This window comes from Lepisosteus platostomus, chromosome 3, assembly GCF_059453375.1.
Source record: "Lepisosteus platostomus isolate fLepPlt1 chromosome 3, fLepPlt1.hap1, whole genome shotgun sequence".
NCBI classification, from domain to species: domain Eukaryota; kingdom Metazoa; phylum Chordata; class Actinopteri; order Semionotiformes; family Lepisosteidae; genus Lepisosteus; species Lepisosteus platostomus.
Window position 1 is genome coordinate 32,559,656 of NC_142613.1, and position 122,180 is coordinate 32,681,835.

Genomic DNA, 122,180 nt, shown 5'->3' on the forward strand with positions numbered 1-122,180 from the left:
AATCTCTCATGAGAATGAATTCTAGAAGTTCTAACTGTTTGTTGTTTTGTGTGAGTAAATTCTCAATTTGGCTGAACAGAATGTTCAGTTCTCCCAGGAGCTGGGTAACAATTTGAAATTGCAGGACTGTTTGTGGATTTATCCTTTGTAAAATCATGTACCTGAGCTTTGTGCAAGCAACTGATGCATGATTTATTTTTAGGAAGACGTTTTTAGAATGACACAAACATTTCCAAAAGTTGATGAAAGATGGTGTTTTGGATATGGCAGAGAATGCAGTTTTAAAACCAAGCAAGGTTTTTCCCACCCTACTGGTGATCTTTTTATGTAAGCCATTCAGACATAACATTATAATCCCACTAAAAATACTAAGACATCTATGTTCTGTGTATGTTATTGGAAGACAATACTTAACAATGGTTTTCACATGATGATACTGATGATTATTAAGATGTCAGAATGTTACAAACTTTCAAGATAACAAGTGGGCATCGCAGCAGTGTTGTGTGAGAATTACATTTTAGCTATAAATATAGTCTGGTTATTGTTATTCTTTTGATATCACAATTGATTAAATAGCAACATCAATCTGTGATGTGTTAAAATTCACTGGCATCTGCAATATGGTACCCTGAACATCTGGTGTATCTTCTTTAGACATTTAGAATAGCTTAGTATTATGTTAGATTGTAATGGGGTCATGCTTTCATTGAAAATGACTTTTAGAAATAACAGTAAAAAGACATGATAAAATAAAATATGTTTAACCATAAATAGGATACATTTAGACTAAGAAGAGCTATCACATCACAAAACTTCAAGTCATACAATAAACTTTTTGGTATGGGAACCTCCTTTGGTTGTGTTGATGTGCTGGATGCAGGAATGACAAAATACAGAATGTGGTACTGTATTTACTCAGTTTGTTTCTTCAGACATGATATTCGCAGTAAAAGTGAAAGATTCCAGGTGGAAATCAACAATGTGTACGCATGTGCCTGACAATTTAATGTCAACACCTACTAATTTGACATTGACATAACCAAATGATTTGAAGACAGCTAAATTACAAACTGAAAAGACCTGGATGATGAACTGCTGTGACTCATTGAGATCTGTCTACTGCACACCTATACTGCACATTCAGTTCCAGTGCACTTGGAGGTTTTTCAGAATTTTACAGAATTGCAAGCGAACTAACAAACAACAGGCAATAAAATTTCATAAACAATAGATTCATTTCATTTTCATATTTCTTCGTTTGATGGTTTATGTACACAGTAAATGTTCTCCTCTTTACCTGGTCTTATTTCACACGGAGCTCTAGTTCAAAGGATCACTTCCAGCAGCGCTTTTCTACAAAACATGCATCCAGTGCAGTCTGCTTCCCTGCGGTGACCTGCAGTGGGGGTGATCAGCACAGAGTACAGATCAGGACACAGCCCTGAGTACTGGATGTGGTTCCTGATGTCTGTACTCTGGCAGGGTTGTCGGGTCTCTCTGGGTCATTGTCAGCTCTCCATTCATCACTATATTTAATAACACAACTCACATGAATTCATTTCTGAGCTTCTTATTCATTTCAGCCACATCCACCAAATTCTTCTGTAACTCATTTCCTGCACTTTCTCATTCTGCATTTCCTATCACAGTATGCCATTAATGTGCAATATTTGCTTACTACCATGACAACCTGCAATGTTAAGAACTTTTCAATTCATTCTAAAATGGTCCAAAGAACAAGGTGAAGATTTTATTCATTACGGGTTCCTTCATTTAAGAATGTAGCCCTACATTTCTTTTTTCTAAATTATTTATGTTTTGCACAGATGTTTTGATGTTATTCATGTGTTATTCAACACACATTGAGAAACCCACTACACCTGTAAAGTATTTAAAATGAGTTTCAGGGTTACATTTAAAACAAACAAATGACAAAAACAATTTCTAGGACCTTTGAACAGAGCGCTGGTGTTGAAACGAACATTTGAAAAAAATGGTGTGACTTTTTAACAAAACAGATGTCAAGAAAAAAGAAAACAATACTGCCCTGGAGTGAACCCTGGGACCTCAAGTTTGAGTGACTGATAACTGAAGTCAAGGGATTTCTAAAATTAGCGTTTGTGATGAAAACCATGGGGTGCCTCTGACTTTTGTATCTACATGCTCCTGGATTGCAAAAGTCTGCTCAGTGGGTAAAAGAATTCTGTCAGAATGGAATTTACCACAGGGAGCTCACTCTGGGCACCCTGTGGTGTTGAATATAAAGCAATTCTTCATAGGTAGATTTGCCACAGGTTACACACTATTATTCTAGAATGCCAGTCATTTACGTAAGTATTAATAATTCATCAGGAGGTACTAATTCATATATTTTAGACTACACTATTCAGTTTTGTGAACAAAAAATTAAAGCAAGATTCTTAACTACTTGAAGTGTAAAATGCTTTGCTTTCGGTTATTATACATTTTGAGCACTCGAGCCCTACACCAGCCTTTCTTCAAACCCAACCTTGGCAATTAAAATGCTCCAAAACACCAACAAACAAGAGATTTTTTAATTTGTGTTCTCATTTGCTTATCCTAGAATACCTCCTTAGGGTTCATTGTGCCATGAAAGTCACAGGGATCAATTGCACACAATTACAGTTAATTAATTTCAGCTACAGGCTTGCCACAACCATTTACTCAAAATGTATATTATGTATATTACCATTTACTCAAAATGTATGTGACTACCATTAGTAATTGTTATGACTGTGTAGGAGGAAATAACATTTTGTAGACCTGCAAGAAGTATTCCGTAGAAAAAAAAAAGAAATTTTATCTTGAACGGCACATTTGAAGCCTAACATTGTCAATGAACTTATCTCAGTGAGCTATTCAACAGAGAATGCAAACATCAGAAATAGAACTATAAGTCTCTTTTCCACTACTGACCTATTTTTTTCTTTTGAAAATTTGAAAATGGAAAATGCAACATAACACTGTAAACAAAGACTGGTAGATATAATGTAAAAAGAATAAAAAGTAAAAGTCTTACGTTTTAGAAAACAAATATAATTTTCACTTTAACTTACTCAAAAATGATACCAAGTATTTATTTGACATTTCAGACCAAATTGTTTGGAAGAATATGTTTGTGGCATGCATTCTTCTATTGGCGTACGACATGGGAGAAGAGTCTAGAAAACCTGGCAGAAACAGAATGAAAACGTCTTGTTTAATCAGATTGTACCATGTACCAGATTGTAGATGTGGCTAGTGTGAGAATGTTGCTGTGTTGCCAATTGAATTGGTCTGATTGGGTTACACAACCTCATTCTCTGTCTGAACACCATTACTATAACTCAGTATGCATCTGCTGAGTGGTTTTAAGGCTCTCCTGCTCTGCTCATTGTTATTCTAACAGACGTCCTAAGGCTCTTTAGGTTTGATGTGTTATCTTTGCTGTATTTTAAACTTGATAAGAAGTTAATTTTAATATCCATATTTACTCTCTGCATTCCAGTCTGGTACTAGAATTTCAAGCACATTGGATTGTATGCGTCTTACACATCTTGTCCACGATCCAGCTCATCACAAAGGTCACATCTTGGACTTAATCATTACTAATAGCTCTTTTGTTTCCCATGTGGCTAATCTGGATTTAAGTCTTTCGGATCACATGCCTATTCTTTTGGATCTGACGTTTCCTGTCATTCACTTTGCACCTCTGCGTTCTGTAAACTTTCACAATTTCACAATTCCTTGCAAGATGAGGTACAGTTGCTCTGTCTCCTCTTGCCTTGCAGGGCTCCATGAAAATGTTTTTCTTTGTAAAATGAAATGTAGGCGGAAAAGTTGTCATTTGCGTGTGAGTCTTCAATCTTGGAAGGTGTAAATGATTGAATATAGGTATATATTTATACTTCAGACCTTTTTCCACCAGTTGCCAAAGTGCCCTGTTACATTTAGTACTCACCTACTCAAAATACTTTAAGAATTTGTTATAACTGAGCTTCATAACTTTCATTACCATATTCTTGCCTCCTCTTATGCTTTTACAGTGCAGTCATTTGTGTGCCTAACTTTGCTGGTTCTTTTTCTCACCTTATGCCTTCATGTCTTACTGAATTGGTATACAATGTGAGACTCAACTCCAGTTGGTGAACCCCATTCTCTTTGTATTATTTTTCTACTATTTTTATCCAGGCTTTGTCCCTTGGTGTTTAACATAATATAGTTATGTTAATATACAGTATATTTACTTTATATTTTAAAATATTAGAACATGCTGTTGCTCTGAAAATAAACTTTTTGAAGCTTTTTATCTAGCATTAGACATTTACATACTGTAGCACTCAAACTGCTTTGTGTTGCTAATGATCTTCTTATGACAGTTGATTCCCTTATATCTCAGTACTAAAAAATGTGACATTTTACTTACTTGTTTGTTTGGGATCCCTGTTGCTGTCTTTAAATGGCTTAAATCTTACCATGCTGAATTCTGACATTGTATTTCCTCTGGGGGTTTCCTCAGGTTGGGTCAATTATCTCTGGTGTCCTACATGGGTCAATACTAGGCTCTCTGCTGTTTAGAATTTGTTTTTCCTGGTCAAATACTAAAATTATATAGTCTGAATTATTATTTCTGTTCAGATGATCCTCAGATTAAAGTCCACACTAAACATGATACTCAAATAATGTTTTAATACTGATTTCAATTCTTATATAAATACTTGGATGATTCTTGTTATGTCATGTTATGTGATGTCATGTAAGAATCTCCCATCAGATAAATAAAACCTGTGCTGTAACCTTGTCAATTGATTCCACTGTAAAATTTATTTTAAAATGAAGAATTTGAATGTCATTTAAAGGTATCATATTGATAGAAATATTGCCAGGTTTCATCTGTATCTGTAGTGAAAACCAGGTCCATAACTTTGTTTTTTCAACAATTGATTCCCAACATGCGGAATCTCTAAAACTACACTAAAGAGATTACTATACAGTCAGAATCAGACAGCAAGAATCCAGATTAAGTCATGTGCAACTAAACAAATCACTCCTGTCTTGGAGATCTTGAATCAGCTTATGTTCAAGGCGTCACATGATGTAGATCCTGAGTATCTAGTCAATATGTTATCTGTTTCCTCCTCTCCTTGTAACCTTTGGCCAGTTGATCTAGTTTATTATGCATTCCCAAAGTTCATCTACACTCTACAGGTGGAAGATCCTTTGTTATTATGCCTTTAATCTTGGAACATCATCAAAAGAATATAAGGGAGTCAGCCACATTGGGTGTTTCTTTGTTGAAAATGTCCTTTTTCAGAAAAATGTTTTGCCTTTGTCTTGCTTTGTTTCTAGCTTTTCAAATTCTATTTGATCATATTTGCATATTGATATTGCATATCCGTATTGTAAAGAGATTTATGATGATTGCTAGATAAAATATAACTATATAAAATAATTATATAAACTATATGATTTATAGTTACAAAATAAATAAACTTAAATTTATAATTGTTATTAATTTTATAATTATAAACAAATTTAATGATTGCTGTTAGACTAACAAAGACTTGAAAAAACAACACTTAAAAATCTCATTTAAAAATGAACAATAAGCATGAGTTCTCAACTCAACTTGAATTTGGTTCAGATCAACCTAAAACCAGAACCCTGTAGGTAATACAAGATCGCAGTTTGTGGCACTTCCACTGATCACAGAGGAATGTAAACCTATCCTCTGTGCACTTCAAACACCTCTTTGAAGTTTGATGGCACCACAGTGGACTGTTCCCAGCCTAGGGGTTACTTTTAATAACATTTAAAAAGCATCACATCATGGAAACCAGCTCTGATGTTAATCCTGTTCAAAGAACTTTTTGGCACATAAGTAGCAGAAAACATCTAATGAGAATTGCATTGTTTACCCTTCTGATGAACCAAATGTACCTCTCCTTCTCTTATCTCAGTAGAGTAAAATTGAACTTTTTTATTTCTTTTATCTTAAAGGGTAGACAGATGAAAATAAAGTCTTGATGCTTTGTGTGTTTCAATATTGTATTGGTTCAAAGCATGGGAAAAGTAGCTCATGGCATAGTTTCTTAACAGAGTTTAAAAGGAATAATAATTTGGTTGCTGTTTTTAGACTGAAGTTTTTTTAATTACATTTGCATTTAATGATATCAAGTGACAAAGACACACTACACTTATCAATGATTTAAGTTCAAAGATCTCTTCTGCAGTGGCTGTACTCTCACAAAGTCTCAGAATTTTGTTTTATCTACAGCATATTCAGAACAGTTCTTACATGAACTGTTAGATTCAACATATTTATAAAATGTTAACTGTCACGTTAATTTCATATCTGCTTATAGAGAAAAATGCACAAATTATGTTGCAGAGTACAGTATTCTTTACACTTTTTTAATAGCTAATAAAATAGATGTGTTTTGAAATGTATCCATATATAATATAGAATAATATTAAAATAAATAATAATAAATAAAATAATAATATTAAAATAGGTGTTTTGAAATATTACTTGTCTGGTTTAGGTTTTAAAGAGAGCTTACCGTGTTATACTTGTTTTATGAAACAGCTAAATTAAAAACAGTGTGAATCTAAATGATTCCTCTTATTTTTAAATACTGAGTACATGGAAAATAACGGTTAATTATGGAAATTATTTAATTGCAGAACAATTCCTTTGTGGTTCTACTATTGACCTCTTTTAATTGACCTTTGGCAAATCTTCAGCATTTAATAGCTTTCAGTCTGTAATATACAAAAGATTGAATGAATTAAGGATCATTTATGAAAAGCAAAGAAACAATTAAATAAAAACTTGTGAAAACAGGAAAAAATTGCAAACAACATGTGGTTAGAAACTGTACAATATTTACTATATTAATTTTTAAAATTTAAATTATTAAGTTTAAAGTTAATCTTGTTTGTGCTCCTTACATTTAAAAAACACAAGTATTTCATATAATTATGAAAAAAATGCTGGCAAGATTAAAATAATAAAATTTCAATATAGTCGTGTTAGTTGCAAAGTTAAAATGTTTTATTTCCCTTTCAGGTAAAACATAGTTATACCCCTTGATAAATGCCTCTGTCACATCCTCTTCACTGGCTACATACTGTTATAACACAGGGCTCACATTGCTCAGCCCCATCATTTGGCTTCTACAAGACTGGACTGACAAAGTAGCTCATCCACAGGTCTTGCTTGTGGATGCCACAGGATGAACTTTTCTGTGTTTGCTAATTGTATTCATTCCCGCACTCAGCCCACTACGGTCCACTGCTTGGAGATGAGTTTAACCCCATCCAGACTTGCCTGGTTACCCCTTTTCTGCCGTCTCATCTAAGAGGTAGTCAAGGCCTGGTTATCACCCAGGCCCCAGGAGGTGAGGCTGCAGTAAATGATCCTGCCATCACTGTGGGCCAAACCATGACACTGCTGTCCTTTCTTGTAGACTGAGTGCTATGGATGCAGCTTGCCCCTCTCTGTGTCACTAAGGTGGCCCTGTATTAGTGTCATCTGTGAAAGTTTGTGAAACGCATGTTTCCCGGAGATGTAGTGATTACTTTTCACCTGTAAAGAAATTCTTAAGCTATTACCACATCGCTGGCTGGCTGAGAAGAAATGAATTATGCACCCTTCCACGTCCTTTCACAGATAGCTTCAGGAGGTTAGGCAAATAAAAGAGTGACAGACTGCTTTGTCAACCCAATGTTACATGTACTTAATGGAGGGGCAGTGATAGAGGCCCTTCACCAAGAAGCATTGACTTTTCAGGTAACCTGCTCTATGCTAATAAACATGTTTAACCTCAGCAATGACTGGAGCTGCCAGTTAAAAGCAAGAAATAACACAATAACAAGAGCTTAGTGAAGACATGGCTGTGCTATCAATGAAAAGACAGTCAGGGCAAAACCAAGTTGCAGTTATTTTGACTGTTTGAAACATCTTGGGTGCCGTCTTTTTTTGTCAACACCGTACTTCAGCAAATGTACTACAGTCTGTATTCTTTAAGTTCCTCTGAAAGTGTACCAGGTAGGATTTCTTGAAACTTTCTTGTTTCCCTGCCAAAGTAAAAAAAACAGTGTAACAATGTAAATTAGTTAACATTATCTGATGTTACCTACTGTTATAACATTGTCCCTGTAAGAACCAACTATAAGCTTTCTGACTAATAAATTACTAAAAAATACTGTCAAGTGAGGCTAGTTTGAAAGATCCAGGCCAGCTTTTGATAGGGAGAAGATATTTATTGCCTTTGACTATTTACAGGAGGGACAGGCCCAAACACACAACAGACTGCTATCAGCAGGCCTGCTCTTCGAAGTGTCCTGAGGAACTGTGGCACAAATAGTCCTCACTGTAGCTCACAGTGGGAGGTGCAGTGTGTGGTTTGCAAGGGAAATATCTGGTTCCAAAATCCATGACTCCTGATCTCCAGAATCCCTCCTCCCCGGTCCTGGAGCAGGATGGCATGTTCTGGGACCAGGCCTCTTGCCTCATAGGGTCCCACTGCTAAAATGTCATGTGTGGGGAGAGACAGCTGCTGTAATACTTCTTCAGACTCCACATAAAAGTCTATAAAGAAAACAATAGTGATTGGGCATATATGATATGGAACCTGAAAAACTGCCTCTGCTTTAAGTCACCTTGAGAAAAAAAAAAGCTTCCTGTAATTCATAATTTATTTTTTCTCTCTCACTGTGGTATAATACACTAAAATACTTTATTTTAGTTCATTAATTGATTGGTTTTTGCTAGGCAATTCACCAGACAGCCTTTCAAACTCTCCTCAGGGGATGTCTAGCTAGTGAAGCATAATCTATGGCATAGCAGTCACTGGTGTGAGTCATAAAGTTCTACAGATACTAATTCTACAGACAATAGGATTCTCTTGCATTGCCTTTTGCTGCAGTGGCACAAAGGCCTAATGAGTGGTAAGAAAAAGTCTAATTAAGACCAAAGTGCAGTAGGAGGAAGATTATGATGACATGATTCAGGAATAATCTTTCAAGTATACATTCCTCATTTTGCATACTGTAGTCTGAATTGAGTTTTACACTGGTGAGATTGGCTAAATAAAAGGGACCCATGATTTTGTTTTCACAGGGATTTTATTTTAGTGTGCTGACAACTATATCAAACCTATTCAGTATGCAAAAAAAAAAACAAAGAAAAACTGGCATGGACTGTAAAATAGATCTACATTTGAAAACAATAATTCTAATGATTTCTGTGTACATGTTCAATGAAGCAAAACTGCAAAGAAAAAAATGAAATTCTCCCTGCGGTCAGGGTGTTATTACTTGTTACCTGAAAACAGATGGTGACATAGTGGTCTCTTAATTTCCGAGCTCAAATCTATGTGGAGTTTTTGGTCTTTCTCCTAAAGCATTTTTCCCAGGTGTTCTGATTTCCCCCACCTTGCAAGGACACTCTGGTGAGGCCAATTGGTGTGTCTTAATTTTTCCTGTGCATTTACGTGTGCTTTGCATGTACTGGAATCCTGTCGTCTGTAACGTCCTGCCTTGTGTCTTACTGTACATCAACTGAAATAGTCTCTGGCTCAACCCTTCACAGAATGAAGTGTCATTGTCAGTAGGTGCATGATTTGCTGACTTAAACATAACACAGTAAAAAATAACTTTGGTACCACACTAAATATTGCTACATACATTCTTACCATGAAAGCAACAAATGCAACAAAATATTTCAATTATTTCCACAATGGAGTCCCCTTTTTGTATCGAAAATCAAATAATTTAATTCCTCACAGTTCAATTTGACACAGTAATGCTCAGAACAGGGACATGCTGTAAACTGTTTCTATTATTTTAGTATGACATTTAAAATAAAATGTAAAAAAATATATATTTCTAATAGCATTTTTTTCAACATATTCTCTTTAACTTTTAACTTATTGTTTTTTATTTGATATATGACTACATTACATCAAAGCATTATAAGTACATTCTGAAATATTGAGAGAAGTTGAAGTCACAAAGCGATTGATTTTATCATGCGCTATCATTATTGGCTTAATAGCATTTATGAAAAGATTTGTAGTCCACACAACCAGCAACCATATCACCCTGCAACTCACAACAGGCAGCCCACTGAAGCTTAGGAGGTGTGAACCTGGTCAGTACCTGGATGGGAGACCTCCTGGGAAAAACTAAGGTTGCTGCTGGAAGAGGTGTTAGTGGGGCCAGCAGGGGGCGCTCACCCTGCGGTCCATGCGGATCCTAATGCCCCAGTATAGTAATGGGGACACTATACTGTAAACAGGTGCCGTCATTCGGATGAGACATAAAACTGAGGTCCTGACACTCTGTGGTCATTAAAATCCCAGGGGGCTTTTTTGAAAAGAGTAGGGGTATAACCCCCCCGTCCTGGCCAAATTTCCCATTGGCCCTTACTAATCATGGCCTCCTAATAATCCCCGTCTATGAATTGGCTACATTACTCTGTTCTCCTCCCCACTAATAGCTGATGTGTGATGAGCATTCTGGCGCACTATGGCTGCTGTCGCATCATCCAGGTGGATCCTGCACATTGGTGGTGGAGGGGAGTCCCAATTACCTGTAAAGCGCTTTGAGTGGAGTGTCCATAAAAACACTATATAAGTGTAAGTAATTATTATTATTATTATTAACCTTATTGGAATGCTCAAAATCAAAATGAAGATAATTCAATACTCAGTAAAAGAAAGTGACAGACTTAGAGAGCAAAATTGGGCGGTGTGGTGACTCTATGGCTCTGCGGCTAAGGATCCATGCCTGTGGCTAGAAGGTTGCTGGTTTGTATCCTGCAGCCAGCAGAGGAAGCCTTCTCTGTTGGGCACCAGAGCAAGGCCCTTAACCTCAACTGCTTCAGAGGCACCATATAAATGGCTGATCCTGTGTTCTGACCCCAAGCTTCTCTCCCTGTCTGTGTGTCTCATGGAGAGCAAGTTGGGGGTGAAGACAAATTCCTAATACAAGAACTTGTATATGGCCAATAAAGTGATCTTATCTTAAAATTTCAGGGAGCTTACTCATCATAGATATTACAGTGTTGTCATTGTATACAGATATTGTACAGTATGTATTCGCTGAATCATATTACATTGAGTTTTAGATTTGAACAATAACATTTGCATTATCCCGCTTTTGTTATACTCTTATGATGATCAATGCTGATATTGGTGAAATTACATTGGAGAATATACAGTACAGTACTGATATAATATACAGTACTGAAACAGTGAAAACGTATAAGGAGTGGTGTTTAATACTGGTGAAACAACAGGCAACAGAATGTGTCCAGATTTGTATTTTGCCCACTAAATACACCAATAATTACAAAGAGAAGTTAATCTTCTGTAGCATATTTTGTTTTTTCTCATGGAGCTTTGGAGATTTGTAACATTTTTATCAGGTTTTAAAATGGTAAATCCTAAACCTCTTTTCTAAAGATCGGCAACATTGGCAACATTGTTGTGGACCAATGTCTAATTAAACATCACATTATATTTATGCGTTGAGTGTATCTCTTAATGGCTAACCAATGATTGCTATTATTTTTTGCAATTCATTAGGTAAAGACATCTGATCTTCTCTCTGACAAAAGTAAGTTTAAATAACACCCAAATAGTGTATTAATACCATTAATATGATCATTTAGGCCTGCCCTCTGATCTTAAGATTTAGGCAAGACACCTTCCTAAAAACAACCTGCTGTTGCAAGAGATATTGGAGGACAAGTACAGTAGGTGGCACTTTTGCCTCTAGACCTGAATAGTGTGGTAACCATTTAACCAGGTTATTTGGTAATTTAGTAATCAGGGACACAATGGACCTTTGAACTGAGTTCCTGATATCTTGGTCATTAAAATCCCATTGCCCTTTCAGAAAGACTAGGGGGGGTTATCCACTTTGTCCTGCCAAAACTTCCACTATTGGTTTGTACAATCTGGCCTCCCTGATTTCCCCCCTTTCTCACCTTTTACTTTTGTTGATCTGCCATACAGCTGAGCAGCTAATGCTTCATGGATATCATGTGTGCTGCACTTCAGGAGAGGAAAGTGCTTTAAGATATTTAAGGATGAATTATTTTTTGAATTTATCCATCTAACTGCTTTATCCAATACAGAGTCATGGGGGAGCTGGAACATATCCACAGCCAGCAAACCAGGTGTGGAATTGAACCCATGGCTCTAGCTCTGTGAGGCAGCAATACTAATCACGGCTCCACTGTGCCACCCTAACATATTCATGCATATGAAAATATTTTGAGCTCATATTAATGATACAAGAGTGCTTTATGCTTTAAGGTGCTCCACATTTTACATGGCACACACCAACTCTGGTATAACCGTAAAGCTGAATGATTTCGAAGCACACTGAGTCACAGGCATTAATGCCGGACGTTAATTTATTTCTTTATACTTTCTAGCAGACTAGCCCTTTAGGTTGAAAATAATGTGTCTAATTAAAAAATACTGAAGAGACAGCTCCTTCGGGTCTCTAAATTGGCAGTGTGACCTTTTAAGAAATACAGTATATTAAGTGCCTGAATGATCTTCTTCAAAGTGGTGGATTTATAAGGATATGGATGAACAAGGCAATTTCATTTCTCCTGGGAGGCACAACTGTAGCTTGCTAATAATGCCCAATGTTTCATGTTAATATAACACTAAATTTGTATCTCACACACAGCAACGCTAAAGGTAATCAGTGACTGGAACTAGACCCTGAAAATATTGCTCTCTGAAAACAAAAGTCAACCAAATGGATTTCTTTAATGTGCCAGTTTATTTTTACTTTTTATATCAGTGTAATCATTCTCTGTGTAATTAATTTTACAAGGACAATGCAGGCTTTACACTTGTCTACTAAAAGTTGAATTTATTAAGCTGGCATTTATATCCATAAATGTCACTAGTTTCAGGAGGAATCTGCAGTTGTTTTTATTTCTTTCTAAATTTAATTTGTTTTAATACTTTCATGCCCTGAGCCATGATGTAAAGCACATTTGTAAATACTGAATGGCCTACTGTTAAGTCCCGTACATTTTATTTTCATTGTAATGAACTCAATACACATTAAGGCAACAAATGAGTGCCTTCTTTTTTTTTGTTCCTACTTCATGCCATGGCAATATACAGTATGTAAGCAATATCACACAAGCTAAATGTACTGCAGCAAACCCTTTTTTTGTTACTTTATTTGACCATGCCTCTTTATAAATCAGATTATTTCCAGTGTTCCTAACAAATGAGAATTCAATGAGGAAGATTGTTCAAGTGAAGATGCATTGCTGATATTTTATGGCTGAACTCGTTTTGCCCTTTTCTGTGGCCCTGGGGTAAATTATTAACTGCTCCTAGGCTGTGCCAAGTGTAGTGCTGCCCAGAGGATTTTGACTGCTCCAGCTGATTTCCTTACAGTGTCAGATTTGAAAGTCAGCACCTGCTGCCTTATCCGTGCCAGCACTGACTCAGCAAAGTCTCACTCCACTGATACCGTCAGCCTCGGGCATTGCAGTCACTACAGCAGCCCTGATCTGGAGGATGTGTCCTTGACAGCTCCTGATTTGCTTACAGTGTCGATGTTCTATCTAACTCACACAAAGAAGATGAGTGAACATTTGCCCCCCTCAAAGTGGTGACAGAGACGTCATATCAGGTTTTGGAGTTATGCAATTTTTGCTAAATGCATAACTATTGTAAGCCGAATTGTACTTTGGCCAATCATATTGCAATCTATAATTAAAGGTATAGTTGTAGTTATTTGGTTGTTGCCTTCCTCCAGGTTGAATTCTTAAATGTCAGAATGTAGCAAATAATTTAGTGAAAAAAAATCAAGACACAATTTTAATGACATACATAACTCAATAACTTTTGCATATTTTGATCTGTGAAATTTTATGTGAAATCTGTGAGATCTGTGAACTTGTTTTTATTCCTTTACAACAGTAGTCAAGTTTCCCATTTTATTCGCTATAGCCATTTCATGATTAAATAATCACTTACACTCTTGGCTATTCCTGGAGTCACTATGAATATTTTGAAAGCCTGAAGTGGGCGATCAAATTTCACAAGCCAATAGAACTCTTACATTTAAAGCAGTGTTTAAATTACTCATGAAAGTCACTGCCCGTTCCATAGTAAAATGGACATTAAAACAATGTAGGATTTCTAGAAACTCAGTTTACTTATATTATATTTAAATCTTTGCCCTGTTAATGAATTCTGTGCACCCAATTCTCTATTTTAACAATATATTTTACTTTAGTTTTGCTATATAAGATAAGATCACTTTATTGGCCATATACAATTTCTTGCATTAGGAATTTGTCTTTTTGCCTACCCCAGCTTACTCTCCATGAGACACACAGACAGCATGAGAAGCTGGGGGTTAGAGTGTAGGGTCAGCCATTTATACAGTGCCTCTGGAGCAGTTGGGGTTAAAGGCCTTGCTCAGGGGCCCAATGATGTAGGATTCCTCTGCTAGCTGAGGGATTTGAACCATCAACCTTCTAGCTACATGCACAGATACTTAACCACAGTGCCACCATCCCAGTCCACTGTACTGGTTGTCTCCTGAAATCAGATTCATCCATAAACTGAAGTTTACTTTGAGAACTATAAAACAGGATTCTTATGGTTATGAAGAAATTATTTTTTTATAAACACGCTTTGGATTCTACCACCTTACCAACAAAAATATCACATACAGTTTGAAGCCACCGTTGTGGAGTTTGTTTAGCAGTGGCTAAAAGTATGCAATTCTCAGATTTTGTGTGCTCTTCTGTCCTAGTTGTTTTATCATTTGTTGTTTTTTTTAAACTTTTTTGCTAGAATTTTGAATATGATTAGCTGTTTTTGATATCATGCGTTGGGAGCAGTTCAGTTCATATCACAACTTTAACTTTCTTCTTTGTACCTGTCAAAGTGAGCTTCCAGGTGATTTCACAAATAAGCCGCTCATCTAAATGTGTGTAGTTTCCCTAGTGACCCAGTTTCAAATGACTCACAGAAGTAAGAAGGCAACACAAATGGCTTTAAATTTAACATTGCTGTCAAAAATCACATTTTTCATTGTATTTTTCCAATTTTAGATTTTGTCAAAAAAGCTTAGTCCTTTGAATTAGGTTCATGTTAGGAGCCTTTGAAATAATGACTCATAGGTTCTCTGTGCATTTTTGAAGACTTTGAATGATACATTTCTGTGTAAGAATGTCTTGCGCCTACAGTACATGTATTTGAAAACAGATCCATATTAGTACTGCACTGTTTTAGAGTATATGCTTTAGAGTATATTATTTATTTGTCTATATCAATGTAATATGGTGTGATACGTTCAACCTAAAAAAGATAACTTCTTATTGGTGGTAACAAAGTCCAAAGATTTGCAGACATTTCCAGGTATTCCTTAGCTTGAATGTGAATATGTTCACACAGTTATGTGGCAAAATAAGAGTGCGAATGATCAGGAGATAAAAGGCTTGCTTTTCTTTAGAAACATGGATATGCTGGGGCTATTCACCACTATATCATACACTTAACCTCTTCAAAAATAAGCATTGATTTGAGGAATAGTTCAGCTCTCAGTTACAATGCTGTAAGATGACAAATGTCAGGCAAATCACATAGATTAGTTCCACAGCTAAGAATGTCCTGATCAACTCAACCCATCCAGTGACTTTGACCAACTGCACGGTCAGTGGGCAGCAAATGATATACCTGAACTGGAGACTTAGTCTATCTGGTCTACAGGGCTCAATCTGCACCTTCAGTAAACACCTCTATTGATTGTGTCACATAAGTGTTTGTTTTTATTTTGTTATGTTAACACTGCTATCTCAAAGAAACATGTGTAGGATCATACATTTGATAGAAATGGTTGAAAAGATGCATTAATACAAAGTACTGTACTGTATTGAAAACATGCTTTCACCTTATTAAGCTTTTACTTACTCATATTTTATGCATTTTTAACACCCTATAGTTCTTTTCAGATAATATACAGACAGGTAACTGATTCTTGGTTTTATTGTAGTAATAAAAACAAAGCCTAGAACCTTTAAAATATTTCCATTCTGATGATGTTGCTGGATAGAAGACTAATCTGAGATATGTTCAAAGCTGGATCACTGAGGAGGCTATTTCTAAAGGTACAGCTTCCAGATCTATTATATTCTCAATTGAACGCTGAGTGTTTCTTTAATTCTGTCTTGAAAGAATTGTGTGTGCAAGTCATGTACTGAAAATACACAGTACATACATTAATAAAATCTGTTTTTATTAATAAAATAAATATTAGGAAGCCTTTTGCTTATTTTTGTTATGTATTTGAGTCCTGACATGAAAAAATAAAATGAATTAGAAAATCAGCACATTCCTATGTTTGTAAAAGTAGTTTGTATTCAAAGTTTTTCAAAACAAAAAATCAGTTAGTCTTTCTACAGTACATATTAGATCTTTCAAGTTAGCATTTGCCTATTCAGAAGAGGATGAGTGGGACATCTGGTAAAATACTCAGACCAGAGGGCACTCTGAGGTATTTGACCTGGAGTTTGTAAACTTGTGTTGGCAGTGCTACTTACTGACTATAGCCGAGGGTAACATACTGTAGCTAATACAGCTGTGAGGAACTGGCTTAGGCCTTTGGAAGTTGGTAGTGTAAAATCCCCTTGTGAATTTTGGCCAACAATGACTTTTGATAGATGTCTGAGTCTTATGTCAAAGACCGGAGCACACCAGTGTGCACAGAAATGAATTAATTGATTTGTCTGACTCCTGAACAATTGATTCCTTTCTCCTTTGAGCTGTGCTGTTTTCTTTTTAGACTAACTCTATCAGAGGAAGTGCTTAGGTGTAGTTTATACAGTACCCCCTGTCTCATAGGATAGAGTGCAAAAACCTTTGAGTTTTCTTACAATACCAGGGTGTTGCAATTAGTGATTATACATTTAACTTCAAATATAAGAAAATCAATGTAAATCAATACAATATACAAAAGGTATATTATTCTATTTTTAATTCCTAGTATTCACTGTAATCAATCCTCAATTCTGATTTTGTAATACCTTTTTTTAAAAAAATTTAAAGGCACCTAAATCACGATAACAAAATGAAAGGAAATCTATGAAGATGTAATCGATTCAGAGAGCCTTTTCCTGTTCCCTAATATAGTTATGGTTTGTGCTGGGTACAGTAGATTGGTAAAAGCTTCCACTGAAGCCTATAATCCCAGTCCCTGGAGTTTATGTTCAGTGCTGAGAGATCTACTCCTGTAAAAGAAAAGACAATTTTGACTCTTGAAGATGGAGTTAAGCTTTGAAGATGGAATTAATTTTCAAACCCATCATGTATTGTAACTTTGTGAACAATTAAATAGAAAATGATACAAACTGTTGCAAAAATAGACTATTTTTATTTTAAGAATCTCGACTATCATCATCTCAAATGCCATCATTAGTTACATCATTAATTAAGGTGAGTGAATCAGTTGCAGAAGCAGCCAGGAATGCCCAGGCCTGGATATGACATGACCTAGCCTCCACCATGCTTCATAGATGAAGTGCTATTCTCGGAAGCTCCTCTCTTGCTCCATACTTTAAGCTTTCCATGACTATAGTAGAGGTGTATCTTGGTTTCATCTGTCCATTCAACTTTTTTCTAAATCTCTCCTGGTTTATCGTTGTTCCTGTAAACAAATGCTGATATATCTTTTCTGTTGTTGTGCTGAACAGAGGTTTATATGCTGTTATATAAAAGTTTATATATTTATATACACTTTTTAGGTTTACTTTCTGTCTTTTTCAAACTGTGAATTCTGATATTCACTCCAGTACTCGAGAGGTCTTGGTGATTTCACTGGCATTAAGTTTAGGATTTTCCTTGATAGGTCTCGTGATTTTTCCATCATCAACTGCAGATGTTTTTCTTGGCCAACCCAGTCTTGGCTGTTTGATAATTATACCTGTGGTTTCTTTTTACTTCTGCATATTCCAAATTGTTGATTTTGAAATGGCCAATTTCAGTACTATGGTTCTGAATTATGTTTTCTTTCAGCTTCAGAATTGCCTACTTTTGGAAGTTTTTTCCACTATTTACTACAAATGCCAAGCATTGAAGTCAAAGCCAGACAAGTTAATATGTTCACATCTCTTTGAGGAATTCCTTATCACCTTACAAAGAAACATTTGACCAACAAGTGATTCTAGTCACCCATACCAATTGTTCTTATAGACACAGAAGTTCTGAAAATACAGAAGATAGAATGGGACCTGAGAAGTATTCAAAATCCTCATAGTGAGTCCAATGGACTTCTTTATAATCAACAGTGAAACATGACCTAAAAATACATATGGAACCTAAGGGAAAATTTAAAACAGAAAACCGTTAACACTTTTTTTACAAGAAGACTTGTGGATGTCTGGAATAAGTAGCCTAGCATAGTTGTGAAGATGATAATCTGGCTTCTTTCAAGAAACAGATGGATGAGATCCTTAACTAAGTGGCAGGTTGCCAAATGAGTTAAGTGGGCCAATTGCCTACCTCTAGTACAGTACATAGGCCTTCTTATGTTCTTAATCTCTTGGCCCTAAACTGACTTTTTTCTGCTTTATATCACAAATGTTAAAACATCAGTATAGAGAACTTGCCTTCACTGTTCCACAGTTCAATGGTACAAAGTCATTGTTCTCTCCACAAGTGTAACATATTGGCTCTTGTCTGTATTTTATTTTCCTGTTTTTACCAGCTTGAAATATAAAGTAGAAATTCCATTGAAGTGCTACTGGAGTAGCTCCATTGCTATGTTCCTGAAGCCCGTCGCCTGACATCTTTCAAGAAATAGCTGGATTGAGATCCTCGGATAAATTAGCTACTAACTATGGAGTGTAAAGGGGCTGATGATTAAGTGATTATGCTGCCTTGTTGCATTCTTTCTCATTCTTCTCATAGGTTCTAGACAAGCATGTGCCTGTTGACACATTTCTAGCCAGACTATCTTACCTGTACCTCCTATTGACTGGTCTGTTGTACAATACAATTATTATAGCTTTCTCCATGTCTGCATCATACTTGTTAATATCCATCAGGGTGGTCTGCAGAAAACCTTGATTCATCACTAAAAAGAATGTTCATATTGGTTCCTTTCCTTGTTTTTCTTTCTTGATTTTCCTCAGGATTCACATTCAACATTTTATTACCTCATCATCTGTGTCTAGTCATCTATCTCACTAATCATGAGATTCAGGGCTTATGCAACAGACACAGTTACTCGAGTGTACCATGGTCAGTCAATAAGGATCAATTGATAAAAATCACACCCAAAACCTGTAATTACTATCCAAAAGTATTATACTTTTTTCTAATAGCATGCATGTATTAGTGGTGTATGACTCTTCAGTACTCTTCAGATGTTCAATATATGTTTATTTCTGAGTGAGCTCTGTTTTTAATGTTGCTTTTCCAGTTGGTAGAAGCAAGAACTCCCTAGCAAATAAAAAAAGTATTGGGTGGGTAATTTGTAACTTACAAGGGGGTTTAAATTTGATTTAATCCAGTACTTGGTTTCATTGGTGCTACTTTGCCTGAAACAGACTTGTAGATTTTAGTCAATGGAATTGATAAATACTGGTTTTAAATCAGCAATATTTTTTCCTTTGGCCCTTGGATAGAATGTAGAATTCCTTCAAGTCCATCCAAACAGATCAATTTTCCATTACAGGACCCATTTATTTTTATCTTATATTAGAATAGATCAGGGAGTTCAAGCTGGCATTCTGTCAGTACAAACAGAGGCAGCAATAAATATTTACTTCCAAGATGCTGAAAAATATCAGGTGTTTTCTTGTTGCTTAAATGATACACCAGTTTCGTCTGCTTCTGTTTATATCACTGTTGATTTCCTGTTCAGACTGGTTAGGTAGACCTAAATGTAAAAGTCAGCTGTAAAGTCAAATGATGAACTCAAACACCATTGGCCGTTTTTCTTGTACATTATGTCTAAGGACCCCATTGAGAATTGGCATTATATATAAAGATATACAGTTACAGCAGTGTCCCTCAGTGGGGGTTAGATGTTCTTCTTTTTGACTTCAAAGGCCATCTGACAAAAATCTATTTAATAAAATAATAGATAAATTTTGTGATAGAAATACAGTTGGTATGAAGTACAGTTCAAATTATCTGCCACTATTAACTTAATGTATTGTACTATTGAATTTGTTGGAAAAATACATTTTGCTTCTTTTTTTCCAAGACATATATCAGATTTTGAATTAAGAGACAGGAGCAACAAAGTGCCAAATATTTAGAAACTATTATAACATTATTATCTATCACCCTTCATAAGTAAGAAGCAGCATTGATACAATGCAAAAGCCATTTACAACATCGAAGAAGTGTCCCGTTTCACATATTTCACATAACTCTGCAGGAGTCTTCTGCATTGCCTGGCTTTTGTATTGTTGGATTTTATGTGTGCCTCAGCACAAATGGACAAACTTAAAATAAGACCAAGAAGCATGTGCTTGTGAGAATCTGCTTCCATGTCTGGAGAGCTGGGATCAGCAGCTCTTTTTAGTTTTGGTAAGAATATATTTTTAATGCTTGAGTAATATATTGGGTGGCACATTGGCACAGTGGTTAGCATTGCTGCCTCTGCACTGTATCCCTGGGTTCAATTGCGGTCCTTGGATACTACCTGCTGGGGGTTTCTATGTTCTTCCTTTGTTCGTGTGGGTTTCCCCTGGGTGCTCTGGTTTCCTCCCACAGTCCAAAACCATACTGGTAGGTAAAATGATACTGAAAAATTGGTCCAAATGTGAGTGTGAGTGTGGGTGTATCTGTGTGAGCGTGCATGTTGTGATGGAATGGCTTCCCATCCAGGGAGAATCCTCCCCTGAGCCTGTTGCTTTCTGCGATAGTCCCTGACTTCTCTGTGACCCTGTATTTGATAAAGTTGGTAGAAAATGGATGCATGGACTAATGACAAACATATAGCATGCACAAGGCTGACTTTAAAAACAAATAGCTTTTTACCCAAATAACATATAAGTTCCACCAGTATAACGGGTTCTTGAGTCCAGTCAAAATATTGGATACAATAACAATTTATTAAATTACTAAATCATTACCACCTCAAAATGCTTATTTCAACCAATTTATTGGTTATGACTGTGAATGTCAGTGTTGAATATAACCGAAACATTGGTAAAGGAATAATACTTTTTCACAATATTAATAAATTAGGATATTAGTTGAGTAGCACATTTTTAAAAATTAAATAACAGTTAAATCCCATTACAGCCAGCAGACTTATTTGTGTTAGTGTTACAAAGCTCAACTAGTGCTAGTATTTCTAGTCTGATTTAGTAACTGGCTGCATGGTAACACTGAAGCGACTTTGAACTTTTATTGCATATAACTCAGCTGAACCAACATTTTTGTTTAGTATTAAACTATCATACATCTGCTATTAATGAAATATTCTGATAAATATTTTATGACCGCTTTAGTTTTGAATGTAGTTGAAATTAGTACATGAGAGGGGAATCATTTGTAAATTTAGCTGACTTCTAAAATTTGCTAGGATTGTACAAGTGTTAGAGAAATTATCGCTGTAACAGTTCAGAACATTTAATGACCTGTGTGAATTTGTTTCTAATTGGTCTGAAGGAAAGCTAAAAGAAAGTAACCTGTGGGATACTTACAGGTTCTGGCAGTTCAGATTCTTAAGCTTAATTAAAGTTGATGGCATGGTTGTTGTGCTTTTTGACTCCTCATAATTGCTACATTCTTGTACTATTCTTGGCAATGTTGCTTTATCCATCTTTAAAAAAGATGTTCTAGTTTACTACAGCCAAGTTGCTTCTAATATAGTACATGAAACAATGATCTCTGAGATCTTGCAAATTGTAGTCATGTAGACATGTACAAGTCGGGATTGTTTGTGAATATAAAATCAAGAAACATAATCTTATTTGGTTGTAAATCTGAACCATGTTCAGGTAATCAAATTGTTTTTTAACAATTTCTGTAGGTTTTAACATATCACAATTTAAATCTCATATCAAAATAAATTGTATAATACTTTTGGTTACGGTAATGTAATTCACTAAATTCTAGTAATTCTAAAATCGAAAGATGTGCCAATGCAAGTAGATTTTATTAATAAAATCATTAGGAAACATTATAGTAATAATTATTCAATCAATTATATACATACATTAAATGTCTTTTACCGGTTGCTTGCCAGGATAGGCATCGGCTCCCCCGTGACCTAGTATTGGATAAAGTGGTTAAAAATAGACGGATGGATAGAAGTACATTAACATTTCCATGTATAAAAATACACAGTCATTACTACAGTATATTGTGTATCATTTAAATACATTAATTTCCTTCTGTATACAGTATTTATGCCTCATAACATGAGCATCTATGGAATAAGAGTAAAACCAAATTTCACATTGAAACATAAACTCAATTTTCAATTTTTAGAATTGTAGCCTTTTCTTATCAAAACTTAAATGGTAGTTTCATTGTTTAGAATTCAAATGGTTATATGCTGAGTTTAACATATATTAATTAGCGGAGGTCTCAATCTCTGAACTTCCAAACATGTCTTATAGTTGCTTTAACTTGTAAGCATCATGTTGATGTTTTAGAAAACTGCTAATTCTGTGAAAAAAAATCAATAAATATTATTGTCCTTCTCCAGGACAATCTACCAAGTGACGCAGCATAACCTGTGACATTATGTATGCTTGTCCACTTCATCTTGCACTACAAATTTTGCTAAAATTATTGTATTTATTGTATGAAACATTTTTGTTTCCGAGGTCAAGGGCAAACTAGTTTTTATTTGGTGACATATTTTCATAATATCTTTAGTATAACATGCGAGCATTCACATGATCATGCTGTTAACCCAAATATTTTTGATGGTCTCCTGCTGTACTCTGTCTGTATGATTCCCATCAAGCTATTTATTTGCCAATTAAATTCAGGTATTTTTTTATTTAGAAATCTGTCTCTCCAGAGACCCTTTATGCTGAAATGTCACATTTTCTGCATTTATCGGCACCTAAAGGATCTATCAGGGCCATAAAACACAAGGAAACTGAAGATGTTTTCAGAATTAATCATCCTAAAGTTTAAACCAATCAAGTTTATAATTAAACCAGAAGAGAATGTTATTAAATGCTTTTTATTATTAGGGCAAGGGAAGAAAGTTGTTCCACATTTATATTAAATATGATATTTAATCTTTTTCAAAAAGGTTGAACCTTTCTTCATCTGAACCTTACAATTAGGGGTTAAAAGGATAAAGAATGGAAGAATGGAAGAAATAAAATGACCAAACAGAACTGAAGCCCTCCAAAAAAAGCACAATTGGAACAAATTGCCTCATGGCTTCCCAGCATACTTCATCGCGGACTCAGCTGAGATAGGAGTGCCAGCGATGATTTCAGGTCTGTAAATAGCCAGGGTGTGATGGGACCTTGCTCCTGTGTAGTCTCTCAGACATTATTATGACACTACTGAGAATTTGCACTTTAAAGTTGCATAATAGAAAATCTCATTTTTTATCATTACCCCGCCAATATATTACAATACACCAATGCAGATAATCCAGTTGTGGAAAAAATGTGATATTGAAATCCAAGCAAATAATTATTTATAAAAAATATAAAACAGTTTTAAAAGATCGACAGTAAAATACAATAATAAAGAATCTACTCATCACTCACATGTGCCCTCACCAGCTCATTTGGATGGTTTTAAAATGGATATTGAGTAAATAAAGAATTCCCACTAATATAGTTATTATGCCTCCTTAAGAAAATTGTGTGAATTTGTTTAGTAGTAGTTTTCTATTAAAAGCCATGTAGCAATACATGCTTAAGAACTTGAGTAAAGGCATATTTAAGGATGAAGGTGTGATATACTGACTTCACAGATGTATCTGTCTTAATGGTAGACATTACTCTGTTAAACAGTAAACCTAATTGATTTGATATGACAAATTCTGGACATTTGCTTTTGGTCATAAGCACCCTGAGCTATGTTGCTAGAGCATAACACTCACAATACTCAAATCTTTTGAAACAAAATAAGCATAAAAAAATAAGTGACTGTGCCATTGGTGAAGCAAGGCTAAAAGACACGGTGTGTGTGTGTGTGTGTGTGTGTGTGTGTGTGTGTGTGTGTGTGTGTGTGTGTGTGTGTGTGTGTGTGTGTGTGTGTGTGTGTGTGTGTTATTTGTGACAGGTGTTGACTTTAAAGAAAATAAATGACTTGAAAAGTTGTCTCTGTCTGTCTCAGTCTAAAAAGTGACCACTGTCACTGACACCGCTCAGTACTGTCACCCTTCATATCCACGTATTATTTTCTTTCTTAATTGGTTGAATATTCATTTAACCCACGTTCCCTGGTTACAAAAACACACTGATTTTCATTACTGATGATTATTGCTCTAAACCAAATGTTATTGCTTCACCAGAAAGGGATTTATAAATGCTTATTCCTGCTCTCCTCTAAAGGACAACAAACAGTTAGCATAATTGACTTTCTTTGTGCATTGTCAATAAATAGACTGAACTAAAGTTTACGAGTGATAACGACAACAAGTCAGTCTCTCCCTGCTGTTCTAAATCATAGTCATTAATTAAATCAGTTTTACAGTATATATAGTATCTCGCACAGATACATTTTTCAAATCTGTCGCATCCCTCCTCCATCCCATCTCCACATTAGCAGCTACCCTTTGATTTACTCTTCTCTCTGCATGATTTATTAGCCACCTTGTCCTGTAGCCAGGGGGCTGCCAAGCAGGTTAAGCCAAAATTGTCCTTCCAAAAACACTCAAATATTCACAAAGTAAACGATCTTTGGATGCCGTTGTTCCTCATGAAACAGTTCATGAACAGTTACAATATCACACAAATGATAATCCACTGTCAGTAAAATAAAGAAAATTAGTATGGCTACTTTGTATGATTTCCTATTACAATTACAGTTCAGGGTTGAGATGGTAATTTCTGATATAAAATAATAATAATGTTTCTTTATTAGCCCTATACAATTTCTTGCATTAGGAATGCATCTTTTCGCATACCCCAGCTTTTCTCCAGGGAGACACAGAGACAGGGAGAGAAGCTTGGGGTCAGAGCGCAGGGTCTGCCATTGTACGGCACCCCTGGAGCAGTTGGGGTTAAGGGCCTTGCTCAGGGGCCCATCGGAGTAGGATTCCTCTGCCGGCCACGGGATTTGAACCAGCAACCTTCCGGTCACAGGCGCAGATCCTTAGCCACAGAGCCACCGCTCCGCCCGTAAAATATAGAGAGAGCAAAATCATTTGTCATTCTTTTGATTTTGTCATGTTACAATTTTCTCAGTCAAAGTCTGTTCTCTCTCTTTAACGCTGCATTAAGTTTCAGCAGAAGTGGCTTGGTGAATAATAGCTTAGTCATCATACCACATGAAAAGTGATTTTAGATGGGAAAAAGATAAATCCACAGCAAATTTTATGTTTGCAACACTAACATGAAAGAAAGTGAAGTACCAAATGCTTAAAAAAATATGCATTCGAAGCTATGAAACTTAGCTTGGAGGGTAGTCAAGGAGCTAAATCTGTATTTCCAAGTTGCAGCTTTCAAATCAGATATCTTTGTGATAAACACTAACTCTGATAATGATCAGATACTTTCACACTTCATGCTTCTCTGTAATAAAACTAAAGCTACACACATACAATGGATGGACAGTTCCTTTGAGATTATATTTTAACAACTTGTTTTTGTAATACCTGAGATTGTGTGGCTCACATTTTGGCTCATTCTGTGACAAATCAGCTTTGCTCTATCATTTCACACCTCAGTTGAAATGAATAATTCGATAAAGAGGTTAAAAAAAGTTTTTTTCAGTAATACTGCAGCAAACGAACAGTAAATGACGAAGCAGAATGTCTCAGAGATAAAAAGTGGAGCACTTTTAGATGAAGAAGGGGTATGGAGTGTTTACCATGAAAGAAAAAGTTATATTAGGTTGCTAAGTCATCCTAACATGCATTTAGCTGTGCAAACATGAATTTGTGCATTAAATACTGTACGTTTATATACATATATGGAATGACATTAGCATTGAAGAATCAGAAGTGCTGCAGGTACTAGACATATTTAAGGATAACAAATCCCCAGGGCCAAATGGTATTTTACCAGCTGTACTTAAGGAAATTATGCATTATTTATGGGCCATTAGTTACACTCTTCCAGCAGTTTCTCGACACAAGGGTACTACCCATTGACTGGAAAATTCCTAATACAGTGCCAATTCATTTAAGGGTGACAAAACTGAAACAATCCCAGATCAATGATTATTACTTCAATTATTTTCATTTCTATTACAAAAGTTTGGGGAAGTGGATATAAAACTGGGGACACAATGAACTTTTACACATTTACATACCCATGTTGCTGAAGCTGATGCCTTGGTTTTAAGCATTATTTGCAAAGGTCAAGGGAGAATCAGAGCCTATCCTAGCAAGCAAGGGGTGAGAGGTAGGGAATACCCAGGGCAGGACTCCAGTCCATCTCAGGGCAAACAGACACAAACACATATATGCCCACGCTCATATCAGAGCCAATTTTCCCAGACGCCAATTAACCATTCAGTATGATTTTGGACTGTGGGAGGAAATTGGAGCATCCAGGGGAAACGCATGTAAACACAAGGGGAACATATACACTCTGTCTTCTAGTGTCTTCTACACAGATAGCACCCTAGGTCCACATTTGAACCCAGAGCCTCAATGCTGCAAGGCAGTAATGCTAACTACTATGACACCATGTACAGTAGCTCCCCCAGTCTTTTCTTACATTATATAAACACAGCAGAAAAAATGCTGTTTTTTTCTGATGCACAATATATGATATTTTGCATCAGCAGACAGTGACTAACATGTGCCAGTTGCTTCAGGTTGATATCAAAGAAGACAAGCAGAGAACAGCATTTGACTGTAGCACTTAGGGTCTCCACTGCATTAACATTTTATGCCACTGACTCACTCCAGTTTAGTATGGGTTATACTGCAAGCATGAGCCAGTCAATCATGAGCAGAAAAAAGATACAGCTGGCAGTAATATAATGGGCACTGAAATTAATTAATTTCGTCATCTCTCTGAAGCTTCTGCAAAAGACAAAGCAGGGTGTTATTGGTAGGGATGTTCTTCCTAGTGTCCTAGGAAAATGCTAGGAGCCATGCAAATGCACACCAGCACAGGATAGGCAACTCCACGCAACTCATAAACTACCCTTTCCCTAAATGTGCGGTAGTGTTACATCACAAATGCATTTGCAAGCTTCACTTACAACTTTTTTCTCTTCAGTTTTGATATTCTCCCTATTTGGTATTAAAGATGCACAGGTGCACAGGTATTGATTTGCATTTGACCAAAAGTGAAACCCAGCTGCTTCTAAATTACATTTTGATGCTTTGTTGCAGTGGGTGACTAATGCTCACGTTTTTGCTATAATGAGTGCTGCTGGGCACAGGTTGGCTAAACATAGCTTAGAGATTATGGCAAAGGACACGGAATGACCTGATTAATACAATAACAATGTTACTAATTGCTAATTAATTGACTGACTGATTAATACTCTTACAAAAGTGTTAAAATTGTGATTAAAGCTTATACAGTATACACTTCAGCTAACACAATAATATAATGATATAAATATGTAGTTCCACAAAACATAATTACCACTTCTTAATCGGATTCAATTTGATTAACTAATTCATTTAATTAAAAAATGTTTATTTAACCATATTTATTTAACAATTATATTGTTTTGGTTAACTAAATCACGATTCACCATGCTGGTGGCAGAGAGATTACATTATATAAATATAACATTATTGTGCATTACATTAGAAATATATACAGTAGAATCTGGCTTTTATACACAAAGAAAAAGTTAATTGAAAGGAAAATGACTATAATATATTTCTTCAGGTCATGAACATCTTGGACATGTAAGTGAAATTTGCAGATGTTGCATGACCTTTGCTGGAAATGTCTGGTTGCAGATTCTGCTCTTCCAATGGAAAAAGTGACAGTGTGGATGCTGCCCAGTCTGAAACGGAAGACGGTAACAGTATAGCGTGCTTAAGGCTTAGACCGAAGAGCCTGATCTCTTGTCTTCAAAAGGCTCATGGATTTTCTGGGCCTCATTTCAGCTGAATTCTGATTTAGGTTTTTTAGTCATTGTTGACTTAACAAAAAAAGGCAAAAAGAATATTTTTGCCCTGGATTATTTAAACCCATAGACTTTAAAATTCTATCTAAAGCCCAAGTCTTGCTGGACTGTAGGATCCAGGACTCAAATGTGAAACAGTGATACAGAGTAAATCATCTTTTTTTTCCCATTCTTATTTTTACATAAAAGTACAGGTGTAATCAGTTTATTTAGATTTATAGCTATTTAACAAGAGAATGCAATATTCCCTGCATTCCCATGAATGGCAAAAAGAGGTTGATGGCAATAATTGGGGGTTTTATATTCAGGATGTGTGTTTTTCAGCAGTTCAGCAGGCCCTCCTGGTAATTACAGTTCATTTGCTTGAAAGTGATTTCTGAAACAGCAGGTACTGTAAGTTTTAAAATGTGTGGTGGCCACAGGTATCAGTCTCATGTCACCATTGCTTCATATCTTTCTACTGTAAGCTTTGGTCCTGTTGTTGTTGTTTTATTCAACATATTTTTATAGTTATATGGAGTATAGAGTTATATGGAATTCTCTGTTTCAGTTTGTAGATAGGTTTTCGTTAATTCAGTATAGATTTCTTTGTTTTCTGATTGGGTATGGGGAGAATGTGACTAGAAAAGAGGGGAGATTAAGAAGAGAGAAAGAATGCAGCCAGTGTAAATGTGGCTGTTCAGAAATAAATTGGACAAAGGACATCCGTCTCCATTCAGTTACCACCGTCGCACGAACCCACAGTTACACTACTATGAAAGCTTTTGTTATTAATGGAAAAATGCACCCCTTTATTCATGCACTTTAATCCAAAATATGTATTTTTAAAAGCCAATATATTTGTAAAGATTAGATTTTTATGGACTTCCTAAAATTCCATCTCAGTTTAATTTTTCCCATCCCACTACGCCAAGTTAAAACAAAGCTTTCATAGGAATCAGACAAATTCAAAGTCATTTCTGCCAGGAAGCAGAGCCTTAGAACATGTTCACATCTTCTCAGAATTGCATATATAAATTATTTACCATCTTTCTAGAAACAGATTAATAATTTACAGACCTTGCTTTCATTTGGTAAAATCCTCTACACAAAAATCACATTTTCCCAGCTAACTGTTGCATTCTGAGATCTCAGAGTCTAAAGTGTATCCATTTTAAAAAGTGTTTTTGTCTTCTTAAAAATAATGTAATTTCAAACCCAAATGAGCCTACTCTTTTCACCTGTTAAGAAACATTTAGATATTTTAAAGATAACTTAAAATCTCTTTATTGCACACATACATATGAAACATAGAAATTTCCAAGATCTCACTGAAACCCACACACCACCCCTGAGAAGATTCCTTATTCCATTGCTCACATATTAACACAGGTTAAAGAGAAATAATAAACTGTTACCATCATGCATACACAGAAATATGTAATATATGTCCTATACATTATGTTCACTCAAGCTTACTACAAAGTCCCATGTGTAGTATCACTTAAAACTACTTCTGTCTGTGTGTTTTACTTTATATTAACTGCATATTGGAGTTTGCCTGCATAAAATGAAAACAAACTAGATCTGAATGTTTTACATTATGTACCAAACCTTTCACTAAACTGTATAGTAAATTGCAGTACTTGCTAACACTTAGAAACAAAAGCGAGAAATAACAGATTCAGCTAATATTTCTGCATTGCACTGAATCTTATATACTGTACAATGTACTGTAAAAAGTACTAGTTCCAACCAAACAGCTATTATTATTGGAAAAGTATTTGTTTGGGTACTTACAGTATCTAGCCTATATAATTGTTTAGTTTCAACATCAATTTTACTGCACACAAAATACTGCAACAAAACACATTTTAAAGTGCATGTCTGTCTAATTTGATTTGGCACTTGCTAATTACTTTCTTGGTCTGGCAAGAGGTTGGCAAGCCTCTCCATTTGAAGTGATAACTGTCAATCAGTTAGCTGCTTATTTTCTTCTGTATTGATCCCCAAGTTAAAGCTGCCTGAAGTTCTAATCAATTACCTTTGTCACAGTGGAAGAGAAAATGTCTTTAAAAAACAGAGGAAAGGAGGTAAAGAAATATTTTCTGAATATTTTGGATGCAGTCTTCATACCTGGTCAGTATCTTATTATTTTTAAACTGTGAAGAACATATTTTTAAGTTGTTAAGCCTTAGACTTAAATGAAAGTGTAATGACAATAAAATAATAACTTTAAACACATTTCATTGAATGCCCAAAGTAAGCTACCCTATATTCACATTTTGTTGAAGAACCATTAAAGAATAGAATTCATTAGGTAGTGATGAATACTTCGTTGACAAATTAAAGAACTGTTCTATTGGAGATGTGCAAGGAGTTCAGTGACTAAAACAGAAAATAAATGGGACAAAGCACAATCAACATGTCATTTTTTCCCATCAAGTATGATTAAAACAATGTGTTCATATCTTAAAGAAAGGACTGTATAGTGTTTAGGATTACTATGTGAATTTTATAATCATAAGTGTTGTATTTTTCTTCACTTTAACTTTTATCTTATGTTTGAATAATTAATTCCTGCACTGGACTATATATATGTATAGCTGGAAGCCTTCATGCATAATTATGTGTGGAGAACCTGCTGTGCAATAGCAGTACAAAACACACAGCCAGAGGCAAATCATGCAGAAAAATAGCCAATATCCAAACTACAGTGTTGGATCTTGGATCAAATAAACTACCCATTAGCTCTTCACTTACTTCTGTATGCAGTATTTTCATGCACACATTTTAAAATTTTAAATCTATACTGTATAATAATATCACCAGCTTTATAAACAAACAAATGATAAATTCAGTGAAATGTCTCATACATAATACTTTCCAAGCATCTCAGAATGTTGCTGTTAATTTAGTTAACGGGTTCCTTTCAGTTCATTACACATTTTGGCTACATCTTAAGAACGTATTATTGAAGATTCACAGAGGTCTAAAATTGGCAATTCATTTTTGAAGTCGTGCTACATCAGTTTTGTCATGTTCATCTTGTTTCATATATGTTGGTGTAATATGACTATCTTCTTAGTAATTTGAAACTTCATTTGGTTGACTTAACATAATGATTACTTCCAGTTACAATACTGTAGTTAAGGGAAATGTGTAGAATGCTATCCTGAAATTGATTATTTAAGTAGTTCATCTTAGTCACTTATGTCTGTTTAAAATAAATGTATGCTGGCTGCTAAGCAGCCAGTACTGTAATGAAATTATTATTTATCATAGTCATAGCTAAGCCTAACTGTGCAACTTCAAAAGAGTGTCTTAGTATGTATTTTCTATAATTCTTGTGCGATCACAAGTATAATCATAGATTTTTAAATATTTTTTTCTTGGTTTTGCCCAACCAATTTTACTCACTTTACGAAACTACTGGTTAAATAATACATTTAATTTATTTAATCTGTGCATGCATGTGTACTGCATCTCTCTCCATTTGTGATTCAGCTTGGTTGTTTTTCCTTCTGAACTTCTTTACAACTGATAAGCATTTGATCCCAGTAACGTAACACTTTACTGATGACATCAGTTCACAATGCATGCTGCATAGGAGGGCATGAATGAGACAATGTGTTTAGGACACAGTCTCATGTGTTTCACATACAGTAGTTTAATGCATGAGAAAGAAATGAATCTCAGTTGCTTAAGTGTTTCACGTCTTTGCTGCTCAGATCAGGATCAAGAATTATTTTCAGAAAACAGAAAAGTAACAAACGAATATTGTGAAACCAGAATACTCCTTCAGATCTTGTAACTTCGTTACATAAAAAATCACAGCCAGGTAATGAGTGTTAGAGATTAATTTGGAATTGATACCTTAAAATGTAATACCTTCTTCTTTGAGTAGTAAGTAGTGTCTTAATGTCTGTACAATCCAAAATGTTGTATATTACAGTGTGGTCCAGATACTCTCATAGCTCTGTGAATCTTTCTTGCTGGTATGTACAGTGTAAAGTGAGTAAAATATGCAGAAGGACATAGAAAGAAGAAAATTTTGCTGGCAAAACTAAAAGAAGTTCAATGGGGTCAGAAGGTTGTACAGTATATTGGTCGTCTAAATGATCGTTTCAAAATAGCAATTGAAGCAAATGTGAAAGGTTGTTCTATTTATATTTGGTAAAAATCTTAACTGTTCCATTATCAAACACCTCTCTCCTCGCCATTATCAAAGCCTGCGACTGTAGCTCTGTTTATGTTTAATCTCTTTCTATGCCTGTGGGACACAGGTCCAGAAACACCCCTGAGTCACTTCCTCTGGTAACTGACTACAGTATGTGTTAATTTCACACTGTCTCTTTTACTTCACAGTTGGTCATGCTTTGGCTCAGAGCAGAATGAGCATTCTGTTTTCTTGTTTTTCTTTTTTAATGAAACAAAATGTTATATACGACACTGTTTTTTTATTCTTCCTGGAAATGATCATTTCAGATATGTGGGCCCCTTCTTCGTTCCGACAATACATAATGATGATACAAGAAAACACTGCTTTACAAAAGGAGCAATCAATGCTTGGAATAGGGCAACAAAACATACTACGGAAGTTGTTGTGTTGCCAAACTAAGCATGATGTTGGGATGAGAATTTGATGCGCACCACTGACTTGTTCTCATCATTAATGTTTCTTACACTCCTAAGATTTTTTGGTGAGATATTATCCGCTAGAGTTTAATAAGAATTGTGTATTCCATGCTGACAGGAAAAATAACAATTGAGTTTCATCATGTCTCAGAAAGGAAATTAAAAAAACAGTACTTTTTGTACATTGGTTTTGTACACAGTGTATGGTGTCTAAAATATGAGAATTACTTCTGCAGCCTACAAAAATCATTTGCATTATACATGAACACGAATAATACTTATTGGATGAAACATTTGATTCATATCTTTTTGCTTTTTTATGCATTATGTTCTAGGTTTTCTAGTGTATCTGAGTTTTATAGTGTTAGATTAAATTAATCCCTATTTCAAGATTCCTGAGGATTGTAAATGGTTGTCAAACAGGAATAACAATAAAAAGCACAAATTAATTTTGCTCTAATTTTGCTTTTTTGGGTCAAGCATGATTAAAGCATTGGTCAACAAAACATGCTCACAGCATACTAAAGTCCTGGATGTTCACATGGAAATTACAGAAATGGAAAATATGGAGGTAAGTTACTTCACCTCAGAGGCGGCCAAATAATTAATTATACGTTGTCCTTAAACATAGTCAAACAACACCTGTTTTGTAGATTATTTATGTAAAAGGTCTATTTAATAAGGTTAGCCTGATGAGAAGTATAACTGTTACATAATAAGTAATGCACTATGCTAGGTTTGTGTCTCATGTAACATTTCGGAGACTAAAAGTTGCAATTTCTTTTTCGGCTGACCACAAAAACGTTTGCCACGTGTTTGTAGTATCACTGAAATGCTTAGCAGGATTTGTCAAGGGTTTTTCACAATGCCATATAGGCCAGCTTTGTTGATTGAGTGGGAAATTGTTGACTCAAGCACATTTTCTCCCATCTCAGCCATTGAACTCTTTAAGCTCTTTCAAAGTCACCTTTGGCAGACTCCTAACTTTGAAGGGACAACCAGAAGGATCTTAATGACTTCAACACGCCTCCACAAATATAAAGCGTCTTTGAAATGTCTTTATATGCCTCTCCTTTTCTGTGGCTTTATACAACTTTATCCCTGGGCTGATTTAAACGCTCCTTGGTCTTCATTGAAAACGTGAAAGGCACTATCTAATTGAAGGACCTGAGACAGTAAACTACTGTTTTTCGTGAGAACCAGTATTAATGCAAGCAAACAGCAGCCACTTACATAATTGTGGCTAATTAAGGTAATTTTGAGTGACTAAATGAATGTAGGTTTGCCACAGCAAAGGGTATTGCAAATACTTCTGCAATCAGGACTTAAAAAAAAAAATTAATTATATAAATTATCTATTTACTTTTTGCTGTGAATGTATGGAGTAATTTATGATTATAACAAATAATAAATTGCTACATAAAGAGTCATGAATACAAGCCTTAATGCAATAAAAAGTGAAAACCGTGCAGGGGTGCAAAAACCTTTGGCAAAGGCACTATACAGTCATGCAATAAATCAAAATAAATTGAAATCACCTTAGGTTTAGACGGAGATGAAATTTATAGGATCAAAAGTAGAAAAGCAGAGTAATTCGAAAGGATGAATTTGGACTCTTCCCAAACCTGTCAAACGTCAGATGTAATTGTTGCAGATTGAAAAGGTTAAGCCAAACATTTAGCTAAAAACAAAAACGAGTAAATTGAACATTGCATGGTTCATGAAACTGTACTAATTTATGTTTGTATTCACGTACCAAAAAATAATGTACTGTGACTAAACTCCACATGCAGTTTCTCCTTTCTGTATTCTTTTTATCCACACATTCTGAGAGAAGGTTTTTTTTAGTTAGCAGATTAAAGGTACAGAGACTATGACTTTAGAAAGCAGTAAAAGGGGCTCTTGATACAGTTTAAATGCACTTCAAAAGCTACTACATAGTGTGTAGAAATAGCATGAAAAGAAGTAAGCGATAAAGTAAGTAAGAAGGTAAATGATTTAAAAGTTAATCCAGGGACTATGTGCATTAGAGGGAGGATATAACATATCTGGTACATAAAACAATTGCAGGAAATGCAATAAATACATTGCACTGTATTACATATACTTTTGTTCAAGTTTCTGGGATAAGTGCCAGGAAATTACACCTGTGTAGCCAATGTACATTTTAAAATTAACTGAAGGAACTCTCTGAGATCTTTGTTGTTGAATTGTTACACATTCTCTTTTACATAACAGTCACTTCCATCTGTGCTATGGATTCATTTTATGTTTTACTCTTGGTAGTATTTAAATTATACAAATACGTTGTGTGGGTTATATTGATTAAAGTAGACCTGTGTTCATTTAACAGGGTGCCTTTAATAGTTGTTTTTATGAAATACTACTGATCCGTAAATGATCCTTTGGAAATGATCCATAAACATCCTTCTGCAATAAAAATATAGTGTTGGCTCTCATGAGAAGCTACAATCAAAAAATAAATTATTGTCCTCCTAGTATCATCTGTGAATAAATTATATGCACTGTAATTATGTGAAAAAATCTCATTCTTATTTAAAAGAAACTATAAGAGTATATGAGTATGACAGTTATTTAATAAAACAAATAAAATAAGCATCTTAAAAACATAGTACGTGGACAAAAGCTTTCACATTCAAGATGAATAAAATGACTTCTCATCTACCGACATCACTTAAATCATTTATTCAATTCAATATATAATTTTACACCTTGTGGTGTTGTCACCAAACTTTTTATCCACATCTGCTGTAAAATTATTTGCTTGGGTTTAAATTGGTGGATTTCTGACTGCCATTGTTTTCCTTCTGATTCACTTTGAATACTCCATCACAGATGAACACGACAAATGGGGCATCACTGAGAAGCTTTCTTGCTTTAGAAATTATATTGTTCTCTGTCAGCTTCAGGTCATTTGCATGTGGCAATGTAAGGCTGCCTTCAATGATCCGCTGACCTACAAGTATAATTTCACTCAGCAGTTCATTATGATTTGTACTTTCTGTATATACTGTAAATGTACTGTATGTAAGTCACGCAATTGTTTTGAGCCTCCAAAGAGCCTTAAGCAAGCGCAGACCTCAATACATTACCACCACCTGGCAGGACGTATAATGCAGTTTCATTATCAATATACCTCTTTTCTGTATTATCTTTTTCCCCTGCTTCTTAAGTACTTTAATTTGTTTTTCACATGTTGCTAATAGAAATGAAGGCTTTTCTATGTACATTTTGAACTTCCTTCTAAATTGTCTCAAAGATTGACGCACCTCTGTCATTGTCTGTTGATTGTCTTCCTTTTCAGGAAACATTGAAATGTTTTTTGGAAGTTTTTGGAATCTTGAAAACTGCTGTTTTCTGAGTAACTTTCTATCTTGATTTTCAAGCTTTGGATGTATGGTCATAGGAGCCTTTTGTATTTAAATATAAACATTATATGTGGTTATTAATCATCATTTTATTACAAATAATTAGGCAATCCACTTCATGTTAATGATTACCTAACTAGTATGTATAACTTCCATTAAAAATACATATTTTTTAGATGCAGCAGCATAAACATTTATTAAACTATTGTGCTTTATGTACCAACCTTCACAATACTTTATTTTTTGCATAATAGAGTCTCAACTAAACTTAATCTAATTTAAAATAAAAGGGAAATGGCAAATCATCTTGTGACCTTGTGTTTGGGTACATGAGATAAAAATGGTAATAAAGATAAGGCTACTCGCAGCCCATCTAGTTTACTCAGTTGCTTTGAATATAAATAATACCTTTATCTGTTTAAATTCAAAATATGGAAAATTTTTATCAGCAATGGGCTGCCAATAACATTGTACAGCCAATGAATTCGATTTTTATTCTAAGTTTCATTTTATCACTTCATACATGTTCTGAAGGGGTATGATTGTAGGTTTTGAGAGCAGCACTCACTTTGATCCTTCATACACTCACTACTCAAGGAATTGCTCTAACATCGAGTAGATTACAGACTCAATCAGGCCTGGGGAATTGGCTCTTGAGAAGCACTGCCACCACATTCAGGAATCTCCTTCATGTGCTTGTGCCTGCGAGAAACGGGTGCTGAAATATAATCAGGGTGCTATGCTATATTAAACTGCACAAAGGAGCTTCTGATCTGTCATGGATCATCTGGATCTTCATGCCAAGAGCAGCAGGTGGGAGGCAGAACTGGCAAGCAGGCTCACTAAGACAGGAAAGGATTCATTGGGAGCACAGTCACAGCTGGCGTTACAAAAGGGAGAGATACTCACCACACAGTGATTGAAGACCTGGCCATCCGGTGAAGAGCCCAGAATGACAGGGTGCCTCTGTAACACACACTAAGTCATCATCAGTCATTCCTTTACATAATTTTGTTTCCTTGCCATATAAACTTAGAAATGGAATAAAATTGAATTCCTGTAATAAACCTTCTATAATGAACAAGGAAATGGAGCACATTCAAAAGCCGAAAGTGGAATTCATTAAAATGCGTTAAAATGAGTTATTTGTGAGGCGTAAATAAGAAGCAGCTTGGGCTGTTCATGATATCTGCCATGTTTCAATACGTTTTGTGGTTCCCAGGGCAGAAAAAGCTTGAATATTCAAATCAGAGTAATTCTACTGTATGGCAATATTGCTATATTCAAGAATGGCAGAGCTCCACATGTCAATGATATGGTCAGTACAATGATTTTTGTGTTTATTAGTCAAATTGAACTGTAGAAGTTAGTGTTACAAAATGGAATTCAAGCAGCCATCTTTGTTTAAACCAGAAACTACACTTTTTGTCACAGATTTAATACCTGATTTGTCCCATAGTTAGTATATCCGCCTAGTATGAAGTATAGTTCGCTCGCCAAAGGTTTCTCTTCTTCTTCTTTTTTACAGCCTTAGTCCCAGACTGTCCTGGGGTCAGCTGCTTTGGTTGCTCTTCTCCACTTGTCTCTGTCGAGCACATCTTCCTCACTCACTTCACATACCTCCATATTTTTTCTCACACAATCTATCCATCTCTTTTAGGCCTGCCTCTTCCCTTGTTACCTTCCACCTCAAATTCCATTACCCTCTTTGTTACTTCCTCAACGTCCCTCCTCATGATATGTCCATACCACCATAACCTCACCTATCGCATCTTCTCAACTACATCCACCACCATACATCGTCTATGGATTTCTTCATTTCTGATCTTATCCTTCATTGATATCTGCCGAATCCATCTCAACATCCTCATTTCAGTTCTTCTCAACAAGTTCTCTTCCCTCTTTCCAACTGCATTCAGCTCCATATAGTAGTACAGGTCTAATCACAGTCTTGTACATTTTGCACTTTAACTTTCTAGGAATTTTCCTGTCACAGATTATTCCAGTTATTTCTCTCCACTTGTTCCATCCAGCTTTCACTCTTTGTTTTACTGCCTCCAGTGTTTCTCCTCCCTTTACCAGTTTTGATCCAAGGTATTTAAAGCCATCAACCTGTTTCAGTTTTCCTCCATTTGTCTCCTCAACATTGGTCATAGTATCTCCTCTTCTCTCCATTACCATTATTTCAGATTTTTCTGCATTCTTTTTCAGTCCACCCTTTTCCAGACTCCTTTGCCATTTGAACACTTTCTCCTGTAGTTCTACTTCTGAATCTGCCATCAGTGCCACATCATCAGCAAAGATGAGTTCCCAAGGCACTTCTGTTCTTACCTCCTCTGTCAGTGTGTCAATAATGTTTATAAAAAGGAAAGGACTTAGTGTTGATCCTTGGTGTACTCCAACTGTGATTTCAAACTCTTTTGTCTCTCACCGTTGTGTGACCACCTTCGTAGTTGCATCTCTATAGGTTGCTTGAACTAACTTCACCATGCTTTCTGGTACTCCTGGTACGCCAAAGGTTTCTAAACAATACTAAATATTTCAAAAGTTAGGAGAAAAAAATCCTGCAATCACTTTAGGCTTGTACCAGTATCTCAGTATCACAGGAGTAGTGAGCATAAAGGAGATTTAAAATCATTGCTGCTTTCAACGTTTCACAGCTCCAGAATGAAAAGGCAAAGAGAAAAATATCTTAGAAATATAGGAGAAAACTGCAGCACCTGGACAAAATTCATACTTCACACCGAAACAACATGAAACATGGTGCTCAGGTGGGAATCAAACCCAGGACTCAACAGCTGTGGCACAATAGTCAACAATAGTCATCATGTATTTTGTTCTGGGTTCTGAACTATTGTGTTTCAAAGGAGAACCATGAATAGATTATGCTCTGTTGTTGACAAAGCAATTACTTTGTGAAAAACCCAACGGAAGGGTAACTCTGTTGTTTTGGATTGGAAAAAAGCTAGGTCTTATTACAGCAAATAAAGCCTGGATTGAGGACATTTTAATTAAAAAGAGCAAATTCCGGAGGGGAGGTTTGAATTTTATTATTTTCATTTTACTAGTTAATTCACAACATAAACTATTGTGATAATATCTAGCTGGCGATAAAGGACAAAGTGCTAGTTCTCCTGCTTTGTAGCACCTCCCTCCTCTGGCTTAGTACTCTTCCAGTAAAATGTCTGGTGGGAATACATACAAACACATAGGAATGTGCTTGGACTATTAATCTCAAGTTATCTGCTAACCACTTGGCCCCACTAAACTGACAAATAACAAGGCTACCACTATCATTTTGCAGTTGCTCCAGTTCAATAAGATGAGCAGACCCTATGTCCTCTCAGGTTTTATGTTTTCTTTTTATCAATAACAAGAAAGGCATTTCTTTTCTTTGTGTCTTTTATTGACTCAGCGTGAGGTAGTGAGATGCGGCCTTGCGAGAAAGCTGCCTTAGCAGTGTAGCTTCTCCCCATGACTGAGAGAGAAAGGTCTAGATGACACAGGTTGAATCCTACCAGAAGAAGAGGAGAGAGAGCTGGCTGCTGATATGTCTAGGATCAGCCAGGAAAGATATTGATAAAGAAGAGTCACTGGCTGTTAGAGAAGGTCTGGAGCATAGGGAACATTGTCATTGGTGACACCATCTCTCCTTCCATTTTCAAAGTGCTTTATCCGATCAAGGTACATGAGGGACCTAAAGACCATATCCCAGTAAGCAATGAGCACAGGGCAGTTTACACCCAATGGCTGACACAGAGTGGGTCAAAATAAACACTCCAGGCAACGTGGGGGAGCATTAGGAAAGGTAAACAATACATTAGAGCATATACAGTAGCTAAGTGAAGCATTTAAATTAAGGGATGTTATGTTAAAATTGTAGACTCATTTGCGATATTATGTACAATTTTGGTCATAATGTTTCAAAACAAATTCTTAAGGGAATGTCTTACACTCAGAGACTAAAGCAAATGGTCTTTCTAGTCTTGAACAGAGAACATTGCCAGGAGACCTAATACAAGTATTTAAAATCTTCAAAGGCACTGAGAAAGTCAAGCTAGAGGACCAATGAAACACAAATCGGAGGACACAAATGAAAATGGAAATGCACTTGGAAGTGAATTTAAAACCTAGATCTGGAGGCACAACAGGATTTGCAGGAGTATGGAACAATCTTTCAAGCCTTGTTGATGAAACTAACTCCGTATCAAGAATGTTTAAACATTTTTAGACACATTTTATCATACTTCTTGTAAAGAGTAAATTTTGGTGAAGTAGCAATAGAGAGACATTGTTTTTATTTGAGGTACCAGATAAAAATGAAAGTAAAACGTTCATTGCATTCATTTTCCCCTTGCTGATATTGCACCCTGCCAAACTGCTTGAGGACAGACATCTTTTATCCTATTGCAATTGTAATCTCAATTTCAGTCTTGCATAAACTCCATGGGAATAGTGAGATGTGCAAGAATGTTAATAATGAAACATCTGGCCTTGTGGATTAGCCTGATGAATTTTGTCTTGATTCATCAAGATTGAGGGAGAGATACTGTTTTACACTGTCTTGTTGATACTTTTTGATTTCCACTCACAACAATCTTTGAAATCAGAATCATTTTCAAATCAAACCAAAAGCATGCACTTCAGGTGCTAAATCATTATCAGTGGGGATTAACAAATCTGTTCCCTGTGTCAGATATATATAGAATACCGATAGTGGTGTCTATCGTAAAAGCTACCATTAACCTTTCACATGATAAGCTTATCTCCTTTGCTCTTTGATGAAAGAATGTTTAGGAATGCATGTCTGTGGCTTCTGTGAAATTAAGTCACTAGTCTAACTGAAATAAACTTTGTTAGAGTTCTTTAGCCTATTTTGAATACATTTACTGGGTTTCAAAGTTTCAAAAATAGAGTTTTGTGTACTGTGAGTTGTGAGTTGTCATGTAAAGTATCAAATTACATGTACATATACTGGACATCATGCACTGTGTATTAATGTATGCTGTGAATTATGGGAATGGCTGTATTCATTCCTGAATGATCTTCTGGACTGGTCATGGGTAGATCATATGGTAGGATGACCGTTCCTGGGTAGAGTCACCCCTAAATATTTTTAGATCATAAATATTTTCCATTTTAGACCAACAACTGTTTCTGACAAATATAAAGAACAAGGCTGCCCAAACTCAGTCCTTGTTTACTTGTAATCTAATTATTTAACCACCAGATTCTAAATGCCCTTTTAATTGAGATAAGAAAAATACTGTAGCTGTTAACTTATTTATTCACAAACATGGACTCCTAATAGTTTAGTTTTTGCTACTTTGTATATAATTGAAACTCAAAATATTGTATTTGTAACTACAAACCATTTTGGTTATTTAAGAAAAGACTGGTTTCGATTAAACAAGGGTATAATGGTAAGGAAATTGTAAATTACATAATGAATCATGTAATTTAATTAATTGTATTAATGATTTATTTGTGTACAGATGAGAAATTATTTTCTTCTATAGAAATATATCATAGTTTCATGTGCTTCTGTTAGTTCCACTGTACTTAAAGGAATTGTAAGAAAGTCATCATGGAAATTTGGGAAGAAGGTTAGATTCATACTGGACAAGACACTAGGACTTCACTGTAACTTTACACATAACTTTATACATTATACATACAGATGTAATTTTGAAAGATTAGGATTAATCAAATTTTGGTTCCACTAATTAATGAATTCCTAATTAAATCAGGAACACATTCAATGGTAATTGGAGATGATTAAAGCTGTACATCACAATCCAGATTTTAGCTGAAAGGCATTTCACGGTGTCTTAAGTTTTAGTCACATTATTGTGTGGTTAGGAACGATTATCACTCAGATTAATTGGGTTACTTTACATAAATATATTCAAGTAAATATTTACAAATTATGTGTATTTCATCTATGTAGATATAAGCAAAATATACAGTTGCTTAAATCAGTTAACTCTTATATTTAAGAGTAAATATAAAATGCTTCCTGGTACAGAGTGACCAAGGCAATTGCTTTGGAATGTTGCTGCCTCGAAGTGCTTATGCCCTGGGTTCAGTTTTGGGGTAGGAGATTTGAGGTGCAATCTCCTTCGAATTTATCTGTTCTCCCTGTGTTTTTGTGTGGGTTTTCTCCAGGTTTTCTATATTTTCCTTCCACATTCTAAAGACGTACTGAGAGGTTAATTGGTCTCTGGGAAAACTGATTTTGGTGTGTGTGTGTTTGTGTCTGTGTGAGCCCTGCGATGGACTGGTGTCGCACCCAGGGTGTATCCCACCTCGCATCCATTGCTTGCTGGGATGGGCTCCGGCTTCCCTGTAAACCTGAATTGAATAAAATGGTCAGAGGATGGATGGATATTTTAGTCAATTAAGTCTCATTTCAAAGCACAATGTTTCAGGTTTTTTAGACCTTTTTGAAGTTGAAAAGTGAATCGCAATGGGTTTTTGTTTCTTCTTTATGATCTGCAAAAGAATTTACTGTAAATGAAATTAAATTGTATAACATTAAGGAATGCAAGGTTGCCCTTTGTTGAGAAAGGTCATTCAGTTAGAAACATACTGATTTTAATTTTCTGTTTCTCAAATTAAAGAAAAAAACTATGGAACAATACTTTAAATAAATCATCTTATCAGAATTTTTTAAAAAATAAGTGTATAAAATGTATACTATAAATTTCACTTAGCAATTCACATTATCCTGGAAATGCTTCAGATCTTGATATTATTATTCAAACTTGATTTCGCAGGTCTGTATTCTCATCTATGATCCACAAGGTTTCTTAGTCATCAAATATTGTTTAGAAGGTATCCTACTGAATTAGAAGAATAATTTGTAACATTGCACATTATATGTTTGAGGATCTCACTGGAAAGTTCTAATTGGCAAAACTATCAACCAAAAAACAAAAGTGACACAAAAGGCAGGAATTGTGGAGAAAATTCTGAAGATAAAGATCAGTTCATACTGCTGCTACTGCCAGCTAAGACCCTGTGATGTATGTCAAATATGATTTCATTTTGGTAAATTTTAAACTAAAGTTTCAGCTCAAAGATTCCAGATTTGATTTGGATTACTACAAGAATATAATAACGTAAGAAAGGTCAAAGACAAAGGGACTCCATGTCATTGATTTAGCTACTAATAAATATCTCAACCAGCCTCTTGTTTTGAAAAGTTACAGAGAGTCAGTTAAAAAACATAGCTGGGTAGCTTGTTTTTAAAATTGAATATTGTTGCATTTAATTTCCACTTCAGCCTTTGGGTCCTTGTTCCAATGATGAGCCTGACTTTGTCAGTGCCTTTCAGGAGTTTGAATACCTTAATCAAATTCTCTGTAATCTTGTCTGTTCGAGACTAAATTGATTTAGGTCCTTTTTCCTGACTTTACGTGACATACATTTAAGTACATATTTTGGATCCTCATGTTTTTCAGTTCTTTAGAGGATGCCACAGTCCATTTTGTAACACGATGACCAAAACTGAAAGAAAAATTCGGAATACAATATTAGACATACTGTACAGTATGCCTAATCAATGTGTCAAATTATTGGTTCACTTTAATTTTACAATTTATCTATACTGTATGCACAAGCATTTATGTTAGGTTAGTTCTCAAATTATTTCAAACCATTGTTACACATTGTTGCATGTTGTACATTCCTGCTTTTGGCAATTAATACATTAAACCTGACTTTTGAGAATTCCTCAGTTGCTAAACTTTTAATGTAAGTAGGATGTTTGTGCTTTTAATTCAGAAACTGAAAATATATTTATTGGGTAAAAAGTCACAGTATGTTGTTTAAAAGCAAATATACTGTTCAGATAAATTATAGATGGTTTTCGGCACTTTTGCCCATATTTGTATTTTAAATATTTTGTGCAAGCAAAAGAAAATGAAGTAGATCCCATATGAACAACTGTGGTGTTGCTCCCCTATAGAATGAGAATTTAATCATGACTCCAAGAAGCCTGCAAGCCTTCACTTCTTTATATCTTAAACTGACTTTTCTCCTGTTCAAGCTTTGAACACTCTTCCACCCCACCCTCCAGCTATTTCCAGGCTGACTCTTCAGTGGAACAAGTAATAGGTTTATTCCATGCTGAAAAGAGAAGAAAGAAAACACAACGTTTTGGCTGAGGACCCTTCTTCAGCCTATGCATGCTGACATAGCTACCCACCTGACTCTTATGTGGCTACTTGCGTAGTCAGCTTCTCTCTAGCTGTCTCACTCCCACCGTTAACCCGGCTTCATTTCCGAGCAGCCCCATTTGTCTGGGATTTTAGAGCTTGTCACAGACTGCCTTCATTCTGCCCTGCTGCTGGGGAAGCCTCCACTCAGAGCAGTTCTTCCCAGTGCTCACCGCAACATGCCTTCACTCCCACTTGGCACCAAGATCTTTTTTAGGGCTACATCGGCCATGCACCTACCCCCCCTTAGGGCGCCCTTAGATCCTCTCCGGGATCCCATTTTGAACCTGGTCTCAGCACCTAGTTCAGACTCGTGCAAAGACTCTACGGAGCGCTGGCCTGGTTTCAGGTGGAGACCCCCAGCTGTGCGCCCTAGGTGCCCCCCAAGTGTTTGCATTTCCTGCAGTATGAAATTGGTGCACCTTCCTTAGAGCACCCCAGCGTGAGTGTCCCACCTCCCCTCTTTGCTGGACGTCTCCACCTTCCATTGTGCCTGGCGCTCAGCGCAATCCTTGATCTGGTAGCTCTCCACTTTATTTTCCTTTTCACTCTTTTCCTTTTCTTTTCACTCCTGAGCCACCTACCAGTTTCCCAGCGGAGCCCTTCTTCTTCCTGGGTTCCAGTTCTCAGTTCTGTCAAAGAGCTCTCCCCTTTGCTGTGCTGTCCAGAGGCTTTCAGTAGCTGAGAGGGGACCAGTGGATGGGTCAGAAGCAGGGACCTGTTTTCAGCAGATGTCTCTGGGCCTGCTCCAAATCGCACCTGGAATCTGTTTCTATCCCTATCTAGGCACTTCCTTGCAGAGTTGCCTTCCAGGAGTCCATGCTGATGATGCACACCTGGCCTGGTCCTTCAAGAGACCCCCCCGAGGGCGTGTGTGCACCCTGAATCTACCAATTCCTGGAGAGCTCCAACTGGACCGCTACAACCAGAGTTGCGTATCCCGGCCTGTAACAGAAGCCTCCTGGATGAAGCTCAGCCTTGGACATTGGTGGTTCAACCCTCATCTTCCTGTGCTTCAGTCTGCCAATCGAGATCCTTGCACCCTGGGTGATTCCAGCGGGCTGTCCTCCTGGTCTGTCCTGTCCATTCCATGAGAGTCTGGCGGTAGGAATCCACTCCAAGGCCAACGAGAAAGACAACCTGGCAGCCAAACCGTCCTGTTTCCAGTTGGCAGACTTTGGTAGAAAGCTTCGCTTAAGGATGGCACTGAGCTATGCCAGCCTCCTTTCTCCACCCATGGTACCGTGACATTACCTCTTTTGGGACTGTCACGCCTTAGCCTTTTTATTTGCTGTCAGGCCGGGTGTATCCAAGCTCTGCAGGCCCATACTTAATTATGTAATTAACACCTTAATCCCTCATCATATTCCCTCAGTTGATCTGGAGCACTTGGTTTTCCAAAAGTCAAGTCCCTTTGGGCAATTCAGTCACTGTCCTGCCCCTTGCGCTTGGATTCTGACAAATCACAACCATGCCTGTGCCTAGTGTACAGCTGTGGCATAACACCTCAAACATACTTGAGAAAACGGAATATGAGTTCCAAAATGTTCTATCAGCATGTCATAGTCTCTCGTTATATCATGTTGAATAAGCATTTTTAATTGGTAAAAGTATTTTTGTGTTTCCTTTCCTAGTATTCATTCCTCTCCATTTTTGTTGTATGTTCAAAAGTAATTATTTAAGCATTCCAGAGCCAACAACCTTGAACAAGCCTCAAATATTATTAATAAGCTTAGGATGCATGTTGAGAAAGCAGAGTCTTTATTTCACACTTTAGTGTCTTTATATTTGTGGTCCCAGCAACTCAAGGTTAACTGCACATTAACTGCCAATATAAAGTGATATAGTAGCAAATTCAATCCAAAGTAATTGGCTAATTGGCAAATGTTCCTTGTCATCAACTTTATTTCTTCCTCTTTATGTACGTATATACTGAGATAAAAGTATTTTATAATACTTTTATTGTAAAAGTATTTCTGTTTATAGCAAAATACAGAAGGCAGGTTTAACTGAAATCAAATGTCCAAACATTTTAGCATACTATTACCATAGAATTGGGTTGCACCATGGTGCAGTGGTTAGCATTGTTGCCTCATACTACTGAGGCCCTGGATTCAATTCCTAAGGTGCTAGCTGTATAGAATTTAAATGTCCTCCCCGTGTTTGTGTGATTTCCTTCCAATACCAAAATACATGCTGGTAGGTTAAATGGTTAAATGGCTTCTGGAAAAATTGGCCCAGGTGTGAGTGTGTTTGAGTCTGCTGTGTTCCCTGCCATGCACCTGTTGCTTGCTGGGAAAAACTCAAGTTCCCTCCCATGACCCTTCATTGGAAAAAACGGTTTAGAAAATGGATTCTGTAGATGGAAGGAGTTCTGTAAAATTGTGTTTCTGAATATAAATAGAAAAATGTAATAAAAAGAGCAAGACAAAGCAAAATGCAATGTCTAAGACATTGACTAAGAGTTTGGGTCCTTACGCATTTCCATCTGAGAAATGGAGTATAAAACAAGAGCTTGGTTGGAGTTTGTTCCCTAATTTTGCCCTCTACCACTTACCTGTGTATGAATATCACTCTCCTTGCTTACTCACTTGTGTGTTTGTTTTTATACCCCTCCCTCCCCACTATCCTTCATTAAGGGGGAAAGGGGTGTCCGACAGCCCCTTCCTTCCAGATCCTTACAAACTAATCTAGATCTTTCAGATAGGCTCTCACTCTCCTCAGTCAAATGATCTACCCTGATAAAACTAGAGTTTGGCTAAACCACCAAATTAATCTTTTTTTATTAAGAATCTTTTGGAAATATTAAAATATTTCATATATTGTACTGTTATTCATTACCATTGCTGTTCTAAAACATCACTTAAATTATACCGTTCAGTATGTACTTTTTTCAGTCTATAACCCACAATACTCTTGCAAAATAAACATCATTTCAATTAAGCTATTCATGTTTCTTAACCTTTTCATGTAATGGAAGTATACGCAAACCCGTTTTTTTTTCCACATTCATCCCTCATTCACTAATGGTTATTTCTCAAGAGGCTTCTTTGTGAAAAAGCTCTCTGTTTTGCATTGGGTGACATACTGTATGCTGTTAAATAATAAACTAATAAAATGTTAAGAGAAGGTCCGGTCCAGTCTTCTGCACATTCCCTTTCATGTGTTTAAGTGCTCCTGTTTACTAACACTTCAGTCTCTATTATGCAGAGCTTTCTTCCATATTGATCAAGCTCCTGCTTAAACCCAGTGCAAATGCTTAGTTGCTTAGTTAACACCTCTGTAATATCACTTCCACTTGCAATTATTGTGCAGCCCTCTAACATTAATTCATTATTATTTCTTGGTCAACCTATGTCTTTCTTTAGGAGTACCTAGAATAAGGAATTTAAGGAGAATTTAAAGAGTGCAATAAAAGTATTATATATAAATTTTAGTCTGAATTGTAATTTGCATTTCATAACCTTAATAAATATTTCCAATATCTTTTCTGCATTGTTCTTGAAACCCACTTTAATTCCTTTTTTGTTTTAATGGCCTGTGCACCTTTTACATGCTCTATAAAGTGTTCTCTTTCTTTGGCTTGCTCCATTAAACCATTTAAGCCACTGCAGTGAATTTTCTTTCCTTGTGTTGGAGATTAATTATGTTGCCTCTAGTGGTACATTTGTAATGTACTTCTGAAGTGTGAACATAAAGGATCAAGTAATTCAGTATCAGTTTTACTCCCAATCCAAGATGTTTGCCACAACCAATTCCTAGTGGTTTAATTGATAATTATTAAGTGGTTTAATTAAATTATTAATTATTGATAAATATTAAGTTGCATGCATCACTAGACCTGATTTAGTCTTTTGTGAGATCCTACAAACTTCATGACATCCTTAAAGGTCTCTACTATTTCATTTCCTCCTTTCATAATCCCTATCCTGCTTCCACAGATTTCATTGTGTAGAATATTATTTCTATCGATGTCACAGTCAGGTGGTTTATAAAGTACTTCTGCATAAACCCTAGTTTTTTATGAGTTTGAAAAATTTAAGTTCTTATATGTAGTACCACAACATACAGTACACCACTACCTTTCCTGTCACGCCTTTCTTCTTGAACACTATATTGTATACCTATTAATACTACATCCACATGGCTGTATATTTCACTGGTTCTTATAAAATCACATTTATATACTAAAAAGGCACCTTTTGGTTTAAAAGTTCTGTTTACGCAACGGGATATAAGCACTTAAGGACCAACTCATCTGAGATGTCTTCATTTACAATTTTAATAATTTCTCTTTCACTTCCTGTGTTCATTGTTCTTGTATGCTTTTCCCCACATGATTCTCATTCCCCTTACAGTAGAACTTTTTTTAATGAAGCAAATCACCACAACATAAAAATTATATGTACAGATTTTTTCATTTAATACGTTTGCCTAATTGATGTAATTTCCAAACAGCAGGGCCAACATGTACAGTACCAGTTCTGTATTATTGTGACTGAAGTAAAAGAAATGTGTTTAGCTTCACACAAGCTTAACATGAATCACTGCAGTCACTAGCTGGTGTTTGTTGCTGACCTGGAGATAAGTGGGTTGAATCTTACAGATTTCTTTGACATCACACAACACTCAATTTAATGGATTCTTCCTGTTTATTTCCTTTTGTACTATGTTAAAAAACTGCCTTACAACCTACTGAAAAGTCAATGCCATTCTTGCCATACTTTGTGTCACGAAGCGTTAATCAGGACCCTATGCAGACGATAGGGAGTGAAACAAACAAGTGGGAGAGAGGATCAGGAATGGGGCTGGTAGACAAATGGGGGGGGCGTACCGATGGTGCACTGGTGCTCAGGGGAGCGTGGTCCAGGCGAAAGTCCAAGGGGTGTCCAAAGGGAAATCCAGGGTGAGCAAAAGTCCAGAGCCGGGTGATCCATCCATGACAAAAGTTAAAATCCAGAGCAGGATCCTGTGAAGGGTCGAGGAAATAAAATGGGGTAACAGGACCAGGTGCTCCGAGCCCCGGACCCAGCTAGTCAGGACGCCGTTGTGAAGCCTGTGCCGTCGGGCCACTCCTGGACCCGCTGGTGGGCGGGCTTCTGGGTGTCCGTCTTCCAAAGCTGAGCCTGGAATGATAGGAGCGTCTGGCTTTTATAGGGAGGGGCTGGATAGGAGTCAGGTGCACGAAAATCAGGCAAAATGGCAAAGAGCCGGAGCGCCCTTAAGAGGAGGGACTTACGGTTGTGACATTTTGCCTACTCTAATAACATTTTTAATGTTCAACCTACTAATTTTTGTTTTGGACTAGTAATACTAAAACAGACTATATATTAAACAAAGATGGTATTTTTGGCTGGGACATTTTCAGTCAGGCATGGTGGTTAGTGCTGTGACCTCACAGGTCTTGGGTTCTTGGGTTCTGGGTTCCTCTGTGAGGAATGCATGCTGTTAACATGGATTTTATCCCAGTTCTCCGGTTTATACTGTGTTTATACGCAGTGAGGGGGAGGTGACCAGCCCAGGATGCAGTTCTCCCCTGTGTCTGCTGGGTTAGGCTCCAGCTCACACATTACTGAAAATGGACACATTAATGTTTACTGCAATTACAGCATGCTTAATATCCAGTATTTTCATTAGGGAAAACATTAGGGGTTTCTGTCTAAATAAAAGCCTTTAGCTAATTTAGCTAAGTATACCAATTAAGCAGTTTTTGGGGGTTTTGTATCACTTCTTTCCATTACCTACCAAGCATTTGACATTAACTTGGCTGTGTTATGCAGAAGCAGTACTTCATGGGAAATTAGGTTTAGCACCAATTGACTGTTCTTCAAATAAATAAGGAAAACTTATAATTATTCATAATTACAGAAGGCAAACAGCTACATTTCAGTAACATTATTGAAAAGATTTTGCAAAGGTTTTTTTCTTATAAAAAATAGGGCAGGGGTGCAGTGGCTCTGTGGCTAAGGCTCCGCGCCTGTGGCTGGAGAGTTGCAGGTTCGTATCCCGCAGTCGACAGAGGAATCCTATTCCGTTGGGCCCCTGAGCAAGGCCCTTAACCCCAACTGCTCCAGGGGCGCAGTATAAATGGCTGACCCTGCGCTCTGACCCCAAGCTTCTCTCCCTGTGTGTGTATATGTGTGTCTCATGGAGAGACAGTTGGGGTATTCGAAAAGACAAATTCTTAATACAAGAAATTGTATATGGCCAAATAAATGATCTCTTAAGCATTAACTTAAGTTAAGGTTTCAGTGATCCTGAGAGTGGGGCCAGGCTAACCCCCCTGCTTTCATATACCTGATTCTAGTGCAACCTAATGAAGTAGTGGTTGCATGTTTGGCTGTCTGTTTAATTTTTTTTTTAATTTGACACAAAAATATTTATTTTGTCTTCAGCCTATTTAAGTTTCTAAAATAACCTCTACAGAGTAGAAACTGCTTGCCATAGTAACATATAGACCTAACAATGTTAATAGTGCTTTATGTGTGAAGAGATGGGGTGTAACACTGATCTCTACGTCTTTTGCTGTTCCTCTGTGGAATGCTTTAAGAGGCTTCAAGGCATAACCATTGCTTTAGCAATGCATTAAAGTATTTATTAGTTCTCAATCACAGAACATAATTCCAGTGGGATAGCTCTATCAGAGAGATCCCCTAAAGAGAGATATTCTACAGAATATATAGTATGCATGATTAACCGATGTACATGAGCAAAAGACAGACTGCAGGGTAAAATATTTTTAATGTTGCTATAAAATAAAATTATAGATCAAAATGATTGAGATCGTATATTGCTATTATAAAATTATTGTGGATCAAATTTTAAAAAATGAAAATGAAGCTTCAGGGACTACTTCTCACTTAAACACGCATATAAAAAAGGAAATGAATGTTGTGCAGTGCACTTGGATGGCAGTTGATGGATCCCATGGTGAAATGATACAAAGTTGAGCATTAGAAACCCTGAAATCCTTGCTGCATGCAAATAGGCTTTTCTGTGTGCTTTTTTCTGGGGGTCGCATGGCTGTCACACCATGCTGTGTAGTTATATTCAGAGTGGCAGAAAAGAATGGAGCTACGAGCAACATGGATACGACCTTTGAACACTTTACAGGCATCGGTGTCATGGGCCAGCAGTTATGAGCTGCTTTTAATTTTCACTGGTTTCCATAAAGCACAGCTGGACCGATTTCAGACATGGTGTGAAGACTCATGTCTCAGAGGAGTATGGTCTGGTCAAAAAAAATTTAAGGTCACATTCTTCCTGAAATATTGAGCAACATAAGAAACTAACTATCAGAATAGGCATAGTGTAAAATCTTTTTGTCGAGCTTGTGGCTTTTCTTTGATTTTTATTTCAGTTACTGCATCGTCTTTGTTTTTGGTTTTATTTTTTAAGTTGGTTACCTGTGCTTTTATTACCTTTTTCCATATTACTATGGTTTAGGGTGTGTGGGGAGGTTCAAGGGTCAGCAATTTATGGGATTTATAACTTGCAAACTTTAGTTGTTTATCTTGATGTAATGTTCCCCATTAAAAACATCAATGAAAACATGAACCAAAATATTTAGTCTGCATCTTTTGGTTAATCAAATCTCCAGGTTTCCAGGCACAGTTTCTGTTTGGGATGACTGTGAGGAGGCTAGACATGATCTCCATGGTCAAGGTAGTGGGTTCAAGGGTAGTTAATACTTGATTCTTAATACTTGTTCCCAGTTCTACCATTGGGACAATAGAGTAATAGAACCAAATAAGCTTCATGGCTCTGTTCTCAATTATGATATCTTGTAATCTTATTATTTCTAATGTTTACAATGTTTATTTTATTCATTTCTGATATTTTGTAGTGTTGACAGTTCACACTGAAGTCAATAGGAGCAGTGAAGGTGAAGTCTATGAAAATTGTCATCTCATTCAAACCTGCCAATCTCTTGTTTTTTCTGCTCCTTGGGCGGTTTGTTTAACACAGCTCTGTAATGTACATTGTAGCATGTATTTTACATTTCAATACTTTATTTTAGGAATGAATGAATGAAAATTTCACAATTAAATTTTTATAAGATTTTATAATATTTTGGTATTTATCTTCCAACATGTGATCAAATCCGATTATATGAAACATTGAGTTATGCTTGCCTTCGATTTTAATTCCATCTTATAGTATAGATTTTAGTTAAGCTTTTAGATCCACTAACAGTGATTTGACATAGCAATTTACCAAGACAACCTTTCTGTGCAGCTGCTTCAAACCCCAAAGAGGGAACCCAAAGAAGTTCATAAGCAGAATATCCATAAGTAGATTATTCATTCATATTCTTCAGTTTTCTTATGTTCTTAATGTTTTCATAAAGCAAGAAGCTTTAGTGTTTGCTGGTTCTGTAATTTCATTTTTCTTTTGGGTTTAGCCAAATCACAATTAACTGATGATTATACCGATAAGCATATCTGCCACACTGGAGCTTTAAGAAGAATTCGATAGGTTAAAAAACAGTTGTTAACATGGATTTTAATTGTTTAATATGAAAGTGAAAGTTCTGGAAAAAAAGGTGTTTTTGCTGTGTAAAGAAGAAGGTAGTCAGATATAGATCACTACAATGGCAGATGTTGCTGTGTTTTTTTTTTCTTAAACCTCTGATTCATCCTCATAAGGTTGTAAGGTTAGCCTTTAAAGATTTTATTATCCCTGATGTGTACCCAGCTTTTCGGTGACTGAAAATCTGAAAAGTAAAAAAGTGGCACTTTCGTGAAAAGAAAAGGTTTTATTGCAGTGGCAGTTTAAACTAAAGAATTCCCTGTTATAAAAAATGTTAATATCAGGCTGCCTTAAACACTCTCACATAAATGCTGCAAAGAATTCCTTTGTCTTGCTAATAGATTTTCTTCAGGAAAGGGTATGTACACGTAATATGGCTTTTTCTCTACGAACAGCACAGTGCGTACGCTGTGTTTGAGAAGTCCAGTCAGGCAAATTTCCCAAATTATCCATCACTGGTGACAGCATGGGTTATGCTCTTATTGTCATTTTATTCTAAGCTTAGTCTCCCCTTGCAGCCTAATTGAAATGCTCATGAGAGGGCAGCAAGCCGAGCATCAGTTGTGCAGATAATCCAACTGCAAGGGGTAGGGGGGGGTGATGAAAGAGACAGCAACCGTCATACAGCAGAGCTTTCATTGATAAACTGGTAGTATCTGCAGAGCACTTACCATCACTGCTTTGCTACTACTGTACACACTCCGCAGCTAAGCTAAGGGCTGCAGCCACTCACATTCAGTGAGATTACCTCCCAGACCGGCTGTCCTCATCTCTGGGGTACCGCTGAAGAGGCTTAGGTATCACCTGAGTGATAAACGGGTGTCAAAGGGAATAATCTGCCCAAAGGGATTGAATGTGATTCAGTGCATCTCATTCCTTCTCTATAAATTATTAGGAGACAACAGCGTGCAGAGCGCTTCCCCAGCAACACAGAGCATTCTGACAAAGCAGCTGCAACACTGGGATCCACAGAACACAACAGCTCTCCAGCCAGGGCGATGAAAATGGTCAACAGTGACAAGAATGGATTTTCGTTTAAGAAATGCTCAGCTTTCCAGTTCATGAAGAAGAAGGTCAGTACCGCTGTTGCTTGTCGCCACACGTTGAACTGCGTGCCCTAGCATTTTGCTGTAATTAGTTACAGGGGAGGAATCGGATTTAGCTCCGCTTTCATTGAAAGACTTTTAAGCATCTGTCCATCTCAAATGCAGTTCGCCGGCTCTTTATGCGCGAGTAGTGAATGCATCACCAGTTTTTTTCATTCAGAAAAGTGGCTTTGTGAGATAGGTTGAGGGACTTCTCAGATTCCTGGACTATGAAATAGCCCTTTTAGTTCACACAATAAGCCTTCAGTACTAGCATTGAAACCGTATATGGTAACTTCTACAGTGAATTGAAAATGTGTGTAGGTCACTCTGTCCCAGGCTTGTTTACTATTGTAAGAAGGTTGTTGGCTTTGTGGCGTGTATGTTTATTATAAATCCTTGGCTACAAGTAAAAATCACAAGTTTACAAAGACACAATAAAAAACTGGGGACTAAGGTCTAAGATTCATATTGTACCTTTTTAAACCTATTTCTCTTTTTCATTTGTTTTACCAATATATTTAATTACTGAACAGTCAGCATTACATTCAGGGCAACAATCAAATCAAATCAATCAAAAGTTTATTTATCAAATGCACAACAATACGGCGTGCAGCAGTAGTTGCTGGCAATGAAATGTCTTTCCCACACAGTTAACTTACTTGTACCTGCGAATTCTGTAAAAAAAATAACTCAAAAACCAAAGAGATAAGTCATAAGCAGAATTTGCTTATGACTTACAATTTACATTTTGTGACTTCTTAAATTGAAATGATTCTGTATTTTTTAAAGATGCAAGTATCATACAACATGCTTAATCATGTCAGAGATTCAAGTCCTTGTTTTCAGCCTGGTGAATGCATGATGAATGCTCTGCCTTCCATATTATTATTGTAATCAATAATGTTGAAAACATTAGGACAGACATGACATAAATTAAATGAAATATCACATTTGTGAGGACGGTTCAAATGCCGAACAATACAAACTTGTGCAGAGATAGCAAAACAGTGCAAACGCTTCTTCAAGTTGTTTCCGGACAAATGTAAAATTCCATGATGGATTTTCTTCTGTTTTGGAGAGAGATAATACTGTTGTAGGAGGATGGGTTTTAGAAAACAGCCCACGTATTCAGAGAACATTCCCTGTTTGTTTGTTGTAAAATAGAAAATATGCTGAATTACAGGGCTGTCAAAGCAGATTGTGAATAAACAGCAAAATGAATGTTGGATTTTTCTTTTTTCTTGTGCTCATTGGCTTAAAAATGCCAAAGTCCTATGTGGAATGAATGAACGATTAACAGAAGTCAGCCAAGATGGAAGTTTAAATGAATGAACAAGCAAAACTTGTATGAATACAAAACACAACCAAAAACCTTTGACAGTGCCCGATTTGCAAAATTAAATCAATTTTGTAAAGGGTCCTTTTTCAAATTGGTAGTTATTATTTGTGGAACAAAAAAAAATGAATTACAGTGCAGAAGTGAAACTAACTGTGAAGCATCGGCAGTTTATTTAAGGGGAATAGAGCAACAAATGAAGCATGATTTTTTTTAAACCCCGCCGATTATCACCAGTTATTGACAGTAAAAATGTAGATTTTTTTTTTCTCCAGGTATCTTGAGTGTTTTCCGGAAAAGGTAGTCAAATGCTTATGAAATAAAAAGAAGAATCTTTGCTGAATTACTGTACCAACACATGGCAATAATTGATGTGTGAAGCTATGGATCCTTTATTAACAATCCATATGACAGTGAACTCAGTGTGGTCTTGTATGTTGTTAAGTTAGGGGATCATGTCACAAGCCAGATTGTGCTTAGAAACATATTTCTACTTTAAGATTTAGTTCAGTACCCCACATTCCCCAAATGACTCATAAGCAATTCCTCGACAACAAGACAAAGTATTTGCATTTACCGAAAGGAATGTATTACATGGAGAAAATGTCCACAGCAAGATGACATGCAGGTGATATGGGGACATCCTCACAGTGGAAACAAGATTGACCATAAACCAAATGCCTTTGTTCTTTGATGTTTATAACAGTCAACAGATAATTGTTTTGGGTTTATTTTCACCCCTTGTAATGTTTCATTTCAGTTTGAAAAGGTTATTAAAAATAGAATGGGTGTCAATAGGAAGTCCTCACAAAGACAGGAATGGCAGGGACACATACTATCATGATCCACGTCTGGCCTAGAAGAGGTAAAGGAATGAATTAAAAAGTAGATAGTAATGTGTCTTGCAGGGGAGAACCAAATGGTAATGATACTAGCAGAGAATCTTTCTCACATGCTTTTCATTTTCATCTGTCTGCAGTTCCAAAGTCTTGTTCTTTTTGGCTGTACTCGTTTTTCTTTTACCAAGATGCTGTTTTTTTTCTCTCTGCTGTCGACTGCATTTATTCACAGACACTTTGTGCGGCTGTTGATGCATGAAGCAGCCTGGGTCCACAGCTCAAATTTAAACCTGCAGCTTTTCTTAAAGAGAAATCATCTTATCCCCTGATGCTTCGTGTGATTTCCACAAATGTGGTAAAACTTACAAGGAACTGTTTATTGTTTGGTGACACCAATGTCATCAAACATTCTTTTTATGAAAACAGTGCTCTCAGTCCAAAAATTAATTAATGCCTTTACATAAAACCTCCTATATGTCCCATAATAAAATATTTTGCGTAACACAAAGTTCACATTAGATATGCAAACAGCAAGAAGTGTGGTAACTTCCATAGATGATAAAGTGGAGTAAGCGCAATGCAGTCATTAAAAGCATCCTCGGCATATCTTATCTCACCTTTTCACTTCCATTAGTGAATAACATATTATGTTATATCATCTATTATTTTGTGTTTGATTACTTGAAGAGTACATCATAGGGCAATGAAATGTATGGCACAGCTTTTATTAAATTTGTTAGAAAGTAATTTTCTCTATCTCCAGTCTTTTATTTATCATTTACTTTTTATTTTTTAAGTGATGCTATATCCATACATCCATTTTCTAACCACCATCTAATACAGGTCGAAGGGAAGCCAGAGCATATCCCAGCAAGCAATTGGCGCAAGGCTGGATACACCCTGAATGAGATGAGATGAATACATTGCAGGGCACACACAGACATTAACACTGGCATACATAAACTCCAACTAGGGCCCAGTTTTCCCAGAAGCCAATTAACCTAGCAGTATGTCTTTGGACTGTGGGAGGAATCCACATGAGCACATAATAAGAAAGGGAGAATAATAATACAGATTCTGTAATGGCCCAGCTCCAGGATCAAACTCAAGGCTCCAGTGTTGTGAGGCAGAAAAACTAGCCACTCCGCCACTGTGCCAACCATGCCTGCTCTAACGGGTGTTGAATAATTCTAATTAGAGAGGGTTTAAAATGATTTTTTTTTCATTAAGCAAAATGTATTTATAATATTTATCTCATGAGTGGTAATTCTCAACATGAGTTCACTGAACTGCTAAGAAAAGGTTGGTTTTGACAGGTTGGTAAAAGTCAGGCTAGATAGAGATTAAATGTTTTTTGGCTTAATTTTGATTATTTAATCATTCCCCACTCATACACTTGTGTGACCTTGACAACTGCATAAGGGCTTAACAACCTCGTTAATGAGCAGGTAGTTTGGTTTTAGGTGATGAAGTGGTTTAAATTGTTGACTTTCAAATTTGAAAAATCAAATTAGTTCAGCAAGAAAGAAAAACACAGATTGGAACCATTGAGAGAACAAAGTTTTCATGATATTGATATGTTGGAGTAACACTTAAGCTGGACTTGCCAGCAGTGGAGCAAAACCCACTTTAACGATGAATCAAGATTTTGTGTAGATGATCCCTGACTGATGTCAGTGAGTGTGGAGAAAGATATATAGATGTTTTTGTGTACAACAGACTCGGATGTTGTGGACTTCAAAGACTAATGATCTGGCCAGGAGTGAAGGCTTGTCCTCATGTTAATTGTGTAGCAGCAGCTTTAATGCAAAATGAGTGTGTGACAATTTATGCAGTAGCTTCTTTGCTCTTCAGTCTTGTTCAACATTTGTGAGGAGAGATTGGATGTCATGGGGTAGTTTGGGCTCAGAGACCAGCAAACATACTGTATCATCATAGTAACAAATTTGTGGATTTGTTGAAACTAAAATCGATGTTTCTTTGATGTTTAGCATTTTCAGATAAATCCAATCCTGACATATAGGATGTTCATTAATATTTATTTATGATGCACATACTACATGCACAGTCCATTATAAAATTTGAGTAATTAGGTGTCTTTCTGTTCTCATTTTACAAGACGTTTTTTAATTTTATAATAAGAGACTTTTTGTCTAAAGTTTTAGTCACAATTATCAAATTTGTATAAATACAATACCATTTAAGATATAAAGCAAATTTATTAGATTTTTCAAACAATTCTTTTTTATTCTTTCAAGAGAAGATGTATGTATGTTGATATTCCAAAATTGGTTTTATGTGACTTTAATTTAATCTACATTTGTGCCATTACATTCACATTGATTTGCTTTGTTTCCTTTTACAATATGTCCAACATATTAGGAGTGTCAGTGGTCTTAGCAGGTATCTCAGTTGCAATAATATATGGTCTAGCTGTCATTAAGACAATAATTATACAGTTAAAATGTTCAGTTCTGTAGTGAATTGTAATGATTTACGAGACTTTTGATTGTTTTCTATATAGGTAAATATTGTTTTTCAAAAGTCTATATATATATAGTATATAGAATAGCATTACTAGATATAGTAAAATGTAGTATATATTTTATTTTTTTAATTTACCTTTTATTACATACAGTACATATTTTACTTTTGCATATATCTAAAATGCAGCCTTTTAATTTTTTACTTGTGTCAAAATGTGCATGTCAAATAATATTTTTCTAAAAGCATGTTAAATGATTTTGTAGTGTATTCCAATATAATATAAGAAACAATGTACCAAATTAATATCACCTGTGCTTCCAAAAATGAATTAATTTGTACCAAATAACCTTTGTATGCTTGTAAGATGGGCTGTCATACTGTAGTCCTTTCAGAAATGTTTGAACATTAGTCCTACTCCTAGTTAAAGCCTAAGATTGAAGGGACACATAATGTGGTACAGGCTTGGGAAGAAATGTTTGCTACTGAGTTTTGTGCAGAAGCAATGTGTGAACTCAGGCTGATCAATTTTAATCACACTGCAATGATTGTATGCCTCAGTGGAAGAGAGTGGGAATGCTCTGGCCTTGTGGCTGTCAGTAGCATCTCCAGGGAAACTTCTGTCTAACCAGTTACCAACTGACAGGAAGCACCCATGAGTGACTGGACTTATCTAACTCCCTCCCTGGCTAAAAACACACTTGATTTCAATTATATTCTCATTTAATTGCTGAAATCTGCTGACAGAAATGACATATTTAGTAGGATCACTCCAGCAGCTGAGCAACAGCTAAGACTGTAAGCATGACTGGGCATCACAGAAGCTCTGTGAACCTAATTATAGTCATAAATGACTCAGAGCTGCTGGTATCTGATGCAAATACCAGGCTAATGGTAATGTCATTTCTATAGCACAATAATGCTCATACTTACATGGAGAGGATTCTTCAAGCCATTCAGCTTTCATCTGAGATCTGTGTTATGCATCTCCCCTTGGTATTACAAGATACTGCGGTGCAAGCTGTACAGTTTCTTATGTCAACACAGACTGCACACTTGTAGTCCATATATACAAAGCCTCGAAAATTCAGTCTTTCCTAATGGTTTGAGGGAAGCTAAAATCTGTTGCCTCAAGGACTTCATCAATGTACTGCTGACTCTTAAGGTTACCTTCAATCTGCACCAAAGACATTTTTGTCTAAAAGGACATTCTTCCTCATATTATCACATTTCCACCGTTGCACCAGCTGTCCTCATAACTGAGCTGTAAAGTTAACACTCACCATGTCTCCACATGCATTGTTTTCTGTCGGTTATGTCAAGGGAAAAATAGGTATCACTGATGAATAAAACACTCCACCACTCTGTCTGCCACCATTTCTGATGTTCCCTATCTCACAGAACATAACACTTTTGTCTCTCAGCTGTCAACATTTTCCCCAAACAGCCACTGCATGTGCTGATTATTTTCATGCACATAGAATGCTGTAGTCAGTTTTCTTATGTGTAGGTTATTTCTTCCATGAATGTCCCATTCTGTAGCCACTGCAGTCAGAAATTGATGACACAGAATGAGCAGATGGATGTGATGGTCTTGGACCTGTATAGTTATTTGTCCTGCCCCACTCAGAGACAGTTTCCTGGTTGCTCTGGACAGGTCTGCTGATTGTTAAAGCAAAACATCTCATTCTCAAAGCACATTCTCCTAGAGACTGCCTGCCTTCAACCATGGTGATAGCACCCAGGCAAACTTCATTACTCGAGGTTGCAACAGCCCCTTGGGTCACCTTTCTTAGGCAGTGGGATGAATACTGATCTCTTCCAATCCTTTGGCCACCTGCTGGTTTCCCAGATCTTCTGGCAGATCGCTTTGATAACCACTGGTGGAACAGGCCTCAACATTTCTGCTGGGATGGAGTCAATACCAGGTGCCTTGTTGTTTGGTAACTGCTTCAGCGCCCATACTACTTCCTCATCCAGGATAGCTGGCTCCATTTCCACTGGGTCATCGTGGGGTGGCTCAGGGTCGCCAGTGCTTGCATACAACTCTTCCGTGTATTCTCTCCATCTGCTTCTGATGCCTTGCTGGCCAGTCAGGACCTTCCCGTTCTTGTCTTTGATTGCTCCTTTGCGTGCAGTGAAAGAAGTTCGAATTTTCTTGACCTGCGCAAAGAGATTTCTGGTGTGACCTTTTCGACAGTCCTCCTCAATTTGCTTGCATCGCTGATCCCAGTATGCTTCTTTGTCCTTCCTTGCTGCCTTCTGAAATTCCACATTTAGCCTCCTAGCTTCGTCTCGGTCCCCAACGGCTTTGGCTGCTCTTCTTTGATCGGCAATGTTGATGGTTTCTGGCCACAGCCACTTGCTCCTTTTCTCTAATTTCTTGTATGGTATATGTTCCTGTGCTGTTTTGATAATCATGGATTGGAATTCCTGCCACAATTCGTCCGGCTGTTTGTCTTCATTGCCAAGCAGTTCAAATCTGTTCTTCACTGCGACTGCGTATGAAAAGGTACCTTGGAGACATCAAAATCCTTTGATGGAGCATTTTTTTTGATGTCGCAGAATTTCACCTTGATGGTGGCTACAAGCAGTTCGTGGTCAGAAACGCAGTCAGCACCAGGGAAAGTTTTGATGGCAAGGACTGAACTTTTCCAGCATTGACTGCAAAGAATGTAATCTATCTGATTGCGATGCTTTCCATTGGGGGCTGTCCAGGTGTACAGACGGCGTTTCGGTTGCATGAACCATGTATTTGAGACCCTGAGATGGTTTTCATGGCAGAATTGGACCAAACGATCACCAGCTTCATTCCTTTCTCCCAATCCACACCGGCCTATGATGTTCGCCTCTTCCTGACTGCCAACCTTCGCGTTAAAATCGCCCATGATATAAATTATATCCTTTTTGGGCACTTGTTCCAGTGCTTCCTCGATTTTGGCATAAAATTGTTCTCTTTCATCTTCTGGAGTATCTGTTGTTGGAGCATAGACTTGTAAAACCGTAACATTTAGCGGTTTTCCACGGATACGGATGTCCATTATGTGGTCGCTGATGATGGTGTAGCTCTCGACTGCATGGGCTATGTTCTTGTGTGCTATGAGCGCCACTCCGTTTCTTCTAAGTTCTTGATGCCCAGAATAATACACTGAAAAGTCATCCAATTTGAAGTGGCCGTTATCTTTCCAGTGTAATTCACTAATACCAAGCAAATCTATGTTGAGTCTGATCATTTCTCGCTTGATGATGTCCAGTTTCCCTTGACTTATTCCGCTTACGTTCCATGTTGAGATCTTGTGCGTTTTTGTGCAGCGCAGATTCTTTCTTTCATCGCAGGCAGCATCAGCATCTGGGCTTCCCGAAGGCTTTCCCCCATTTGCGTCATAAAATCCCGGATTACTCGCAAATGATCCTTGCTCTTCCCCAGTTGCTTTTTGGATACCTGCTGGCCTGGGGGGTCTACCATTGGGTACCATATTTGAAACATGTGAGAGATTTTCCATGAATTTTCATGACGATGGTTTTCTAGGGTAGGTCATCAGGTCTTTCCCCAACCCTCCCCATTTGTCCTAGCTTGGGACCGGCATACAGGAGTAACTCTGCATGGCTGGGTTATAGAAATCAACAGCTCCTTAAATTATTCTCTTTTGCAGTGTTGTAAACTTTTCTAATGATACCATAGACTGGGAGTCTTTGACATTTCAAAAACAATCTATGGATGGTTGAGATAATTAAAACAAGCTGTGAGCCCTGACAGCTTCTTTGTTTTAATCAACGATCCTGGGTCTTTTTTAATTTTCACAGCACAAAAAAAACTCTTTACAATTATAATCATTTCTTCATTTCACTAATGAGAGTTTTAAATTGGTAGCTCATGTAGAATTGTTATGCCTTGGAATATTAAAGTTCTAAAGAGTGTACAGAAAGCCGGACACGGATTTGGTTCTGCCCCACTTCTTGAGAACCCGGCTTGGGCTGTGCATTAAGCTTCCAGTCGCTTCCTAGGCAATGTGTGTGCATCTTTTTTTCTTTTATGACTTTCAAGATCTCGTATGCCTGCAGGTCTTTTGCAGTCACGATGAGTCACTGAAGACAGTTATGTGTCATCTATTTTGAGAACAAGTTTTGGTGAGCTGTTGCTAGGCCCTTCAAGAGCACTTGTCACGGAGAGCCGCACAGCCAAGCACTTCCTGTGGCTTCCATAGTATGTGCTTCCATATATTCCATAGGATGTCTGGAAAATATTTGCAAAAAGAACAGGAAATGTTCTGCACTTTCTACTACTCCACAGTGTCCGTATGTTCACAAACCAATAGTTAAACCACTTTCATTTGCATTCATACGTTCACAAACTTTGGTTCAGGAGAATCCCAAAGCAACCGTGACCAGTCAGAAATGGCAAATACAGTGTCTTTTAATTTAGTATCTGGTAAGGAGGAGAGTAAATCCAAATCTAAGCTATGCTGTCCTTGAAACATCAAGAGAGTGTCTTAAGGTTTTAATTTAAATGCACAGACTCTTCAATCTATTGTCTGCCTTTAACATGATACTGATCCAAACTGTTCCCAATCTTTATCGATGGTACATATCATCATTAGCTCTTTACAAGAAGATGCCAGTGATGATAAACATCTTGTTTCCAGGTCTCATCAGTACAAATGCAGTCCATTTACTCCCCCTGTGCCTTCCCTATTTCACTCTTTTATAAGCCGTGAATACCAATTAGACCTGATGCTTTGAGTGTCTCATAGCTGACTAAAGTCCTGAGTTGTATTAGAAAATTAGTTCTGGTGGTTTACTTCAGCAGCATAAGTATTTCAATTCAATTTATTTTTATATAGCGCCTTTCACAACAAGGTTGCCCCAAGGTGGTTAACAATGCAAGTGACCATACATGTTGTGAATACAAAACAGAAAAGACCAAAAGACAAACTTTGAGAGGAACCAAAAATGTCTTAATAAGAAGCAATAAAACCTCTAGGGGTCCAAGGTCAACTGGCTTCCAAACCCCTTTGGGCATGCTGACATTATTCAATTAAAAAAATTAAAAAATGAATGAGGGTATTAATCCATCCATCATGTCTTCTGTACGTCAGTACTCCATGCAGATCTCTTGTAGACCAGAAAAATCCTCCTAAACGATAAAGTATCGCAAATCCCATATATGTTACAGCATATGTATCATGTATAGCTGATACACTGCATGTATCAGTAATTCAGGTGGGTAGCTGCGTCAGCATGCGTAGGCTGCAGAGGAGCAAGTAATAGGTTTATTCCATGCTGAAAAAAAGAAGAAAGAAAACACAACATTTTATTTTCTTTCTTCTTTTTTTCAGCATGGAATAAACCTATTACTTGTTCCTATGTATCAGTAATACACATTTTGGGAGACAAACACAAAATTCACTAGCTTAGTTATAGTTGAGTTTTACACACCAATAGTTAAACCACTTTTCATTTGCTTTTAAGGCATAATTTTGTTATGCATGATTTTTTTTTTAAATAAAGGGGCCTTGAAATGTAAATTACAGTTTCTCTTGCCATTTAGGAAACTTTGATATTGTTAAGATAATTCTTCGGCAGGGTTTCCACGGTATGTGTGCCAACATAGTTCAGTTATTACAGCTGTAAACATTACAGTGTAGTGCTGAAAGCAGAAGCCAATGTTCTTATTAAAGCCATAAGAAAGGGGCACCAGAGTCAATGACAAGCTGAGTCATCCTGCTCACTTCTCACACAACACCTCTCTGATTCAACAGTTATTGTAAATCTCAATGGCTGCTCAAATAAAATATCCGTCAAAATAACATATTTTGACATGTTTATCTACAAAATTAACTTCACATTCACACGTATAAAGCACAGGATTCCTCTAACCAAAATACTTAGGCACTTAAATCTCCATTGTATCCTATGAGCCGCTAGGCACTTGAGCGGTTTGATTCTAGGGATTGTTAAATATAAATGCTGCATTTGATTCAAGAAATAATGATTAAGTAGGATTCACTTTATTTACAGGCTAATGTACTAGAGTTTAATTATAATTGTACATCAATAATGACAACATGACAGATTCACTGTTTTGTGTTACTCCAAATATCCCTAGTCCCAGCATAAACCATTATTATTATAATAACACACACATCTGATGTGCGTGTTATAATAATAATGATCTAATGCTAGAATTTTATTTGTATCTGACTTCACCACTTTAATAAGTCATACTTTTGAAATCCAAAAGGAGGAAACTAATGTTAACTTTTAGAATATTTTAAAATAAGGCTACAAAGACTTCCCATATCCATCTGCAGAATGAGAATGCTGTTGAATTTACTGATTCTAGCTGATTACCAAAGAGCATTTGTTGATGTAGTTACTAAACAATACATGACATGCAATATGCCCTGATTCTTTTTAGGTCCGGAGGTGGATGAGAAACCCCAAGGTGACTATGGAAAAGGGTCAAAGTAAAACTTTCCTCTACCCTAATTCTACATCACTGCACAAATCTCAGATGGACCAAGATCTCTGGTATAAGCAGTTCCCAGCTTACAGCTGCTGCCACCTCAACCACACAAGAGACTTCCTCCCAGATGATCAGCCATGTGTCATGGACAAAGGCAAAAGCTGCAAAGTAAGTAGATGTGATGTCATTCTGATTTTCTCATCATTTATATACATTCTCTAAATTGAATTTGGTTTCATACATTCGTAGTCATTTGTCTCAAGCTGACAGTTGTTTAGAATAGCTAATGGCCCTAAGGGAATGTTCTAGGAAGATTCATATTTTAAGATATTTAATTAGGATTTTAGTATTTCTGTTTCTTTTTTCCATCAAATTTAGTGAAAACATTTGGCAGTATGTTGTCGCTGGAGCTTCTTACAGTATTGTCTGGCACTACAAAGTCCCACTGTGGCTTTTGCTCATTAACAGAATGTACATTGTACATTTCACTCAAGAGTGAGCATCACTGATAACTCTGCATGTCACAAGATTGTGATATAAACTGAGACTGCTAGATGTGTTTAGACTATGTTTCTCAGTTGTTTTCAAGAAATGATGGAATTAAAATAACATTTTATCATGAATAATTGTCTAATTTTGTTCATTAAATGAGACTCCAGTACAATATTTAATCAAGATATTAAAAGGGTTAAATTCTGTTTTTGAATCTGTACAATTGCAAAATTGCCTCTTTCAAGGAATGCTTAACTTTAAGAGGCTAACAGGTCTGGATAATGAAAAGAGCAATGAATATACTGCAAGACATAACAGACAGACGTGAAGTCCTATCAGTTCAATGTGAAAACCAGTTCAACAACTGTAATTTTTGTAATGCAAATTTTAACAGCTAAAATCATGTTGGACCCACAGAAGAGAGAAATATAGTTATATTTTATACATGAAATTAGACTTTTTGTGTTTTGTGTTACTTATATTGCAAATATAACATAATTTACAGCAAAACAGAAGAAGTAATTCCTTCTTATTTAACAGAACTTAGTTAACTTAGTTAACAGAAACAAATGGTGACCTGAAATGAAACACAAAATATACATTATATACAGTATCTGACAATAACAATAGAAAGTGTAAAAGAGACATGTTTGCTGTGTCAGTTGTTCCACACTTTCTTACAGCAATTTCCCTCTGTATGAAAACCAAACTTTGATAGCTCTTTTACTGATAAATATATTTTCATACAATATGAAATTGCTGGATTTGAGTATTTAGTTTGTTTTCCAGTGGTGAGAACAAAAACTATTTTAACAATCTCTGTATGCTACACTACACCGCAAGCACTGACTGTAGTAAAAAACTTCTGTCAGAGAAGATGTGGAAAACTGTGAATGTCATCAAATGGCATTTTTCTTACTTGCCCCTAAAAGTGAGCTGAAAATCAAGGGAAATCTGAGTTTAATTTCAGTGAATTCCAGACAGATAAGAATATTCTTTGTAGCAAACAGGGCTGTCATAGTCTGGATTTCACACTGAGGGAAATTGCTTATTACAAGTTAAATGAAGGGGTGCAAATGACACTGTAAACTGTCATTTGAAATGAGAAATGCAGGGAAAGGTTGTTTTGTGTGTTTCCTTGCCCGTATTAAATGATGATGGAGGTAATTGCAAAATATCACAACTTACCTTTTACAAGTACATGAATGGTTACTATTATTGTAAGCTTTCAGCACCAGACAGACTTCTACCTTGCATTTTATCCAGTTTTAGCGGATGAGACTGAATGGATGTACAGTAACCACAGAGTAATGTAATATTAACCAATTCTGATCAGTCACTTGAGGGATTCATAGAGATGCTGAACTGTAAAATTTCAAACATAAACTTGAAAGGGATTTACTTAGTTTTATTAGGGATTGTAAGTATATTCTGTTGCCCGTAGTCATATCACCCTCGAACTCACAACTGGCAACCCACTGAAGGTAAGCTTGTGTGAGCCTCATCAGTACCTGGACAAGAGACCTCCTGGAAAAACCAAGGTTGCTGCTGGAAGAGGTGTTAGTGGGACTAGTTGAGGGTTCTCACCCTGTGGTCTGTGTGGGTCCTAATGCCCCATTATAGTGATGGGGACACTATACTGTAAACAGGCGCCGTCCTTCAGATGAGACGTAAAACCGAGGTCCTGATTCTCTGTGGTCATTAAAAATCATGGCCTCCTAATAATCCCCATCTATGAATTGACTACATTACTCTGTTCTCCTCCCCACTAATAGCTGATGTGTGATGAGTGTTCTGGTGCACTATGGCTGCTGTTACATCATCCAGGTGGGGCTGCACATTGGTGCTGGTAGAGGGGAGTCCCCATTACCTGTTAGGCACTTTGTGTGGAGTGTCCAGAAAAGAGCTATATAAGTCATGTCATGTCCTTTGCCAAACCGCTTTATACCATACAGTGTCGGGGGGAAGCTGGAGCCTACCCGGCAAGCAACGAGCGCAAGGCAGGGTACACCCTGGACAGGACACCAGTTCATCGCAGGGCAAGTGCAAGCCAATCATACATGGGGACAATTTGGAGGCCACAGTAAAGGCTGATGGGGGAAATTTGGCCCGGACACCTGGATAACTCCCTACTCTTATTGAGAAATGCCCGGGGATCTTTAATGACTACTGAGAGTCAGGACCTCGGTTTAACATCTCATCCAAAAAAATGGAACTATATAAATGTAAGGAATTATTATTTTTATGCTTACAGAAAAGAAAAGAAAATATTGTACCGAACAAAACTTGTTTTTATATGACAGAGTTCCCAGAAATAATTTATTGAACCATAGTTAACTCATAACTGTTGTCATGTGGTTTACAGCATTCTTGGTATAGCTGTTTCCTTCTTTACTTGTCTTTTGCAATTACAGGTTATCACAATGATACTTCACATCATTTTTAGGATATAAAGTCATGGAGAATACCAGTGGTGAGGGAGACCTTGGTTGCTGTCCTCCTTGCCCAAACTTAAAAACTACATTAATTACATGAATTAAAAAAAATTGTTCACTGGAAAAAAAAAAACTTTGAAACTGATCTCACAGCTACAAATCCCTTTTAGACAGAAAAAAATCATGGTACCTTTGAGAGCTCTTCTATTGTGCAAGTCTGATATAAAACCATTTCCACAACACATCTTTTTGTGTCATTTGAATAAATAATGCTTTTTATTTACATGGGCTGACCACAAAAAGGTCTAAAGACTAATTTTCAACTGCTGCATGTTGTGTGTGAAAAAAAGAAAATAACCTTATAGATCCACATACTCATTTCCTGACGGCTCTCACAAGACATGCAGAAATAAAACAGACCCTTCAGTCCATCAAATTTTAATTTGCATTTTTTATGTAACTTGTAGCCTAACAAGCTGTTTGTTTGGACTAACGATGTAATAACCATCTTACTCAATGAAGTGTGTGATTGATTCCATCTACTGTATGAGACTGTATGGCTATAAAATGAAGAATATCTTGTATTCTTCACTACTATCTGCATGCCTCTACTATTTTTAAAGAACGGGGTATTTCATTCAATAATTTTCCACAGAGGTGATTCCACAGATTGTAATTGTGTAGCGGCATCTTAACATTGTTGTTTATTTGCGTCACATCCTTTTATGCATGGTCAATAGTGTGTTTGAGGATGTCAATTAATACTGGAAGTCGGTATAAGGTGATATAAGAGTATATAAGGATGTTCTATAGATATATAACCTCTCTATAAGAGGTTTTGCAGAACAAACAACAAGCTTGTTTATAATCTTGTTTCTGGAAAATAATCTGCTAAAACCAGAGTTATTTTGTCTCAAATTACTTTTAGTCCTTGAAATGACTCCTAGCCAAAGCAATCTGAGTTAAGAAAGGGCACCGTAGCTTATTAAAATGGAAGTGAAAAGTACTTCAAATTAATTTTCCTATGGCTGTTACAAGTCTGGTGTTATGGCTGTTGTACTCTGTTCTCCTCTCCAGTCACATCCCGTCACAGAGTGAGATTCATAAAGCACCCTGCAGTCATGGAAGGCTACATGGAGGTCTGCCAAACAAGGACTTCTTGACTAGAAGCCAAGGCTGAAAGGTTTTGAGTCTGGAAAGCTACTAGAAAAGATAATCCTCTTGGACGGGTTAGACTTACTTCCATGCCTTCCTGTATAACATTAGGAAACTGAAAGGATTTTCAGTCCAACTAAAATTACTGAAGGAAAAGTTTGCAGCAGCAACTCTTTATGAAGGATGTAAAAAATGTTTGCTGGATAGACAATTTCTTTTGACAGAAGTCTCTTTTGTCAAGCATCTAGCTAAAAACTCAGTTTGGTGCTGTATAGGCTTTGGTACTATGTAATGACTCTGGAGTAAGTCACTAAAGGTCAGAATCCTCTGATTTTACCAGGCATCTGATGGCTCTGCTAGGTAGTATAGACACGTTTGTCATCATGTATCCTTATTTCAGTCAGCCCCTGCAACCTGCAACTTTTCCTTTTCCTTTCAAATTCAATTCCACATTCAATGCCACTGTTTGACTTTGTTCAAGGTCAATACAGTGGGACAAACATGGTGCAGGTGCAAACTAATCTCTTTCTAATAAGCAAACAGTCACTTAGAGCTTGTTCTTAAAGGTGTTTGTCATCTCAAAGACTAAAGATACAGATAGTAAGCATACTTCTAGCTCAATGTCTTCAGATTTTACACATTCAAGAGCTCTCCACTCCTTTGTCATATAATGCTAAAAAATTATGTTGCCTTTTTGGAAGGTTATGTATTTTGGTAAATGTGTTTTTAAAATAATACTCTCTTATAGCATTCTACAAAGTTAAGAAGAGAAGGTTGTAACCTCTGAGATATCAAACTCCTCAGAAATTCAAAATAATGAGTATTTTTTATCCTTCCCAAAACAAATTGTGTTGAGTTCTGTTGTGACAAGACAGGAGACCACAAGAGACTGGGCTGAGACCTCTAATTATATCACATGCATGTCTGGACTACCAGTGCTGGAGCTGGGCTTTCATTAGTGATAGTTAATTGGACCTCCCTCAAAATACTCCTACACACTTTCGCATTAAACATTTATATACTAAGAACCCACGCAATTCTGCAAGTTTGGCCTTGATTAGAGTGAGCTAGTCTGCCGTACTTAAAATAGTGTCCAGCTGCTTTGACCTTTCTATTTTACAATATACTGTACTATACAATACATGTTTAAAGAGGAATACAGCTATTTAAAAGAAGCAGGCCACAATGAAGTGAACATTAAACATTGAGCAGATCAAATCAACCATAAATCAGATGTGTTCTACTGTTTGTGTTTTTGGTTTCTTGACCAGCTTAAAAGCTCATGTCATTGTGAAAAAAATGTGTATGCTACCAACAGACAAAAAAAGAAAATCTAACAGCTGGCATTAAATAATATTGGAACTCACAATTACTGCTTGTTAAACTAGCACACAAAGAATTCGTTTATGTGCTTGTTAGGAAAAAACCAAAATGTAACTGTGACAGTTAAGACATTTAATAAAAAGTTATTATATGTTATAATACTGTATGTCCCAAGACATATTTTATATGGGATTGAACATCATGACTGATCTAAGTTTATGACTGATCTCCAAGTAGAGGTGGCTCACAGTGTAGACATCTACCTCTCAGAACAAACAAAAACAGGAAACAGACAATCCAAATGATTGCGACTAAAGTTTGAGGAGAAAAACAAACAGTATATACAGAGAATACCATTATTATCTAGCCCTGTCCAGTAGAAACAGGCAAACCAGTATTGCATGTACACAGTTAAGCTGGTTGTATAAACTCTTCCCACTTAATGGGATGTAAACATGGTATCTTACTTTATCTACAATTAGAGAGCCCTAACACAAAGATACTTTGGAAGAATAGATTGTCAGTTTGAATAATAATGGCAATGTCTGTTAAACTTTGACAGCTTCACCCTGTATTTGCAGCTTCATCTACAATTAATTTAATAACATATGCACACATTTTTTAATTGCTTATTTGTCAGTTAAGCTTAAAATGCCACTTCATTTATTTTAAAACTGTCAACATGAAGTGTCACCTAATTTGAAGAGCATTTAAAAGATAACTACAAGGTGGGTATTATAGTGTCAACACTGACATTCCATTTTATTGAATGGGTTTTACTTTTTATAAGTGGCTAAAACAATTACAAAGATCACCTAACATTGATCTCTCTTCAGGTTATTTGATATGCAATGTAAACTGAAAAGAAAAGCAATTGTCTGCTCATATAAAACAGTCAATCAATCAAAAAGGTTTATTTCTCATCAGATTCTTTTTTTTAAGGGACTTAATTCCTAGTGTACTTTATTTATTTCAATACAGTTTGTACACAATCAATTTTGAAAAGTATTTTTCTTTCTGGGAACATTAAAAAGGCATTCATTATTAATCAATTTAGGTTTTCTTGAAGGTGCCTGGTTCTTTTCAAAGAAACACAGCTCCTAAGTACAACACAAATACAATCCAAAGCACAGAGTTGTGAATTCATTATTTTCTCCCAACACTGAATTTTCTAAATGAGGACTGAAGATTCGATCACTTATGCCACCTCATGAACAGGTGGTACCAAGCGGTAGGTCTTCCCAGGAGGAAAGTAGAATTGGTCTTTGTCTGGCCTCATCTGTCATTCTGTCAGTGGCAAAGAGGGGTGTAAAGTCCACTTACCTCAAAGAACCAGCACTCCCTCTTACAGTATTTCTGGGGCAGTTGGATTTAGTTGGTGACTCGTAGAAGACCTCCTGCATGTTTCAACTAAGTAATCTTGACCTTCAAGAAATGTCATTGAGAAGTGCCCCATGCCGCCAAATTGGAAAAACTACATTGCCTTTAAAATTGACAGGTTTATTTTACATACCTGACAACACACATGACCTTCTATGAAAGATGCATTTTAAATGGTAAATGTAATAAGCGGAAAGAGATGGATGACAGTGAGGAGAGCAAGGAGCCATTTGCCCTTTTTTTTCATTTATTATACATGTGACCAGCTGATGAAAACCCCCAAACCCATTGATATTATGAAAGTGTCAGATACAAAACCAAAGCTTCTGGTTGGAGAAACAATGCCTCTCGGTGACTGCGGAATAATTTCTATTTTGTGTTAAATTCTGAATGTGAATCCTATAATTTCTGGCTTGTTTCTATACTAGCCTTACCTTTTCAGGTCCTGAGTAAGAAAACTTGATCCTCAGAATGAATAAATAAGTTGCTCCGTTTAAAATGAACTCAAAATTACCTAAGACCCTTAACCAAGTTTGCACCAATGATGTAAGCAGATTCATTTCTTTTCCATTTCTAACTTACTCAGTTACAAGTAACATGCTTGTTTCGTTTACCAGCCTTGGCTTGCCTCCCAGTTCCTGATAAAAGAGAGGTCAGCAGTTGCCAGACCCTTTTCCCCACTGTAACGTTAGCAGAAAAGTGAATTGTTGCATTGAAAACAGCAATACAAACCATGCATCTGTATTTTGTCGTTACTTTCTTTTTCTTTTGTCCTATCCGAAACATATTTGTTACACCTCTCCTTTGTAAAAATAGAAGAAAATGCAATATCTTGCCTTCATATTTTCATGGATACTTTTAAAGGAAAAGTTTACATCATCCACATTTCCTGTTCATTTCTTATTTTATTTTACAGACAGGATATACAAATGTAATATTACTTTACAATGGTTTCTCAATAAAACAATGCAATATACTGTATATTATATGCGATTTTCTCATAAAAGGGCCCTTAGTACAATATTGTAAAAAGTGCTTCTACCTAATCAGGTTTACTTTATTCTCAGTAGCTTTGTTTATAAACATGTTAAAAGTTAGCAGATAAAAAATGGATGGACCAGATGTTAAACAAAAACAGAAGAGGTGTAAAATTATTTTCAAAATATGTGATGTTTTACGTACTGTATGTGATCAATCTGGAAAACTCGGGAGAAATATGGATGGAACAACTGATTAAATTTCCCCTTGCAAGGAAAATTGAAAACCTCCTAACGAGGAAGTCTAAAAAGTTTCAGATTATGTTCCACAGTGAAACACGCTTCCCTTGAAAACTTCATAAAGTTTTGAAGGGAACACAGGTCCTTTTTTAAATGACACTTTTGACTGTGATTCTGAAAATGCAAAGATCAGTCCATGTAATAATTTGTAAAAGCAAGTGATCCTTCAGCCCTGAAATGCTCCAGTCTCTGACGTGTGCTGGAGAAATGCCAAAGCTACTGGCTGCTTTTCAGATGTGTTGTATTTTTAGCTTGAAGGCAGCTTTCATTACTTTAAGATTAACATTCTCCGATACCAATTTTATTATTTTTCCAAAGCTGACTTTAAAATTATTAACACACCGTGTTAAAGGAATATTCTAAACTCACTGGAAATAAAAAAGTTAATTCAATACTTAGCAGCTATACTACAGAGAGCTGTCTGACAAATGGAAGGATGGAGAACAGTCTAACACACAGCAGTATGTAAAGCTGCAGTCCAAGATACTGTACATTAACCACAGTAAATAAGGTGAGGAATATGATCCTGTACTACAGGTCTAAAGAGGACCTATGTCGAGAGTTCAACCAAAAGATTTTACGATCTGATCTGATGTTATGTATCGCAATGCTAATCAAAGCAGTTTACAGGTTCTGCGGCAGGGCCTCAGCTTGCAGGATGTGCAGGTGCTGTCAGAACGGACTGTGCTGGAGGATGTGGGAGAAGGCTGTTTAGAATGTGATCCTAACATTCGGTCTTGGCATGTAACGAACATGGTGGGGAAGGGAGAACAATAAGTTGCACAAAGCTGAAAAAGAAAGGGAAAGGTAGGACCAGGACAAAAGAGGTGTGAGTGAGGAGGGTCAAGGGTATTTAATGGGAAAGGAAGAGTCAACAGAGTGACTGAGAAATCAGCAAGCACACAAACCTGAAATTAGATACGAGTGTGCCTAGATAACAAGTAACCCAAGGGCCCTTAACTATGAAACAGGGAATATACTAAGCAAGCAATTGAGTATTAGATGATGAGATTCCCATTTCTTGTTCCTTCCTTTTGAAAAAAATGCCATCTGAATGCAGTAGATGTCTCGGGTGTAGTTTACTATGAGAAAATACAAACTTGTTTATGAAACTTGTTTATGAGGCCAATTTAGGGTCCTTAAACTAATGAATTAGTTCAGGTTTAGTAAGCTTGCACCACCTCGAATTATAGTTGATTCCAAAAGGTCTTACATAGGTAACATATTGTAGGAAGCATATCTTTAAAAGAAGAATGTTAAGTTTAAGAAAAAAAGTAAAATAGTATCCAGCTTGCCATGTTCCCAGCAATACACAGAAAACTAAAGATCTGGTTTGCTCTGAAAATGTTAAAAATAAACCAACAAAAGCGTCTCTGGTGTTACAGTTCATTATATCACAGCACCAAATGAAAGACGGACATTTTATTTTATTTAAACATTTACCCACAGGACAAAGCCACCTCTTTACTCTGTCCATTGTTGATTATACATGATTTAACTTTAAGAGATGTAGTTACTTTTAAGCAAAAATAACTCTTTCAACCAACATCAAAACAGGGTGTTATGGAGTCCCTACACCAGATCCATGTATCATGCAAAACAAAATTCAGAGCTAGTGATGTAAAAAAATAATTATTTTTATTTTATCATTCAATAATAAGTTCAGTTTAATAACCTATCCAAATATTCTGTCTTAACATGATGAAAAGTTATAAAAAAACAACAGCAACAAACTAATAGTGACCTGACCACATTGGGAACATTTCTGTCTTGTTTACTTCAAAACTAAATTGCAGACTATATCTGTCTCCACCTATTGAAATTCGGGAGTGGGATCAGTTCAGAGTGATATACAGTAAAACATCTACAACAAACGTCTACACTGTTTTTGTTCACGTCTTTCTGGCTATTATGAAGAGCTGCAGTACTTATGTGGCCTGTTCACAACAATTTAATAAGGAGAAACCAAACCACAGGGAAAACAACCATGCTGGCATTTTCTTCATTGCCACACCTTTGTTTAAAATATGATAATCACATACCATATTATTTCTGTGTCGAGAATCAAGCACTAGATTAATTCAGTCCACTCTAATTTTGAATATTTTTCATCTGGTTTTGAGTCAGCACAATCCCTTCTTTGCTATTATTAAGCAAATATACTGCACAGCATGTTTTATACTGTAGGCATAAAGAGAACTTTATAGTTTCAAGCAAAAGAGAAAAAGATCAGTACAAATTATTTAAACACTCTTGCTTCTGCTGTCATGTGGTTCCACTGTGGGAAAGCTTCATTGTGTACTTAGCTGACTTTCTGACAATAACCAACTGCAAATTATGTTTCGATAACAAAAGTCCTCTTGACTGACAAAGCTAATAAGACACCATTACTGCATAATTAGATGCCAGATGAGGGTGGAAATTATTACTTATCCCACATTCAAACAAACATTTGTAAATACTGTTTTGCTTTCTTAAATATGCATGTTAGAACTTCTATTGAAGGAAATTGAAATCACATGGGAATATCTTTCAGTATTTAGCACTCATTGTATATGAAACATACACAGACAAAATCCAGTATAAAGTCAAAACAAGTACTAAGAAGTAAATATCCTCTCACCGTTCATTGTGAATGCTGCCTGCTCATACCTCCTTCATGTTTTTTTGGTCAGAATTAGGCAATATCCTAATTTTAAAAGGAAAACAAATACAAATACAAATGTTACTCTAAGTAACAAGCAACTGTTTAAATTGAAAGCTGCAAAGTAAAAATAAAGACAGAAAAATAACATTACAGCTAAACATGATAGTGACTGTATTTGAGTGGGGATTCACAAAGAAAGAAATTTTTTCCAGGGAGCTGCATGGTCGAACAACAGTTAACACTGGTGCCTCACAGCTCTTGGGTCCAGATATGCTGGTTAGGTTAGTTGGAGTCTCTAATCTGTGATGGTGTGTGTGCTATGCACTGGAATGACAGGCTTGTCTAGGGTGGAATCCCACCTTATGTCCTATGCTTCTGGCACGAGCTCTCGGTTGCCATAACATTTATCAGGAATATGCAGCTATTTGAGTATGGATGGAATTTTCTCCACAAATTACTAAAGCAACAGTATGATTTTCAATAGCTGAGACTTTTTAAAGACCCATTTACTCAACCCCTGTTAGCTTTAATTAAAGAAGGCTACCCATGTATTCAGTATAAATTTCTGCTATTCTGAGGACAAATGCCCATAGATTTTGTTCTAGCCTTTTGAATTTCAGTTCAGTGGAATAATCATTAATTACACCATCTACAGTGCTAAGGCTCCTAATGACAGAGGCAGATATTTAAAAATAAATAAAACTAAAAATGTATTGTATCTATCTTTCTCATTTCTACGACGTCTCACCTACTCAATAACATACTGCATTTTGTGCACTGGAAATTGTGTGACAGGGCAATGATAAGTGAAAGTTGGGCCACACGTCATAAGTAAGCCTTATCTTCTGTAAGAGATTATGTAATCAGGTTCTTTCAATGGTGTGACATGCTAAAGTCTGCACTGTCTCCTTGGTAGCAGTTTAAATAAGTGCAAAGTAAACTCAAAATCTCAGGCAGTTCAGCACTCCTGAGGAATGTGTGCCACTTTTTTTATATATAGCATATTTTAAATAATTAACCTCATTTATTACCATTGTAGCTTTTTGGGGCTAGCACTATCCATATGACCTTTGTACAATGTACAGCATAGTTTGTCAAGAGAACATAAGGAAGTTTAGCACTTCTAATTTTTAGACATTTGTGCTTGTAGTAAAAAAGAGGAGGCCGTTCAGCCCATCTAGTCTATTTGGTAGTTAGTAGTTGTTTCAAAGTTCTTGTCCAGCCATTTCTTGACAGAAGTCAGAGAATTATTATTATTTTTATTTATTTTTTAATTATTATTGCTTACACTTATATAGCACTTTTCTGGACACTCCACTCAAAGCGCTTTACAGGTAATGGGGACTCCCCTCCACCACCACCAATGTGCAGCATCCACCTGGTGTGCCAGAACGTTCACAACACATCAGCTATCAGTGGGGAGGAGAGCAGAGTAATGTAGCCAATTCATAGAGGGGGATTATTAGGAGGCCATGATTGGTAAGGGCCAATGGGAAATTTGGCCAGGACGCCGGGGTTACACCCCTACTCTTTTCGAGAAGCGCCCTGGGATTTTAGTGACCACAGAGTGTCAGGACCTCGGTTTTACGTCTCATCCAAAGGACGGCACCTGTTTACGGTATAGTGTCCCCGGTATAGCTGCTGGCGTTGCTATGTTGTAGAAGATTATCTTCTACAACATAGCAGGGGATACATATTCCTATAACCCTTAAGGTAAAAAAATGACCTGCTTACTTGGTATCAAAGTGCACTTCCACATAGTTTCCACTTGTGCCGTCTGGTTTGGATGTCACTGTTCATTCTGAAGAAATCTGCTGGGCTGTAAGACAATGCAGGACATTCTCTTAAGGAATGTATCAGGTTGCCCTTCTCTGGACTGCTTCCAGAGCAGCTGCTGTATATGTTTTCTATAACAACAAAAATTGTACACAGTATTCTAAATGATGCCTTACAGCTGCATTGTACAATTTCAAAATAGCATCCTTTAATTTGAATTCTACACATTTCACTACATAATCTAATGTTTCATGATCTAATATTTTATCACACTTTTTATTTTTTGCTTTCCAACATTATCTACAAGCTGTAAATGATGTGTCAACATAAATACCCAAGTCTTTACTAAAAGTAGCCTTTCCTAAGTCTTCTAACTAGTGTTTCCCATTTGTATTTATAGTTTAAATGTTTTTGCTACTTGCATTTGTATGTATTAAATATCTTGAAGGCATTTGCCCAGTCTTGAATTTCATCTAAACCTTTTAAAATGTTATTTGTGGTTTCTACAGTGTTTTTGGTAATCCCAAGTCTCTGTTATCTGCAAAATAGTCTATAGTTTACAAAATAGTTTACCAGAATCTAATCATGCATATCAATTATTAGGAGCAGTGGCTCTAGTACACATTCCGCACTTACTCTACTCCAATAAGAACAACACTCTTATATGAGTATTTAGACCTATCTGTGTCCTCTGTTTTCCATTTAATAACAAATCAAACGTTTCCCTGAATGCCTACCATCTGCAATTTGGGAAATAATTATCTACCAGAAACATTTTCCAATGTCTTCTGAAAATCAAAATATATCATGTCACATGACCTATATGTATTCATTATTTTTGTTGCTTGTTCAAAGAACTAAAACAAGTTGGTTAGGCAAGACTTACCCTTTTTAAATCCATGATGACTATTTCTAGGATACTGTTTAGATAAAGCCATCCTTTTATTTTAGTTATAGCAATTGTTTTCATTACCTTTCAAGTAATACAACTCAGGCCCTACTTTATAATTGAACATGACATTAACAAATGTCCAGTCTATGGTTACTACCTCTGTGTTGAGTGACTTTCAGAAGAGATGTGTCAATAGCTTCCAATTAGCATCTCTTATTTCCTGCATTACAATTGGAAAGTTACCATCAAGCTTTGGAGGTTAATTAATATTATTTATTAAGTGTATTAATGCTTCTTCTATGCTTTTATAACGTTTAATACAGAACTGTGTATTCCTGGGTGAAATATTCACTTGGTACTGTATATCAGTTGCTCATGTAACAAGAGCTTTCATGCAAGGTAACAATGTGATAGTCATGTTATTAGCACCCTACTCACCAAACCTCAGCTCCAGTAAATATTTGTGAGATGAGCTGGGACAATGTGTGGCACCTAGGGCTCAGAGACCAGTGAACATGGATACTGTTTTATGCAACAGTTTGGGCACCCCAGGCCAAATTACATGTTTTGTTTATTTTCGAAGTGAAAAGAAGTTAACACAACCTCTGCAGTGAACAAACTTAAACTTGACATGTTTCTGCAAGTATTGATGCACAGTTACTATTTATTTGCTAAATTTAACAGATTGAAAAAAATTAAACAGTAAATGTGGCATGTGCAAAACTTAGGGCACCCTTCCAGTTGGTCCACTAGTGTTATTTGTTTGTAAGGTCTCAGAACTTAATTGAATCGTTAGGCCTTCATCTAAGACAGGTGATGACAATTCCAGAGTTTCATTAGTTCCCTGATTCTTCAAACCTCTCAGGGTGTTGTGCTTACACTCAACAACCATGGGCTCCTCGAAGCAGCTGACTGAGGATAAAAAAAATAAAGATAATTGACTCTTACAAAGCTGGGGAAGGCTATAAAAAGGTATCTAAACGCTTCCAGCTTGCAATTTCCACTGTCCAAAATGTCATTATGAAATGGAAGTTAAAGGGAACTGTTGAAGTCAAGACAAGATCTGGAAAACCAAGAAAAATCTCAGTTAGAACTGCTCGTAGACCCCCATATCACTGCAAAGGACCTGCAGGAAGGTTCAGCTGGCACAGGAGTAGTGGTGCACTGATCCACTGTGCAGTGTTGCTTACACAAACATGATCTGCATGGAAGAGTCATCAGAAAGAAACCTTACCTGTGATCTCATTACAAAAGTCAACATCTGAAGTATGCAACACAACACTTAGATATGCCAGAGGCATTTTGGAATCAAGTGCTGTGGTCTGATGAAGTAAATATTTAACTCTTTGGCTGCAATCACCAAAGGTACGTTTGGAGAAAAAAAGAGTAATTTGAAGAAAAGAACACCTTGCCAACTGTTATGCATGGGGTCGGATCTATTATGCTTTGGGGTTGTGTGGCAGCCAGTTGCACAGGAAATATTGTGCAGGTAGAGGGAAGAATGGATTCTACTAAGTATCAACAAATCCTGGAAGCTAATGTCCCACAGTCAGTGAAGAAACTGAAGCTGAAAAGAGGTTAGATATTAGAACAAAACAATGATCCAAAACATACCTCAAAATCAACCATGAACTACTTCAAGAAATGAAAGATTAAGGTTTTGGAATGGCCTTCATAGTCCCCAGACTTATTGAAATTCTGTGGGTAGATCTCAAACGTGTATGCAAGACGACCTAAGAATATTTCTGAGCTAGAAGAGTTCTGCAAGGAAGAGTGGGAAAAATTTCCTAAAACAAGAATAGAAAGGCTGTTAGCTGCCTAAAAGAAACGTTTGGAGGCTGTGGTTTCTGCCAAAGTGGATGTTATTAAGTACTGACTGACAGGGTGCCTAGACCTTTGCACATGCCACATTTACTGGTTTATTTTTAAAAATCTGTTAAATTTAGTAAATAAATAGTTACTATGCATTACAATTTGCAGAAATATGTCAAGTTTAAGTTTGTTTGCTGCAGAGGTTGTTAACAAAAATCAACAAAACGTAATTTGGCCAGGGGTGCCAAACTTTTGCATAAAACTGTTTACTTATCCAGGGTTTGAAAAAGGAATGGAACAGAACTGCAGTATCGCAGGAATGCATCACGGATATACAGTGGTTTGCATTGCTTCCTACAGTGGCTACACCTACTATTTGCAACTTTCACAGGAAACCCTTTTTTGAAAAGCTCTGCATGAATTCTTAGTATACACTATTTTCTAATGATGTGTGCACAGTATTGTTTAGAAAAGGTTACAAATACTTCTTTCTATTGGTGTTCGTTGTTAGATATGTTAGTTAGTTAGTTAGACATGTTTACTGGGCATATGACACGGGAGCAAACTCAACTTTAGCAACATGAATACTTATCAAGGTGTAATCATTCTTGATTTAGTATAGACACAGGTTTATTTCCTGTAAACCTAGAATCATTCATCATGCTTCTATTATTAGATTGTTATTAGTGTTTGAAGGCCTTGAACACTTGTAGTAAAACTCAACCTTTAACCACAACTTGCATTTTATCGTTGCCACACTAAAAAGTGTTTATTTCACTGAATTGCATGGGATCATACCTGAGTATAAAGAATGAGAAACCAAAGTTTAAAGCAAACATTGCAGAGGAATTTTTGATTCGTACAGTAGTATTTTGAAACAATGTGTGTAATTTCAAAGTATGTTTTTTCTAATCTAGGTGTTCTCTAACAAGGAACAGAGTTTCATATATTTTTCTAATTTAATTTGTTTCTTGTTCATTTCTTTTTCACTTTATTAATCTTTTTAAAGACAGTGTTAATGTTAGCATATGCCATGATTCTATGACACCAAAAATTCAGATAATCTTCAGATGGATTCACATACTATGTTCATGTTTTCCAGGATCCACTGAACATGTAGTATGGTAAAGTGTCCCCTATATTAAATAATACACTAAATGTAATATTTGCAGTTTTTAGATGAATACATGATTTTTTAAAGGATAATTTAATAATTGACAACTGAAATAAAACTAATTACATCATATTAGCATTTTTTAATCGTGTGAGTCCAAATGAATTGTAAGGATAATTCCGAAAGAATTCAAATTTCATTTTTATATAGTACTCAATAACTCATAAACCTCATAATTATAGTTTACTAATCACTGATTTACTGATTTGATTTCTTGCAGGTAAGAAAATGGAAAATGATGAATAAGCACCATCCAGACAATAAACAGAAAACTCCATCAGCAGACCAAGATTTAGAAGCGCATTTGAGCTGCCCTTGGTCGATGAGTAGTGCACATCTCTTAGCTCACCCAATTATGGTGGAATGCTGTGTCTGCAGTGCTCCAGTTATCACCTACAGGATGCAGGAGGCCTGGGAGCCCAGAGAAAGAGCCCAGGTGAGCAAACAGTCAGCAAGGTTTCAACAGTTATTCTGTGCCCAGCTGTCATACATGACTTTCTGAAAAGATCGGGGTCTAGTCTAGCACAACAAGTTTCTATTCTAAGGGGTGAAGTGGTGGCTTAGGATCTGCGCCTGTGGCTGGAAGGTTGCTGGTTCAAATCCTGTAGCTGGCAGAGGAATCCTGCTCTGTTGGGATCCTGAGCAAGGCCCTTAACCCCAACTGCTCCAGGGGCGCTGTACAATGGCTGATCCTGCACTCTGACCCCAGGCTCTCTGCCTATCTGTGTGTCTCATGGAGAGCAAGCTGGGGTATGCGAAAGGATGAATTCCTAATGCAAGAAATTGTATAGGGCTAATAAAGTGATGTTATGTTATGTTATTAAATATTCCGCATTGAGTAATGCTTCAAATTAGCTACCTTGAGTGGATACTAGATAGGGTAACATCTTTTAGACTTTTACAGTCTGTCATCTGATGGTGAGCAGGGTCTCAAAATGAAATTATTAGCCATGTCATATATCACCTTATCCACTGCTCCGTTACGGTCTTCTGGTAAAGATAAATATTCTTTGAAAGTTCTTTTGAGCCTTATTGATCCAGATGGAGTAGTCACTCCTGTGTGTATGTAACAACAGCAGCAACAGTGTCAGATTTCAAATGTTAAGCAAGGCTGGGCCTGGTCAGTAGTATGATGGGAAGATGTTGGTGGACCGGTAGAAGATCACTTTTCTTCTGTGTAAGAATTCCCAAATTAGTACCCAGTGACGAGGGACACTGTGTTGAGTTATTAAGCTGAAGTTCTGATAAATTAAAAGCTCCGAGTTCCAAGCTCTTTCGGCCAAGGTAGAGGTGTTAATACTCTCTAAAGTTTACTCTGTCCTTTCATAAATAGCCTTTTTAATTGAATTGTGAAGTAATTCTCTCATTTTCCCATCTAATCTGCTGAGTAGTACTAGGCCTGCTGGCCCATAATGGCTGCCACACTTCACCCCTGTGGTACTGCACTGCATGCGTGAAGTGCAGAACATGGAAGATTTGAGGAAGCATGGGGAAAAGGACAAACGTAAAAGAGCTGAATTATTTAAAGGCCACGAAATAATAGTTTACCATTGGGTTGGTTAATGGGTGTTTTAAGAATATTTAGGGTGTTTTAAGTCATTTTCATATATTTCCCTGGAATTTAGCTCAAAGTTAAGAAGTGTGGTTGCTGCACACCACATATCTTGTGATGTCCACAAGAATCTGTTTGCAATTATACGTTTCTGAAAAGTTACATTTGACATTCCGGGATGTGTTATAAGTGACCAAAGAATAATACTAATCATGAAAACAATGTATTCATTTTTCTAAATGAGTTACGACTTTCCATATAACCACAAACCCCTTGATGTATGTCCAGCATCTTGAAAAGTTTTAAAACCCAATTATAGGGCCCAGGAAAAGAGTTTATTATTAACAATCTGGTTCCACTTCAGACTTTTTTTTTGTTTTCTTTTTCTTATGTACACCCCGTGGGCAAAATAATTTAACTTTGCTTTAAGCGCGTTAAGATTGTTTTTCTTTAAATTTAAACATTTTCAACTAGACTTGTCATCAATTACTGGCTAACAAAAGTCTGAAATGTTGGTTTTAAGGGAATTCCAAGCCATTTCTGTGTTATCAAAAGAGTAAAACTCTCCATATTTGAATTTAAAAAAAAAATCTATGGGAAACAATATTGTGCTCTGTGATGCCCATAAAATATAGATAGGATTTATACATAATATGTAATTTAGAATTCACTCTTTCGCCCTTCAATATTATTTTCAAGTAAAACCTTCAATACCATTAAAGCAAAGGAAATTCATTTCTTAGAAACTTTAGAAAATGTTATGTCTTTTTCTTCAGCATTTTAGGTGATTCTCTGTGTGTTGTACCAGTGGATTTTGAGTTGAATATCAGCTAAGGAATTTGAATTTCATAGCAATTACATTTGTTTGCAGTGATTGAAAGGATCTTGTTTATACAGTCTTGCCGCCTTTGCTCATATTTTATTCCCAGCTTGCATTTCTCTAATTCCACCATCTGAAATGGGCCCTTTATATTCCCCTTGCAGATAAATGTCCATGTGACAGATGGTGGAGCAGATGTGCTGACATGCTATTTTTAAGCAATGCAAAACTGTGTATGAGACTATTGGGCACACTTCAGTGTGAGCAGGCTTGCTGTATACTTCTCAGTCCTCAGAGTGATGTGAAATACTAGGTCAGTGGAGAGACATTTTAATGATGCACACTAGCAAAATATGTACAATTCTAAAACACTGGGGCCTGAATGAGGACTTGAAAGCACACAGAATGTATGTTTGCCAACAGGTGACATATGTGGAAATATTGAACAAGAAAGGTCTTGGGATATTTTAATTAAGGACATTGCACATTGGCACATTGCAGCGATCATTAGTGCTGCTGCCAGAGTTTGATTCCAGCCTGGGGTTCTTCTGTGCACAGTTTGCTTGGTCTTCCTGTGGTCACGTGGGTTTTCCTGTTTCCTTCCAGAGTCCAGAGACATGCTGTCTGGGTTAGATATTACCTCTAAACCCTCCCCTTATACATGTGTGCATAGCCTGCAATCAAATGCGGTCATATCCAAGGTGTATCCTTATGATACTAAGGACGTATCATAAGGACGTTTACAAACTAAGCAGCCTATGAAAGATATATATGAAATAGTAACTAGGCAGAGGAGTATCCCAACACAATAAACAGCCGGAAGAATGGTTATTTGTTGTGCAGCGGATAGTATTGCTGTCTTGCAATACTGGGACCCTGGGTTCAATTCCTTGGGTACTACCTGCATGGACTTTGTATGTTCTCCTTATGTTTCTGTGGCTGTCCTTTAGGTGGTTCAGTTTCCTCCCACAGTCCAAAGACATATTGGTAGATCATGGGAAAAGTCTGGGAAAATTGTCCCCCTGGTGTGAGTGTGTGCATGTCTTTGTGTGTCTGTGTCTGTGTGTCTGCCCTGTGACGGACTGGAACCCCATTCAGGGTGTATCCTGCCTTGTGCCTATTGCTTCAAACCGTACAGTTTTTAGTAAGGACTAAGTCGATGGGTGAGCACTGAAACTTCTGTACTCAATTTGGTGCCACTGCTCCTAACTGAAAAAGAAGTCTGAGAGACTGATCTCACTGAGACACCCTTTCTCCTGTGTGGTCTACCTGTTTAAAGTAAAATCTAATAGGAACCAGCTGCAACCCAAGTGTGAATGTCTGTACTTATTTTCCTGAAAATTATCCCTCATCCACCCTCCAGGAGCTTAACAGGTGCTCCATGACAGAGTCATTCAGCCAATCTAGTATATTTGGTTTGTAGTAGCTAATTGATTCAAAGATCTGTCCCATCCAGACATTTCTGTTATCAACTTCAACAAACAGGGCATTGGCTTCAGACAGGGTATCGGCTTCAACAACAGAGCTAGGGAGTGTGTCCTCCACTCCCACAACTTATTAGATTTAAATACTAATACTAGAGAAATTTCTTTAGGTGCTAAATGTTATCAGGCTAACAACAAAAGATATTTAAGACATCAGGGTAACTCAATTTCAGAAGTTTGACATAATGTCTAAATTACTCTGGTATCTTGAATATTTCCCATCTACACTGTGTTGCAGCAGGAACAAACTGGACTTCAGAGAAATCCTGCAGTCTTTTCACAAGGACAGTGCTTCCTATATAATCAAAACGATTTATATTTAACAAGGAGTTGTGATTAGAATGTTTCAGTACATACAACAGCAGCATGATATCTAAAAACACTAAAATACATAAGCTGATGCAAATACTATTAATGTGCACAGGATTTTTTTTTTCAGGAAAGTGCCACCTTCTCCACATACTTAAGTCTTTGATTTGTATATTTGAAGAGTTCATATACTTAATGGAATAGACTAACAGAATAAATAGGAATAAGAAGTTCTTCAACACCTTTTGGAGAAGTTTTACTAAATGCACTCAAGCATGCAATATTAAAATACAGAAAATATAACATTATGACTTACAGTATACGTTACTGCTTCTGCAGAGAAAAAAAAAGTTTGGTGTAAAAAAGGCTTAAAAGCCAGAAGTATTACCAGTCCATTGAAATTTCTCTTAATTGCTTTGAACTCATTGGAACATTTAGGGTCACATCTGATAGAGCAGAAAAAAAAATGTTCAGACCAAACTTTTGTACTTATCAGCTCACACTCTTATCATGGAAAGCAAAAAATGCTTATCAGAAGGACTATGCATGAGGCTCACGGCCTGAAAGCACACAGCTGCTGTACTTAGAGGAGATGCCACTCCAGCACAAGACACTTCATAGTGTCTTTCGTAAAAAAATATGTTATTTTGTATTTTTATTTCATGTGACACTGTGACCCACCCCCCACAATACTGCTGAACAGGCTGGTGTATTTAATAATTTAAAATAGTTTAATGTGTCTGTCTTACATCTCTTTTACTAATTTCAACCAGTATGAGAATTCATGCCCAAAGAATTATTGTATACAGTTTTGAAAAGGCAAACATTGGATGTAGCATTTGACAAATGTGCATTTAAGCTTTCTAGGACACCTAATAGCAATCCCCTCTCCTAAGTGTCCTGGGACTGTCCACTCCAAAGGTATTGGGGCAGTAAAGCTGAACCTGCCCTTGTTGCTTTATAGGCAAGCAATATGTATTTGTGATCATTAGATTAATATGAATGACAAGTACTATGTGACATATGTTTTGCATTTTGGGGTAATTCCATGCATTGATTATATTACTGTAAAACAAATCATACATTGTGTACAACCTAGTGATATCAAGTTACCATAAGTACTGGTATCCATTTACATACATTCCACACTGGAAAAGTAGGTACATGGTTGCATATTGCTTTGAGGTAATAAGTAACACTCCTTGTGGGATCAGTGGAGATGCTTTGTCACATCTTTGCTGTAACTGGTTTGAGTTCTTCTCTATTCTTGGGGTGTTTGACGTCTATTTTTTTCCTTCAGCATGTTAACTGCATGCTCAGTTAAATCGGGAGATTGACTTGGCCAGTCAAAGATTTTCTACTTTTTCCTCCCGATGAGCTCATTGCTTACAATAGCACAGTTTGCTGCAACAATGAGAAGACTCTGTATCTCAAGCCAAAGCTTTGAAGTAACATTTGAAGTAATTCCTTAACCAACCAGAGAACATTTTTAAGAACATAAGAAAGTAGAAAATAGAAGAGAACATCCGGCCCGTCTTTCCTGTTTGGTGGTTAGTAACTTATTGATCCTAGTATCTCATCCATCTGTTTCTTCAACGATATGGCTAGGTATCTTGTTCCATACTCTCACAACCCTTTGTGTAAAGAAGTGTCTCCGATTCTCACAATAAATGCACTTCCTCATAGCTTCCACTTCTGACCTTTCATGTTTCACCGTTAATACTGAAGACGTTCACTGGGCTGATTTTGTCAGAATTTTGAATACTTGTATCAGGTGCCCTCGTACTCTTCTCTGCTCAGACTAAAAAGGTTCAGCTCTGTTAGTCTGGCAGAGCAGAACATTCTCTTAGGCCTCAGAATAGATCTGGTTGCTCTTCTCTGGACAGAATCCAGAGTAGACTTTTTATATATAGTTCAGCTGAGCTGGTTCTAACATACTATTCTAATACCATATGATCAAACACTTAGATCACCCTGCTTCATCTTTCCGTATTCACTTTTGTGTTTTCATATAAAAATGATCTATATCTTCAGCAGACAACAATTAATACCAAGAGGATTACTCTGCATTCATTAAAAAACGTTTCTTATTTAAAACAGTCCACTGTGTGACATATTTAGCTTCTAGACATTTTAATATTCCTCTTAGAAGACTATGTTCATGATAGATAAAGCAAAATCAAGTGGGTTTTTATTTAAAAATGAGGAGTGATGGCATGCCAGTTATTGGAAACAAAAATATTGGCTTTATAGAATAAACTACTCTGTTTTTGTTGAAAATAGAGAGATGATGCAGGTGGATTTTATTTGCATGCTCCATTATATTTCTGTATATCTCCATAACTTTAATACATTTCCATTCTAATATACTGTTTATTCAGTTGCCAGTCTCACAGATTCAGTACATATCTATAAAAATAACACCAATATACTTAGACATATTCTCTTGACTCTGTAGGCAATAACATTTGAAGAGCCAGAAGTTTTTTTTTCTTTCATTGAGATTTTTCTTGCAGTGAGTTTCTGTTTGGATTTCTAAGACCTGTCAATACTTGTCAAAGAAGATTTTGGTACTAAGGAAGGACTTTCATTCAGTCTTCAAAGGAAAAGGAACTATTCTGGGAAGCAGAGAGTATTCTGTCAGTCAACTATGCTAGTATTTGATAACGTACAGGATTTTTACTGCAATCAAAAACCATGGGCTTAAACACACCAGTGTGCCATTTCTCCATGCCTTGTGGGAACTGTGTCAAATAAAAATAAATACATTCTACACTTTTATACAAATATAAACTTCTATAAGGAAGTCTTATGCTTTCTGTTACACATATGTATAATGTATTGAGACTGCTAAATGAATATATTTGAATAATATCCTTAATTATATAAAACCAGAAACAGTTGGAGAAAATGAGATAGGTCTCAAATGGATGGGAGCAGATGGCAAACAACATTTTCTCAGTCTCATTTCCTTATTGTTTCTCAGAATCCCATGGTGTCAAAATGAAGTGGTGGTTTAATGATTCTGAGTTCATATACTGTATGTTGTACCTTTCATTACTGAAGCTTTCTTAATAGAACCATAAATCAGAAAGGAAAAATGCAGTTTGCACTCATTTTTAAGGTCAATTTGTACCCATTTTCATGAGCATGCAATTGTCAAACAACTAAATACTTTTAATATCAAGGTACAAAACATATATAAGTAATAAAAAGTAACATATAAGTAATAAACATTGCGATAATGAAAATATACCTCAGTTCCTCAAGCATTTTAGCCACAGGAAATAACCTCAAATGTTGAGGACACCCAGTTTAATTCAAATACGAGCAGACTGTCTGGGTGTACTTGAATTTGTGTTTTTTTAGACAAATGTTTAACTGTTGCACAATACTTATTCTAGAAGCACCAGAAGAAAGTGTGAACCTTGCACTGGCATTTCACTTGCTTTAGTTCTTTAGTAATGCTGTGCAGGAATGCAGATAATATGGGTTACACAACATCTGTGAACATTTGTAAAAAAAATATTTTTCAAATGAGATGGGTGATTTTATTTTAGCATTTATAAAGTACACATTCCATGTATTGTTCAGAATGTGCAATATTCTTCTGATTGAGTCCACATGGGGTTAAATATTAGTTTAATAAGAGGATAAAAATAACATGGCCAAGACTAAGGGGAAAAAAAACTGTTTGTATCAGGGTATGCCACACTGTAGGCTGAGGCAAAAAAACATAAGTTCCCGCAGACCTCTGTAGGGTCTTTGTGGGCCACGATGCCTTCACTATGAATATAGCTTTTCCTCCCTTTGTTGAGATGGCAACAGCGTTTTCTGTGTAGTGTGTGTTAATCAGATAATTGATGCTTGCACTGACCTGAAACCAACATTACAAAGGAACTTCATACTGTCATGTTTTAGTAAAAGCAAATATTACTGTAGAAAACCATGGGAAATCACAAGTAAGCAAAAAGTGACTGTGTAAACCATGAAGCCAACTATAGGAATTTATTATACAGTGTGGTGTAAGAAAGGTAAAATACATGAAAAAGCAAAAACAGTGTAAATTAACAGTCATACTTTTTTAGGGAATGGACAAAGCAAAATAAAGACAAATAATCAGTCTGAATTTCCAACATTAGGAATTTATATTCCAAAACAGCAAACAGATTATTTTATTCATTTTCGTGACCCACCTTTTTTTCTGCTGTTCAGTAAAGTAACAAAAAAAAGAACAATTTATCATACGTTGTGATGCATTTGCCTCTCAGCCATTTGTAAAAAAACAATTGGCTTGACATAACTATCCTCTTCAGGTTTTCCTGCCTTAACTTGGCCGGCAGCATCCTAGAAAGGAAAGTTTAAGACCTTCCTTATGTTTCGTGACCTTTGGTAACTCTAAAGTGGAAGAAATTCATTTATTTATTCATTTATGAAGCTTCAGTTACTACTGATATTAGAACTCCCATCTCTTAAAAAGAAATCCCTCTTATCATTGCTCAGAAGCTGTCTAGAAACAAAATTCAGATGAGAAGAGAGCTTGCCTTTCTGGCACGCGTATAGTTGCTTCGTAATGGAAAAGGGACAAGGATATGTCAGACTGCGCATAACAGAGACAGTTTCTTCATACTGAGGACAACTTGGACAAGAATGTGGCAACAGTTACAGTATCAGAAGCTAATTGTACTAATAGAGGTACAGGAACTTTTCAGGAGCAGGGTTACTGGAAATCAAAAAAGGGCTATGAAAGGACGAGCAGAAAGGCTTATTTATAAAACAGACAGAATAAAATGGAGCATTATAATCCTCAAGGCAGTCATTAAGGAGTTTTTTCACTGTTTTCTGTGTGGTGAAAAAAAAATACAATTAACAGTCATAGGTACTATAGTGCAGAAGGGACTTGGGCTATTAAAATCCTTCAGATCCTTAAAATCAACAACCTCTGAGAAACTATACTTTGGCTTTATCACATTTGCAAAAAACTTTACTGTGAACAACATAAGACATATGTCTTTGTAGTGCAGCATTCAGACAAAGTCTTTACAATTCAAGAAGGATTTCTGTCTGTGGGAATCTTTAGTGATTGTAGATCTCATCCGACTTTCCCTCCACCATTTTATAGATGCCAGAAATAAAAAATAAAAGCAAACATTTTCACTGTATAAGGCATTACTTCTGTCAGCACTTGATGGCCTTTTAATGGTTTTCAGGTCTCTACATGTAGAGGAGGCTGCCAGTTATCTTGGCAGGTGTCTGATTTTGCTGTGTTGGTGGCCAGTGTAGCTCTTAGAGGTAACAGACCCCCCTTGGTCATGTATTAAATTCTGGCCTTTTTAAAGAAGAAAACCGTATGGTATTGCGTCCGCTGCCATCGCAGACTTTTGCATGACTTTACAGCAACTTCAGCTACACTACAGGGTGTTCTTTTTGGTACCTTTCACATGATGTGCAGAAACATTTTTATTTGCAACACAATTTGTAGGTTCTTTTACTAGGCTCAGACTTGGAAAACTCTCTCCCTTCTCTGTACTGTCCTTCCTAAGCATCTGAATACATTTTGGAGTTTCTGGACAATGAGTTGTGATTATACTTCATATGGTCTTCCTGCCCTTTTAAAGCAAGACTTGGCAAACGATGGTTTAGAAATGATGCCGGGTAACTGCCCTCTGAGATCAGTTTTCAAAATCTTTCAATTAGAGGAGGTTTTTATTTTCAAGTCTTACCGACCTATTTGAAGGCAAACAATCGACAATCAGAAATATAACAGGTATAATTGAAATGCAACATTTCGTGACCTCAAGACATCATTTAAGAAAGAACTTTAAGTATTAGTAGAAGGGTTTTTTTTATCAGATAACCTCACATCTGTTCGTATTTAAGCTGTTTCAATCACAGAGTTATCTATTCTTTAATGTAAGGCAGCAGGATGTTTCTAGTTATAGGGCACCAGCTTGGCTACAGCAGATGCACATTCATTATGCCCCCAATGTCCACCATGATCAGACTGAGCTCCTTAACAGTGTCCCCTGGAAGCACAGATCTGTCTCTTGCAGTGAAATTTAAGTGAAAATTCTCTGTGAGTCTTATCTGATGCCCAAAATTGCTCATTGTTCTTGTTGAGTTGTTAGCACAGTTCAGTTTTGCTAAGATTTTGCTTTTTTAAACATCATCACTCTGCGGCATAGAAAACGTATTCATATGTAGGCTGTTGGCACAGATAGCGGGTTCACACTAGCTCCACAAATCTACAAATTACTTTTCTCTATTAATCCCTTTCCAATAAAAAAAAAATAGTATTATTTTTGAAGTGTGTGGTTGGTTCCTCTTTAATTTGCATGTCAAGCATCATTTTAATACTCATGACACAGACAGTTGAAAATAGATAATTCACATATTTGACAAGCTGCTAAGGTTGTGTTACACATGAAGTGCTTAATTAGCCCATGCTGTGCTGAGGGTGAAATGTGATCACCCCAGGAGGGAGTATGCTGGTTTCCAGCAGCTGGTTTTATTTTACTGTACCTCCTCTCCTCTCTGTGACTCGGCTGAAGCTTGGCACAGGCAGATTGCGAGTAGTGGTGACAGAGGTTGTGAGGATGGGTTAAGGTTCAAGCTGAGATAATTCCACAGGTCATTTGCTTCAGCTGATGAAAAGTGGCAAAATCGATGTGTGGAGTTTCTGTTGTTGCTATTATTGATTATTTTTATGCCTTTGACATATGACTTTATGAGTCTTTGCTTGTTTCTCTTTGCTCTATGGAATCCATAATATTGTAAAGACAGAAATAAAATAGCTAAGGAAACAATAACATTACTGATGTTTAATTCAATGGAGAAAAAAAAATGTATACAGTAAATGTATTGTGCATCCAGTAATAAATAACTTTACAGGGAATAATACTGTAGCCACACTGACTTCTTAAATCATTTTTTTATTTTTATTATTTATAATTTCAATGAAGGAATTTTAATTCAGTTTCAAAACATTCCACACTTACACTTGACCAAACTGTTACCCATTCATGGTTATGTAAACGTGACTTGTATTTAAATGCACACACTGAATCTTCAAACTGGGTCATGTGATCGGACCACAGTGGGAAGAATGGGCTCCCATAGAAAGTGAAGTAATAGGTCACCAATAGCAACAAACTGTCACGTACAAAGAGTCTGGGTGAAAGATGTCTAAAATGAGCACATTCTAGACTGTGAGAAGGCTGTATTTTCAAAATGCCTTTGACTAGGTTACATTTGATGTCAAGGATGCTAATGTAAAAGTCTGGTTATAATAAGACTATTTTTCTCTATATTTCAATTCAATTCAATTCAATTCAACTCAACTTTATTGTCATTATACTTACACAGGTGCATAGTATAATCTATATATTTCTATATATATTGTTATTCATATAGTCACAAATTTTTCATATACTGTTCCCTTTTTTAGGAACTTTTTTCCCTTTTTTTCGCTTTTTTCCCATTTGGGGAGAATTTTTATAGTATATAGTATATTGTAGTATATGAAGTGAGACATGTTTGTTTTTTATTTTTAAAAAATCTCATTTTATTCTAGAATACTTCGATTCCATTCCTCTTTCCATTTTGCTTGGTGTGCAAGAGAGAAAAAAGTGCTTCGCAGTGCTGTTGAATCTCACTGTCAGATTGACCCTTCCAATTTCAAACTACTGAACCCTAGAATCAGTGGAAGCTGCAGGAAAATCTTGATTGCTCTGTTTTTCAGCATCTTCCCCAGTGGAGTTATGTAGCATGATTTTATTTAAAGGGGAACTGCAGTCCCAATTTTTAAGCCCAGTGATTTAATCTCAGTAACAAAATAAATTCAAAATATTTTTTGAAAGCAAAAACAAAAAAATTCGAAGTCGAGAGCAATATTTCTATTAAAAGAGATGCATTCACAAACCTGCTTGTTTACAATGTAATAAGGCCACTTCACGTCACTGGAAGTTTTGTTGCCTTGTTCTGAATTGCAGAATATGGCACTGTGCATACCTGGAAATGTAGTCAATTCTGTGATATAATTTGGAGGTTTTACAAGTTACTCTTTTACTTTCATTGTGGTTTGAAATACACGTATCAATGCTGACTCTTTCTAACCTTGAAATATAAAAACAGCATTGCAGTTCCCCTTTAACAAACTGACTTCAAAACAAGCAGTGGTCACTGGGAGAACCAACCCAAGATTGGTAGCTTACTTTGATTTGAAAATATGACAACTCATATTCTCATCATCATATCTCACAATACAAACCGAGAAATGTTTTAGTTATAGCACACAGTAAGTGTTGAATTTTTTATTGAGATGCTGGATTACTGCCAATGATCTAACCTTACAATGAAGGTATTTCATTTATTTTTCCACACCATTCGAGTATGCAGAGTTTGTTAACGGCGGTATTTGTTTTTTTTTAAAGTGCATGTTTTGTGTTCATGTCTTTAAAATACTGGTGGTTACCTGTGCCCTGATGTAACAGTCACTCTTCCACAGTACTTTGAGGTTGTGTTCAATGTGAAAAGGCGCTCATTAAATTCCTGACTTATTTTTGAAAAGGGATGAAAACAGCATCAACTGTGGAAGGTAAAGAATCCTAAGCATAAGGTACTTAAAGATCTTACATCATACAAAAAAATACTGTAGGTATGTCAATGGCTGTCTGATTAAGTCCGAAGGAATGTGCATCTTGTAAGTGATTCACCTTGTTTTTGAGCAAAATCATCAGTAGAAGCTGATTGAGAAATCCTTGGCATTGAAAGAAAACAAGCCCCATGTTCAACAGAAATAGGTTGCAGGCTGAAAAGGATTTTAGGTCACGTGGACCTCAACCTTCAGTTCATTCAAATGTAGTGCAATGGCATTCGGCACTATATAATAAAGACTTCCACTCTTATTATCTGAAAACAAGATTACTGTCTAGACCTGTTTTCCATTACAGCAGCATTGGTTAACCATTCAAACCTTAGACATGAGAAATTAGTTCATTTTTGTATTTGTGTCTGCTGAAGACAATTTTATTATATTTATGTTAGATGTTATTAACACAGGAAATCCCTTTCTGTCTCAGAAACAAAAGCATAATAATTGCAATAAACCTATGTTTAGCTTCTCTGATTGTTGCACTTGAACTCAAGTTATTGAAGTTGAGCAAGTTTCAGACTACTGCTTTCAATTTCAAGATTTTTGTACTAATTTCTAAGAGTGCACAGCCAAAGTCTCCTTTTACCAAAGCAATAAATTAGTGCCTGAATTAAAACTTTTTGGTCTGTTAATATCTTTGTGATATAATACAACACCACTACAAATATTCCATACGCATATACTGGTAATAATTTTGTCCTGCAAACATTATCCCCTCATTCTGTATGGAAAAACTTACTCTGTATGCTGTTCTGCTTTATTCCTGCTTAAAAGGTTGCATTAGTTTTGTCATAAAACCTAATAACAGGTGCAAATAAATATAGAATCTGCAGAAATACACAATAGGTTAGAGAAAATCTGTATTATGCCAGCAGTCATTTTAGAGTGTTGCCATTGTATTTATTGCTAGTTACAGTAAGACAAAGCTAATGTGTTCCAGAACCATGAAAGTCTTGATATTGTGTTTGTGTTTTTTATAGGCAATGGATCTGTTCTACCCAATTCTGCCAGTCCGAGAAAGGACGTATTGTTGCGATAATGACCCAGGTAACATTTCATCTTCCTTTTATAAAAGTCTAATGAAAGGCTGAAATTGCTGGCAATTTACAGAGGAAAAGATAATCAGTTTTCGTCATATATATATAATTATAGTTGTCCTCTTTGCTTAAGATAATGTTTCCCAATGAGGGAAAAAAATAAATTCAAAACTGCTGTAGTATCACACAGATAATTCTCTTCCTTCATTCCTCATGTCCTTAAGAAAAGTTTACATTGCTGCACACAATACAATTGCAAGTAACCAGAAGTCATACTTCTTAAAGCTGCTGAAGAAACAATCCAATCCCAGGACCAGTTTACACGTGACATCTTACAGACTTTTTAATTACTGCTTTTCATGGTGGCCCAGAGCTTATCCTGGGAAGAACTGGGCAAAATATGGGATACACCCTGGACAAGATGGACAGAGACGCAAACACGCACACCTACATCAGCACCAATTTTACAGAAGAGAATTAAACCTAACAGCATGTCTCTGGATGGTGGGGGGAACCCCACATAAACACGGAAAGATCATACAAACTCCACACAGATAGCACCCCAGGAATTAACCCCAGGGCCCCAGTGCTGCAAGGCTAACCATCAACTGTGCTAACCACTGTCCCATCTGTAGTGGTTTAGCTTCAAGTTCAAATTTTAATTTTATGAACTCTGCATTGAAAAGTATGGAAAGGATCAGTTTGAAGAGTTTGTCACATTATAGTTTATCTTAGTTCACTGTATGTGATTTTGAGTAGCCATTCATAAATTTGATCCACTTCAGCACAGTGTGCAACTGTAATGCACTGTACAATATTGGTTATGTAGTCTGTTGATCTTATTTTGAATGACAATTCATGCAAATCCTTTTGTATTAGTCTTGTGAAAGAGAAGGTTTGTTCTCTTAAACCAGTAAGCCTACTTCTCTCTAAATTTTCTTTTAAAACACTTTTTATGGCTTAAGGGCCAGAAGTTCATCCCAAAGGAGGCTCCGAGGTCCGGTGTTCTTCAGGAAAAGAAGTCAGCCCTTTCCAGGACTGTGTCGGATGGCTGACTCGTGTTTTCAAAAAAAGAAATTCTTTTAACTCACAGTGTGCTGTCTTTAGCCACCACCGTTTGAAAAAGAATGATTAATGAGACTGAGCCCACCAGTGATCAGGCTCACCTTTCAAAGTTACATTTTTATGCTGTTCCACTAGATTCAAAGCATCTGTTTTGGGATTCCCACTCAAATGTCCTTTTCTCAATTCCACGCATGGAAATTCGGAGAGAGCAAGTTCTAGACAGGGTTTTTGAGACTTTCTAGGGACTTCAGGTGGACTTAGAGCTCTCACACGCAGCTGTCTTGTTACTGCGTAAATGAAACCTAAGCTATTGAGATGAGTTTTCACCCACCCAAATAGTTGTAATAACACACAAGAATGAAGTGCAAATATTTCGAGCGTTTTAATCATAGTAAATTTGGCTTAACCTGTCTGCCTGAAGGACAACCCCCTGGCCACAGGCTTGAGGAGGCTAGGACCCCCATGCAGAGTGAGGGGTGACCAAGGGGCAGCTGCAGAGATGGAGATGGGCAGGAGAGACACAAAAGAGAAATGTGAAGAAGATAAGGGACGTATTTGTAATATTTATAATGGTTTTTTTACTTGAGCAAATGAAGTCAGGAATGATCACTATTTGGGACAGCTGAACAAAATCAACCCATTGAACAAAATCAAGAGAATCCAAAATGGTTTTAGGAAAAAAACATATATATTTAATTACTTTCATCTCCTGATTGGGGGGTATTCTTAAAATGATAACAGCTCACAGTAGCCTTTCACATAACAAAACCATGACACACATAAATGTGCTTAAGGAACAATTAGTAATTTGACTACATTCTTCGTGATCTCAGACTTGAAGACTAGTTGATACAGAGCTGTGTTTAACAATTTTCTACTTTTACTAGCCGATTGTTTTAAAAGAAAGAATCTTTGGGTCAGTTTGGGTTTCCTCTATGTGCACTATCAACCCATTGGGTGTCTATGAGCTTACAGTCATTGGAAAGACTCCTGTAATGCACTGTGGAGCCCGGATATTGCTAAAACACAAAAGGCAATGACAATTGAGTGCATATGAGGAATATGTCTACAGGTTCTCATTTACCCCATGAGTCATAGGCTACTGAAAACGGGGCAGAGTGTTGATTGCAGTACACTCATATGGAAAGCCACTGAAGTCAAAAACGTGTATTTCACTGTGCAGACAATACTGCTGTGCCACTCCTGCAGAACTCACATAGAAGGCAATAGACAGAGCTCTACCTGTGACAACACCTGTTTTGATTTTTGTTTATATCCTCATAGCCACAGATCTTTTCAAGATATTTTCTAAAATATATGTAGATATAAAAGCTATTTCCCTTGTTTTCACATATTAGGTAATTTTTCATATTAATAAGAATAAACAAACTGTGATGTCAACATTTATTCACTCAAATATTACAAGTGCAAAAACCAAGGCATTAATTTAACCTTGCTGCAAGTACATAATAAACTAAGAAAGAAAAGAGACTACCTACAAGTCCTAGGTGACTGCAACTTTCAGTTTTGAAAATCGCAAATATTTCGAAATTATCAAACTTTTACAGTGTGACTTCTCTAAACCCATAGACCATAAGAGATGAAAAGCCGCTTTACTTCTTAAGTAGAAAATAAGAAGTAATGAAGTCAACTAAACACTTCACATGCACCAATCATGTCTTTGGTTTGATTTAATGAAGTAGTTTAAATTAGATTTTAACAAAATCCCAGAAAATGTGATTAGGTAATGTGATTAAAAAGATACAGATCAAAACATTGTTTTCAGTATGAAAAGTGGAACACTTTCAAAGTACAAGTATTACCATAAATACAAAGTCCATATGGGATATGGGCTACCTGAGAATTAGCATGGTCCTGGTAGTGTTGTTTTATACATACACCTCATCAGCATCTACACAGACTGTTGTGGGATATTCCAGCTGCAGACAGCAGTTGAAGATTGCCCAGTCACAGCTCTCCCTGTTGATTTCATTGGCAAGCTGCTCCAACAGATGCTCTGTTGGATTCAGGTCAAGAGACTACTTTGGGCCTGGCAAGACCTGGGCATTGTTTTCTTGATGTTGTGTTTTATTGTAGCATGGTGTAGTCATGCATTGGCCTCTTGGAAAATGAAGACTTCTGGATACCCTTAAACATACAGAAAAAACTGTTTAAGGACTTTTCGATTGTACCATTGAGCAGTATGGTGGTACCTCAGTTTGCACAATGACATTTCCATGTTAAAGAAGTTTCCTCCTCACATCTTCACACTTCTACAACCCTGCCAGATGGCACTAATAATGTCAGCATAACACTCACCATGTTGCCACACACATTGTCTTCGATTAGGCCTGTTACAGAAGAAACACTATTCATCTATGAATAACACACTTCACTACTCTCTCAGCTTCTTTGGCTCACAGAAGATAGTGATTTAGTCTCCCAGCTGGCAATATTACACCTGAACAGCCTCTGAACGTGCAGTTGGTGATATATATATACTTTAGTGGTATTTCTTCTTAAAAATTTCTGGTACTATAGCCAGTGCAGTCCACAACCAGGTATGCAGATGGATTGTACAGATGTGTCAAATCTGGACTGTGGTGACCTTCTGCCCACAGGATGTGGCCTGTCCCTCGCAGAGCCATTTACAAGGTTTCTGTGGACTAGTCTGCTAATTGTTGAAGCAGAACATTTTGTTCTCCAGGTAAATTCTCTCATACACAGACCACCTTTGTTTATAACAATACCCACCATCATTACTCAAGCTAAGCATGGTCATGTTTCTTTCACTTATTAATAATATTGTAACACTATGGGGTTCACGTGGGCGCCCTCGCCACTGCCTCCCCCCCCCCATCGGGGACTCAAACCCAGGCCTCAGGCATCACTCAACAGGGACCCAGCCAAAGGGAAACCTCCCATCAGCCCGGCGGCTTCGGTCCCTGCTATTTACAGGGAAGGGCAGTGACGTCACCGATCTGGTAAGCCAGCTCTCTCAAGCAATGGAGGCCGTATGCGTTGCAATATTATTTTGAGTGACATTTTATACATTCGTGTATAAAATAATCTTGGCAATTTTAATACAATTTTTGCTCATCCCTGAAAACCTGGTGTTTTCATGAAACCATATGATTTGAGCTCACAGAACAATACTAAATCAGCAAACTATCTGTTCAATAATAACACATTTAAAATGCAAATAACATTACGTGTCAAACAGGTTATGGCATTTTTCATTGTACATCACTCTCATTTTGCACATTGCCTGTGGGTTAATTACTCAACTAATTTTGACCAATTTGGTAACTTTTGATCATTTTTTTTACTTTGTTAGCACTCTTTAAGGGTAAAATAAGGATAATAGTCTGCAAAATAGTAGTGTAGGACATTCCCATATATCTAAATGGCCTGTGCTCAATTTTGCTAGGTTTAAGCAGTCATGATAAATTGAAACTGAATAACAGTCACTTTAGCTTTCATCAGAACTGAACTGGTTGGAAGCAATGGAGGTATGCAGGGAAACAAATGTAGAAAGTATCCATGTTAACCGTAGAAATAGGTCTCTGTAAAGACAGGCTACAGAATCCAATTGCAAGGTCCAGGTGAAAGCGAGCAGAGAGGTGGGCCAGAGGATGTGCAGCACAGGCAGGCAGAGCAAACAAATGTGCTGTATATGCTTTCAGCAGCTGTGCAGCATGCTGAGTATGGGGGGAGATTCAAGTTTGTTTGTAAACATCCAGGCACAGGTCCGAAAAGGTCAGGCAGATACAGGGGGAATGCTTGTTTAGCATAGACAGGTGGGATCATCTGAGAAGCAATTCAGACTCTCAGGACAAAAACCCAAATGAAAGAGTTCCAAACAGAGGATGGGAAAGGCCTTAAATATACAACGCGGATGAGGTAATTATCTGCTAATTTGGAGCAGGAGGTACAGACAGCCGACCTGATCATGTTCTCACCGCAGCGGGAGGTGTTTGAGTTTGCTTGCGAATGCGGGCCAGTTGCCATGGTGACCGGGAGCTGTGAGCTAGAGCTCTCCTGGGTATTATACTCTCTGCATAAAAGACTGTATAAAAGTTAAGACCTCTGCTATGAGGGAAAATGTACTTCTGCAATAGTACAAGCAGGATGTGCATTATCACAAGGTATCGTCTTTGCTATTAGGAGTTTTAGTTTTAATTAAGAGGCACAGCTGAATGTCATTACCTACCAAAGAAATGGAGATCCTGAATGATAAAGTATACCTGATCCTCATGAACGCATGAAGCTATTGCTGTGAAGTCAGGTTAAATATAAAGATGACTTCAGACAGTGTAACAAAGATTTTTCCTCCGAAATTAAATATTTGGTTAGCAACTCAAGTTTGAAAACCTAAGCTACTTGTTTTTGACCAGCAGGCATAGAGACTTTGATCACTTCTCTGATGAAAATCCAGCTGGCACAGTGATATGTCTACCTAAGATAATGCATGTAGTTACACACCCAACTATATTATGGGATTTCACCTGGATATAAAGTGACAGAGTCCATGAAGATTAATAAGACTTTCTTTGTCATTGCATAGCTCTATTTAAATGCCATTTAATTATCTATAGTTATATTACATATATTTGCATGTTGGTTAAGATGTCTTGTTATAAGATTTGGCTTTCCTTGTGGTTTTACAACACTGATATCCGTTTAGGTATGGAAAGTCCTTTATTCTTATTTAAAAACTTTAACAAAGTTTTGTTAATAAAGCATTTACAGTAAAGTGAAAGAAAATGCATTGGGTTCACAACACTGCTGCTCTTTCTAGACTGGGACTAGGAGTGCTTATTTCATTCTCACATAAGTCACAGAAAAGTCTTGACTGTTTGCTAGTACAATCAAACTAAAGAAGGTATCATAAAAAAATCATACTCTCTTATCTCATGTGGTAACCACAGAGTTCATTTAAAATATTTCCTTATTGAATAGGCATAAAACATACATAAAATATTTATTTAGCCTTATCTACACTGCACTTGCCGTTATACTTATCCTTAAAAGTTTGTTTTTTAAACTTAAACCCTGTTTGGCTGAAATATTTGTGTCTTGTAAACACTATTTCCTAATACTCTAATATGCGTTTCAGTGTTTCATCATTCCCATCAAGCTCAACACTTAACTGAATCCACAGTTGAGCTAACAAGTTGCTCCTTTGCAGTTTTTTTTCCATTGAAAGGCTGGGAGTAGTACTCGTGAAACACAATAGTTAAAAAGGCAAAACCTCTGATATGTTGAGGTACTGAAACCAATCAAGTGAAACTCAACAGGAAAGAAAACCAGCAAATGTATGGATCCCAAAGTTTGAGAAACTACTCTTAAACAGCAAGAAGAGTTCAGTATTGTTAAAGAGAAGTTCAAGAAATATTTGAGGTCTATTTTTTGCTCAATTTTAAAGCTAGAACAGAAAGCAAACATCTTGTTGATCTGAAAAAGAAATAGATCTTACTTTTTGGAATTCATTGAATATTAAGTTACACCATTTCGCTTTGTTGAAATTTGGGAAACTATTTCTAGGGGAAAGAAGATATCTAAGACAATCAGAAAATAAGAAAAGAAAAATGCAATGCTGTTTGTTAAAAACTATATTAATGATGATGAACAGTAATGCTGAAAAGTAAGCAGTGAAGAGGCACAAACTGAACTCTTACACTGGACATTAATAAGAGACGCCACATATAAAAACTACAACGACAGAGAATAATGTTTTTCTTAATGGCCTAAAGGGCTCACCTGCATAGGCCCCGGTGCCACTTCCTCCAATTCACAGTTGTGGGGGAGCCAGAGCCTTTCCCAGAATGCAATGAGTGCAATGTGAGATACACCTTGGATGCGACACCACTCCATCACAGGGAAAACACTGCCGCACACATACAATCATACCCAGGGCCAATTTTCCTAGAAGCCAATATAGATACAAACTCAACACAAATAGCTACGGAAACTGAACCTAGGGCCCCTGTACTGCAAAGCAGAAATGCTCACCACTTCACCACCATGCTGCCCATAAGTGCATTGTCATATTATCTACTCGCATGTGCCCTGTAGAGCGGCTGAAGAGGGAAAGCCTGTTCCTACAGTTTGTGCTGTTGCGGATAACTGGGCTATCACAGTTTCAAAGGCAGGACAGGTTTTTGGAGACATAAAATGGACCACAGCAAGTGGTTACACTTGGAAGGCTTGGGGGGGCTTTGCTGTGCAAATCCAGCCTTAACGACCGCTTGCAAAAAAAACATTGATCGATAATGGACAATCACCCTTTTTTAAATGTTTGAATTGTGACAATAGTATTATTTACAGGTGGGTAGCTGCGTCAGCATGCGTAGGCTGTAAAGGAACAAGTAACAGGTTTATTACATGCTGAAAAGAAAAGAAAGAAAACACAAAGTTTTGGCCGTGGAGCCTTCTTCAGGCATGACAGCTCACACCATGACAGCATGGAATAAAACTATTACTTGGTAATATTTACAACACTGTTGTTAGAATTGCATTATTTGAAAGAGTTGTGTACATTGCTGTAATAAAGTTTATTTTCTTTAAAAACATTTACTTGACGTACAGACACATAATACAATTTGTTAGAAACCCAGAGCAACAAAATATTTAATAAGAGACCCTAACCTGCAACAGTAAAGAGTCTGCTATTCAGTTTACCATCTAGCTCTCTACAGTATGTCCTTTACAATGCTAACAATTATCAATTCTGTCATTCTGACTACCCCATCACTTCCTAAGGATCCAATTCATGCACATGATGCTTTGTCATCCTGAGAAACGTGCTTACTTTACACAACAGCAAATGTACAAAAGCTAGAAGATGAAGTGAGCTTTGTCCATTTCCTGTTTTCACTCCATTTTTGTGAATATCAACAAATGCAGATACAGTAAAAGTTTAGATACTGTCCCTTACATTTAAGTTATTACCCTCAGATTTTACACATCATTTTGTTTACACTTTTTATGCAGAAAGACAAAAAAGAAGCCACTCGAAGAGGAAAAATTGATCTTGCCTGGTTCGTATTAATTTGAAAATACAGCAGTTACCGCAAATGTTCATTATCTGTTTTAATTAACACAGTGCTCATTTGCTACTGGTAGGCAGTTCAAATGTACATTTTCAGTAATCTCATTTTTAATTTCCCTTCAGGCCTTTTTAACATTAAAATACATTTTTACGAAGAGTCTCATACGAAGAGAAAATATTACATATCTTTTCTGTGCAGAGCAACTAGAATAGATGTATTAATGTGTTATCTAAAATATAAATGATTCAAAGAAAGACCAAAGAGAAACCGCACAAGGGCCTACTCTAATAAAATTAAAGTCAGCAAAAGGAAATTTCTTAAACTTCCAAAATGTTAATATTTGACTTTTTTGCCTGTGTAAAAGCATGTACTGTGAATGAGTTACATGTGCATCTTTTTACAGAGACAGATGTGTCTATTATATTCTCTATTGTTATCCTTCTGCTTTGGCAGAGAAACCTTCAGTGTTGTTCAAATTAAACCAAATACTCCTGACAAAGAACCTGAAAATTAATCATTCGTGAGATTTATTACATTATTCTGAACAAGGAAGTGGATTTGCACACCATACAGTACATGAAGGAGACCTCAATGTTCCCATCATGATTCGCTCCCCAATGTGGATTAGAATGTGGACTTGTTTACTCATTTGAAAACAGGCAGAAAGTTTCTGAAATTTCGATACCATGATGTCAATGCGATGGCAGTATGGAGGTCAGAGCTGCTGCCTCAGAGCTCTTGGCTTTTAGGTGCAGTTATGGACTATAGTGCTTTCTGTGTGGAGATTGCATATTCTCCTTGTGTTCTTGTGGGTTTTTGCTAGGTGCTCTAGTTCACTATTACTTTCTAAAGATGTGCTGGCTGGGATAATAGGTGTCTTTAAATGATGCTTGAGTCTGTGTGCTCTGTGATGGACTGCCATTTCCTTTGCCTGTTATGTCGAATATGGGTTGTTTCAGCTTTTACCAGGAAGAAGCGGCTTTCTGATAATGGATGGATGCCCTTGCTTCTTGTAGGATTAATAAATACTGTAGAAGCTGCAAAGGTAATTCAAAACGATTTATATAGTATTCAAGATGAGGCAAATACTGTACTTTGCAGATGATGATGACAAGTGCAGAGTATGATATGTAGGTAGCAAAAAAGTACTTATGAAAATACTGAAGTGTTTCTGTTGACACATAATTTACATATTGTAGACAATGCAGTAATCAAGAGACAGAATGTTAAGTTATATAAGAGGAGTAGAGTGGTGACATGGAGGCTAAGGCTATCTGTGCCTGTGGCTGGAAGGTTGCTGGTTCAAATCCTGCAGCTAGCAGAGGAATCCTACTTGGTTGGGCCCCTGAGCAAGGCCCTTAACCCCAGCTGCTCCAGGGGTGCTGTATAAATGGCTGACCCTGCACTCTGACCCCAAGCTTCTCTCTCCCAGCCTGTGTGTCTCATGGAGAGCAAGCTGGGGTATGTGAAAAGACAAATTCCCTAATGCATGAAATTGTATATGGCTAATAAAGTAATGTAATCTCATTGTCACGATCGTTACTCCTCCTCTTAAGGGCGGACACAGGCGTTTGCCCGGCGCTTCTCATTGAATCCCGTTTCGTGAGAGCCCGGGGTCCTGCCGCGTCTGGCTCCGTTATGGATTTAGTTTCCTGTTCCTGATTCCTTGTTCTGCCGGTCCCGACCCGGTTCTGGTTTTTAATTACTTTGGATGGATACCCTGGTCTTGGACTTTGCCTCCCGTTTTGGACTTCCCTTTTGGATTTATGCTTGGATTGTTTGCCCCGGACTCACTTCCCCTGGACACCTACTCACCTCGGACACACCCCCCTGTCTCCTGACCGACTCCTGCATGATATTTTTCCCTATTGTTTCTTCACCTTTCGGATCGTGTTGTCCGCATAGGGCCCGGAAAAGAACTGTTCCTGACACTTATATGGTTAAAAACATTGTTTGAACACATTACAAAGAAATATTCACCATGTTACAAAAAATGCATTGATGCTTTGGAATAATTTCAGAAAAGAGCAGACTAAAACATCTCTTGGCCTAATGGAATCGCTGACAAACTGAAGGAACTGACCCTTTTTAGTCTTGAACAGAGAAGGCTACTAGGGGGACCTGATTCAAGTATTCCAGAAAGACAAACCCAGTGGGTTTCTTCTGAATTGAGATAAACTGGAGGACAAAAACTTAGATCAGGAGGGCCCCTCTTTACCCAAAGGGTTGTGGGAGTCTGGAACAAGCTACACAGCCAGGTTACTGAAGTAGATTATTTTTAAGAAGCAGCTGGATGTTATCCTCAGATAATTTAGTTAAAAGCAGCCAAATGATCTCTAGATAAACTTAATTGCCTCCTCTCCTTTTTTAAACCAGCCTTAGGTTCTTGTGGTATTATGTTGTCTTCCTGCCTGAATAGCACTCTTCAAAACTGGTTGTTATTATTATTACTTCTAGATACTGCTGCTGTTTTATTAGTGTAAGATGTATAAAAATTATTGGAATTTTGTTATACTAGAAAATGCTTGTCTGTTGAGGGTTAAAACGTATCATTTAAATAAGATTTCAGGACAAGACAATAAAAAGAAAGTATATTTTTGCCAGTAAATATTAAAAAAGTAATGCTTGTCTTCAAAATAGAATCAGTCTAGGACTTCTTAAAAGAAGCATATGGTTTTAATAAAACACTTGAGAGTAAAAATTCCTCTGGCCATCACGGAGTTACAGCTATTATCACAGTCCACAAGAGAATATGTAAGTGTTAGAGATGGAAGGTGTTGTGTATGCTAGTGAATCTAGCCATCGGGACACACACACAGCTTAACTACATTTAATTTTGACATAGTGTGTCCATGTTTTCTCTCATTTGAGGGCTGATACCCAACAGCTAAAACTATTAAAGCTGTGAAAATAATCACAGCGGGAGAACTACAAACTTGAAAGCAATTTCTGTGGTACAGTTTTTTCTGTCATATTATGACATTACAGAACATTAATTGAAATCTTGACCTCTGTTGCCTATAATGTAATGTGCAAGGTTATGACTTGGACTTAATACTCAAGAATGTCCTTCAGTATAAACACCAGGGTCATATGCTTAATAGCTTACACCAGAGTTTATTGATCTTAATGAGACTTAATAATCAACTCCAAGAACAGTCCATGCAAACTATTTTCCACTTCTTCCTCCTGCAAGATGAAAGAGCGACAATCTCCAACAGCTATCTGTATTCAGAGAAATTTTCCAGATCTACCTGAGGCTGTACATTTCAAGGTAAAAGGCTCATAAAATCTATAAAAAGTCAGAGTTCTCTTGCTTCTAGGTAAAACACTTCAAATAAAACTATTTAGATCTTGTGCATTTTCTAACTCCACTGTTGGAAGGCAGAAGCAGTAATTGCATTTAAGCCTTACAATCTCCCCTTTAAATGTCTGACTAGTACAAAAAAAATAAAAAAAATATCTCCTTAAATGCAAATAACCACTATAAAATGAGTATAAATTAAATGTAATTCTATATTATGGCAAAAACTAGATAAATCTAATATGTACAGTATATTCATATGTCTCATTTTCAGAATAAGTAGTATATTTTGCTTGAGACGTTTTTTATACATTTCACCTGTAATATAAACAATGTCTGATTTATTTTTGCTTTTAATTGCTTTAATTTGATTTGAGAATAATAGTTTAAGGCTAAGACTCTTAGAATTACATGTTTTAATTTAATCTATCATCAGGGGTCCGGGTTGGGCGGTGGGGGTAGTATGAGGGAGACTTAATGCCCGCACCATATTTCTAGTACTGTTTTGGCACTAACTGCTCAAGTCGCTCACAGAAAGAAAATTTTCCAGAAGCTAGAAAATGAAGATTGGGCAGGGCCTCTTCGCCTTAAGGTATCCGGTACAGTGAGCAAAGGAATGCTACTCTTAACATAAATTCCCTTAAAAAAAAGTTCCTGTCAAGCACTGACTCCGTCCGCCTGCTTCGGGTCAAGTTTAAGAAATCCTCTCCACTGTCATTAATATGTGAGTTACAACTCTGTTTTGTCTTAAGTTCTGAAAAATGTGAGCGATGTATTATTTGATTGACTTTCTCAAGATCATTTAGCTTTGCCGTAAATTTAAGGTCAAACTGCAACAGCGTCTTGGCTCAGAATCCACTGCAGTCATGTAATTTAGCATTGACCCGATTTTAACACTGTATTCTTATCTATGCAAATATGGGTTGATTATGGGTCTGGGCTGATATATTTAGCTGTTCTGGTTGAGGCAAGTGTTCCTTTGTTAACTGATCTGATATCGAAGGAGCTGGGAGAAGGGTATTGCCTTATTGTGGAAATATAAACGAGAATGAGGACTACTGCAGAGCTAAAGGGTTGGTTTATTTATTGGTTTGCCTTTAGATATCATGATTTAAAAATATAATTGAACAGTCTTAATTTGCAATCGTTTTTAATTCTCAACGTCACCATCTTTTTCAGTTGTTTTCTTTAACTTTGCTGCACAAAGTTAAACTAAATTTGAAAGGAAGTAAAAGTTCTTCATGGCATTTCCAAAGTGTCGAAACAAAGAATATAGAACAATCGGTGCCACGTCTTATCTGCGGGCGAAGTACTGAAGTGTGTCCTTTTACACTCTCCAGTTTTGTATATTTTGCATATTTTTCCTTTACCGAAAGAAGAGCGAAACTATACCTTTAGTGCTTTTTTTTCATATTTTCTTTGTAGGAATTTAACGGTTACATTAGAAACAGCTCAGCTAAATGTCTATTTGCTAAACTGTGGTAGATACCATTAGTATGATATTTTGTATCCGAAATGTATGAACTTTCGTAATAGTCTTTTTTTAAAACCGTAAATGGCTCATAAAAGTGCGGCCAAAGCAGGAATTGTATTTTACAGCTCATTCGATATTGTCTAGTGTAATCTATGAAACTCACTTTATATAATAATAGCTACCATGTGGAGAACTTCATTCGGTATTGTTTCAAGTGAAATAGTCAGTTGTAGAGATCTGCACAGTTATTTACCGTTTTGCATGGATTTACACGAATATTTACCGTTTTGCAGAAAATCATCAATATATTTATGTTTTATGGCGATGGCAGGATAACCTGTCACCATTAAATTAGCTACTGAAATCTGCTACTGAAAACGGTATGGATGAATTTAGTAACAACTATTTTTTTATCAGAGAAAAATATGTCGGAATTTAAAAAATTTACGGTTGAGCATTTCCGATGCATTTTAAAACCAGGTCATGTAAATGCAATTTTGTCACGGAGTCCCACTTAGCGGTTATTTTGTTAACTGCAGTCAGAGGAATTTTCGTCGTTGCGAAAATGCGAATCGCCTGAAGGGAGGTGGTAATAGTGTAGCCACAGTACTGTGTAGCTTTGTTTTTCCGGCAAAGTGACCTCAATCTCAAAACAATCTGAAAAGCAAAATAAACACTTTGTATTATCTGTGGAATATCAATCTATTTTCGTACAGGTGTGAGTAAAGGACATTTACATTTTAATGCAGAAAATTCATTCTCTTTCTCGTTAATAAATACTGTTGGATTTGAGTCGCTGTTGGAGGAGGTTGGAGGATGCATGTTTAAAGATGTTACTCAGGGTTGCTGCAGGCAGAAAACAATTTATGATTCATCTCGTCGGCTCGTGTCAAGTACTTCACAGCAGTTTTCCGAAACTGAATTGAAATTTAGTCAAAAACGTTTGTTGAAATTAAAATCCAGGCTGTATGAACACCAGTCCACCACAGTTTTCGCCTTTTTCATTTACAGAAGGCTTCCTTTATACATTGTAGGCTCAGTAATCTCTAACAGATTGAGATTAAATTTCTCAGGACAGATTGATATGTAATTCGGAAAACCGTTTTCTGTAACATTTTTCTAAGGGTTTGCCAAAGTTATCGTAGATTTGCTGTTCAATAATCTGGAGTGTTTTACATTCTACTTTTAAAACGATTGTCCAGTTTGTCGAGATTACTCAACATCATGTAGAGCTTGAAACCACGGGACATATGAAAACTAAGTTTATCTACAAAATAAAACTAGAATAACAGCTTGCGACGTAAAAAAACAATAAACTGCACTTCGTGTATTGTGTTTAGGGCACTTTAAAAAGAAAAGCGAAATTGTATGCAGAGAAAACAAGTTTGAGATTCTTCTGGTGCTGATTTTTAGACTGTCTGAAAACATCCCCAGAGACGTAAAGATTCAATGAGTTGTGTTTTACGTTTCGCAACATTAATCCGGACATTGCACATAATGTACCACTGCTGTACTTTACAAGAAGTCCTATTTGTTTGAATGTGTGTTGCGTTTCTTCTGTGACGCCAGACGGCTCCGGGTGGAGTTTTTAATGATTGATCTACTCAAGGCACCGAGTGTCTGACCGTTCCGACACGCCCCAGGAAATTCGTAGCTGCAAAATCATGTTACTTCTCAGTTCGCACCCACCTACTTCCCCTCCAAGTATAAATACCGTGCGGAAAAAAAGTCTCGGTTAGTTAGAGCACTTTACTGTGTGGTGGGAACAAGGGTCAGGTTCTTTGGAATACAAATACAGCCGCTTAAAGCACAGCAATGACAATCAAAACCGAATCAGCTGCTTTAACATACCCTAAAATGAGAGGTGTGGTTGCAATACTTATTGGTAAGTGTTTTGACATAGGAAATGAATTATAATGTAAAAGTCCAATAAGGTGTGCAAAGAAAGTTTATCTGATATGCGTTTATGTTTCTTTTTTTTTGCAGCATTTATGAAACAAAGGAGAATGGGACTCAATGACTTCATTCAGAAGCTCGCTACTAACTCTTACGCCTGCAAGCAGTGAGTTTTTTTTTCTTGTTCAGCACAAGTGCTTAAGATAAAATGATCCGTTGCTCTTTAGCGCAGCAAGCCGCTGATGGTTTGACGGTTGCTGGAAGATTTTAGCTACTTAAAGCACTTTTTAACAGTGCGATACTGCAAAGTGGGAGAACATGCAGGACGCTACAGGTGGTCTAGGTGTGAACTGAAGTTTGAAATGGGAGAATTACAGGATGTACTGGTTTATCTCCGCGTGTTTCTGTATACATGTTTAAAGACTGGAGTGATAGTATTGTGAACTTTCCAGTAGTTGTAAGTTTCTGTATTTTTAAGGTATTGGGATCTCTTTATGTTTAGGAGCTGTGTGCATTGCCTAGTTTTATCGGCTTTGGCCTGAAGGGGAGAAGCTAACTTTTATTTGTTTTTTTTTTTCTTGTAGCCCCGAGGTCCAGTCAATCCTTAATCTGAACCAACCTCAAGAACCTGAACTCATGAACACCAACCCTTCCCCTCCTGTAAGTCATTTTCTTTTGGAACTGAGCCTCTGAATGTATTTTAGTGATAATTGCATGTTTCACTCATTGTCTTGCTTTCTGATTTGCAGCCCAGCCCATCCCAGCAAATTAACCTTGGGCCATCTTCTAACCCTCACGCCAAACCCTCCGACTTCAACTTCTTAAAGGTCATTGGAAAGGGCAGCTTTGGCAAGGTTCTCTTAGCAAGGCACCACAGCGACGACCAGTTCTATGCAGTGAAGGTTTTGCAGAAGAAGGCGATCTTGAAGAAGAAGGAGGTAAATTGCAGAAAATGCACCTGGATGCTTTGAAAGGTGTTTGTGAAGTTGTATTTTTGTTGCAGATCCCTACATAACTGCTTGCTTCTGTTTCTTGCAGGAGAAACACATAATGTCGGAGCGGAATGTCCTTTTAAAGAATGTGAAACACCCTTTCCTGGTTGGGCTCCACTATTCCTTCCAGACGGCTGACAAGCTTTACTTTGTCTTGGACTATATTAACGGAGGAGAGGTAAGACATAACAGGTCACAGGACGGGAAATCCTTTCATGTCCAACTGTAGTGCGGCAGCTGTACTTTTTTTTGTTCTTAAAAAAGAAACTTCAGGATATTGGATGAAAGAGGGAGACAGACTAGAATGCGGACCCTTCTCTTGCCTGCCAAAATTGGGGAAGGAAAAAAAATAGTGGAGCAGTGGGTTATTTCCTGCGATTGTTTCAGCAGTTTAGACTTGATGTTGCTCCTTATTTATATTGGTATCCAGGACTTGGCACAGAATCTTTAAAAAAAAAACTCTTTTTTCACAGCTGTTTTATCACCTCCAAAGAGAACGCTGCTTCCTTGAGCCCAGAGCACGGTTTTATGCTGCAGAGATTGCAAGTGCACTGGGATACCTGCATTCTTTGAACATTGTTTATAGGTGAGTTTGCAACCCCCCCAAAAAAATAAATAAACTGCACGGCAGGTCGAAGGAGGCTTTCTTCACTTCACTTGGAAGTAGCATCTGGCCCAAAGAATTAAAAATAGCGAGAACTATACATAGCCAAAACACATCTACAACTTGAAGTGTGGGGTAGCAGTTAGGGCTTCTGCATTTATAGTTAGCCGGCATGGTCTCAACTTTTAGATGCAGACTTCTGCTATACAAATTTTAATCTTTTCAGTTTCTGAGAAGGCATGTGGTTTTTAACTTGGTCCTTTAAAAGATTTAGACATTATTTATTCCAATGTATGTAATTTTGTTCTGTTACTTGTCAACTGAGAAGCAGCAGGAGATGATGGATGTTTTTTGCATTTGTAGTTTCTATTTCTCATGAGTCTTTCACCCCTTTTGTAGAGATCTGAAGCCAGAAAACATCTTGCTGGATTCTCAGGGACACATTGTGTTGACTGATTTTGGACTGTGCAAAGAGAACATTGAGCCCAATGGCACCACTTCCACCTTCTGTGGCACACCAGAGGTATGCAAGCTTTTTTCTGCAGTTAAACGCAGGGATTGCTGCAAGATTAAAACACACATTTAAGTTTCACAGAATTCGAGAGGAGAGACTCCTGTATACGTCTGGTGGTCTTCAAACCAAAACTTACAAATCCATGTGTTCTTTTGCAGTACTTGGCTCCTGAAGTTTTGCACAAACAACCATATGACAGAACAGTTGACTGGTGGTGCTTAGGAGCTGTGCTGTATGAGATGCTGTATGGACTGGTAAGTAAAACAGTGTAATTGATTGTGATTGATCTTCTTGTTCCTACACTATCTGTAAATTGGGGGTAAAATTTTTTAAATAGTGTACTTGTATGCAAATTTCTAAACATCCTTTAAGAAACACATAATGGCATGGAGTTTAAATTTACTGCAAAGACATTAATTTGATGAGTGTTTTATATTTTACTTATCTCTGCATGCACTGTAGACTGAAAGTGTAAAGGGTCTGTTTTGTTTTGATTTGCAGCCACCTTTCTACAGCCGGAACACTGCAGAAATGTACGACAATATCTTGAACAAGCCTCTGCAGTTGAAACCCAACATCTCAAACTCTGCAAGGCACCTCTTGGAGGGTCTGCTGCAGAAGGACCGAACCAAGAGACTGGGCTGCAAAGATGACTTTGTAAGTAACACCATGACCACCATTGCTGTGTCATTCAAACATCTTTATGCAGGACCTTGCAGCAGGGTGCCCTACAGTGTGTAGAAAGATTACATTGTCAGGACATATTTAACTAATTCATGCTACCTGATAAAAGGTAGGATAATGTGCAAAGTAATTACCTGGCTGAAATTGCAACAAATTTTGTGCAAAGATCAGTAAAAAGAACCCCTGGATACAAAAACATTAGGAGTATTGCTGCTGGTCAGTGTTCTAGGTTTACAATAAGTGCAGTTTGCAGACTAATCTAAATGGTCTCTGTCATTCAGGGCTATTGTTTATCATGGCATTTGTAATAAATGTGCCCTCTTCCTTTCTTCTGTTTTAGATCGAAATCAAGAACCATGTATTCTTCTCTCCTATCAACTGGGATGACCTGAATGCAAAAAGACTCACCCCTCCTTTTAACCCAAACGTGGTAAGTTTGATTCATAAAACTAGGTTGGGTTTGCCATGTTCAAGGTTCTACACGAAAGTTGGAGAGAAGGCAAACAATTATTGGGGTGGAGTGTGGTTATGGGTGTCCCAACATTCTGCACTTTTGCACCTCTTCCTCCTCCTCATCACTACCTTGGCAGCAGCACCTTGACTATTTCCGCTTTGGTTGTGTGGTAGAGCTTCGATTAGCCTCATCCGCCTGGTCGTGCTGTTATTCTCTCAGCAGTGTGAATCTGTGACAGATTTGTATCTAGCTATTGTTTGAAGCCACTGAACGGTTAAATTCAATAAATATTAACCCATTAAGTTAATCTTTAATAAGAGAAAGGAAACAGCCCTAGCTGAGCAGTACAATTAAGATTTCTTAATGCAAGACTATCTTTGCCACTTGATTCAATTTGGTCAGTTTTAATAAGAAAAAGCATTAAGTTTGTACACATTTTAGAAAACGGGGAATTCCTGGTAGTATATGCAGTAGCATTCCTGTGATCTGTTATCTGGATTGACTTGAAAGTTAAGTACTTTTAATTTCTGTTGTTACAGACTGGCCCAAATGATCTACGGCACTTTGATCCAGAGTTTACGGACGAGCCGGTCCCAAGTTCCATCGGGTGCTCTCCAGACAGCGCTCTGATTACAGCAAGCATCAAGGAGGCTGCTGAAGCTTTTCTGGGATTTTCTTATGCTCCATCTATGGACTCTTACTTGTAAGGACTTGCCATAGACTGACGGATCTTACAACGGACCCTGCAGCAGGGTGAAATATTTGCACATCGATCAAGGCAGCTTTGTGGCCTGTAACTTGTACAAGTGGTCCAAGCTGAGTGGGAAGTTTTCAGTTATGTTCTTCTCATTTCCTGAGATCTGGTGCTGTCTTCTGGGCGTTTTTTTTTCTTCGCGGCGGAACTGCAGCAATATCAAATGTTCCAAGACATTTTTTTTTGTTGGAGGACCTTGAATGTTTTGCTAGGTGCCTTTTCCCTCTTGATAAGGTCTTATCTGGAGCTCTTGGGCTACAGTGTGAACAGAAGTATGAGGGAGGTTTTAGTTGGCCATGAGTTTTCTGGCCTTGGCATCGGATGGTGTTTGACACACTACAATGGGGGGCATTGCCTGCGTCTTCCACATGTGGGAGATGGCAAATTTGCTGTACAGTCCTGAATTGTATTTGTTCGGGCATTGGTTTTTATTATTATCCTTTTTTTAAGAATTGCAAATCTACAATTGCTTGAACTAAAGCATTGCTGCTATGATGTGAATATGTACCTGGACCAAAAAAATTCTAACAAATGCCCTGTCCGTAGAGTCAATCTCATCCAGTCTTCCATTTCCTTTTGGACGTGTTGTAAAGGTGGGCACTAAGGTTGTCTAGCCCTGGCATTCCATTAACATTGTTGTATTTAAATTCATTTGTACATTTCAGTCACTGTACAAGTTTTAATGTATTTAAAATGAAAATGTATGCTTACATATGAATAACTGTTCATATTAAATGTACTGTAATTTTATTTTTTTAAAATGTATTTGTGACTTTGGTTTGCAATAAACATTGATGTCTTATTTTTGTTCTCACTTTTGGAGGTCATTTTGCATAGGTACAGAAATGACATTCTGGCATTTTTAACTAAAGTCTGTTAAATATTTTACTCTTTTGCAACATGTGAAAAGGCAGTTCTCAGAATAACCTATCAATCCCTGGAACTGTGGTAGTTTAACTCATACATGTTTCTTACAATTGTCTTGGTAATAAGACGGAACTTTAGCAAGTGAGTTCTGTGCTTAATTTCTTCAGTATATTACGCAATATATGACTAGAAAACGATCCTCAAGGTCAGTCAGTTTCTTTGAGTAATAAATTGGGAAAACTTTGAAAGATTCTGCAGAAATGGATGAACAAATTTGCTTGTGTGGGCCGTTTTTAGCAGAAAAACTTAGGGGCCGAGAAGAGTTTATCCTTATCATAGATTTTGACATTGAAATGTGAGTCCTAAAATACTGATGTAAAAACTAGTCTGAGCAAGAATTGGGAACAACTATTCAACTAACGTTGGGAATGCTTCGTGGTCTTGAAACTGCCTTGAAGTGTTAGGGGTGACATGAGTCACTATATTATATGCACAGTCAAACTAAAAAATATATTCTGCTTTCAAGTGCCTGACTGACATTTTCTCATTTACAGCACTTAAGGGTAGTTCTTATTCTGAAACCTGAAATGTCTGCGCTTAATGTGTAAGAACTCTTGGATTTTCTTTTAGAATCAAAATGGATTTATAAGAATCTGTAATTTCCCAGATTCTTTTCTCCGTTCACATTTGATTGACAAATATGAAGGAAGAAGTTTTCTTTTAAGGAGAAATATGACATTATCATCCCTCCATTTTCAAACTGCTTCACCCAATTTAGGGTCATGAGGGAGCTGGCAACTATCTGAGCAAGCAACAGGCACAAGGCAGGGTACACCCTGGATGGGACACCAGTTCATTGCAGGGCATACACTGACAAACGCACATATTCACACCAGGACCAATTTTCCCAGAAGCCAGTAGACTTACCAGTATGTCTTTGGACTGGGAGGAAACCGGAGCACCCAAAGGAAACCCATGTGAACGTGAGGAGACCATGCAAACTTCACACAGATAGCCCCCCTGGTCCAGAACCAAACCCAGGGCTACAGTGCTGCAAGACAGTACTGCTAATCAGGGCGCCGCTGTGCCACCCCAACATATAACAATTACTGTTAATTTTATTGAACAGTACTACAGTTTGAAAACAATATTTGACAGTCCATACTGAAAATTTACTCTTTATTTTGTCAACTGTTAAAGCACTCAGACATGTCTCCAATTGGAGAGCGTCTAAAAGAATGTCTCTTTGAAGGAACTCACATTTCTACTTCTGACTTTGTGACTGAACTGAGAGAGAGCTATAGTGTGTATGTTTCTGATAAGTTTATACTGTATAAACCTATATAAGTATTTGCCAAAAAATTAACAACTTGCATAGAAAACTTTAATGATAAGATTTAAGTCAGAATAATGCAGTTCCAAAAGATCACATTTTTTACATAGGATTTAATTTAAACTGTTTAAAATATTTACAAAATGGGTTAAAACTTAGATAGCCCTTATATTCCCAGCAGGTGCATCACTGTTCTTACTGTTACTAATAATGCCCTTGTTGTTGACATCATATTGATAATGATAAAAACAGGTAACATCCATTCCTACCCGCTACAATCAATCAGGAAGAGGCTCTGTTTTTTTTACATAGTTTTATATTATAGGTCTTTTGATCATGCTGTACTGCACCAACCTGGTTTCCTAGAGCCCCAATTCCACAGGTTTTATGGCTAGCCATTAAATCAAATCAAAATCTACAGTCCTGTAACAAATTTGACTGTGATAAGTAAAACAAGTGATTTCTTTTTATCTTAAACTGAGGCTCTGTCAGTCCTGAACGCCCAGAGTTCTCCCTGTGACCAGTGTCACAAGGGGCCAGAGTGACTCCTTTTCTTGCAGGCCTGTTCAGTGTGACTACTGCAAAGAGCAGATTACACAGGACTGTGACACACTCTGGTGGACAAAATTATACAGGGACACAGACGTGCTAGAAATATTCTCTGTGCCACAACAGAGTCCTTCATTTTAGTCCCTTGATAAAAAGCATACATATTGTAATTAGCAATAATAAAAATGATTTTTGTATATATATATAAAACTTCCATCCACTTTCTAAACACTTTATCCAATACAGGATCTTGGGGTATCCATCTCCCATCCCAGCAAGCAATGGGCATCAGGCAGGATACATCCTGGATGGAACACCAGAAACAAACATGGTCACACTTACAACAGGGCCTGTATATAAATATAACAAAAGGATAAATCATGTTTTTATGCTGGTGATGGTTTTGTTTTTATTCACTTTGAAATGTTTCTTCATAACAGAACCAAAGGCATACATTTAATGAGATTTTGTTTTCCATGATTACGTCTGCTCAGTGTATTGGAAAATGTAATATGTGTCGGGTACATTTAAAATTAGATAGACCTCCACAACAACAACCTTCCCAGCCTGTGTAACTGAATTTAGTATGTTTCATTTCATTTATCTTGATTAGAATCGAAAAGTGACTCATCATGTGCATGAACATCTTAATTAACATTCAGAATATTACTGTTTTATTCACTTTAAAGTGGTGTATATTTCTCTGATTGATTCTGATTCCAATTACTTTATCTGAGCCATTTTTTCTTACAATACAGAACATTAAATGACCTTTTCTTAAACAGCAATATATGTGCACACAAATATTCAAAGTTTGTCTTGGCCTTCATGATTGTCAAATGCATCATGGTACTGCTGTCATGTTTTGAGTGGCAGACCTGAATAACATCATCTGGGATTTATACACCCACCTGTGCCTCAGGCAAGCTACAGACTAAAAGACTACAAGACTACAGCAAGAGGGTTTTGACAGTGGGCCTTGGGGAAAACTCAATTTTCTGCTCTACAGATGGCAATATTCCAGCCTATAAGCAAACAGAAGTTAAGTGTTATTATTTTGTGCAGTGTTCATTTTCCTATTGCCTGTAGGAATGAAAAGAAAGTTTAGTCATTCACACTAGTAATTCTGTCCTTTCTTTTGAACCTAGACAACATATATCAGTCCTAAATTAATCTTTTAAGAGTAAAGTATCCTAAATGATCAATCAAATACTAATTTCTTGCAAAATTTCTCTAACACCAGGAAAAACAATATCTCTGAAATGTTCAGGGATAAAATATTGACAGCCGAAAGACAGTCACTGTGGGTGAAAGAGATTCTGAGGTGGAAAGAGAATGGTGGGTTGTTTTTGCCCCGCTAGATGTGAGAGAAGATACAACCGTTGCATTGTTTAAGCCAGTCTGTGAGATGGTGGACATGCAATAACCTAGGGACCGATTAATTCAACACAAAATCGCCTCTGGTGTGCGGTGGTTAGCATTGCTGGTGCCCTGAGTTCAGTTCTGGAACTGAGCTGTCTGTGTGGAGTTTGTATGTTTTCCCCTTGTTCATGGGGGTTTTCACCAGGCACTCCAGGTTCTTCCCACAATCCAAAGACATACTGGTAGGTTAATTGGCTTCCAAGAACGTTTTCCTGGTTTGAGTGTTTGTGTTTGTGTGTACTTTGGGACGGACTGGTATACTGTCCAGGCCTTGTGCTTGTTGTTCACCGGGATAGGCTTAGGCTCCCCTGCGACCCAGAGTTGGAAGAAAGGCACTAGAAAATGAATATATAGATGATGAAGATGATGATGGTGATTATTATTATTGTTGTTGTTGTTGTTGTTGTTGTTGTTGTTGTTGTTGTTATCGTTATTATTAACAATCATCATCATCATCATCTATTTCATTCGATTTGGATAACTGTGATTCTGGGCAAAGCCACTTATATTAGCACCCATTTATAAAACTGGGCATTTTAATGAAACCATTTGCTCAAAGGCACAACAGCAGTTCCCTCTTTGAACTCCCAAATGTCCACTTCTGAGACAAGAGTCCTAATCACACCTCCAGACTGGCACCTTCAGTAATATCCATGTCAGGGTTTCAAAGAATGGTGAATTAACTGTAATGTTTTCCGTATGACAATGTGTGGTGTTTCTTGATGAAATCTTGAGTTTGTAATGTGCTTATGCATACACTAAAGTCATTAGACCTGACTGTTGAATTTCTTTGGTTCAACAGCATAATGCATATAGTTCATATACTGTAGTTAAATATGAACATTTCAAAAATATTTTTATGACATTTATGAATGTCAGAGAACAATGCAAAGTACCATCTTTAGTAGAACAGAAATTTAATTTATTTTACAACTGACGGCTACTTGCAAGGGTGACACAGTAGCACAGTAGCAGTAAGCGTTGCTGCCTCGCAGTGCTGGGGTCCAAGTTCCACTTGCTGGGGTGCTATCTTTGTGGCGGTTGTATGTTCTCCCATGCTGGGAGGTTAATTGGTTTCTGTTAAACTGGCCCTGGTGTGAGTGTGTTCTAGTTTCTGTCTGTGTGCCCTGCAATGGACTAGTGCCCCATCCAGGATGTATCCTCTCTTGAGCCCAGTTCTTCTCAAGCTAGACTCTGGGTCACCATGATTGTATTTGATTATTGTCTTGGATAAGCAATTACTGAAAGCAATATGATGTGATCTTTAAAGCCTAGTTATACGTGAACTTTAAAAGCTTTAAAACACGTATTGTCCGCCACAAGGGGGAGCACTGTAAGCACAATACTAGACTGCCGCAAGCAATGTGCAAAATAAGTGCTTTGTTTCTTATTAAAAGCATTTGGATTCAACAAGAAGACTGATTAAATACATATCTGCTTTAGCATTAAGTCCTTCCCTGTACTGTATGTAGTTCTTCTTTAAAAGTGCAATATAACAATATTGCAATATTGTAAGCAATTATCCTTCCTGCATAGATTCTCTATTGAGAATACATTATTTGAAATAAAAAATAATTTCATTAGACAGCACCTTTAATGTCTACCATGGTACATTTTGTATCACACTCACATCTTTTCACATAAGATGAAAGTGGTATCACTTCATTATCACAATACTGATGTGTCTCCCTGAACATTTCTTTTTGTTTTTTAAATTTAATAAAACAAATGTACAGGTTTTATACAGTACATCCCCCCAGTTGTGTGCCCTGCTATAATAAATATCCACAATTACTCCAATAGTCCAATTTAAATATTTGAAGTTGGTGATTTAGTGATTGCATCCAATGCTCTATTGAGTGATGCATGTGTTTGAGTCATCTTGGCACTTTGATTTAGAGAAAGCTGGAGAGAAAACACCAACCATACTAGCAGTTATAGCAGGTGATCAAGGACAAAATGCTGGCCCCGTATCCTCATTGTGTCAGCAACAACAGTGAATATGAATAAGCAGAAATGCAGAAATGCAACTCCTACACTCTGACTGCACTGCAGAATTGGAGCTACATCTATCAAGCACTTGTTTTATGTTTCTGGCAATCCTGAGTGACTGACTCTTCCTCTGAAGCTGATCAGCACATAAAAATAAATTGAAAGGGAACAAAAACCACACCAACGACAGCGATAAAAAGCCTTACAGTCCCAGTGTAGTCCCTGGTAGTCACTTGAGTAGCATGAACAGAAATGGCAGACATTAATAATAATTTCTTTCTTTTTCAGTTTGTTGGAGCACATTCAACATTCAGGAAATGATTGTACAGATCTTGACTTTTCAAACAATCAAGTCGGAGTGATGCAAATAGAGGTGAGAGAAACATCAGGGAACAGTGATCACAATATGATTTGCTTTGAAGATTACATTTTAAGGAAAGCAGATTTAGAATAAATGAGTCAGAGCACAGATGAGAAAGGATACAAGAAAAGCCAAGACAAAGATAGAAAGAAATACAGCAATGCAGGCTAAAATAAATAATGAAGCATTCTTGCAGAACTTTGACAGAAAAGAACCATTAATGATTAAGTAAAATGTATCTTCTAATACAATCCTGGGAAATATAGTGAAAATGAAAGGGAATGGCTGATGTACTAAATAAGTATTTCACTCAGGTGTTTACCAAATGAGAAGTTAATAATTCCTTATACTTATATAGCACTTTTCTGGACACTCCACTCAAAGTTAACAAGTTCTGTATTAAAAAGTATCAGCATAAAAGACGCATACACTAAATACGTTTCAGGTATTAGAAGCAGTCAAGATTAATAAAACCCCAGGGCCTGATGGCATCTTGCCAACTGCAGTCAAGGAAACAAGAGATCTTATTCAGAAGCCATTGACACAACTCTTCCATCAGTCACTCAATATGGAAAAGTACCCAGCAAATGGAGAATTTCTAGTACCCAGTACCCACCCTTCATAAGGGTGAGAAAATTAATCAGTTAATTATATAGCGATAAATCTGAACTGATGTAAGGTTATGGATATTATTATAACTAGATGATTGCTTATATGGAGATATGGCATTGGAAATAGCCAATATGGATTTGGAAAAGGTAGGTCTGGCTTAACCAACGTTTTAGAGTTCATCGAATGAGCAAGTAGTAGATGCACACAGAGCGTATTACATGGTATATTTAGGTTTTTTAGAAGGCTTTCAATGAAGATGCTCGTTAAGATTAAATTTCAAATCTTACAGATTGGAGGCATTCAGGAAAATGTGCATGGATTGCAAATTAGTTAATAGGAAAGGAGTACAGATAAGGGGTCAATGCTCAAATCGGAGTGATGTAATGGTGAAGGCCCACAGGAATTGGAGTCCGAAATGCTCATTCTAATTTATATCTTGATAAAGGTATAGAAAGTAATCTACGCAAGTTTGCAGATGATAGGAAAATAGGAGAATTAGCAAATAACGTAGAAGCAGCAAATGAAATGCAAAAAGACTGAGCTAAAATTCAAGACTAAGGAAGCACCTGGTAGATGACATTTAATGTAAATAAGTGCAGAATATGAAATGCATGTGGTAAAAACATCATATATATATATATTTTAAACATTGCTCTGGTATCAGTCCAGAGAAGAGCAAGCAGATGTATCCTTAGACTTAAAGACATTTTCTACACTGACTGACTTTCAAGCTGAAAGAAATAATCCTTTTTAGTTTTGGACAGAGATAACTAG

General features: G+C 36.8%; 1 protein-coding gene and 1 long non-coding RNA gene across 5 annotated transcripts; one reads left to right on the forward strand and one right to left on the reverse strand.

Moving 5' to 3' along the window:
• Positions 1-48,910: 48,910 nt before the first annotated feature.
• On the reverse strand, positions 48,911-76,201 carry LOC148674749 (uncharacterized). The gene is made up of 2 exons (XR_015935387.1): positions 75,942-76,201; positions 48,911-49,637 (listed from the first exon to the last, which is right to left on the reverse strand). It is a non-coding gene; the product is annotated as an uncharacterized LOC148674749 (long non-coding RNA).
• Positions 53,974-115,072, forward strand: sgk1 (serum/glucocorticoid regulated kinase 1). Of its 4 annotated transcripts, XM_088625287.1 has the most exons (14): positions 53,974-54,116; positions 65,209-65,424; positions 81,840-82,055; positions 95,418-95,484; positions 110,359-110,434; positions 110,853-110,928; positions 111,018-111,206; positions 111,307-111,438; positions 111,734-111,846; positions 112,264-112,387; positions 112,537-112,632; positions 112,880-113,035; positions 113,403-113,492; positions 114,056-115,072. In XM_088625287.1, exons 1-14 carry the CDS (start codon positions 54,042-54,044, stop codon positions 114,221-114,223), a joined length of 1,794 nt encoding a protein of 597 aa, XP_088481413.1. In that variant the 5' UTR covers positions 53,974-54,041; the 3' UTR covers positions 114,224-115,072. The 4 variants fall into 4 exon arrangements, with proteins under 4 accessions (XP_088481413.1, XP_088481416.1, XP_088481415.1 ...); XM_088625290.1 differs by lacking the exons at positions 53,974-54,116; positions 65,209-65,424; positions 81,840-82,055; positions 95,418-95,484 and adding an exon at positions 107,480-107,622; XM_088625289.1 differs by lacking the exons at positions 53,974-54,116; positions 65,209-65,424; positions 81,840-82,055; positions 95,418-95,484 and adding an exon at positions 107,833-107,971.
• Positions 115,073-122,180: the final 7,108 nt, after the last annotated feature.

Excerpts from the sequence above, each read along its gene's own strand:
- sgk1 (XM_088625287.1), top strand. The coding sequence starts at position 54,042 with ATGAAAATGGTCAACAGTGACAAGAATGGATTTTCGTTTAAGAAATGC. Across the intron at positions 82,056-95,417 it reads AGCCCAGAGAAAGAGCCCAG|GCAATGGATCTGTTCTACCC; the intron begins GTGAGCAAACAG and ends TGTTTTTTATAG. Across the intron at positions 113,036-113,402 it reads TGGGCTGCAAAGATGACTTT|ATCGAAATCAAGAACCATGT; the intron begins GTAAGTAACACC and ends CTTCTGTTTTAG.